General features: G+C 47.7%; 4 protein-coding genes across 6 annotated transcripts; 2 read left to right on the forward strand and 2 right to left on the reverse strand.

Annotated features, from left to right (window-relative positions):
• The first annotated feature begins 1,076 nt into the window (after window positions 1–1,076).
• LOC308484440 (synaptosomal-associated protein 25-like) lies at window positions 1,077–34,611 on the forward strand. Its single transcript, XM_081019402.1, has 8 exons — window positions 1,077–1,198; window positions 20,768–20,904; window positions 22,601–22,642; window positions 23,457–23,505; window positions 25,827–25,944; window positions 26,060–26,179; window positions 27,108–27,252; window positions 29,721–34,611. The coding sequence occupies exons 2-8, from the start codon at window positions 20,833–20,835 to the stop codon at window positions 29,787–29,789; spliced, it is 615 nt and encodes a 204-aa protein (XP_080875528.1). The 5' UTR covers window positions 1,077–1,198; window positions 20,768–20,832; the 3' UTR covers window positions 29,790–34,611.
• Window positions 34,612–40,285: 5,674 nt separating this feature from the next.
• ADAD2 (adenosine deaminase domain containing 2) lies at window positions 40,286–81,456 on the forward strand. Its single transcript, XM_081016737.1, has 21 exons — window positions 40,286–40,307; window positions 47,412–47,526; window positions 49,658–49,715; window positions 54,134–54,201; window positions 54,982–55,039; window positions 55,992–56,056; window positions 56,230–56,343; window positions 57,408–57,456; window positions 58,166–58,240; window positions 58,685–58,847; window positions 62,822–63,017; window positions 64,767–64,945; window positions 67,951–68,052; window positions 68,790–68,834; window positions 71,926–72,051; window positions 73,996–74,146; window positions 75,098–75,262; window positions 76,234–76,448; window positions 78,007–78,241; window positions 79,150–79,282; window positions 80,164–81,456. Exons 1-21 carry the CDS (start codon window positions 40,301–40,303, stop codon window positions 80,272–80,274), a joined length of 2,430 nt encoding a protein of 809 aa, XP_080872863.1. The 5' UTR covers window positions 40,286–40,300; the 3' UTR covers window positions 80,275–81,456.
• Window positions 81,457–83,964: 2,508 nt separating this feature from the next.
• LOC308484427 (ras-related protein ORAB-1-like) lies at window positions 83,965–95,955 on the reverse strand. Of its 2 annotated transcripts, none has more exons than XM_081019384.1 (7): window positions 95,661–95,955; window positions 93,636–93,755; window positions 93,239–93,311; window positions 90,765–90,860; window positions 88,851–88,946; window positions 87,319–87,450; window positions 83,965–86,637 (listed from the first exon to the last, which is right to left on the reverse strand). In XM_081019384.1, the coding sequence occupies exons 2-7, from the start codon at window positions 93,656–93,658 to the stop codon at window positions 86,416–86,418; spliced, it is 642 nt and encodes a 213-aa protein (XP_080875510.1). In that variant the 5' UTR covers window positions 93,659–93,755; window positions 95,661–95,955; the 3' UTR covers window positions 83,965–86,415. The 2 variants fall into 2 exon arrangements, with proteins under 2 accessions (XP_080875510.1, XP_080875509.1); XM_081019383.1 differs by having other exon boundaries at window positions 93,636–93,758.
• An 8,389-nt stretch (window positions 95,956–104,344) lies between these two features.
• Window positions 104,345–113,354, reverse strand: LOC308484452 (calcineurin B homologous protein 2-like). 2 transcript variants are annotated; one of them, XM_081019417.1, is made up of 7 exons: window positions 113,134–113,354; window positions 111,142–111,214; window positions 109,259–109,339; window positions 107,607–107,716; window positions 107,221–107,282; window positions 105,970–106,092; window positions 104,345–105,022 (listed from the first exon to the last, which is right to left on the reverse strand). In XM_081019417.1, the coding sequence occupies exons 1-7, from the start codon at window positions 113,225–113,227 to the stop codon at window positions 104,969–104,971; spliced, it is 597 nt and encodes a 198-aa protein (XP_080875543.1). In that variant the 5' UTR covers window positions 113,228–113,354; the 3' UTR covers window positions 104,345–104,968. The 2 variants fall into 2 exon arrangements, with proteins under 2 accessions (XP_080875543.1, XP_080875544.1); XM_081019418.1 differs by having other exon boundaries at window positions 113,161–113,346.
• Between the last annotated feature and the right edge of the window lie 7,948 nt (window positions 113,355–121,302).

Raw genomic sequence — 121,302 nt, forward strand, 5'->3', positions numbered from 1 at the left:
TTTCAGAAGCGGGAAGGGAAGGCAGGTGTACGACTAGCCTGACAGACAAAAAGGTTAACATGAATGGCCTTTTGATCTCTCTCAGTGCCCACAACTCTTAAGAGCGGGGTCAGCAACCTTTTTCAGCCGTGGGCTGGTCCACCGTCCCTCAGACCATGTGGTGGGCTGGACTATATTTTGGAGAAAAATAATGAACTAATTCCTATGCCCCACAAATAACCCAGAGATGCATTTTTAATAAAAGCACACCTTCTACTCATGTAAAAGCATCAGGCAGGCCCCACAAATAACCCAGAGATGCATGTTAAATAAAAAGACACATTCTGCTCATGTAAAAACACGCTGATTCCCGGACCGTCCGGGGGCCGGATTGAGAAGGCGATTGGGCTGCATCCGGCCCCTGAGCCTTTGGTTGCCTACCCATGAGTAAGAGGTTCCAAGTCTGTTTCTGAGATCTCCCTCGGATAAGCATTTGGGTACACAGCAAGGCCTTTGATTGCCCCCCCTTCTTCCCAAGGCATGACCCAAAGCCCTAAGATTTTCAATCTTCATTTTGCCCCCAGTTGCCCAGGTTACTAAGACATCCAAGTTGCCGGGTTACCAAGACGCTCCAGTTGCCCAGGTTACAAAGAGAGGTCCAAGTTGCCTGGGTTACCATGCCAGGTTATCAAAGATGCCCAGGATGTCACCCAGCCTTGCCTGAGGCAGCCCGGCTGCCACGATGCTCCGACTGCCCACCACGCGGCGGTGCCAGCCTTGCCCTGCGTTGACTAACACTGCACTCCGCTCAGAGTTGCCTAGATGCCCAGCCTGAACCCAAACTCCCCTGGGGATGGAAGTTCATTCTGGCAGACGCAGAGTTGTGCCAAGTTGCTCTCTCCATCCTCCCCTGGCTCACGTCAGGTTGCCCCTGGCAACAGCATCCCCTGGGGGAAAGGAGAGGCGGGCGGGTACCAGCCCAAGGCTTTCCCGGCCCCGCCCTGTCCCTTTCCCCAGCCCGGCAGCCAACCAGAGGCCTCCCCCGGCTGCCTTTCAAGGCTCCCCGCCCAATTGGGTGGCTCCAGAGGCGGGGCAGTGGGGGGGGGTCCGCAGCCCCAGGCGGAGAGGGCGGGGCTCCATCCTCTCCATCCTGAGCGCTGGGCTTGTTGCTGATGAGGGAGGACTGGGAGGCAGGAGTCTGGGACAGGAGGAGAAACAGGTAAAAAAAGATTTGGGGGCGGGAGGGGGGAGCTGTTGCGCTCTGGGGGGCGCTGGGAAGCTCAAGAAAGTGAGTCTTCATTAAAAGAAGAATTTTTGGAAAAATTACTGTTTGATTTGAGAGCGAAAATGAGCAGGTAAACTTCAAAGGCGGCGCATCCTTCCTTAGGAATTGTGGTCTTGCAACAGCGCTGGCCTTTTGGCCATTTTCGTTCCAGCCTTTAACAAACTTCAGTCTTTTATTTCGTTTCGTTTTGCGCCGGTCTGCGCGCATCCCGAAGCCGTTTCTGCGATGCGTCAGGGAGTTGCCAAAAATCTCCTCCTCCGAGCCACCAACCTGTTGTTTATTTCCTTCTGTCGGGAACTGCGAGCGAACGGGCAAAGTTCTTGATGGTTCTCCCACGTTATAAAAGAGGCGGATTGTGCGTCGTGCGCCTTGGGGAGGGGAGAGGGGCGCCTTGGATCTGAAATGGAATAGAGGGGGAGTCTAGAGGGAGATTCGGGGGCTGAATGGATGGTGGGTTGCGAGGAGGAGGGGTGTGTTTTGTGTCAGATGCGGGGATCTGGAGCAGGTCTCTAGAGGTTTCCCTGGGATTAATTCTGGATACGAGTGATCGGGGAACAGGTGCTTCTGAGGGTCCAAGCTGAGGGGGCTGGAGGCTGGAGCAGAATCATAGAGTTGAAAGGGACTACCAAGGGTCATCTAGTCCAACCCCCTGAAATGCAGGGAGTGGTGTGGATGGTTTTGAAATGACCGCAGGAAAGGGGAATCGTGAAGTTGCCTGAGTTAATCTGCTGTTTATCAATGTTCGTCTATTCATTTCTCTGAGGAAGCCCGAGGTGCGTACGTGGTTTTCTCCCCCTCCCCATTTAATCTCCACAATAACCCTGTGAGGTAGGCTAGGCCGAGAGATGCAGTGAATGGCCCAAGGGCCCCCAGTGAGCTTTGTGCCTGAGAGGAGATTTGAACCCAAGCCTCTGATACTCTAACCCAGGCATAGGCAAACTTGGCCCTCCAGATGTTTTGGACTACAATTCCCATCATCCCTGACCACTGGTCCTGTTAGCTAGGGATCATGGGAGCTCTGGTCCCAAAACATCTGGAGGGCCGAGTTTGCCTTTGCCTGCTCTAACCAATGCACCACCCTGTCTCTCTCTCTGCAACCCAAGTTAGGACTGCTGGGTTCTCTTGCAAGCTCCAGCCGTTTGAAGTGTACAGACTCACCCTTTCCCTTGCTCCAGAGTGTTGCCTGAGGGAGGGATATGTACTGCTGCATCCTAATAATATATCACAGCAGTATATAAAGGCCCAGCAACTGTGGGCTGATTCTGAGCTATAAGTTTCCATCTTTCCCCTCTCTCATCTAGTCGCAGGAGAGGCAGGTCACTCCCAGACAAACTGTGGAGCGTTCATCTCGATTTTCTTACTCCAAATTTACAGGGAGGTTAAGGGGCACCATCTGCTTGTCGCGCATTTGTTTTGATTTGTTTGCAAGTAGGCTACACAACATGGTGTCAATCCGCTAGAACGATAGAACTGTAGCGTTGGAAGGGGCGCCAGGGATTATCTAGTCCAACCCCCTGATGTGCAGGAATGACAGCTAAGGAATCCCTGACCAACTTGTGCTCTACAACCTCCAAGAGAGAGTCTGTTCCACGGCTGAACAGCTCTTACCGTCAAAAAGTCCTTCCTAATGTTTAGTCGGAATCTCCTCCCATCTGGAGCAGCGGAAAAGAAGCTTGCTCCATCTCCCATGTGTCAGATATTCAGGCGTTTGAAGATGGCTGTCTTGTCACCTCCAGGCTGGATATGCAACTCCCTCGACTGTTCCTCATCAGGCTTGATCATCTTCCTCACCCTCCTCTGCACACCTTCCAGCTTGTCGATATCCTTCCTAAATTGTGGTGCCCAGAGCAGGACACAGGACTCCAGGTGTGGTCTGACCAGGACAGAATAGAGCAAGACTATTACTTCCCTTGGTCTGGGCACCATGTCTCTGTTGAAGTATTGCCATTCCACGCTTTCCAGAGCATTTTCACCATCACTTACCTTCCTGCAAAATGTTTGAGTTTTGTTTTGTTTTGTAAATGAGCTTGTTCAAAGAGCATCAGTTCCGCCTTAATTGTGCAACTTGAATTTGCTGGTATTTGATTGAATCCCACTTGGAAAATAGTGACAGTCTGTTGTTGTTTAGTCGTTTAGTGGTGTCCACCTCTTCATGACCCCTTGGACCACAGCATGCCAGGCACTCCTGTCTTCCACTGCCTCCCGCAGTTTGGTCAAACTCATGCTGGTAGCTTCGAGAACACTGTCCAGCCATCTCATCCTCTGTCGTCCCCTTCTCCTTGTGCCCTCCATCTTTCCCAACATCAGGGTCTTTTCCAGGGAGTCTTCTCTTCTCAGGAGGTGGCCAAAGTCTTGGAGCCTCAGCTTCAGGATCTGTCCTTCCCGTGAGCACTCCGGGCTGATTTCCTTCAGAATGGAGAGGTTTGATCTTCTTGCAGTCCATGGGACTCTCAAGAGTCTCCTCCAGCACCAGAATTCAAAAGTATCCATTCTTTGGCGATCAGCCTTCTTGATGGTCCAGCTCTCACTTCCATACATCACTACTGGGAAAACCAGAGCTTGAACTATACGGACCTTTGTTGGCAAGGTGATGTCTCTACTTTTTAAGATGCTGTCTAGGTTTGTCATTGCTTTTCTCCCAAGAAGCAGGCATCTTTTAATTTTGTGGCTGATGTCACCATCCACAGAAGTCCCCATATGTTTTCCCTTCCACCTAAAGATTCCCAGAATACCCAGAGATTTTGAAATGCAGACCTGTAAACCCTTTTCTGCTGCTTGGTTCTGTTTACAAACTCTGATTTTACACGGCTTGCAGCTGACCTCTTGCAAAGTGCATCTGGAGACAGATGGAGGGAGCTCTCGGAGCACCAGGGTTTCTTGAGCACATCACCTCTTGCAAGGGCATTGTGTTTACCGTCACTGCCGCAAGAAACATTTCAGAAAACTCACGAAGGAATTGAGACTGGCACAAAGCTGTTTTGCAGCACTGAGATTGTGAAGTGGGAGGGTGGCTAGCCTGGTCTTTTTTTGGAAGGGTTCGTTGGCTGTGTGAAAAATGTAACGGTGGCAAATCTGTGTTTTTCATTTGAGAGGCAGCAATAGAGTTGGAGGCTGGTGTCAAAGCTCTGCAAAACAGGTGCGTGTGGAGGGCTGAGTGCCCCCCTTCTCCTTGGTTTTGAAAGAATCGGGGAGTTGATTCTGTTTGTGACCATGATCTGACTAGTGTGGGGTAATGTGGCGCTGTGGTCTAAACCCCTGAGCCTCTTGGGCTTGCCGATCAGAAGGTCGGTGGTTTGAATCCCCGTGATGGGGTGAGCTCCCGTCGTTCGGTCCCAGCTCCTGCCAACCTAGCAGTTTGAAAGCACGTCAAAGTGCAAGTAGATAAATAGGTACCGCTCTGGTGGGAAGGTAAACGGCGTTTCCATGCGCTGCTCTGGTTCGCCAGAAGCAGCTTAGTCCTGCTGCCCACATGACCCGGAAGCTGTACGCCGGCTCCCTCGGCCAGTAAAGCGAGATGAGCGCCGCAACCCCAGAGTCGGCCACGACTGGACCTAATGGTCAGGGGTCCCTTTACCTTTACCTTTAGGCTCCTGTGATGTACGTCATGGGCCCCGCCTGCTAGCCTGCTCCCTCAAATATCCCTGGTTTGCTCCTTTCTATATATAGGGTGCCCACATTCTGCATGAACTGGTTGTACGGCAACATGTGCAAATGGCTTGAGATACCTATGAGTCCATAGCTTGAGATACCTCTGTCCCAGCTCCTGCCAACCTAGCAGTTCGAAAGCACACCAGTGCAAGTAGATAAATAGGTACCACTGCAGCGGGAAGGTAAACAGCGTTACCATGCGCTGCTCTGGTTTCTGTCACAGTGTCCCGTTGCTCCAGAAGCGGTTTAGTCCTGCTGGACACATGACCCGGAAAACTGTTTGCGGACAAACGCCGGCTCCCTTGGCCTGAAAGCGAGATGAGCCCCGCAACCCCACAGTCGCCTTTGACTGGACTTAACTGTCCAGGGGTCCTTTACCTTTTTTACCTTTGATGGTTGGAGTGTTGGACTAGGAGACCAGAGTTCAAATCTCCACTCAGCTATGAAGCTCACTGGGCGATCTTGGGTGACTCGCTGTCTCTCAGCCTAAACTACCTCGCAGGACTGTTGTGAGGCTAGAAATGGGAAGAGCGAGAATCACAGGTGCCCCGCTGAGCTTGTAGAGGAAAAGTGAGCTATCAGCATCGTAATGAATGAGAAGCAATTGCCATTGTTAGGATTAATAATAATAATAGAAATAATTTATTATTTATACCCACCTATCTGGCTGGGTTTCCCCAGCCGCTCTGGGCGGCTTCCAACAAAACACTAAAATACAATAACCTATGAAACTTTAAAAGCTTCCCTAAATGGCTGCCTTCAGATGTCTTCTAAAAGTCTGGTAGTTGTTTTTATCTTTGACATCTGGTGGGAGGGCGTTCTATAGGGCGGGCGCCACCACCGAGAAGGCCCTCTGCCTGATTCCCTGTAACCTCGCTTCTTGCAGCGAGGGAACTGCCAGAAGGCCCTCGGAGCTGGACCTCAGGGTCCGGGCTGAACGATGGGGGTGGAGACGCTCCTTCAGGTATATTGGAAGGAATACCCTTCTGGGATGGCAGTAACCATGACTTGCCCAAGATATTTTGCTCTTTTAAGCATGTGGTAGCTTGCGGTCCACAAATTCTACCCGGGAATCCCCTTCGCTGTGACATATTGCAAGGAATTGGAGAGGGGGGAAATCTCTGGGCTCCCCACATACCGATTCACTGGCACTCCTAAATGTTTTGGAGGGACCTCATCCTTTAGAAATCGTGGTGTAAACCTTGCAGGCTCACCTTCCTTGTCTCAGTCACCTCTTAGAGTTCTGTTATTGTTATTTTTTTCCTGGGCTGTGGCTGCAATGGAAGGCAAACGCAGAAGCCGCTCAGCCGACTGGAAGCTTGCAAAGCCATGAGCAGACCCTCGCCGTGCTTAGAAAGGAAGCTGCCCTATTTATGCTGAGTCCATCTAGCGCAGGGTTGCCTACACTGACTGGCAGCAGCTCTCCAGGATTTTAGGCACGGTTCTCTTCGAGATGCTAGGAAAAACCTTGTGACCTTCTGTGTGCAACTCAGCTGCTCCTGCGCTGAGCTGTGGTCCTGGTTTAGAAATTTGGGGGAAGCAGGGCAATTCCCCTTGTAGCTTGGCAGCATGATCTATGTAGGCCAATGGGAAAAGAATGATGCAATCGTAGAGTTGGGACCCTGAGGGTCATCTAGTCCAACCCCCTGCAATGCAGCTGGACCATACAGGTTCGAACCTGCAACCTTGGCATTATCAGCACCACGTTCTAACCCTTCTTCTGAGCCCTGCTGGATCAGCCAGCAACCCATCTAGTCTAGGACCCACGTACCTACGGGACCGCCTCTCCTGGTATGCCCTGCGGAGGACCTTAAGGTCCACAAATGACAACACTTTGGAGGTCCCAAGCCGCAAGGTGGTTAGGTTGGTCTCAACTAGGGCCAGGGCCTTTTCAGCACTGGCCCCGACTTGGTGGAACGCTCTGTCCCAAGAGACCAGGGCCCTGCGGGACTTGACATCTTCTGCAGGGCCTGCAAGACAGAGCTGTTCTGCCTGGCCTTTCGTTTGGACTCAGTCTGACCCTTATGTTTCCCTCCCCTTATGATCTATGGGCTACTTTTAAAATGAGGCTGCATTTAAAATTGCATTTTAACCTGTATTTAAAATTGGTTTTTTCCCCCTATTATGATTTTACTGTAATTTTACTGGTGTTAGCCGCCCTGAGCCCGGCCCTGGCCGGGGAGGGCGGGGTATAAATTATTATTATTATTATTATTATTATTATTATTATTATTAAAAGCCTGTTCTTACCGTGACCAAATAGCCCTATGAACCTAGGAACCTAGATAGACTGCCTTTGGAGCTGGAGGTTCAGTTAGAACATGAGAAGACTCTGGCTGCTGGAACCGGTCAGTGGCCTGTCTAGTCCAACACCCTGTTCTCACAGTGGCCTGTCAGATGCCCCGAGGGGAAAGTGGCAGGCAGGATTCGAACGCAAGAGCGGCACTCTCCCCCTCCTGCCGTTTCCAGCAACAGAGGTGCCGCACAGCCATTTGGTTAGCGGCCATGCGTAGCCTTGCCCTCCGCGAACAACAAAGCTTGTAATTGCCTGGATAAATCTTCCTTGGATCTCTTCACTTGCCTTTTAATTTCAGCTAGGGGCCATTAGGGAACGGATGCATTAAGTGGCTGCTTGCAAAGTCTTCCGCCAATTAGCGCTTGATAAAAGGGAGCCCTTTGTCACTGGCAGTTACAAGACTGCTCTGCTCATTAAGGAAAGGGGCCCTCCTGGACGACTGAACCACGCAGGATGGAGGCGCTTAGGTACCTCGTAGAAAGGAGATTTGCGTTTGCACCGATGCGCTGACGCTCTAGTTGGCAGCGGGTCTCGAACCCGTGTCCTTAGGGACGTTTGACGGGCACTTTGCCTGCGTGCAGCTGCCCATCTCTGTTCCAGAGGGAGATTGGCTGGACCACAAAAGAAACCACTTAGCAGCAGGGTCAGACCAGGTCATGTAGCAGAAGCAGAGGAAACAAGTCGAGGAAGGGCTGTGGGTCAGCGAGAGAGCATGCAGAAGGTCCAAGTGCAATCCTCGACAGCGTCTCTGGGAGAGAAGCCTCGTCCCAAACCCTGCTGCTGGCCAGTGTATACAGTACTGAGCCGGGTGGACCCAATGATCTGACTAATAATAATAATAATAATAATAATAATAATTTATTATTTATACCCCACCCATCTGGCTGGGTCCCCCCAGCCACTCTGGGCAGTTTCCAACAAAACACTAAAATACAATAACCTATTAAACATTAAAAGCTTCCCTAAACAGGGCTGCCTTCAGATGTCTTCTAACTGTCAGGTAGTTGTTTATTTCCTTGACATCTGGTGGGAGAGTGATCCACAGGGCGGGTGCCACCACCGAGAAGGCCCTCTGCCTGGTTCCCTGTAACCTGGCTTCTCGCAGTGAGGGAACCGCCAGAAGGCCCTCGGAACTGGACCTCAGTGTCCGGGCAGAACGATGGGGGTGGGGACGCTCCTTCAGGTATACTGGACCGAGGCAGTTTAGGGCTTTAAAGGTCAGCACCAACACTTTGAATTGTGCTCGGAAACGTACTGGGAGCCAATGTAGGTCTTTCAGGACTGGTGTTATGGGGTCTCAGCGGCCGCTCCCAGTCCCCAGTCTAGCTGCCGCATTCTGGATTAGTTGTAGTTTCCGGGTCACCTTCAAAGGGAGCCCCATGTAGAGCGCATTGCAGTGGTCCAAGCGGGAGATAACCAGAGCATGCACCACTCTGGCGAGATAGTCTGTGGGCAGGTACGGTCTCATCCTGCGTACCAGATGGAGCTGATAAACATCTGCCCTGGACACAGAATGGACCTGTGCCTCCATGGACAGCTGTGAGTCCAAAATGACTCCCAGGCTGCACACCTGGTCCTTCAGGGGCTTGGTACTGTTGTAAACAAAAACTGCTCCTTTTCCCTTATGGGGTACCCAAGAGCCCATACAGAGTCCTTACATAGGTTCCCTATTGGTAGGAGAAAATAACAAAGGCCAACCAGAGAATATTGAAAAGCAAAGCAGCTAGTAAGCCTGATCTTTATTGATCTGTTGCAACAGGGTGCTCCCCTCACCTGCAGGGAAGGAGGAGGAACCTAGAACAATGGCGCCCAAGGCCTTATAAAGACTTTTGAAATTGCCACCCTGTAGATCAAGACCACCCCCAGATACATCATACATACATCACAGAAAGGGCGGTCTACAACAGAAATCTGAGTGCATTGTTTATCTCCTGTTTGCCAGGTTACCTGTTAATGCTCACTTGATTGGATACCCTGGTGAGCCTGGCCAGTCTTCTGTAATGATAAATACTTAGTTCCTGAGCCAGGTCACAGGCTCACACCCTATTCATATCTTAAATGTGCCCTTAAGACAGGATTTGTGAGGAAAGAGAACCATGGGGAGCTTTCCCACTTTGACCTTGCAGAGAAAACATTTGCTCAGTTTAGGAATCAAAATGGTTCCAGGTCGGTCTTCCTGTGCTGATCTATGTACGTGCTTGGTTGGGACGCTTACGAACATTACCATATATCTAAGACCTCAAAATTCCTATCACAGTACCAGTGAGTTTCCTGTACTGCTAGCCAGGGATGGGTTCCCAGTTTAAGATTTGTGCAGCCAAAAACAGAGGGCTCTGTCCGTACGTCACGCTGGGCGGCAGAGGAGCAGGGCTGGTTGCGAGACCGGCATCCTGTTCCATAATTGCAGCAGCCCAGGGGACTGTGAGATGGAGGGGCATCTATAGTAATAACATTATTCCCACTTTCCGATGCCAGAAGAAGATCTGAAAGGTTATATCGACGAGAGAGATGGGGCAGAGAAGGACGCTTGTAAACTGTCAGGCATTTGGCCTCCCTGCCTAATGGGTTGTGAAGGCTCTGGGCTCTAATGGGTTTGAGATCCTTCTTGCTCTCCACCCCCCGCAACTGACCTGCTCTCCTCCTCCCTCCCCCAGTGGAAGAGGGACCGAAGAAAAGCTGAACGGCTCCGATGAGTCATGCCGGATAGCTTTGGCCAAATCTGATGCCGTGCTTTCAGTCGGCCGTGAGGCATTAACCAGCAGGCAGATCCTTGACGAAAGGGAAACTGAGCCACGGCTTCAAAGGCCAGCATTTTGCAGGTGGGGTTTGAGTCAGTGCGTATCTAGGAAATTCAAGTGTGCACAGTTTTTTGTTTTTTTTAAAGGGGTGGACTTAGGAAAGTGATGGGGAGACACATTGAAAAGTGTGGGGCAAGCGAGCGACGAATGCGAAGGTGTACAAACATCCCTGCAAGGAGATCGGGATCCTTGTCATCTATCCTCCATGTGGGCAAATCAGGAAGAATGCTCTGTAAAGACGGGGGTGGATCTACACACAGGGGAAAAAATGCTATAAAGAAGTCATCAATTAAATGGTTACAACCAAAGAAAAAAAGCGCTATGTAAAATCACATGGAAAAGTTTTGTGCTCTACAGCGCCACCTGGTGTTGCATGTTTATAATGCATTCAAAATGCTGTTGTTTTTTTAACTGAGTCCAGGCTGTAGTCTGGCCTCCATGTGAGGTTTTTGGGCAAGCAAATCGGGACGGAGCAACTGAGATAGAAGTGATTCATGACACAGAGAAAGTAGAGAAGGAAAAATGATTCTCCCTCTCTCTTAACACTGGAACTTCTGGACATCCAGTGAAGCTGAGCGTTGGGAGATTCAGGGCAGATGAAAGCAAGTCCTTCTTCACACAGCACAGAGTTGAACTACGGAACTCCCTGCCACAGGAGGCAGCGATGGCCCTTGACTTGGACGGTTTTAAAGGAGGGTCAGCCAAATCCATGGGGGAAAGAGCTGTCAGTGGCTGCTTTCAACCCTTGATGGCTCGGCTCAGCCTCCGTGGTCGGAAGCAGCGGGGCTTCTGAATCCCAGTCCCTGGAAACTGCAGGAGAGGAGAGTTGCTCTTGCGCTCGGATCCTGTTTCCCACTGTCATTTGGTTGGCCATGGTGAGAACAGGATGCTTTCTTCTTCTTCTTCTGTGATCCCTCGTAGCCGAGTAAGATTGTCTTCCATAAACACAGTTTTAACAGAGAGTTCGTAAGTGACAGTGGAGGCCGATTCTGGATCCACACGTCCTTCCACAGGGGGGACATTGGTTTCCAGGCAGGAGTTGATCACGGTGTGGATTTGCCAAGCGTGCCTTCCTCTGAGCACGTTTCTCCCTCGCGTTCTGAGTTCGAGTGTCTTCAAAGCCCAGGACACCTTTGGTAATGACTGTTCTCCAACTGGAGCACTCACAGGCCAGTGACTCCCAGTTGTCGGTGTTTATACTAATAATAAGGGACGCGGGTGGCACTGTGGGTTAAACCACTGAGCCTAGGACTTGCCAAGCAGAAGGTCGGCGGTTCGAATCCCCACGACGGCGTGAGCTCCCATTGCTCGGTCCCTGCTCCTGCCAACCTAGCAGTTCGAAAGCACGTCAAAGTGCAAGTAGATAAATGGGTACCGCTCCGGCGGGAAGGTAAACGGCGTTTCTGTGCGCTGCTCTGGTTCGCCAGAAGCGGCTTAGTCATGCTGGCCACATGACCCGGAAGCTGGACGCCGGCTCCCTCGGCCAATAAAGCGAGATGAGCGCCACAACCCCAGAGTCGGCCACAACTGGACCTAATGGTCAGGGGTCCCTTTACCCTTTACCTTTATACTAATAATAATAATAATAATTTTTTTGTAATTTATATCCCCCCCTCCCCAGCCGAAGCCAGGCTCAGAGCGGCTAACAACAATAAAAGTAACACAGCATTCTAAAATCAATTCATTCTAAAATTAATTCAGAATCAAATTAATGGCAATCATTGGGCTAGAGTTCTATGAGGATTACAGAAGGAGAGAGGGGGTCAGACGGTGCCTTGGCCAAAGGTCAGGCAGAACAGCTCCATCTTGCAGGCCTTGCGGAAAGATGTCAAGTCCCGCAGGGCCCTAGTCTCTTGGGACAGAGCGTTCCACCAAGTCGGGGCCAGTACTGAAAAGGCCCTGGCCCTAGTTGAGACCAGTCTAACCGCAGGGCCTGCAAGACACAGCTGTTCCGCCTGGCCTTTGGGCTGGACTCAATCTGACCCTTATGTTTCCCTCCCCTTATGGTTTTGACTTTTAAAATGAGGCTGCATTTTAAATGGCATTTTAACCTGTATTTTAATTTGGGTTCCGCCCCACCATTATGTTTTTACTGTAATTTTACTGGTGTTGGCCGCCCTAAGTCGGGGTATAAATAAAATTTATTATTATTATTATTATTATTATTATTATTATTATTATTATACTCTGGGACCCTTCCAGCTCTATGATTCTTTTAGCTGCGATTGCCCTGCCAGTTGCACAGGATGAAAAAAAATAATGTTATAATCCACATCTATTCAAGGGCACTTTTCTGGGGAGTCAGAAGGAGCTCCCAGACAAGAAGTGAGCTTTTTCCAGTGTTCTTCACACGGAGTCACTTAATTCAATTAACCGATGTCCTAGGCACGCATTAAGGCTCAAATCCTTCTACTTCCTTATTTTTTAAAAGGGCGATAACTTCGTTACAGTTATTACCATGCGTAAGAGAGAGCCACCTGAAATCCTTTTAGAAACGCACTACTCACTGGCAATCTTAATTGAATAAATAAAAGAACAGGCCGCTAAACCTTGCTAAAAATGCTTTTTGAAAGCCCTTCTCCAACATCACCTGGCAAAGTGAGCACACCCCCTTCTAGATTTTTGCATAGCCTCACACTAAATGGTGATCCGTAGGGTTTAGATTAATTGCCTTTGATGGCTGATGGCTACTAGACCTGGTACTATTCTCACACCAACATACCCATTGTCTTTTGAAATTAGCTTTCGTGCAGAAAGTAAAGGCACAAGGGCAGCCCCACCCATCCCACTTAGAACATAGAAAACTGCCTTAAACCAAGTCAGACCATTTGTCCATGTCTTCTTCTCCTTCTTTGGCGATCCCTCGTGGCTGAGTAGAATTGTCTTCCATGAACACGGTTTTGACAGTGAGTCCGTAAGTGACTGTGGAGGCTAATTCTGGATCCGCACGTCCTTCCACAGGGGGGACATTGGTTTCCGGGTGGGAGTTGATCCCGGTGAGGGTTTGCCAAGCGTGCCTTCCTCTTAGCACGTTTCTCCCTTGTGTCCTGAGTTCGAGTGTCTTCAAAGCCCAGGACACCTTTGGTAATGACTGTTCTCCAACTGCAGCACTCGCAGGCCAGTGTTTCCCAATTGTTGGTGTTTATACTTCATTTTTAAAGATTTGCCTTGAGAGTGTCTTTAAACCTCTTTTGTTGACCACCAGCATTATGCTTTCCATTCTTAAGTTCGGAATAGAATAGTTGCTCTGGAAGACGATCATCAGGCATCCGCACAACATGACCAGTCCAACAAAGTTAGTGTTGAAGAATCATCGCTTCAACACTGGTGATCTTTGCTTCTTCCAGTACACTGGTATTAGTTCACCCGTCTTCCCAAGTGATATGCAAAAAATTTTGGAGACACCATTTGTGGAATCTTCCAAGGAGTTGGAGATGGAGTTTATAAGTGGTCCATGTTTCACAAGCAGACAGTAAGGTTGGTAATACAGCGCAATATTGCCAACACTGGCTGGCAGCATCTCTGCAGGATTTCAGGGAGGAGTTTCTCTCAGCCACTACCTGGAGACTGAACCTCAACGAAATCAGGACAACCACCCCCATCCGCCCCCTGAACATTTGTGGTATAAAAAGGGACCAGACTTCAGCAGGAAGTTACAGACAAACTGGAAATGAAGCAATTGTTCACAGGTATGAACAGTGTTAAAAGCTCTGGTTTTCCCAGTAGTGATGTATGGAAGTGAGAGCTGGACCATAAAGAAGGCTGATTGCCGAAGAATTGATGCTTTTGAATTATGGTGCTGGAGGAGACTCTTGAGAGTCCCATGGACTGCAAGAAGATCCAACCTCTCCATTCTGAAGGAAATCAGCCCGGAGTGCTCACTGGAAAGACAGATCCTGAAGCTGGGGCTCCAATCCTTTGGCCACCTCATGAGAAGAGGAGACTCCCTGGAAAAGACCCTGATGTTGGGAAAGATGGAGGGCCCAAGGAGAAGGGGATGACAGAGGACGAGATGGTGGGACAGTGGTCTCGAAGCTACCAGCCTGAGTTTGATCAAACTGCGGGAGGCAGTGGAAGACAGGAGTGCCTGGCGTGCTCTGGTCCAGGGGGTCACGAAGAGGTGGACACCACTAAATGACTAAACAACAACAACAAATGAACAGTGTTGAAACAGGATTGTCTATTGTTGTTGTTAATTAATCTTATTAACCACTTTTTAAAAACAAAAGTGCCGTATTTTTGTGTGTATAAGACTCCCTCATGTATAAGACGACCCCTATTTTTTTAAACCCCAAATTAACCCACCAACGCCCAAGATCGCCCAAAGTTGCAGACTTTTTTTTTGGGGGGGGTGTCTTCTAGCCGTAGGAAGGTAAGTAGTCGTTTTTCTAAAAAAACCTGTACATTAACCACTTGTGTATAAGAGCACCTCCAATTTTTGACTAAAGTTTTAAAGCAAAAGACATCGTCTTATACGATGAAAAAATACGGTAACTCAAAGCGGCTTACAGCAATAAGCAAACACATCAAAGCCATCGTAAAACAAAGCACAGGGGAATCTAAGAGACAATAGTCTTTTCTAAAGCAGGATTAAAACGGGGTACACACTAAAGGAGGCCGCAGGTAATGAAGAACCAAAGGCCTGACAGGAAAGAAATGCTTTTGCCTGAAGGTATGTGTCAGGGGTTCAGGGACAGAGGCACAGGGTAGGGAGGAGATGGAGAGCGATGGGGATGAATCCCAGGACAGCGAGGAAGAGGATGACAATGACTCAAGAGATTCCATGAGTCTTTCCAGCGAATCAGAGGATTCCCAGAAGGGGGCGCCAGTGGTCAAGGCCAGGGGAGCCCCAGGGGGGACGTGTCAGGAACAGGGGGCCAGCGGGGGATCCCAAAGTGGCAGCTGGGCGTCAGGACCAGCCTCCCCACCAGAGTGCAGCGAAGGGGGTGGAGTTTCCAGTGTATCAGGGGAAGCAGCTCCGGCAGCGGAGAAGGGAGGGAGGTCGGAGCAAGGCACCCTCCCGGAAGGGGAGGGGAGTAGTGAAGGGAGTAGCGTAGCTGTCAAAAGGAAAGTTAGAGGTTGGGCGCGCGCGCCAAGTTCAAATGTAGAGGCGCGCGGAAGTACAGGGAGCCCGGAGGAGGGGCCAGGTCCCAAAGCCCGCAGGAGGGGGCAAGAGCAATCTGGGGATTCCGCGTCAGGGGAATCCAGGAGGGGCGAAACCCCAGCGGGCAGGAAGACCCTGCGGAAAAGGAAAGAGAGAAAGAGGTGGAGCAGTGCAAGGCTCTTAAACTGGTGCAGGGGAGGGACTGACTCAGAGGGGACTTCAACGGTCTAAGCGTAACAGACGTAGGGCTGCGCGCCTCGGATATGAAGCAAACAATGAACTGCAATAAACACTTTTGAATATAAGAAGAGATTGGCGTTGGTCTTTTGTGAGCTGAGACCTGAGGCAGCCTTGACAGTATGGAATAATGGTGCCAGGCGGGCCTCCCCAGGGAGGAGCCACCACTGCAAAGGCCCTGTTCTTGTGTTGCCACCCCTGGACCTCGTATGGAGGGGGCCCATGGAGAAGGGGTTCAGATAATGATCGCAGAGCCCAGGATAATAATAATAATAATAATATAATAATAATTTATTATTTATTATTTATACCCCACCCATCTGGCTGGATCTCCCCAGCCACTCTGGGCGGCTTCCAAGAAAACACTAAAATACAAGAACCTATTAAACATTAAAAGCTTCCCTAAACAGGGCTACCTTCAGATGTCTTCTAAAAGTTTGGCAGTTATTTTTCTCTTTGACATCTGGTGGGAGAGTGTTCCACAGGGCGGGCACCACCACCAAGAAGGCCCTCTGCCTGGTTCCCTGTAACTTGGCTTCTCGCAGGGAGGGAACCGCCAGAAGGCCCTCGGCGCTGGACCTCAGTGTCCAGGCTGAACGATGGAGGTGGAGATGCTCCTTCAGGTCTACTGGACCGAGGCCGTTTAGGGCTTGAAAGGTCGGCACCAACACTTTGAATTGTGCTCTGAAATGTCCTGGGAGCCAATGTAGGTCTTTCAGGACCGGTGTTATATGGTCTCGGCGGCCGCTCCCAGTCCCCAGTCTAGCTGCCGCATTCTGGATTAGTTGTAGTTTCCGGGTCACCTTCAAAGGGAGCCCCACATAGAGCGTGTGGCAGTAGTCCAAGCGAGAGATAACTAGAGCATGCACCACTCTGGCAAGACAGTCTGCGGGCAGGGAGGGTCTCATCCTGCGTACCAGATAGAGCTGGTAGACAGCTGCCCTGGACACAGAATGGACCTGCGCCTCCATCGACAGCAGGGATGGTTCCTAGGGGGAGAGGAAGTTCTTGAGGTACTGGGGTCCTGAGCCACAAAATATTTTCTAGGGCAAAAAAACCCCACTTTGAACTGAACCCAGAAACTAACTGGTCGCTTTGATACCATCAAGAGTGCAAATCATCAAGAGAGCACAATCAAAAGGGTATCTTCCTCTCTTTCTGTGAATCATTCCTAAACCGCTTTTATTCCCATCCAACCCACCCTCTACCTCCTTTTTTCTTTTGCTGTCAGCTTGGGGAAAAAGTTTTTGCTGCCGCAGCTACACCTCTCCCCCCTCCTCTCTCGCTCGCTTTGTTCAAAAGCACAAAACACACACAAAGCGTCTATTTTTAATTTGCACGAATTTTGCAGGCAGAGTTGAGCAGCAGAAGGTGGGAGCCCGGGAAGGTCCTTTGGGGGGGGGGAGAGGGAGAGGGGGTGGGTGGGCGGCTGTTTCTCAGCTCCCAAAGAGCAAACAGCTGCACTTTCCAAGCGCGATAATTATACGGCTTCTTTGGGGGATGCGGATGAAGAATCATATCGCCCGACGGAGGAGGTGGGGGCTGGAGTTATGGCAGGTTCCGTCCACCCTCCCCAGGGATATTCGCAAGGCGTGTGACAAAATGGCAGAGCCCAAGGAGTAGACTGCGGTGCAATGGGGTTCTGGGACACCGTGCCGGCTGTCTTGTTGTATGCAATTGCAAACCTGCTCTGTCTTGGCTGGCAAAATATTGTTAACACATGATGAGTTAGTAGCTTCCACCCTAAAAGCTGCCTTGTTGGTTTGCTGTCTGCCAGCCGACAAGCTCACCAAACAACAAGCAATACAAGCAACACGAAGACCAGTAGATAGCACTGCAATTCCTATTGCATAATATGTTAACGGAGGAATCCGAGGGCTCCCTTGGACAAAAAACAAAGACACCAACCAGGACAATTTGGAGCAAAACAGCAGCCTGTAGGCTTGGCCTTTATTGGAAACTGTCGCGACAGGACTCCCACCCACAAGATGAAGCAAAATGGAAGACCAGAACAAAAGAAGACCCCTACTTTTATTAGTTACTAATCCCCCAAACTAGACCCCTAAGATTACATCACAACTACATCACAGAAAGGAGGGGTTGTGGTGGTAACCTGAGTGTCCTGTCACCTGGCTGGTTCCCCTCTACCCCTCCCCATGAGTCATTTTCTGAAGACAAAAGGTAGTCACAGTTTCCTGCCCCCTGAGGGAAGATCTGATCATTGTCCTTTGTTCCAGTCCATGCAGAATCCACTCCCATATGCAAGTTCTTTGTGACCTTGATGGTCTTCTGTCTGGGACCATCAGGGTTGGCATAGCAACTGGGCAGGGCTCCTGTGGATGTGCTGGGATGTTCAAGGGATTATGGCTGCCCTGTATCAAACCTTCCCCATGTTGTAGTCCTTCCTTCATGGAGTAAAATAAAAGTGGAACGGTGCGGATCCGATGTATGGTTGATTTTCTATGAATTTATAACAGAAGTGTAGCGGATGTCGTGTGTGAGTGTGTGTGTCTCAAGTTTGTACAAACTGAATGATTGGGGTGTGTGTGTTTCCTGCGACAATATACATGATTTAGTACAACAAAAACAAAATGTGTACACTTGTAAATTCTCTAATATATTTGAAATCAAATGAACACACATCTGTCAATCTTTGAAAGTCCGTAGAAGTATAATAAGTCTATGGTTGAAAGAAGCAATAGATGCTCTCCTGTAGGCTAAGCGGTAAAACTTTTTTTAGGCGTTCATGGTGCCGAAGTAGTAAGTAAAAGCAATGTAGGACAGTGATCCTGGATAATCTGACTGTTTCAGATTATCTCCTTGGGCAAGAGATATACAGTGGTGCCTCGCAAGACGAAAAGAATCCGTTCTGTGATTCTCTTCGTCTAGCGGTTTTTTCGTCTTGCGAAGCAAGCCCATTGGCGGATTGGCGGATTAGCGCTATTAGCGCTATTAGCGGCTTTTAGCGGCTTATCTGCTGATCGGATCAGCTGATAAGCGGCTTAGCGGCTTAGAAAAAGGGGGGGGGAGGAAAAAAAACCAGCAGGAACTCGCAAGACATTGTTGTCATGCGAAGCAAGCCCATAGGAGATTCCTTTTGCGAAGCACCTCCAAAACGGAAAACTCTTTCGTCTAGCGAGTTTTCCGTCTTGCGAGGCATTCGTCTTGCGGGGCACCACTGTAGAAGCATGATAAGCTGCGCCAACACACAGAGTGTAACAAGGACTGAGAGATTGGGGGGGGGCCTTGTTTAATCTCACTGTAAACAGCTGGTAAAGGTAAAGGTAAAGGAACCCCTGACCATTAGGTCCAGTCGTGGCCAACTCTGGGGTTGCGGCACTCATCTTGCTTTACTGGCTGAGGGAGCCGGCATACAGCTTCCGGGTCATGTGGCCAGCCTGACTAAGCCGCTTCTGGCGAACCAGAGCAGCGCACGGAAACGCCGTTTACCTTCCTGCCATTTACCTATTTATCTACTTGCACTTTGATGTGCTTTCGAACTGCTAGGTTGGCAGGAGCTGGGACTGAGCAACGGGAGCTCACCCTATCGTCGCGGGGATTCGAACCGCCGACCTTCTGATCGGCAAGCCCAAGAGGCTCAGGGGTTTAACCCACAGTGCCACCTGCATCCCTTAAGGTAAAGGGACCCCTGACCATTAGGTCCAGTCATGACCAACTCTGGGGTTACGTGCTCATCTCGCTTTACAGGCCAAGGGAGCCAGCGTTTGTCCGCTCTGCAGACAATTTTTCCGGGTCATGTGGCCAGTATGACTAAGCCGCTTCTGGCGAACCAGAGCAGCGCACGGAAACGCCGTTTACCTTCCCGCTGGAGTGGTACCTATTTATCTACTTGCACTTTGATGTGCTTTCAAACTGCTAGGTTGGCAGGAGCAGGGACTGAGCAAGGGGAGCTCACCCCATCATTGCGGGGATTCGAACCGCCAACCTTCTGATCGGCAAGTCCTAGGCTCTGTGGTTTAACCCACAGCGCCACAGTGACAATAAAGTATTTCTATTTCTAGTCTATTCTATGTTGGTTGGACTAGTCACCCCAAGGTACAGACTCCCTTGGCAGGTGCTGGCCTCTCCTTCCTGGAAGGTTTTTAAGCAGAGGTTAGACAGCCATCTGTCATGGATGCTTTAACTGAGATTCCTGCATTTCAGGGGGTTGGGCTAGATGACCTTTGGGTCCCTAAGAGTCTATGAAGGGTCTGCTTGTTCAGATTCCTGAGGGTGGCTAGGGATGGTGGTGAAAATGAATGCATTTGCAGACTGAGGTGGATATGGGGAGAACTCACTTTAACGCAGGCTTCCTCAAACTCAGCCCTCCAGATGTTTTGAGACTACAATTCCCATCATCCCTGACCACTGGTCCTGCTAGCTAGGGATCATGGGAGTTGTAGTCCCAGAAACATCTGGAGGGCCGAGGTAGAGGAAGACTGGTTTAACGTCAGGAAAAGAGAGAACTTGGAATCGACAGATCTACCAGTCCCCAGCAGAGGCTGCTTGGACTCTGCTGTTTGATCACTTGGAGTCATGCCCCAGAGGATTGTGGGTTAGCCCCAGAATGCTTTGCTATTTGGAAAGGATCGTGGGGGTTCCTTCTGGCTCGTGGGGTGACCATTATACGATACATGACTGGGCACCTGTGATCTCTCAAACCGGGTGTTTCCTTCTCTTTGAAGTGGAAAGGAAGTCAGATTAGCCTCAACCAGAGCCAGGGCCTTTTCAACACTGGCCCCGGTCTGGTGGAACGCTTTGTCACAAGAGACCAGGGCCCTGCGGGATCTGATTTCTTTCCGCAGAGCCTTTAAGACAGAGCTGTTCTGCCTGGCCTTTGGTTTGGTCTGACCCTATGTTTCCCTCCCTTTATGTGATCTATAAAGGTAAAGGGACCCCTGACCGTTAGGTCCAGTCGTGGCTGACTCTGGGGTTGCGGCGCTCATCTCGCTTTATTGGCCGAGGGAGCCGGCATACAGCTTCCGGGTCATGTGGCCAGCAGGACTAAGCTGCTTCTGGCAAACCAGAGCAGCGCACAGAAACGCTGTTTACCTTCCTGCCGGGAACTGCTAGGTGGGCAGGAGCAGGGACCGAGCGACGGGAGCTCACCCCGTTGCGGGGATTCGAACTGCCGACCTTCTAATTGGCAAGCCCTCGGCTCTGTGGTTTAACCCAGAGTGCCACCCGCGTCCCTTATGTCATCTATGGGCTACTATTAAAATGAGGCTGCATTTTAAATTGCATTTTAACATGTATTTTAAATTGGGTTTTTTTCTCTCTCTCCCCCCCCCCATTATGTTTTTACTGTAATTTTTACTGGTGTTAGCCACCCTGAGCCCGGCTCTGGCCAGGGAGGGTGGGGTGTAAATAAAATTTATTAATTATTATTATTATTATTATTATTCTGTCTTATTCTGTAGGAGACCGTGGATTTATCCATACAAGGAAAAACGTCCCCCTTGGTTCTTTCCCAAAAGATCCCAAGATGGCGGCCAACGGCGTGGTGGGTTCGGAGCCGGAAGACCTTGAACAGCGCATCCACCAGGTCAACAATGAGGTCGGGAAAATTCTTTTTTTTGCCTCTACCAGCCAGATTCCCCTTTTCCTTATAAAAGTGCTCCTGGTATTGCCCAGAGGGGTGGGGAGAAAGGGAATTGGGAAGGCAACCCCCCTCCTATGAGCTGATTTCAACCCAGAACCAGATTATTCCCAGTCTCGCCTGGGTCGACTGTACACTATTTCTCCTGCCAGGAAATGATACCCTTTGTTCATTGACGATTTGCGGCGAATCCAGCTGGCGTCGCTGCCAGCCTGTTGCCTTCAATATCTTCTGCCTTGTTCTCCCACATCCTTTCTGATCTGTGGCAATTTGCTCTCACAACAATCCCCACACATAAAATGCAGTTGCCATGCTCAGCTGCTCTGTGTGGACTGGCAAACGACTGTTAAGACTTGGCGGGGCTATTGCACCTTTAGTTAGTAGCTTCCTCTTCTGGAAAAAATGGCCTCCTCCGGCCTTAAATTGCTCCCAGTTTACTTTAGCAGCAGCCTGACTGTGTCCCAGTCTACAATCTGGAGAACCTTCTGTCTATGCTGGTCCCGAGGGTTAACCGTGTGGCGAGGTCCGAGTCCAGTCCGAGGTTGAGGGTGCGGTATGGAGGCTGTCCGTCAAAGCTGAAGCTGGGTCCAAGGCGGGGAGTCGGATGGGGACAGGAACTCTGGCAGAAGAGCAGGACACGGTGCAGGCAGGAACGGGCTACCAACGATGTTGCTCCCGCAATCTGGGACTGGGGCTGGCTGGCTTTTATCTGCCCCGAGGCATAGGGCAGCCCTGATTCTCTGGTGACTCGCCTCTCCTGGCCTGGAGGCGAGCCCTCCTCCTGCGAGAACTTAGTTCCCTCCGCCTCTCTGCCCTGAGCCTCTGCAGCTCAGGAGAGGCTGGAGGGTTACCAGACCCAGAGGCAACCTCCTCTTCCCCTGATGGGGCTGGGAGAGGAGCACCTGCAGGCAATGGGTCCTCCACCACCTCAGGATCCAGAGCAGACTCAGCTGATGCCTGCACCTGAGGATCCAGCACAGGTGAGGACCCTTCAGGCTCAGGCCCCAGCCCTGGCTCAGCTGGTTCTGGAGGCAGGGGATCCTGTGCAGGGTGGGATTCCTCAGGTTCAGCCTCTGAGTCTGAATCCCAGGCCATTACACTGCCCCCCTCACCCTACAAACCCAGATTGGCATTCCTGCCCAAATAGGCCAGAGATATAATTGCAAGGAAGCTGGCTTTGTTCTGAAGAACAATTCTCGTTCTTGCAAAACGGCTACAAGAATACTTATGCAAATGAGACAGATTCCAACTATGGAACTAATTTGCTTTAGCGTGCGTTGCACTGCCAAATGGTGTTTTGTTTTGTTTTTTCCCAAGGTGGGTGGGTGTTGGTGGCAAGAAAGGATGTGCAGTTTTATTGGGGTTACTCAATGAAAAGTCTGGCTGGCTTAAGACAGGCTTGAGAAAGTAATTTCTTCACAGAGTGCATAATTAACTTACAGAACTTGCCTCCATCATGGGTTGTGTTAGCTTCTGACTGAGGTGGCTTTTAAAAGGACAAAAGCAGGTTTTGCTAACCTGGTGCCCTTGAGAGGTGCTGCGCTACAACTCCCATCAGCACCACCTTCAGAGCTTCCCAGAGCTGTGATTCCTGCTATGAATCTATAAATCAATAATATTCAATTTCCTGCTCTTTTTTTTATCTTCACTTCAGGCTTTGGAGAGCACCAGGAGGATGTTGCAGCTGGTAGATGAGGTAAGAAACAGCCCCTCTTCACAGGGAACTCAACAGCTCTCCGCACCCTTATGCAACTACAGATCCCAGGATTCTTTGGGGGAAGCTTCCCACGAGGGAAGACACAGCGATAACAGCAATAACCTTTATCGAACTAACAGAACTGGACGACAGGGAGAAAGCAACTGCTTATATACGTTTCTGAAGGCCTGGGCCACGCCCACTCCCAACATGATTGGCTGTCTAAACTTCCAAGCTGCGAATCATGACTCAGAGTTTAAAGGCCAATGGCAGAGGCTTTCTGTAATTGGATATCATGTATCGAATCAGAACACAGGAGCTCAGAATCCTTAGTCCAGACTCCAGCTCAGGCAAACACAGACCACTGAATACATAAGTGAAGCCTGGACTGTTTAAAGTGGCCCCATAGCTCTTGAAATGTATTTTTAATCTCCTGTTGGAAGCCGCCCAGAGTGGCTGGGGAAACCCAGCCGGATGGGCGGGGTATAAGTAATAAATTATTATTATTATTATTATTATTATTATTATTATTATTATTAAATGTGTGTTGCGAAAGTGACCTGAGGATGAGGGGATGACGTTCTTTAACGACCTGCCCATTCTGCTTTGCAAGCCTTTTGCGGAGAGTTCTCAAGTTGCGGTTGTTTTTCCTTTTGGACACATGCATGAAGACTAGAAACCTGGTGTGAATGTGCCCTTCGTTACTTTCGATCCCTTGTTCTCACGCGAGCAACATCGGGCCCCATAAATCTCGCAGAATCCCAAGAGATGTTTAACGTTCTTCTCTTCTCTCCCCACCTCTCCTTCCCAACAGAGCAAAGATGCCGGAATTCGAACTTTGGTCATGCTGGACGACCAGGGAGGTAAGGCCTCTGGCTTCATGGCAGATCGCTTGCAGACCATGGAGGTGTTAGCTGTGTTCTGGTTCTGCGTTTGCAGTTGCTATAATTAAAGTCCTCTGTGGGTTGGCTGACCAGTCTTAAAACCCCCTGGGAGTGGCTTGAATGCACACAGCAGCAGAATAAGGTGCCAGAATGAACGGGTATCACTTCAGAAAGTGGGAGGGAAATACTCTTTTTGAGTGTGGCTCCACGGGACAGAAAATACCGTATGTTTCACTCCATAAGACGCACCTTTTGCTCCATAAGGCACACCTGACCATAATATGCACCTAGTTTTTAGAGGGGGAAAGCCCCGATTTTTTGAGGATCAGCTCAAAGTTGTTGAGCTTACTTTGCAAAGGGAAAAAATCCTGTTTTTATGGGGTTCAACTCACAGTTCTGCAGCTTCTTTAGGAAAGGAAAGGGAGCAGTTTCCAGACAGATAATCTAATCAGCCAGTCACTTGCAGAACATTCAACAATGGAGGCCTGGGCAAAGGGGCAGGGCCAGAAAGGGAGCCAGCAATTGACCACACATTCACTCCATAAGACCTGCAGACATTTCCCCTGACCTTTATGGAGGAGAAAAGTGTGTCTTATGGAGCGAAAAATGTGTTAATTCTTGCAAGCAGAAAATATGCACCTTGAGGAGAAATGCTAGTTTGCTTTCAGTCGCTGGGAACTGGTTGGGTAGAAGGCAGGGAGGCCAGCAGTAGGGGGCGCCAAAGTCAACAACAAGCAGAGGCAACTAATTCTAGTTTTCTCTATCCCCATCCTCCTTCTACAAGGGGCAGCACTCAGATTGAGGAGCAGGAGGAATCTGAATGACAGGGCCACCCCCTAGTGGTAGTGTTGCAGGAATTTATGTATAGTTTGGGGGGGGGGTTGCCCCTTCTGCAGATATCCTGCACATGCAGCCCACTACCAAAACCAGCACAATTTCTTTTGTGACTTTTGTGATTTGTCCCCACAAAACACTTCATCACAGTTTCTTCCTATCTATTTCAAGGGCCTTTGCTGCACGATACCAAATGTAAGAATTCACTGATAAATGTACCTATGTACTGGCTCACTGGGAAAACTTCAGAAATTCATCTAGACATGTGAGCTCAGCTCCTCAGCAGCCCCTCTGCCTGAGTGATAATCCCTGGCATCCTGATACCTGAGTGCCAGACAAGTAGCCATTCCAGAAACAACAAACCCAGATGAAGACCAAAGGGTGGGATGAACTTGGCTGGGAAACAGGGAAATGTAAATGTCTCTTTTGTGACACTTGATGGGTGTTTGGTGGAGGGCAAGGGGAACCAAGGGGCAGGGTCCAGGATGCTCAGATTACTGCCATCAGACCTCCCCTTTCATGATGTATGAGTGATGTAGTTTGGGGAGGGGGGTGTAACATGGGGATTAGCAGCTAATAAAAGTTTCTCGCCCTGATCTGGCCACAGTGATCCACGCGACGGTCCTCCAGGCTTGATTATTGTAACTCGCTCTATGCGGGGCTGCCCTTGAGACTGACCCAGAAACTCCAGCGGGTGCAGAATGCCGTGGCGAGGCTCCTTATGGGGTCCTTGCGGTGGGATCACATTCACCCGGTGCTTTACCAGCTGCACTGGCTCCCGGTGGAGTACAGGATCAGGTTCAAGGTGCTGGTTTTGACCTTTAAAGCCCTATGCGGCCTAGGACCCTCGTACCTATGGGACTGCCTCTCCTGGTCTGCCCCGCGGAGGACCTTAAGGTCCACAAATAACAACACTTTGGAGGTCCCAGGTCACAAGGTGGTTAGATTGGTCAAAACTAGGGCCAGGGCCTTTTCAGTACTGGCCCCGACTTGGTGGAATGCTCTGTCACAAGCGACTAGGGCCCTGCAGGACTTGACATCTTTCCGCAGCGCCTGCAAGACGGAGCTGTTCTGCCTGGCCTTTGGTTTGGACTCAGTCTGACCCTTATGTTTCCCTCCCCTTACGGTTTTAATCTATGGGCTACTTTTAAAATGAGGCTGCATTTTAAATTGCATTTTACTGAAATTTTATTGATGTTAGCCGCGCTGAGCCCAGCTCTGGCCGGGGAGGGCGGGGTATAAATAAAATTTATTATTATTATTATTATTATTATTATTATTATTATTAGAGGGGAGATTTGAAAACCAGCCGACATCCCTCAAGGGAGCATGAGAAACTGGCCGCTCCTCTCCACAATTTTGCAACACCTGTGAGACTCATCCTGCGTGTTCAGAGAGGGCCGTGCATAATGTTTGCAGGTTCCTGAGTGTCTCCGCTGTCTCCCCTTCCCTTTCCCCTTCCTCAGAGCAGCTGGACCGGATTGAGGACGGCTTGGACCAGATCATTCAAGACATGAAGGAGGCTGAGAAGAACCTCACGGACATGGCGAAATGTTGCGGCCTCTTCGTCTGCCCCTGCGCAAAGTAAGTCCCCGGGCCGTGCAAGCGCCAGGGACGCCTCTCTCTCCTTGTTTTGGATCAGAGCAAAGTATGTTACAGGTTGAACTCCTGCCTGAACATCTGTTCTTTTGAAACGTAGGTTAAAGAACATAAAAGACTTGGAGGCCACCAAGGCCAGCAACGGCCAGGTGGTCTCTCGACAACCCTGTGTGGTGGCCGATGGAAACCAGATGGTCATGAGTGGACCCTTCATCCAGAGGTAAGGAGTGGAGAGATCTTCTCTTCCAAGACCACCTGGCACAACCAGGAGATCTCTGCAGCCTCCAGGAGAGTTTCTCCTGCAAGCGCCAAAGGTGTCAGAAGTCACTGGGAGCAGGGCCTTTTCTGTGGATGCCCCATTCTGTGGAATAGCATTCCTGTTGAGATAGGCAGCCGCTCTCTGCCCTTTCCGGAAACGGTCAAAAGGCGTTTTTGTTCCAGCTGGATAAATGGGTGGATATAACAAGCGTCCCACCTGTTAGGGTTTTGTGCTTTTAATTCTCTTATGCATAAAGGCAGTTAATAAATCCATGGTGGTAGTAGTAATAATAATAATAATATGGTGACTGGCCAAGATTTAACCAGGTGATTTAAATATTTAATTGGACGATTTCAATGTATGCATTCCTTCATCCTTTTGTATTTAAACATTTTTAGCCTGTAGATTATAATTCTTGGTAAATGTGAAGCTGTATCTTGGTTGATGCTTTTAAAAGAAGTATTACTGATAAGCTTCCCAAATCTTTGTGTCTCTTTACTTTGAGAGGCTTTGAGTACTTTAATTAGTAGCTCATTCCTCTGAGCCCTAACGTAACTGGACTTTTAAAAATAACTTTATATAATTACTTCCTAGCTGGCTACAAAGAGAAATTAGGAGCATGGGTCTTGCAAAGTATTCTTAGCGTACGTATTTTTATTCTGTGGTTGATATGACCATGATGGTTACAACAAAACAAAACAAAACCCTAATAATAACATCGTGGCCATCGTGACCTTCCACAGCCAAATCACACCTTTTATTTTCCCGGATTGAAAACTTAGTTGTCGAACTTTTTCTTGGCCACTGCAATGAAAGGATGATGGAGTACGAGGAGCCTCTGGCCTGATCCAGCACCCAGGCTCTTACCTTCTTTGTGCGTTTTGCTCAGGATAACGAAAGATGATGTGGAAGAAGAGATGGAACAGAACCTGACGCAGGTGGACAGCATGTTGAGCAACCTTCGCAGCATGGCGGTGGACATGAGCAACGAAATCGACGTCCAGAGCAAGCAGGTGGACAGCATTAAGGAAAAGGTGAGCGATGCTCCCCCCCCCCCACCTCACAGGAAGGGCCAGGGCAGAGAACATATGCGGTAGAACATAACGTGATATTTTTTAAAATAAAAAGTTTAAAATTCCAAATTCTGCACCCAAGGTGCACAACTGGAAGACACCATGTTAGGGAGGGTTTGTATATGCACATATTTTGAGTGCGCCACTCTGTGGGAATGTTGTGGATGTAGGAGAGGATACCTACGGGACCGCCTCTCCTGGTATGCCCCACAGAGAAACTTACGGTCTTCGAATAAAAACATCTTGAAGGTCCCAGGCCACAGAGAAGTTAGGCTGGCCTCAACTAGAGCCAGGGCTTTTTCGGCTGTGGCTCCGATCTGGTGGAACACTCTGTCACAAGAGACCAGGGCCCTGCGGGACTTGACATCTTTCCGCAGGGCCTGCAAGACAGAGCTGTTCCACCAGGCCTTTGGCCAGGGCACAGCCTGACTCCTTCCCTTGGCAATCTTCGCGGAGCTCTGGCTCAATAGTTGCCAGTGGCTTGAATTAATTAATTTTATAACGAATGATTTTAGACTGTTGTTTATGCTGTACTTTTGTACTGTTTTATTGTTGTTAGCCGCCCTGAGCCCGGCTTCGGCTGGGGAGGGCGGGATATAAATAAAATTTATTATTATTTATTATTATTATTATTATATATTGATTAAGTATATCTGAAGTATATCTGAAGGAGCGTCTCCTCCCCCATCGCTCTACCCGATGCTGAGGTCCAGCGCCGAGGGCCTTCTGGTGGTTCCCTCACTGCGAGAAGCCAAGTTACAGGGAACCAGGCTGCAGAGGGCCTTCTCAGTGGTGGCGCCCTCCCTGTGGAACGCCCTCCCATCAGATGTCAAGGAGAACAACAACTATCAGACTTTTAGAAGACACCTGAAGGCAGCCCTGTTCAGGGAAGCTTTTAAAGTTTAATAGGTTATTGCATTTTAGTCTTCTGTTTGAAGCCGCCCAGAGTGGCTGGGGAAACCCAGCCAGATGGGCGGGGTATAAATAATAAATTATTATCATTATCATTATCATTATCATTATCATTATCCTTCCTCACTCACGCTTGTGAGTCAGCAACAGGGCAACATTCCCCTGTATATTGCAAGAAGCTAGTTGGTAGATTCGTTTGAATCTCTTTACTTAAGCAATCCAGTCTGGCTTGTCCGGATTGGATTATTCCTGGTAATTTCCCCTTTAATCCACTCTTTAAAATAATAAAGAAACAACAGTCTTCTATTAAGAATAACAAGAAGTTTACTTACATTCAGTTCACAGTAGGTTCCTTAAAGGCAGGCTTTCGCTTGTAGTTACGGGAAAGGGTTTGAGTTCACCCCATATGGGGACTCAGCCCATGTGCTGCTGGCTGAGAGCCAGCAGACAGCAAAATACACCAGTATCAGAAGAAAGCAGCAAAAGCGTCAGGGTTGAGAGAGAGAGATGGCTGCATGACTGGCCTGTTTACAGGGACTCACAGGGTCATGCCCACCCACCTGGTCACATGCCCGTCCATCTGGATGCTCCAGACCAGGTGTGACAGGAAGCCCTCCTGGCTGCAGTAACATCCCCCTGTGTGTGTCCACTCTGGGCAAACAGGAAGTGTTGTACTTAACTGCTTATGTTACAGCCCACTCTGACTATTTCTGGATCCACCAGCGGGAGGATCTGTGACTTTACTTCCTTTGGAAAGATCATTCTAGTTAACACTTTCGTATGGAATCCTGTGTACCGTTTTGGTTGCCCCAGAGTTTTTTTAAAAATGAACAAAGGGGTAATACACAGCATGGAAAGGTTCAGTAAAGGATGAAATGGTCAGGGGGTTGGAATACGTTGTGGTAGTGTTAATACAGGTGAGGGAAAACTCTTCACACAACATGTGATTCCCTTAAGGCAGCCTTTAATAATAATAATAATAATAATATATATAGTAATTTATTATATGTACCCAACCCATCTGGCTGGGTTTCCCCAGCCACTCTGGGCGGCTTCCACAAAGACCAAAAATACACTAATATGTCATACATTAAAAACTTCCCTGAACAGGGCTGCCTTAAGATGTCTTCTGAATGTCAGGTAGCTGTTTATTTCTTTGACATCTGATGGGAGGGCGTTCCACAGGGTGGGGGCCACCACTGAGAAGGCCCTCTGCCTGGTTCCCTGTAGCTTTGCTTCTCGCAATGAGGGAACCGCCAGAAGGCCCTCGGAGCTGGACCTCAGTGTCTGGGCAGAACGATGGGGGTGGAGACGCTCCTTCAGGTATGCTGGGCTGAGGCCGTTTAGGGCTTTCGAGGTCAGCATCAGCACTTTGAATTGTGCCTGGAGCTCTCCACATGCTTTGGACTACAACTTCCATCAGGCTCAGCAGCCAGCGTGATGGGAGGCGTAGTCTCAAGCTTGCTGCTTGAAACAGCCTCTGCCTCTGTTTTCTCACTTTCTTCTTTTCTCCTCAGGCCATCGCCAACGTGATTAGCATCAACGCAGCCAACAACCAGACTACCAAGATGCTGAAAAATGCCTGAACCGCCCCACTGACCGCCTTTTACCCTCCCCACCCCACCCCCACGAGAAACGGCTTCATCCACCTGAATTTGGATTGGTTTCAAATCAAGGCAGTTCCAAATCACGTTTCCCATTTTGAGACGCGACCACTTCCTGAGCAAGCTTGCATGCAACTAACTAGAAAAGGATGCTGGAAAGACGAGAGCAGAGTGGATTGTAGGGAAATAGCGCCTTTGTACACACGAGGGACACGATCCTCCTGGATCCATGTGCAGAATTGTTATACCTGTTTGCACAAGAGACTGTTTTCTGTACATACCCAGGGACACTGAGCAAGACCACTTATTGGAAGGCTATGGCTGCCATCCTATTTGAAAGTAAGTCCTTTTGATCAATGTGGGAGTTGCTTCCTGCTAAACTTCCTCTCTCTCTCTCTCTCTCTCTCTCTCTCTCTCTCTCTCTCTCTCACACACACACACACACACACACACACACAGGATTGGGCTGCTCCTGTGCATCATTTTTCAATAAGCAAGGATCGGCACCCACTGGGCAAAAGCAGTGGTTCTCCATAGATGGGATGCAAAAGTCCAGCCTGTTTAGTTAGGAGTGTCGTAACTTGAGAACTTAACAACACGTCGCAAGGTTTAGGTGACATGTTGGATGCTGACAACGTAAAACAGAAGCGCAAGATGCCCTGAGCAGGCTCAGCGGGTGATCCTGGTGAGATTCTGGAGATAACATCTCCTTGGTCTTGGCACCTGGGACTGGTCCAGGACAAAGCCCACAATAATAAGTACAATTCATGATTTATTATGGCAAATTCGGTCTGGGGAAGGGTTGTAGCTGGGTGGTAGAGCATTTGCAAGCAGAAGACCCCGGGTTCAATGATATGACTTGGCGTAAGGCAGCTCCCTGTGGCACCCCTTGATTCACAACCATGACGACTGGGATCTTTGTTTATTTTTAGGGGAAGGGCCACAGATCGGCGTAGGCCACCTGCTTTGCGTGCAGGAGCTCCCAAGTTCTGTTCCCACTGGCAGAATCTCCAGGGAGGGTCGGGAGAAAGTCATGTCTGTAGCTACACTGCTGCCAGTCAGTGTAGACTATACTGAGCTAGATGGACCAACCAAGTGACTGGGTTTAAGGCTGCTTTCTTTGTTCCTGCTAACTTCAGAAGCCAGATATTTCTCTCCGCGTTTGTGCATGCAAACCAAACCCAAAACCAAGCTTTAACTGTGGGATGAATGGCCGTGACAATCCTATCGTACGAGACTGTAAACAGAGCATCTTTATTAAATTCTGATTTCGGTTTAAGCCAGGCTTCTTCTTCTTCTTCTTTTAAAGAGACACGATATAATTGGAATTAATTCAAAAGATTTCAGTTTTGAGAAGCCCCACCTTTCCTAATGAAAATAAAAACCCGCATAGTTTTCATTACACACCCTCCAACCACACCAGATCTCCACTGACTCCTCTGCCCCCCTACTTTGAGGTCTCCTGGAAAATGCAGCCGCGTCTAATGCTGGCTGTGCCCCAAGCCAGGAGGTGTGTTGTTGCGTGTCGAGACCCCGCAGCCACCCCCTCGTTGGGAAATAGCTCACACCAGGACACAGATATTAGGTTTATGTTATTGGGCAGATTTTGGCCACAACTTTATTGAATTACAGAATGTGAACGGTATTGGCTTAGGCATTGATTGTACCCGACTATATCTGACTCCTGCCCATTGTGCAGGAAGTCTGGTAAGGGTAAGCCACGGGTAGGGGGAGTCCTGTCGATGCGAACCAACTCAAGCTCCCCCTGGTGTTCCCGTCGGGGTCGTGTCATGGCCCTAGCCCCCGACCGGGCTTCGGACAAGATCAACACCCCCGGATTCCTTTAACGGAATACCCTTAAGCATGGAGAGGCAGGTGATGGCCACACCTCCCCTCCCCCACACAAGGTCATACAATGCCTAACCGCCACAAGAGCCCAAAGGCTCGCCGCCAAATACCCTCACATCTGTAACCGATGCCTCAAGCCCTCTGCAATATCGGCCAGCCATATATCACTTCCCTAATCGGAAAGGTGTACACCATCATCGCGAAATAAGGCCATTTTACTGAAAAGAACGGAAGGGTGCGCGATCACCCGGCCATCCAGTGCAACCACTTTCTGTGAAATGGAACAATTCAAACGTTTCCGGGCACGGTCTGTAGCGGCTGGGGAATTGCTGCCACACCAAACGCGTCTCTCCCAACAGCAGCGACCAAAGGAGAGTCATTCTCAGGGAAGTGGAGCGGGTTTGTGAGGCTTTCAGATCCCACTGGGGGACTGGACAGGTAAGTGACTTACCTTGGAGCTAGCAACCTGGGGCAAGCAAGGCCCACCCCTTGCATTCTGGGATGGATGACAGGCTGTGTGTAGCACAGGGATAGCGGGACAGACCTCTGTACCTGGCGGTTAGCGGTGTCAGGTGACCGACAGGTGAGTGCAGTTCTCTAAGAACGGTCTCAGAGGCCCAATTTATATTAGGTCCCAAGGGATGGGGAAGACTGCGATGGCCGCCATGAGACAGGATGTTGGGTTTTAATAACAACAAACGGTGGGAAAGGAGATTCCGACTAAACATTTGGAAGAACTTCCTGACAGTATGAGCTGTTCAGCAGTGGGGCGGACTCTGGTGGAAGGTGAGAGACCAGTACTGGATTTAGGTATAAGCTAAACAAGCTCTAGCTTAGGGGCCCCACTCTCTTGGGGGCCCCCCAAAAAAGTAAAGGGGAAAAAACTGGGTTTACATTTCCAAAATATAAGATAAAAAGCAAATAAAATAAAGGCTACCTACAGCAACCGTGTTTTGTGTTGTGTAGGCTCCTGTGATTAGGGATGTGGTTGGCGCTGTGGGTTAAACCACAGAGCCTAGGACTTGCCGATCAGAAGGTTGGCGGTTCGAATCCCCACCACGGGGGAGCTCCCGTTGCTCGGTCCCTGCTCCTGCCAGCCTAGCAGTTCGAAAGCACGTCAAGTGCAACTAGATAAATAGGTACCGCTCCGGCGGGAAGGTAAACGGCATTTCCGTGCGCTGCTCTGGTTCGCCAGAAGCGGCTTAGTCATGCTGGCCACATGACCCGGAAGCTGTACGCCGGCTCCCTCGGCCAATAAAGTGAGATGAGCGCTGCAACCCCAGAGTCGTCTGCGACTGGACCTAATGGTCAGGGGTCCCTTTACCTTTACCTTTTAGGCTCCTGTGATGTAAGTCATGGGCCCCGCCTGCTAGCCTGCTCCCTAAAATATCACAGGTTTGCTCCTTTCTATATATAGGGAGCCTACATTCTGCATGGACTGGTTGCACGGCAAAATGTGCAAATGGCTTGAGATACCTATGAGGTCCATCAATTACCATATAGCATCTATTCAACACAAAAAACAGCGACCATTTCTTGTTGACAAAGGACAGCTGGACATAGAAAGGGCCCCATTGCCTTCAGGAGCTGAGGGCCTCATCAAACCTAAATCCGGCCCTAAAAGTGGGAGATTCTCCTACACTAGAATTCTTTAAGCAGAAGCCTGATAGACATCTGTCAGGAATTATTTAGTGGTGATTCTTGCATTTCAGGGGCGTTGGGCTAGATGACTGTTTGGTTACAGGAAATAAGTCACAGGGGGGAAAAGAAAGGAAATGAAAATTACTGTTGTTGTCGTCTCAAAGGCAAGTTGTCACAGTTTTACGGAATTGTGATTTACGGAATCAATGATAAAACATACGAGGGAAAGGATGCCTGGTCTATCATTGCAAAGGGTTCCACGATCAAAATTTAAACAATTAGAAATGTGGAGGTGTTGAAACAGAGCTTGGCTGTCCACCTGTCACAGGTGCTTTAGCTGCAGTCCCTGCATTGAAGGGGGTTGGAGTAGATGACCTTTGGAGTCCCTTCCAACTCTACGATACTATAATTTTTATTTCGAAAATAATCTTGGCCTGTACAAAACCCCAGGAACTCTTATCGACCGGTGGTACCTAGTGCTCCTTGTATGTGAAATAAAATTAGACCAAAATGGAGAAGAGGTGATATCTTTCCCCCCCTGTAACTCGTTTGCATGTTATTAAAATCCAATAAAAAATATTGGGGGGGGGGGGGGAGAAAGAAAGAAAGAAAGAAAGAAAGAAAGAAAGAAAGAAAGAAAGAAAGAAAGAGGATGCTGGGGTCTTCTGATGTTCTTCCCTTGAGACCTTGCAGAGCGGCTGCCGGTCAGAGTCAAGCAACACCAGTACATCAAAAAGTGGATATACATTTCCAAAATATAAGCATCAGTCAAATTGGTGTCATCTAGCTGTTTTGGACTACATATTGGCCGGGGGCGGATGGGAGATGTAGTAAAAAACCGCTGGACGGCACCCTCTTGCCGATAAAATAGTCTCAAGGCAGCTTCTTAGGCTTATACAGGCATGCGTGTGAATTTTGATATTCCAGTTTTGTTAACAGCCTTTAAAATTTGTGGCTTAGGTGTGCTGTCTGTCTGTTTTTAAAAATGCAGGGTTTTTTGTTTTTTTAAAAAAGGGGCAAATCTTTCTTTCAATTCATTTTATTCATTCGCTTGTTTATGTCTCCAAACAACCTCATTTGTTTGTTGCCATCCTGAAGAAAAGTTCCTAAGAATCGACAGGTTTGGTAATTCTTCCGCCCCAGAAAACAAGGCGCTTGTCTTTCTCTCTCTCTCGCTCTGGGGGAACCGAGGGATGGAACAGGTATTGGTGGTTGGGGGGGGCTTCCAAGTCTCCCCCCCCTTACAGCTTTATTCTCATTTGTTCTTCTTCGGAGAAGCAGCTTGGAACAGGACGAAGAGCGTGAGGCCGACACCTGGGGGGGGAAATAGCTCCACGTCACTTATCGAAAAATTTGGCAAGGCTCGAAGCATTGCTGGTTTCACGCCAGCCCTTTTTCCTGAAATTGCCATCCTTCGTTCCCCTTTATTTACGACATTTGCATACTCCCCGATAACATAAGATCTCTGATATTCCGGTAAATATTAAAGCAACCATGATAAATCCAGGAAAATGTCCCTGGTCAGTCATTTTGCGTCGTATGAAAAAAAATGGGAAACAGAAGTTGGTTAAGGGACAGTCAATGGCTGCTCTTTAGCTATGCTGAACAGGAAGTAATAAAACACAATGAAACTGAGAGAAGGAAGCTTTTAATTAATGTTGTAGGAGGGTAAGCTGCTGAAGGGATTGACGTGAGAAGAAACATTATATATTACTGCACAGAGGCGGTGGGGAAGGAGCTACTGGGTGATGCAATGTCCAGTTTAATACCAGTTCCTGCTAACAGCCAAACAGCCAAAAGGCTTTAGCATGGAAGCAACCCTCCAGAATCTGCTTGCTTTGCAAGGAACCTTATTCCATGGGTAGGCAAACTAAGGCCCGGGGGCCGGATCCGGCCCAATTGCCTTCTAAATCTGGCCTGCGGACGGTCCGTGAATCAGCGTGTTTTGACATGAGTAGAATGTGTCCTATTATTTAAAATGCATCTCTGGGTTATTTGTGGGGCATAGGAATTCGTTCATTCTCCCCCCCCCCTGAAATATAGTCCACCCCCCCAAGGTCTGAGGGACAGTGGACTGGCCCCCTGCTGAAAAAGTTTGCTGACCCCTGCAGTTGGGTTTTGCTCGGATAATAAGGCTTTCTCCGATCAAGTTAGAACTGGGAATTGCTTGGCCTGGTTTTTGTTTTTAAAGGTTTGCTTAGTTGTTTTCTGAACTCTGCAAGAGCCAGCTAAAGGGTGTTTAAAGGAGGTTTAAGGTGACACAATCTGTAACATGGAGCAGATTTTTTGGGGGTGTATGAAAACGATGGCTGTGGAAAGGGATGTTCCACTGCGTAACTGAAGGTCATTGCTGCTTGTTGCAGCCCTGGGTATCAAACACCGTATTTTTCGCTCTATAAGACGCACCAGACCACAAGAAGCACCTAGTTTTTGTAGGAGGAAAACAAGAAAAAAAATATTCAGAATCTCAGAAGCCAGAATAGCAAGAGGGATCGCTGCTGTTCTGGCTTCTGGGATAGCTGCGCAGCCTGCATTCACTCCATAAGACGCACACACATTTCCCCTTACTTTTTGGGAGGGAAAAAGTGAGTCTTATAGAGGAAAAAATACGGTATAATGCCTAAGTCTATGGAGATGTCATTTTGAAAGCTGACTTCTGGATTCTAACCTGGGTGGGGTGGGATGGTGGCGGCAGCATGGAAATCAGAAATTTGTGCATTGCATTCCTTCCCAATGTATCCCTCTGAATAAAGTCAACCAAGAGTTATCCAAACCAGTGTCTCTGTTTGTCTGTGAGCCTGTAGGTCTGTTCGTCCAAGAGGAAGGGGCAATGAGTTGCTGGCCCCCAAACCCACCAAGGAACGGGATAGAATGGCTGCAAAACGTTTCGGAAGATTTCTCTCACCGTTATCATTCTCAGGCCAAAGAAAGGCACAATCTGCTCCCTGAGCTTGGTTGCAGTTTGAAAAGGAAATATTTATGGACAGAAAAAACAACAACACAAGCCCATCTGCTCTCACTTTGTTTTGTTTCGTTTCTCCGTTTTGTCTCGCCGCAACGAGAAGCAAGAAGGCTTCTATTTTTGACAGCAAGAGTGAAAGAGAGAATTTGGTTCGTTGTGGTGTTTCATCTGTGTTCTACATTTGCTGTACATCCTGGACTTCAGGTCGTTTCATAGGCCACAGACCCCAAATTCCAAGCACAAACGATCTGTTTCCACGCAAGTGAAGGGAAAGATTTCTTTTTTTAAAAAAACCCAACACAGATTTCTTTTTTTTTAAAAAAAACCAACACAACCCACTATAAAAATAACTATATTTTTAGTTAAATTAAAAAAAATTAAAAATTAAAGGAGGATAGCACCTCTGAACAATTATGCAAAATCTGGGAATGAATGAAGAGCGGAGGTATCGCTTACCAAAGACACTGAGGATCATAGTTCCACGGTACATCATGGCGTCGATGGTGCCTCCTTTGAGATGCACAGGCAGCCCGTTGTCCTCCTGCGGAGAGGCAAGGAGTTAGCCCCATTTCATTGAAGGGGACCCCAAAGGTCATCTAGTCACCTGCCCTCCCCCCAGTCCACTTCAATATGTGTGCATCATGCTCAGTGGGCGCACTGGGGGCTGCACTCTCTGGATGAGCAACTTCAAGGCAACCCTCTTTGAGCTTTGCGTTCCTGGGGGTTGGGCTGGATGACCCCTGGGATCCCCTGCAACACCACAACCGGTGCTGGACTCACGCATAGGCTAAACAAGCTCTAGCCTAGGGCCCCACTCTCTTGGGAGCCCCCCAAAAAATTAAAGGGGAAAAAACAACTGGATGTACACTTTCAAAATATAAGGTAAAAAACAAATAAAATAGAATCTACATACAGCAACCGTGTTTTGTGTTGTGTCGGCTCCTGTGATGTACGCAATGGGCCCCGCCTGCTCGCCTGCTCCCTAAAATATCCCTGGTTTGCTCCTTTTTCTATAGAGGGTGCCCACATTCTGCATGGACTGGTTGCACGGCAAATGGTTTTAGATACCTTTTAGGTCCATAAATTACCATATAGCAGGGGTGGCCAACTCCCAAGAGACTGCAATCTACTCACAGAATTAAAAACCGGCAGTGATCAAACCCACTTTTGGGGGGTTCAGGTCAAAGTTGTTGAACTATGCAGAACTGGCAAAATTGACACATAAGCTACGGGACAAGGATAACTGTGACTTTAAAAATGAATGGGATCCTTTTACAAAGTATTTAAAGATGCAACAAAGTGAACTGGACTCCTTGGCAGGTTTTGAATAAACACTCACAAACTTTTTATTGATAATAACCAGTTAGACAAATTAAGGATTTATACAACTTTGTAACCTGCAGAAAACAGCATTCTTAGAGAAATCAAAGACTGGAACTGAGGGAAGTCGGGGGGTGGGGGTTTTGTGTGGGAGGGAGGAAAAATTGGGGGGGGGGGAGAAGGATGATATGTTTCTGGATAATATGTTTTGTTTTAATTTTGAATAAAAAAATTAAAATAATAATAAAATGATCATCATCATTGTCATCATCAAAGTAATCATGGAAGGGACCCCTGGGGTCATCTAGTCCAGCCCCCTGCGATGCAGGAATCTCAGCTCAAGCATCCATGACAGAAGGCCACCCAACCTCTGCTTAGAAACCTCCAAGGAAGGAGGGTCCATCACCGCTCTATTCAGAGAAAGAACCATCCTTTGAAAAGGAGGACACCTGTGACCAGCCTAGCCCCTTCTTCTTTTCCCCTCCTTCTTCTCTCTCTCTTTCCCTCCCTCCCTCCTGCCGTGTCTGGTTCAGCAAAGCCATTGCTACCATAAACCCGCTGCTTTCTGGACGCAGCCAAATCTCTCACCTGGAAGAGCTTCTGGTATTCTGGGACCTTGTTCTTCAATGTCCGAGGGGCGGAGGTGGAGAGGAACCGGAGAGAACTGATACGGGAAGCCTAGCAAAGAGAGGAAACGAGGAACAAAAAAAGCAGAATCGCATTAGGAAGTCCCATCTCTTCCCAAGGAGCCATGGATAACCCTTTCCTTCACGAATTTGTCATCTCCAGGCTTGACTACTGTAATTCGCTCTACGTGGGGCTGCCCTTGAAACTGTCCCAGAAACTCCAGCGGGTGCAGAATGCCGTGGCGAGACTTCTCACAGGGTCCTTGCCGCAGGATCACATTCATCCCGGTGGAATACAGGGTCAGGTTCAAGGTGCTGGTTTTGACCTTTAAAGCCCTAGGACCCTCGTATCTACGGGACTGCCTCCCCTGGTATGTCCCACGGAATAAACAGCAACACCCTAGAGGTCCCGGGCCCTAAGGAAGTCAAATTAGCCTCAACCAGAGCCAGGGCCTTTTCAGTACCGGCCCCGGCCTGGTGGAACGCTCTGTCTCATGGGACCAGGGCCCTGCAGGATCTGATTTCTTTCCGCAGGGCCTGCAAGACAGAGTTGTTCCGCCTGGCCTTTGGCTTGGAATCAACTTGATCCCCTCCCCCTCTTTCCTTTTTCCTTTCTCCTTCTGTGATGGAACTCCTATTTGGAGATTTCCCTGGTTTTTCCTACCAGTCTGGATAGTTGACGTTTTCATCCCCAAAAAGTTTTTGATTTGAGTTTCTACTGAAATGAGGCTGCATCTTAATGTTGCATTTTAATCTTGTTTTTAAGTTGTATTTTAATCAATTGTATTGCTATCTGGTGTTAGCCACCCTTAGCCCGGTCTTGGCTGGGGAGGGTGGGGTTTTATTTATTTATTCATACATACATACTACTACTACTACTACTACTACTACTACCTGCTTTAAATTGGTGGCCAGGCCTGCCTCCTGGAGAAGCCCTAAGCCTGGAAAGCTGATGCTATACAATTTACCCAGAGTTGTTGCTCAGTAGTGTGCTCAGGGGACGGATGGATAATTGCAGCCCACCTCTTGGGTTGTTGTGAAGGCGAACCAGCTTAATGTTTGCAAAGGTTTGCCATTAAATCTCTTAAGTTCGCTGCATGTAAATTCTAAATCCTTTTCCTGTAAGACCTATTACAGTCATTAAGAGTCGTCAACAGGCTCATCTCAGCTACCTGCCAATCTCCCATTCCCACCACCCTTCTGAGTAATACCCCTCCCCACCTTCTCACTATATAGAAGGATCTGGCAACTTCTGTTTCAGTGTATCTGAAGAAGTGTGCATGCACACGAAAGCTCATACCAAGAACTAACTTAGTTGGTCTTTAAGGTGCTACTGGAAGGAATTTTTTTATGTAAATTCTAGTTCACTGTAAACTCAGGTACAACAGATTGTATTTAGCCAGCTGCGGTTACAGCCGCCGTTGGAACTTCTGCTTTCTCCGGAAGCTGAGATGTAAAAGCACTCGGGGTTTTGTCCCTGGGGGCCCTAAAAGCACAAGTGAAAGCTGGGTCCAGTGACATGCAGAACAGTCGCCACCTGTCCTCCCCCCTTCCCCACCCCACTCCAGACCAGCCGGGTGCCCTCCAGATGTTTTCGACTACAAAACCCACCAGCCATGAACATAAGAGAATAAGGAGAGCCTGCTGGATGCGGCCAGCGGCTCATCTAGTCCAGCATCTTCCCACAGATACCTGTGGGGGATCAGGATCCGAGCACAAGAGCTGTCGGATGTGAAACACAAGAGCAGTCAAGTACAACATTCCTAGAGGGAACATGTTTGCACATGGGGAGGAATGTTTGTCCAGTTGGCAGGTAAACTTCCTGTTTCCTTCTGGGCTGGGACAGACTTCCTCTACATGTGACTAGAGGTGGGTGTGGCCTCACCTGTGCAGGTAACAACAAAAGCACAGGGCAGGGCAGCCATCTCTCTCTCTTTGACTACATGCGTCAAAGAAGCAACATCTGCTTAGCCAAAGATGCTCTCTTGGCCTCCAGCCAAGAGAGGACAAAGGGACTGTCTCCATATGAGATAGTTTCCAGGTATATGTTACTTTTCTAAGCTAAGTCTGCCTTCTGGGATCCAATTGTGAACAGAATGATGTGTGAGTAAACCTTTTTATACTTTTATAGAAGACTGTGTCGTGTCTTATCTTTTATGAGGGAATAAGGGGAAAATACCAGAACAGTCATTATAGAGGCTTTAGCGAGCCTGAGCAAACGCATCCGCTGTGAGTTTAAAAAGGGGAATGTTACTCTGCTAAATTGTGAACTTGTTAACACAAGTTGGTAAAGGATATAATCAAACAATCTATCCTCTCCTGCATCCCTGAACATTCCCACAAGAGCGACTCTCCCTTTATTGTGGTTTCCAGCAACTCTCTTCCTCCATGAATTTGTCCCATCCTCTTTTAAAGCCATCCAAGTTGGTTTGCATCGTTGCGGCCCTGTAGCAGGGAGTTCCACAGTTTAACCATGCGCTGTGTGAAGAAGGACTTGTGATGGCCTGGGACATGGGCTCGGACTCAGAACCAGAGGGGACTCAGTCTGCACCGGATCCTTTGCCTCAGGCATCATCTGAACCAAGTCTGGGACCTGATCCTGAAGAGTCCCAGTCTGCACAGGTTCCCCTGCAACAAACCCCAGCTGGGCCGAGTCAGGGGCCTGATCCTGCCCTGGCTCCAGATGCGGGGATGACCTCGTTGCCTCCAGCTGGGCCATCACTTACAGCAGCTCCACTACCAGTTGGGTCAGGGGAGGCTGAGGTGGCCTCTGGTACGCAGGATGAGACCCTATCTGCCTGCAGACTGTCTGGCCAGAGTGGTGCATGCTCTAGTTATCTCTCACTTGGACTACTGCAATGTGCTCTACGTGGGGCTCCCTTTGAACGTGACCCGGAAACTACATCTAATCCAGAATGCTGTAGCTGGACTGGTGACTGGAAGCGGCCGCCAGGACCACATAACACCGGTCCTGAAAGACCTACATTTGCTCCCAGGACGTTTCCGAGCACAATTCAAAGCGTTGGTGCTGACCTTTAAAGCCCTAAATGGCCTCGGTCCTGTATACCTGAAGGAGCGTCTCCACCCCCATCGTTCAGCTGGACACCGGGGTCCAGCTCTGAGGGCCTTCTGGTGGTTCCCTCCCTTGCGAGAAGTGAGGTTACAGGGAAGCAGGCAGAGGGCCTTCTCGGTGGTGGCACCCGCCCTGTGGAACACCCTCCCACCAGATGTCAAAGAGAAAAACAACTACCTGACATTCAGAAGACATCTGAAGGCAGCCCTGTTTAGGGAAGCTTTTAATGTTTGATGGACTACTGTATTTTAATATTCTGTTGAAAGCCGCCCAGAGTGGCTGGGGAAGCACAGCCAGATGGGCGGGGTATAATAAATAAATAAATAAATAAATAAATAATATCATTTTGGGCTCGCTTCTTCCCTCTTTCCCCAAAACAAGGCAGTGTGGGGCCTGTGGGCTGTGTGTTGATGTGCTCTTGCAGCCCACTTGGTAGGAAAAGTTGGACCGCCCTGATTTAGACGGTACCCGGTTGGCGAAGGCGGGCCTAGGCTTAAACCTAGGTTTACTCCAGCTCCTCCCAAAACATCAGTTTTTCAAAAGGTAAAGTATTTCTCCCATGGAAGCAGCAGGTTGGTGGTGGTGGGGCAGATGGAATAAGTAGCTAAGGCTGATCTCTGTTCTGTGTCTGTTTCACAGGCAAAGAGAAATCTTATGAAATAAATGAAACGAATAACCCTGTGAGGAAGGACTAGGAAGGACTCAAAATAACCCACTTGGCTGTGAAGTTCAACTGGGTGACCTTGAGCCAGAAACTGCCTCTCAACCTGACCTAAATCTCAGGGTTCTTGTGGGGATTCATTGAGGAGGAAGAGGTTGAATATAAATGCAATCGATAAATAAAGCGATGTAACTAAACTGGTGAGCCGCTCTCCTCTGAAAGCTGCTGTGAACTTCCCAGCGATGGACAGGAAGAGCAGAACGCCATGATATAGGAGAAGGGAATTAAAAGTGTTTTACAGAGGAATTGATGCCTTTCTCAGACTATCCAAAGAAATATTACAGTACGATGAGCTCACGAGAAGGACTGGAGTTCTGAGCGACAGAAGCAACGAGATTATAATATTGCGGTTTGATAGATTTAATAGACAGAAGTTAGGGTGCAGCCAAAGGGGAGGAACAACAACAACTGTGGAGAACGGGGCGGAAAGTCAACAAAAATAAGAGAAAAGACGAAATTGCATTTTGGCTGTAGAGGTTTAAAAACGTCAAAACTTACAAAAAAAGTAGAAACTTAATAAAATATAATGGGGGGGGGGAAGAAAAAAAGATATAGGAGCAGGGAAAGGGTGGAATATAATCATGCCTGCTTTTTACCCCATGCATCTGACCAAGTAGGCTGTATCACACACACAACTTTCTGCTTCAATATATATATCTTTTTAAAGGGACTCTGGAACAAACTGGCAAGGCTATCCCCCTTGTTATGGAAAAATCTAGGTGTGAGGCTGCTCAGTCCCCCAGAAGGTCAGGCAGAGCCCGTGGGTCCCTGCGGAATAAAGGAAGGAGTCCAGCCACCAACCGGAGCAAATAGCTGTAGACCAAAGTTTATTGCGCAACAGGCTCAAAGAGGAATTTTGAACCCCGAGGATGGGGTGACTTTTAAAACTTTCCCACCATATCCCAGAATACAGTTCGTACAGCATCATTGCTGCATCACTGACATGTCACAAAAGGGGAGGGGTAGACAGGGGTTGGGACACGGGTGGCGCTGTGGGTTAAACCACAGAGCCTAGGACTTGCCAATCAGAAGGTCAGCGGTTCAAATCCCCGCGACGGGGTGAGCTCCCGTTGCTCGGTCCCTGCTCCTGCCCACCTAGCAGTTCGAAGGCACGTCAAAGTGCAAGTAGATAAATAGGTACCACTCTGACGGGAAGGTAAACGGCGTTTCCGTGCACTGCTCTGGTTCGCCAGAAGCGGCTTAGTCATGCTGGCCACATGAGCCGGAAGCTGTATGCCGGCATCCTCGGCCAATAAAGCGAGATGAGCGCCGCAACCCCAGAGTTGGCCACGATGGTCAGGGGTCGCTTTACCTTTACAGACAGGGGTTACACTAGTTTAACCTTGGCAAACATGTCCAGACAAGTCCTTGGTACAAGATTAGCATAAACAGACATGTCAGGGCAAGACCCAGGTATAAGATTAGCAGAGGCAAACACCTCTGAAGTCCCACCACCCAAAGTACAATAGAACTTCCTTTGCATGTCTGGACCCCTTGGCAAATCTGGTGATGGGATTAGGCTTTCCTTGGCCAACAATCAGCTCAGCAATCGTCACCTCTGGGAACTTCCTGGAGTCCTTTTCAAGGAGAAAATAGCTTTGGAATGGAGGAAACTGGCAAAGGAGTTGATTTTATACTACAGTGGTACCTCGGGTTACATACGCTTCAGGTTACATACGCTTCAGGTTACAGACTCCGCTAACCCAGAAATAGTACCTTGGGTTAAGAACTTTGCTTCAGGATGAGAACAGAAATTGCGTAGCGGCAGCAGCAGGAGGCCCCATTAGCTAAAGTGGTGCTTCAGGTTAAGAACAGTTTCAGGTTAAGTACAGACCTCCGGAACGAATTAAGTTCTTAACCCGAAGTACCACTGTATTTTTTAAAGCTAGGTAACTTCCCTGACCTGTCAAGTCGAAAGGATACATTCAGGCATAATATTTGTAACATTTAACAACTTTAAAGATGTGCCCCCCCCATAATTTCTGTAACACCCTGAAACTGTGTTACGCCTGTTTGGGCCTCGCCAGCGTTTTTCAACACCAGCAAAAGTCCAGGAGCTTATGGGTTAGGAGCAAGGAAGCTATAGGGCTCACAAACACCCCAGAGTTAGTGACCTGCTTTTAGCAAGCAGCCGTGCAGAGACAGAGGAGGGGTCTTTACCAGAAGGGATTTCATGGTCTTTACGGTGGTCCTTGCTGCCTCCTTCCTGATCTCTCTCCTTCCCTTGCTTCTCTCTGCCTGTGTCTCTGCTGACCTCCAGCTGGGCCTTACAAGGGCATTGCCTCCCTGCCAGGGCGGAGGGGAGGGGGCCCCGCCGTTGTTTTCCTTGACCGCCTGCCAGAAGTAAGGGCAGCTGGCGAGTTCAAACTTCGGACTGGAATGCGGAGGCTGGAGGGACATTTCAGAGGGCCTGCGGTGGAGAAGGGGCAGCAGCTGTCTTTACCGTATTCTGGGATCAGGTTATGATGCACAGCATTACACGGAGAAAGCAGATAGGAAAAAGTTTCCCTCCTTCTCTCGTAGCCCTAGAGGTTTGGGCATCCAACGAAGCTGTGCGTTGTGAGTTTTGGGACTAGCACCAGATTTATGCACAGTATAAGCTAAACAAGTTCTAGCTTAGGGCCACACTCTCTTGGTAAAGGGACCCCTGACCATTAGGTCCAGTCGTGACCGACTCTGGGGTTGCGGCGCTCATCTCGCTTTAGTGGCCGAGGGAGCCGGCGTACAGCTTCCGGGTCATGTGGCCAGCAGGACTAAGCCGCTTCTGGAGAACCAGAGCAGCGCACGGAAACGCTGTTTACCTTCCCGCCGGAGTGGTACCTATTTATCTACTTGCACTTTGACGTGCTTTCGAACTGCTAGGTTGGCAGAAGCAGGGACTGAGCAAGGGGAGCTCACCCCGTCGCAGGGATTCGAACCGCCGACCTTCTGATCGGCAAGTCCTAGGCTCTGTGGTTTAACCCACAGCACCACCCACGTCCCACACTCTCTTGGAGGTCCCCCCAAAAAATAAAGGGGGGAAGTGTATGTACAGTGGTACCTAGGGTTACAGACGCTTCAGGTTACAGACTCCGCTAACCCAGAAATAGTACCTTGGGTTAAGAACTTTGCTTCAGGATGGGTGACACCTGGCTTGAGAGCAGTACATGTGAAAAGGATCTAGGAGTCTTGGTTGACCACAAACTTGACATGAGCCAACATGACATTTAGCGGCAGCTAAAAAAGCCAATGCAATTCTGGGCTGCATCAATAGGAGTATAGCATCTAGATCAAGGGAAGTAATAGTGCCACTGTATTCTGCTCTGGTCAGACCTCACCTGGAGTACTGTGTCCAGTTCTGGGCACCACAATTCAAGAAGGACACTGACAAACTGGAACGTGTCCAGAGGAAGGCAACCAAAATGGTCAAAGGCCTGGAAACGATGCCTTATGAGGAACGGCTAAGGGAGCTGGGCATGTTTAGCCTGGAGAAGAGGAGGTTACGGGGTGATATGATAGCCATGTTCCAATATATAAAAGGATGTCACATAGAGGAGGGAGAAAGGTTGTTTTCTGCTGCTCCAGAGAAGCGGACACGGAGCAATGGATCCAAACTACAAGAAAGAAGATTCCACCTAAACATTAGGAAGAACTTCCTGACAGTAAGAGCTGTTCGACAGTGGAATTTGCTGCCAAGGAGTGTGGTGGAGTCTCCTTCTTTGGAGGTCTTTAAGCAGAGGCTTGACAACCATATGTCAGGAGTGCTCTGATGGTGTTTCCTGCTTGGCAGGGGGTTGGACTCGATGGCCCTTGTGGTCTCTTCCAACTCTAGGATTCTAGGATTCTATGATTCTATTCTAGGATGAGAATAGAAATTGTGTGGCGGTGGTGCGGCGGCAGCAGGAGGCCCCATTAGCTAAAGAGGTACCTCAGGTTAAGAACAGTTTCAGGTTAAGAACAGACCTCCGGAATGAATTAAGTTCTTAACCCGAGGTACTACTGTACATTTCCAAAATATAAGATAAAAAACAAATAAAACAAAACCTACATCCAGCAAGTGTTTTGTGTTGTGTAGGCTCCTGTGGTGTAAGTCATGGGCCCCACCTGCTAGCCTGCCCCCTAAAAGATCACTGGTTTGCTCCTTTCTATATATAGGGTGCCAACATTCTGCATGGGCTGTTTGCACGGCAACATGTGCAAATGGCTTGAGATACCTATGAGGTCCATAAATTACCATCTAGCTAGATAGGACAGCTGGACGTATAAAGGGCCCCATTACCTTCAGTAGTTTAGGGCCTCATCAAACCTAAATCTGGCCCTGAGTGGGACCGTATTCTGGGATCAGGTTTGCATGGCATAGAACAATCAAAGCAGACAGAGTTGGCCACTGTGAGAACAGGATGCTGGGATTGATGGCCCATTGGCCTGATCAAGATTTGCCTTGAGACAGTCTTTAAACCTCTTGTTGACCACCACCATTCTTAAGTTTGGAACAGAGCAGGGGTCTGCAACCCGCGGCTCCGGAGCCGCATGTGGCTCTTTTACACCTTTGCCGTGGCTCCGGGGCGGATACTAGCGAGGGGAGGAGGCGCATTGTGCGCCCCGACACTCCCCACTGTGGCGGGCGCTGTACTGGCTGTGACGTCGTATGGGGGCGGTGCGTGCTTTAGTCACGCACCGTCCCGACGTCACCTTCCCGGTTTTGTGGCTCCCAGGTTTTTTTTCTTCGGAAACGGGTCCAAGTGGCTCTTTTTGTCTTAAAGGTTGCAGACCCCTGGAATAGAGCATTCTTATGCTTTGGAAGACGATCATCAGGCATCCGCACAACATGACCAGTCCAACGAAGTTGATGTTGAAGAATCATTGCTTCAACACCGGTGATCTCCTTGATAAAGAGTTTTGTGAAACCCTAAAGTCTGCATTTGCCTACAGCGGCCCAAGTTGGTCTGATCAAAGCAATCGTTCTGCAATCTGCGACTCCAGGAGGAGCTGAGGCTTTGCTTCTCAGTCATCGCACAGGGAAGCGAAACCAGCCCCGTCCTTCTCCTTTTAAACACCAGATTGGTGTCTTGCTCGCCTACTGAAAGGACAACATCGTATCAGGGCATGTGCATTGCTGCTGTGCAACCCCAGGCTGGGACAGCTTAGGTAGCTGGTTTATACAAAGTCAGGTAGTTGGTTCAACTGAGCTCAGGCAGAGGACCTGATGGGTTTTTTCCTAGCCTAATTTAGGAATACTGGAACTGAAGTTTGCACTCTGTGGCTGAGCTATGACTCCCTGATGACTGAGAACAATCTAGCCAATGTTTTTGTCGTCAGACATTGGGATTACTGAACCCTACTTGAGGGTTTCTATACCCTCAAGACAGAGCAACTGGTTTCCTCTCCTTGCTGTTTCCCCCTCCTTTCTTCATCAGCTCTGCTTTGCTTGCAGGTATGATGACAGCCAATTCCGTCGCTCTGGGTTTCTTCTGCATGAGTTTCTTCTGGTTGCTGGTTCACCCTGAGGATCTCTGGAGGCAGCAGCAGGCCAAGGTGGAGAACTCTAGGTAGGTAGAACCTCGTGCAAAGGTGAGAGAGGATGGGCAGAAAGTGGGACGGGATGAATCTGTGGACTCTCAGTCTCTGCATGTTGTCTTTGTCCATGGAGTTTTCTTGGCCCGGATACTGGAGTGGCTTTCCGGTTCCTGCTCCAATTAAAAGACGCCTGCTTCTTGGGAGAAAAGCAACGACAAACCTAGACAGCATCTTAAAAAGCAGAGACATCCCCTTGCCGACAAAGGCACTTTTAGTTAAAGCTCTGGTTTTCCCAGTAGTGATGTATGGAAGTGAGAGCTGGACCATAAAGAAGGCTGATTGCTGAAGAATGGATGCTTTTGAATTCTGGTGCTGGAGGAGACTCTTGAGAGTCCCATGGACTGCAAGAAGATCCAACCTCTCCATTCTGAAGGAAAGCAGCCCTGAGTGCTCACTGGAAGGACAGATCCTGAAGCTGAGGCTCCAAGACTTTGGCCACCTCCTGAGAAGAGAAGACTCCCTGGAAAAGACCCTGATGTTGGGAAAGATGGAGGGCACAAGGAGAAGGACGAGATGGTGGGACAGTGTTCTCGAAGCTACCAGCATGAGTCTGACCAAACTGCAGGAGGCAGTGGAAGACATGGGTGCCTGGCGTGCTCTGGTCCACGGGGTCACAAAGAGTCGGACACAACTAAACAACAGTCTCTGCATTACAGGTGGGGATGGACGGAGAATTTCAGTTTGTGTTTTAATTAAAAACCTGATTCACGCTTCCCAGAACAACATGCAAACTGGAATACAGCTGTCATGAGAATTTTGTGCATCTCTGAATTTTGCAATACAGTTCTCCAAGCAAAACTGTGTATCAAAGCGCACATAAAACTGTACTCTTTTCAGCACCTGCTAAAAGCATTTTTGTTTAGACAAGCCTAGGCAGAGATGTAGAATGATGACATGTGTTTTCATCTGTTTTTAGTTGATTGTTGGTTTCATTTTATTTTTTTTGATGTTTTAAATAGTGGTTTTTATTTTACTGATAGTTTTACTGTTTCGCTCTTTTTGTAAACCACTTTGAGGTTTTCTTTTGTTTTCTACACAATCAAGTACTATATACCGTATTTTTCCATATATAAGACTACTTTTTTTTTTTTTTTTTACAAAAAAATATGTTAAAAAGGGGAGGTAGTCTTATACACAGGGGGCAATCTCCCCCCCATTTTCTAATTTTGAGTCCCCCAAAATAGGGGGTGTCATACACGGGGGCATGTTATACACGGAAAAATACAGTAAATGTTAGGAAATAAAAATAAGGTAGATGAATATGTTAGGTGAAATGGCTTGCAAAAATGTTACAGATAGGTAGCCGTGTTGGTCTGCCATAGTCAAAATAAAAAAGTTCCTTCCAGTAGCACCTTAAAGACCAACTAAGTTAGTTCTTGGTATGAGCTTTCGTGTGCATGCCGTGTTGGTCTGCCATAGTCAAAATATCTGAAGAAGTGTGCATGCACACGAAAGCTCATACCAAGAACTAACTTAGTTGGTCTTTAAGGTGCTACTGGAAGGAACTTTTTTATTTTGCAAAAATGTGTAATTAATGAGAAATTGACCTTAAAATTTTTCACGAGGACTTTTACACACACACACACACACACACACACACACATATACAGTGAAAGTGTTTACTAAAAGGAAAGGTTGGTTGGAAGTCACCCTGGGCAAGATAGAGACTAAAAAATTCAATAAATAAATAAAACCGCAAACTGGTACAGAAATGTTGGGAACTGATCTTGTTTAAAAAAATATATTTTATTGAAAAAATTCAATGGACAAATAAAGTGAAAGAAAGGTGCTTGAAACTGCAATACGATATGCAGGTGCATAAGTAAGGTGATTATTCCAATGAGTATACAATTATTAACAAGTTGTAATATTTTTTAATAAATGCATTCTAAGTATTATTGCATTTATCCATACACAATCTGCGTCTAAAAGCAATCTGTTCATTTTCTATCCCTTGATCAAAGGGGGGGGGGGTTTCATAGTATTATCTTTCCAGTGAATCGGTATCAGTCTTTTGGTGGAAGTGAGGGGGCGTAGAATGAACTGATCTGAAGACTTTTGAAAGGAGGAGAAACTGGGAGACTTCTCTTTCTCTGACTGCAGGTCCTGTCCTTGGCGATGCATGAGCTTTGTCCAGATGTGGCCTGGAACCTTCTGCATAGTGAGTAAAAGTTTCTAATTCGGGGACACTCCCTTTTTGAACAGTTAACATCTCTGCGTATTACCTGGCTTAATAAGACAGTGGCAGAGCAGTTGCAACAGGTAAAGGTAAAGGACCCCTGGACGGTTAAGTCTAGTCCAGGGGTCGGCAACCTAAGGCCCATGGGTCACAAGCGGCCCTCGGGGTTGTTTAACTGGTCCACAAGCTGCCCCCAAACCAAGACGCCGGCTCGGCAAGTCCCCACGTGCAGCGCTAAACCGGTGCAGCACAGCACGGGTACTTGCTTTCGCGGCACTGGAAATCAAGTCTCCACATGCGCAGATGCCGAAAATCGCATCTGCACACAGGCAGACATCGGAAATCACGTCTGCGCAGACACAGACACCGGAAATCGCTGGTGCGCGTGCTCTTGCGCTCATGTGCGATCCAGCCCATGGAGGGATTTCTGCTGGAGTGAACCAGCCCAGGCAAGGTAAACCTTGGCGACCCCTGGTCTAGTCAAAGGCGACTCTGGGGTTGCAGCGCTCATCTCGCTTTCAGGCCGAGGGAGCCGGTGTTTGTCCACAGACAGCTTTCCACGTTATGTGGCTAGCAGGACTAAACCACTATTGGTGCACGGAGGACCGTGGCAACTGCCAGAGCGCATGGAAACGCAGTTTACCTTCCCGCCACAGCGGTACCAATTTATCTACTTGTACTGGTGTGCTTTCGAACTGCTAGGTTGGCAGGAGCTGGGACTGAGCAACGGGAGCTCACCCCATCGCGGGGATTCGAACCGCCAACCTTCCGATCGGCAAGCCCAAGAGGCTCAGTGGTTTAGACCACAGCGCCATCTGTTGAATTGATTTATTGGTTTGGCGTGACCCCTGCTAATTGATTTACGATCCACAATTAGCTCTTTATGCCCGGCGCGCTTCCTCCGAGCTGCGCCACTCAGCTCCGTCTCCAGTAGCTCTCCAGTCACGCCTCAGCAGAGTTAAACACAGCGGTGAAACTGTCACGTAGCTTCCACTTAGCTTCCGACAAACACACAGAGACCAGGTTTGTCCATTTCAGTATCTTTATTCCGACATTCCCCAGGAATCTCCTGGGCTCACAGCAGCCATGACAAACTGCCACCTTCTCTCTCAGAGAACCAGAGAGGAACAGAGCGTGACTCCTCCCAGACTCCTCCCAGCTTCTAAAGCTGACGTCAGAATGCTGAGGCATCATGGGAACAACTTAACCTGTTAAGTTCCAAACCCAACACCCCCTCTTGCCGAACCATTCTGACAAGACCTTTTTTGAGTTCAACACCTTTCCCTTTGCCTTATGCCCCTTCCCGGCATCTTTCCCAGGCACCTGTTGAACCCCTTCAACACTCCCAGAATCACACTGTGCGACACTTTTCCACGCACTTGTGACCTGATACCCTACTGACCCATTTGGGCCAGCAGTTGTGTCTTCTCCGTCAGATCCTTCCCCCTCTGACTTGACACCCTGTTTGTGAGCTTTCTCCATTACGCTAACCGGAGATGAAGCCTCACACCTGGACACTCCTTTCACAACCTTTGGAGATGCCCAGACCTGCCCTGAACCCTGATCTTGGACCTGGTCCCCATCACCGGGTTCTGAACCCTGATCTTGGACCTGGTCCCCATCACCGGGATCAGCCTCTGCCTCCCTTTCCTCCTCAGAATCAGACAGACATTCTGAGAGAAAATCAGAACTATCCCTGAGTCTTGAACACCCACCCTGTTCACAGAACTCAGCCTGCTTACTGACCAGCAGCTTGGTTTGATCACCCTCTGGGTATGCAAACTTCCACCCATTGGTTGCAGGATCATATCCACAGAAGATCATTTCCTGAACCTTTGGACCACCTGCCTCAAAGAGCTCAAAGGGCTCTTTGGCTACCCTCCCAAACCCGGGAAAACCATGTACCTGTGCACCCTTGCATGCCCTGCACCCTAGGGACCTCCCACATTTCCGGAGTTTATACCCTTTTGTGCACCTGTGCAGCTTTTGCACATGACTGGGAACCTTAGCACACTGCGCCTGTGCTTTTCCAGCATTCCCACCACCCTCCAGAGGTGACTCCAGAACAAAGAGATTGTTCTGCCCCCTTTTCACGTTGGCCACTTGTTTCCCCCCAACGTAGACCTCTATCTCCTCCTGTAAAGGAGAAAAAGACATGTTAGCCACAGCAGAAACCGACTTTCTCATTCCGTCTGCTAACATCACAGTTGTTCCTGTTGAAAACAGCCCTGCAGTTCCGCATTTTGCCAGCAGGCTCGCTTAGCAGGTGCTGACCAACAGCAGTATTCAAAACCCAGCGCGTCACCGTGTCCTGGCTGGAGTTGTTCTTCACAGTTGCCATAGAAGCAGTGATAAGAAAACAACCCTCCCCAGCGTCTGAACCACGTCTTTCCCTTGCGTTCCCACGCTGGCCTCCTCTCCGATGCTGATTCCCATGAGAACTCAGCTGGTTGACCTTGGGACCTTCCTGCCCAGCTGTCTCCGCTCTCCATGGGCAGCAACGACGAACTCCAGTGGAAAAACACTGCCCGGGGCTCCTCCCAGCCGGCCTCCTTCTCCTTCTTCCGGAAACGCACTCCTTGCCAGCTCCGCCCCCTCTGGCCTGGCTCCCACTGCGGCTTTCTGGGAACCTGCTTTGTTGACATTCCACTCCAGCACGCACAGTGGACAAGCCTTTACACTTGCCTTTGGAATCCTTCGCCCCCCCGATCTGCTCACTAGCACTCCTTGAGGCTAAAACATCAGGAACAGGGGCACCAGCCATCTCTAGGCTTTTGCAATACTTCTTCAGGGCTCTGGCCTCCTGCTGAAGTTTCACAGCACATCCCAGGCAGCCCTTGCTGACTTTACGCCCTTGCCCGACTTCTTAGAGTGAGCTGTTCAAACGCAATGTCCTCCAAGACCTGGCTGTCTGCCATCGTCTTCCCGTTCTCCCAAGGGGCCCCAAGCTGTACTCACAGATTGCAAGCTCCTCCGGCACCCATCCGTGGAGAAACGATTTTCCAGCTGCTCTTCAGCTCCCAGCACTCAGCTCTCAGCACAGGCAAACCTCTGTGTCTTTCAGCTGCTCTGAGCTCCGCAGCTCTCCTTTGCCTCTTAACACCAGGCAAAAATCTCACCGCCTCCTGCCTCAGCTCCAAACGCATTCCGGCACTTCAAAGCGTTCCTGTGACAGTTTTTACGATCGGTGATTAAGGGCCCATAACCTGTTGAATTGATTTATTGGTTTGGCGTGACCCCTGCTAATTGATTTACGATCCACAATTAGCTCTTTATGCCCGGCGCGCTTCCTCCGAGCTGCGCCACTCAGCTCCGTCTCCAGTAGCTCTCCAGTCACGCCTCAGCAGAGTTAAACACAGCGGTGAAACTGTCACGTAGCTTCCACTTAGCTTCCGACAAACACACAGAGACCAGGTTTGTCCATTTATCAGTCCTTTATTCCGACATTCCCCAGGAATCTCCTGGGCTCACAGCAGCCATGACAAACTGCCACCTTCTCTCTCAGAGAACCAGAGAGGAACAGAGCGTGACTCCTCCCAGACTCCTCCCAGCTTCTAAAGCTGACGTCAGAATGCTGAGGCATCATGGGAACAACTTAACCTGTTAAGTTCCAAACCCAACACCATCCATGAGAAGGGGTTAAAAGAAGCAGCTGTGGGGGGACTCTAGCTCCCATCAGCCCCAGGCAACATGCCCAGTGGCAAGGGATGATGGGAGTTGTAGTTCAATGGAGTTTGGACTTGCTCCAATAGCAGGAGGAGAAATATGAGTTGAAGGGAACAGAAATGAAATCAAACCTCTGCTTAATTGTTAAAGGTAAAGGTAAAGGGACTCCTGACCATTAGGTCCAGTTGTGACCAACTCTGGGGTTGCGGCGCTCATCTCGCTTTACTGGCCGAGGGAGCCGGCGTACAGCTTCCGGGTCATGTGGCCAGCATGACTAAGCCGCTTCTGGCGAACCAGAGCAGCGCACGGAAACACCGTTTACCTTCCCGCCAGAGCGGTACCTATTTATCTACTTGCACTTTGACGTGCTTTCTAACTGCTAGGTTGGCAGGAGCAGGAACCGAGCAACGGGAGCTCACCCCATTGCGGGGATTCGAACAGCTGACCTTCCGATCGGCAAGCCCTAGGCTCTGTGGTTTAACCTACAGCGCCACCCGCGTCCCTTAATTGTTAAGCTGTAGAGCATGAGATTCTTAATCTCAGGGTTGTGGGTCCAAGCCCCACGTTGGGTGAAAGATTCCTGGGTTGGACTGGATGACCCCTGGAGCCCGTTCAAACTCTACAATTCTACGAATCACACACACACAAACACAAAAAGGGGGAAATGAGGTTTGTGGCTATGCTGTACCTTCGGGAATCTAACCCATCTTCTGCTTTCTGACATGCATTTGTAGGCTCTGGGAAGGAGGTTTGAGTGCTCCCTGCCAAAAGATGCGAACACCTGGACTATCCATGGATTATGGTGAGGCGATCTCATTTGGGCTGTTATGGGAGGCATGTATTATTTGCTTGGACTTAAGTGAAGTATTTATTTTCTTACTTAAATATATATATTAAGCAGTGCCGGATTTACATATAAGCTGAACAAGCTCTAGCTTAGGGCCCCCAGAAAATTTAGAGGGGGGAAAAGTGGATGTACATTTCCAAAATATAAGATAAAAAACAAATAAAATAAAACCTACCTACAGCAACCATGTTTTGTGTTGTGTAGGCTCCTGTGATGTAAGTCATGGGCCCCGCCTGCTTGCCTGCTCCCTCAAATATCCCTGGTTTGCTCCTTTCTATATATAGGGTGCCTACAGTCTGCATGGACTGGTTGCAGGGCAACATGTTCAAATGGCTTGAGATACCTGTGAGGTCCATCAATGACCATCTAGCATCTAGTCAACACAAAAAACAGTGACAATTTGTTGCGGACAAAGGACATCTGGACATATAAAGGGCCCTGTTACCTTCAGGAGCTTAGGGCCTCATCAAACCTAAATCTGGCCCTGATATTAAGTGTGTGTGTGTGTGTGTGTGTGTGTGTACATGCGCGCGCACACACACACACACACAAAACACACGCACACATGCTACTTAAAAATATCAGAGCTGCTTACAACAATTATACTTAAAACCATACAATTAAAACCATAGAACAAAGTTAAATTAAGACAATATGATGCATTCTTAATTGCCTGCTGGAATAGAGAAGGTTCCAGCCTCCTTCACCTCCTCTCCTTGCCCTTTAAATCCACAGGCCCAGCAACATCATGGGCTGCTGCCCATATCGATACCTCTTCCCCTCCGACCTGGTGGTGAGTAGAACCTTTTTGCTGCAAAGTTTGGCTTCGGTGGCCCTGCTTCCAATGACCTGGGACAGCTCAGCGGGTAGAGCGCGAGACATTTAATTTTAGGTTTCTGGGTTCGAATCCCACGCTAGGTGAAATATTTCTGCATTGCAGGACAAGGCGACCCTTGTGGTTTGTTGGTTTGATTTATATACCGCCCTATACCCAGAGGTCTCAGGGTGGTTCACAGAAAAGATCACAATATATAAAATCAAAGAACAATAACCGCCGTCCCGTCCCAAGAGGCTTCCTCTGCTGCTGCTGGTGGTCCCTCCCTAAAAAAAATTGTTGGTAACTCTGGGAAATGGGGAGGGGGGGACGGGACGGGACGCCAAAGGTATTTTTGCACCACGGCGCCGGATATGCTTAAGAGGGCCCTGATCTGCCCCTTGAGCTGACTTGCCTAATGGTAGGGCCGGCCCCAGACATAGTCCTCAGGATGATACGATTGTCTCAAGTAGCCTGCTCCCTGTCAGGAGTTCAGCCTACACTCGAGTAGGAGCCTGGCAGAGACACATGCCCGACTGGCATGTTCTCTCCCTCCTGGTCGATTGTTCGGGAGTTTCAAAAGCTTTCTTCATCCCGAACATCACAGCGACCGATGCCACAAGACACCGGCACACTTAGGGATCCACAGTTTGTGCAACTCAGCATTTTGGCTAATCTACTTCATTTACATATAAACACACATGGAGCACTGCAACACGGCTCCCTCGCTCTCTAGCATCAGACAGCAAAGAGAAAAAGAACAAAGGACAATAGTCCCACTTGATGGAACACAGGAACACAAACATCCTGTCTCCGTCACTTGCCACTCGGTGGAATCAAAACATACACCGTCATGTGAAAGACAACAATCCCATGACTGCAATCACGGAGCAGGAATACTAACACTCCCCACCACCTTCCTTTCCTGCAGGACTTGACGTCTGAACTGAACGAGCATTGGCCATCCTTTATCAACCTGAGCAACTTCCAGTTCTGGTAACCAAGGCAGGGGGCTTAACAGAGAAGGGGGCTGGGGTTGGAGAAGGGACATGCGCTAGCTGGGGCTGATGGAAGTCGTAGTCCCAAACATCTGGCGGGGGCAGAGTTGGGGAAGGCTCAGGTGGAGAGATGCTGGGTGTGCCTGCCAACGGCTGTTTCCTCCCGCACAGGGACAAAGAGTGGCAGAAACACGGGAGCTGCGCCGGCTGCGTGGAAGCGCTGAGCTCTCCCGACAAATACTTCCGAGCCGCCCTCTTCCTGCGCACAAAATATAACATCGACAGGTGAGCTGATACGGCCGTGCGGTGTATCACAATTTGGATTCGGTGGGAAAGATGTACATAAAACACAATTAAAACCCAAACGGCATCTAGTACAGTGCGCCTTACAATAATAATAATAATAATAATAATAATTTATTATTTATACCCCGCCCATCTGGCTGGGCCTCCCCAGCCACTCTGGGCGGCTTCCATAAAAACCAAAGATACAGTAAAATATCACACGTTAAAAACTTCCCTGAACAGGGCTGCCTTAAGATGTCTTCTGAATGTCAGGTAGTTGTTTATCGCTTTGACATCTGCTGGAAGGGCGTTCCACAGGGCGGGCGCCACTACCGAGAAGGCCCTCTGCCTGGTTCCCTGTAGCTTTGCTTCTCGCAATGAGGGAACCGCCAGAAGGCCCTCGGCGCTGGACCTCAGCGTCCGGGCAGAGTGATGGGGGTGGAGACGCTCCTTCAGGTATACTGGACCGAGGCCGTTTAGGGCTTTAAAGGTCAGCACCAACACTTTGAATTGTGCTCGGAAACGTACTGGGAGCCAATGCAGGTCTTTCAAGACCAGTGTTATATGGTCTCGGCGGCCGCTCCTAGTCACCAGTCTAGCTGCCGCATTCTGGATTAGTTGTAGTTTCTGAGTCACCTTCAAAGGTAGCCCCACGTAGAGTGCATTGCAGTAGTCCAAGCGGGAGATAACCAGAGCATGCACCACTCTGGCGAGACAGTCCGCAGGCAGATAGGGTCTCAGCCTACGTACCAGATGGAGCTGGTAAACAGCTGCCCTGGACACAGATTTGACCTGTGCCTCCATGGACAGCTGTGAGTCCAAAATGACTCCCAGGCTGCGCACCTGGTCCTTCAGGGGCACAGTTGCCCCATTCAGGACCAGGGAATCCTCCACACCTGCCCGCCTCCTGTCCCCCAAAAACAGTACTTCAATGGCTGCCACAGGCAGAAAAATAATTAAGTGCCACACCAAAATCACCATCATTTTTCAAGTGGTCTCTAGGGCAGAAAGGAGTTGCTGCTGTAGCTAAATGACCCTGTTTTACATTCTCTTTCTGAACACAGCGCCTTTCAAAGAGCTGCTATCATCCCATCTTGTATCCAGAGCTACCAGGTACCTATCCTGTCCTATTTTTTGTTTCCGTGGAGATCTGAGAAATTGGGGAGGAGAGGGAGGTGGGTTACGGAAGGCCGCCATAAAATAGCTGGGTCCTCATTACACTTTTAATTCATCTCCTCATCCTCCTGGCCTGCAATAAGTCTATTAAGGTGGTTATTATTATTTATTATTATTATTATTATTATTATTATTATTATTATTATTACTATTTATTGGATTTCTACACCACCCTATACCAGGAGGTCTCAGGGCGGTTCACAGAAAAGATTCACAGAAAAGGTTGTGTACGCACTCTCTCTTCAAAGGACAATCTTCCCCTCAAAGAATTCTGGGCACTGTAGTTTAATAAGGGTTCCTTTGAATGGTAATTAAGGGAGGGTTAAACCACAATGCCCAGAATTCTTTGAGGGAAACAATTATCATATTTTTCGCTCTATAGGACGCACCAGACCACAAGACGCACCTAGTTTTTAGAGGGGGAAATCAAGAAAAAAATATTATTCCCCCCCCCCCCAGCCCCAAAGAGCAGCGGACAGCATATGATTCTAGGCCTGGGAGAGACTTAGCTTGAAAACCCCAGAGAGCTGCTGCTGGCAGCCTGTGTAGACAACACTGATGTGGGTGGACGAATGGCTTAGCAGCTTCCTGTATATCTCCTAACTGTAGTTCTCTGCCCCATCCTGCCTGCAATTCTCATTCTCAGCTCAGCACCTTCATGACTGTGTTGCGGCCCGTCCTGGGAGACCAATATGAACTCCAGTGTGTGACTGACGTCCGGGTGGGTTACCTTTTCTTTAGCTATGAAGTGTTCAAGGGTTAATTTGTTTAATCGTTTTTCGATACAAACATCAACCGCAAAAGACACATACAACAAAAACAATAACAACACAATTTGACAGTTCAGATTTGAATACACGGATATACCTATGACCACACCTTTTTAAACAATATTTTTCGATCGCTCTCCTCTCCCCCTACTTCCCACCACTATCCGCCTTATCGCTTAAATATTCGTTCCAGATTTCTTCATATTTATCCGTTCTTATTTTTTTCGTCGACATGCAATTCGTTCGTATGTAGCCAATCTGTCCATATTATCAATCCATGTGCTCAGTGGAATCTTTTTGCGGCTCTTCCAATTCATCAAACAAGTTTTTTTTTTTTGCTTCTAATATAGCACGGTACCCCTCCTCTTCTCAAATCTTTTTTTCCCTCTTTGCAGGGGCGTCAAATATTGGTGCAAATAAAGGTTTCGCTCCACAGCAATTTCTCCTCCAGCTGCATCGAGGACTCCGACTACAACATCTCCCCTTATAAGCCCTGCGGGAGCGAGAGGATGGTTTTCTATTTTCCCACCAGCCAGATGTTCCCACGCAACCCCTGCCCCTGACTCCAGGCAGGCGGAGATGTGAATTCTGCAAGGTGGACAAAAAGGCTAGAAGCAGCCAAAATCAAAATAAACCTTTAGGAATGGATACTTACTCTGGTGTGTGTTCTTTTAATAGAATTCCCTGGGCTCTACTACAGTGGTCCCTTGGTTCTCAAACTTAATCCAGAAGTCCGTTCCAAAACCAAAGCGTTCCAAAACCAAGGTGCGCTTTCCCATAGGAAGTAATGCAAAACGGCTTAATCTGTTCCAGACTTTTAAAAGCAACCCCTAAAACAGCAATTGAACATGAATTTTGCTATCTAACGAGACCATGGCTCCATAAAATGAAAGCAATAATCAATGTACTGTACTATAAAATAAATAAGATAGTTTTGTAGATGATAAAAATTAAAATTATTTTTTTTTCTTACCTGCACGGATGATAGTCATTGTTTGGATGGGGGGCTTTTATCCATTTCCTCAGTCACACAATCAGTCAATCAATCAGTAGCTGAACTGGGTCCCACACTGTCACAAAAAAAATTAAACTAAAAGGCCTCAAAAACAAAAACACAAAATAAAGAGCAAAAATAAAAACGCCAAACTTAATCCGTTCTGGAAGTCCGTTTGACTTCTGAAATGTTCAGAAACCAAGGCGTGGCTTCTGATTGGTGCAGACGCCCCGGAAATAATAGCCAGCAGCCGCATCGGACGTTCAGCTTCCGAAAAACGTTTGAAAACCGGAACACCTACGTCTGAGTTTTTGGCGTTTGGGAACCAAAGTGTTTGAGAACCAAGGTAAGGTAAAGGTAGAGGGACCCCTGACCATTAGGTCCAGTCGCGGATGACTGGGGTTGTGGCGCTCATCTCGCTTTATTGGCTGAGGGAGCCGGCGTACAGCTTCTGGGTTATGTAGCCAGAGCAGCACATGGAAACACCATTTAGCTTCCCGCCGGAGTGGTACCTATTTATCTACTTTGTGCTTTCGAACTGCTAGGTTGGCAGGAGCAGGGACCGAGCAACGGGAGCTCCCCCCCGTCGCGGGGATTTGAACCGCCGACCTTCTGATCGGCAAGTCCTAGGCTTTGTGGTTTAACCCACAGCGCCACCCGCGTCCCTGCAGAGAACCAAGGTACCACTGTATTAGACAAGGCGATCTTTCCACCTCAAGCAATGGAACCATTTGGAGGAACCATTGCAGGCCACCAAGTTATCAGTTGTTTTCATTAATTTTATTTTTATTAAAGCCTCAGCAGCTGCTCCCGCGAGAGCCAGCAGTGGACACCAACCTAGACGGCTTTAAGAGAAAATTAGACAAATTCATGGGCGAGAAAGTCAGCCAGACTCTCACTCAGCCTAACCTCCTTTGCAGGGTTGTGAGCATAAAGTGAGGGTAATATGCAGAGGGTGGGGGGAAGAACCATGTTAAGCCTACTCGAAGGAAAAGTATGATATAAATGAAATAAATCTTCCACTATACCAGTTTCTGCAAACACAGAGGAAGCTGTGAGATCACCTTTCGCACCTCCTGGTGGGATTTCCACTTTTCTCAGTGAAATAAACTTTCCCCCCTCCCCCAATGAAAGCAAAAACTGACCACACTGGGAACTGCCACGTTGGAACTTGAAAGTCATATATATATTAATGTATTTTAATGTATTTTTAATCTTTGTTGGAAGCCGCCCAGAGTGGCTGGGGAGACCTAGCCATATGGGAGGGTACAAATTATTATTATTATTATTATTATTATTATTATCAGAAGTATTAATTTATTTAAGCAAGCAGACACTTTCTTTCCATTCTTTTAAAATCTCTGTTTAATGCAAGCGCTCTCAAGGCAGCAATTGCCAAGGTTTGCAAACCTGAATGTTACATGACGGTGTTGCAATTAATAGGGCACCTGCCGCCACCCCTTTAAACTCCGGTTTGCAGTGATCACATGCTTAGGATACGCCACCTAGAGGCGCAACTTGCGAGCTCCAAAGTGGAGCCATTTCCTCCTTGCAGCTGTTTAAAGTCCTGTGTTTACGTTTCAAAACCGTTTCACTGCATTTTGCAGAGACCGCTGTGAGCCCACGCAAGGCATCGACATCTTTTAGCAGGTAAAACAACCTCACGCGCAACGAGGATTAGACGGCGAGCAACTGCTTCTGAATCCATATGCACGGGATCCGTATGCAAAGCGCCCTCTGGAGTAACTGGGGCGTGCAAAATTTTGCACGTGCAAAATAAAACAAATAAATAAACCAAAGGCACCTGGCTTAACCTGAGAAACCAAGTAGATTCCCCCCCCCCGGGGTGAGGATGGTGAATTTCCCTTCCAAATCTGCAGCACAAATCTTAATCCTGCTTTTTACTCCCTCCCAAGTTATTAAAAGACACCCATTCCTCGGGCTGCGATCCTTAAAGGAGTTGCAATGGATCCCCAAGCGGGGTGGGAGGAGCCTGTGAGATCTCCCTCCTTTTCTTTTACCACTGTATTAATTAACATCATTTTTAAATACATTAGTGGCCATGTGATCATTTTAGCTTATACATTTTATTGTTTAATGTCTTAATTTGTATATTAAGGTACTTTTATAGCTCTGTTTAGAGTAGGTAAAGTCTTGATAACATACATGTTTTTGTATTAATCCAGTATATTTTCTTTTAATTTTTGAATGATTCTGTGTGCATTGCGGCAGCCTTTGGCTGCGTGCAATAAAACTGACTGGCTTTTCTTTTACCGGATTGGTCGCCGTTGCAGATTTCTTCCTCGCCCCCCCCCCCCCTAGCTTCAAAGTGGATCCTCACTCAAACACGTGGAGAAGCAGCTGGGTTTTAATTTATTTGCAACCTGGTAGGGGAAATTGGAGGCGGGGTTCCTAGATGGTGGGAGAGCAATAAAAAATAAATAAACCACTCAAATAAATATATAAAATAAATAAGCCACTCAAAGCGTGGTCTTCCCTTGCAACGTGGGGTGCGAGGAACCCCCCCATGGTATTGCAAACCCTCTTGCCCCCCCACCTCTTTTCCCTGTTGCATGCATTTTGCACCCTCGCCCATTTAACTTTCTGTGTTTGCAAGTAGGTTCCCCCCTCACAAAAAAATTGCACCCCTACTTTTAACCCCAAGGGGTGCATTGAACCTGCGCCACCTCCCCCTCTTAATTTGCAGCAGGCGCCCCTTTGCGCCTCTTCTCCCTGTTGCATCCATTTTGCACCCTCGCCCATTTAGCTTTCTAGCTAGCTGTGTTTGCAAGCAGGTCCCCCCCAAATAACACCCCCCCCAAAATGCAACCCTCCTTTGCACCCTAAGGGGTGCATTGAACCTGCTTCATCCCCCCCTTAATTTGCAGCAGGCGCCCCTTTGCACCCTCCCACCTGTTAGCACCAAGGCAATTTTTTTGTGATTGCCTTCAGTGCCCCCCTTTTTCTTCCATGCACCCCATTTTTCTGCAACCCCCCCAAACTGCCAGAGTTAATGCTTTCCTTCCTTGCACATTTCCTGCTTTTCATAGGATACCCCCCTCCACTTCATTCCCCCCCCAGCTGGCTTTGGGACCCTCCAAAGCCCCATCTCCTCCTCTGCGCCTCCCCAATTAATTCGAATTAACGGGGGAGGCAAGAAAGGGGCTTATGTGGAAACACCTTTTTGGGGGGGCTGCGGAGGCTGCATTTTAAATGGCATTTTAACCTGTATTTTAAATTGGCCCCCCCTTATGTTTTTACTGTGATTTTATTGGTGTTAGCCCCCTGGCCGGGGAGGGCGGGGTATAAATAAAATTTATTATTATTATTATTATGGTATAGGCGGGGTGGGTCTCCTTCACGTTTCAGGGAGGGAGATTTGGGTGGGACATTCAATCTTTTGGGAGAGCGATTTTTGATTTATTGGGGGGGTTATTGAGCTTTGGGGCAAAGGGGCTAAATTATTGGGTTAAATTATTGGGGGGCCCTTATGTGGAGGTTTTTCAGGGGGTATCTCCTGTGAGGGGGCAGTGAGAAGGAATGTGGGGCTTTTTTGGGGGGGGGAGAAATACTAAAAGTGAGCCCCCCTTCTCCATGAAATCCTCCTCACTGAGGCCAATTTGGGGCCATTTTTCTAGAGGGGATTCCCTCCAGGTTTCTTTTTTGGGGGGGAGGCCATGTTTTTTTTTTGGGGTCCTCCTCAGAGCTTTGGGGAAACTGAGGGGCGACTTGGCGTGAGCTGAGGCCATTTTGCGAGCGGAAAAAGCTCTGGGAGGGGGGAATAGCGGCCATTGCGGCGTTTGGTTTATTCTGTTTTAACAAAATTTAAGCCGCTTGAATCTTAAGCGGCTTCCCGTCTATTAAGACGCCGCCATGTATAAGTATTTTTGGGGACTCCAATTTAAGAAAATGGGGGGGGGGGGGAGATGGCTCCGAGTATAAGATGCGCCACGATTTTGAACATTATTTAGAGTGAAAAAACCTAGTCTTATACACGGAAAAAAAACGGTGATTTGTGGATGAACCGTTTGATCGGTTGGCCGGGCAACAGATTTTGAATTTGAATACAGGGGCCACAGTTTTTGGTTTAGCGCCTCGGGCGCCATCTTGGAAGAGGCCTTTTCTCCCTGTTTGGGACCAAAGTGGGGAAGAAGAAGGCGGCCTCTCCTGAGGGACAAGGCGGGTGTGCTATCGTCCCCTGAAAATGAAGCTTTTTTAGAAAAAAAAAGCACACAAAAGATTGATCTATAGTGCTTTTCACATGTACCAGTTTAGACAGATTTAATCATTTTGTTCATGACGACTTAATTGCAAAACAGAAACAAAACAGGACCCCGTCAAAATGGTTCACGGCCGGTTAAATAACGGTCTAAAACTCATGTTTCCTTAATCTGGTAGTCTCTAAAAAAACAATCCATTTCCATTTAAATAAATAATAAATTTTTATTTTTACCCCGCCCTTCCCGGTTCAGAAAACCGGGCTCAGGGTGGCTAACAACAAATTTAAAACAATTGATGCAACAAAAAAAACAGCATAAAATACAGCATAAAACATGAATAGCGATAAATTCAGAATTCAAAAATCAATTTAGGGAGGGGGAAATCCAGACCCTTAAAAATCTCCCCATCAAGTTCCACATAACCATTGAGGGATGGCAGACTGTCATCCGCCACAAAAAACACGGCCTTTTCTGTGGTGGCCCCTGGCCTTGAGGAATCCCTTCCCAAGGGAAGCCTGCCAGAGCCATACCTTTCTCCCTTGGCCAAGGGCTAGTTGTTCAAGCCTTCCTATTTTACCAAGACTTGTTGGAAAGGCTTTTCTTCTGGTTTGGCTTTTCATAAATCTCTGCTGATGCAATTAACACCAGTAATTATCTTGTTTGTTTTTTTTAATCATTTTTATTGATTTTCCAATAAAAACATCCAATTAAATATCCAATCATAATACTCCAATTAGAAAAATAAAAAACTAAAATAAAAAAGATCAAATTATAGTCCAAATTGTATTTATTAATTTCTTGGGGCTCCCCACGGTCTGGATCTCTGGAGCAGATCTCCATATCTTAGTCCTGCTTCCCCTCGCAATTATCTTGTTTTCATACCCAAGCTTCGTCTTACACCTTCTACCCTCACAAGATCACAGGTTTGCGAAGGGCATCCAGACAGACCCCCCCCCAACTTAAAAGCGCGCGCGCGCTCTCTCTCTCTCTCTATATATATAGTAGTTTCCTCAAAGCAGTTCACAGAAAATACACAAATATAATGATAGCACAATATTATCTCGAGGCAGATGGTTTTCAACAATGCAGGAACCTTGGTACATAACAAAACTTACATTGCCCCTGCAACTGATACAAAACTTAGACATTCAAGCAAAAAGGTTGTAATTGTAAATACCCCTTCTTTTAATTTTTTTTAAAAAATGTTAAATTTTAAGTTTAAATTTTAAGTTTTAAATTTTTATCTGTTTCCCTTCTTCCCAGAAAAATGTCGGACAAAGAAGAGGCGGCAGGAGAGGGTTGCCAGAAAATAAAGGCTGCAGCGTCTCTGCAGAAAGATCGGATCCAGTCTCCTTGGAGGGAAGGACAACTGCAAACCATTGAGGAGCCTCTTCTTTCTCCAGAGCTCTCTGGATCCACTAGCGGTGCCACACAAGGAAAGGGTAGATGCGGAAGAGGGTGGACTGGGCTTGAAAGGAGAATTAATAACGCCGTGGTTGCAGCATTGTTGTGGTAAAGGTAAAGGACCCCTGGACCGTATGGGGTTGCGGCGCTCATCACGCTTTCAGGCCAAGGGAGCCGGCATTTGTCCACAGACAGCTTTCCAGGTCATGTGGCCAGCAGGACTAATAATAATAATAATAATAATAATAATAATAATAATTTATTATTTATACCCCGCCCATCTGGCTGGGTTTCCCCAGCCACTCTGGGTAGCTTCCAACAGAAGACTAAAATAGAATAACCTATTAAACATTAAAAGCTTCCCTAAAGAGGGCTGCCTTCAGATGTCTTCTAAAAGTCTGGTAGTTATTTTTCTCTTTGACATCTGCTGGGAGGGCGTTCCACAGGGTGGGTGCCACCACTGAGAAGGCCCTCTGCCTGGTTCCATGTAACATGGCTTTTCACAGTGAGGGAACCGCCAGAAGGCCCTCAGCACTGGACCTCAGTGTCTGGGCTGAATGATGGGGGTGGAGACGCTCCTTCAGATATACTGGACCGAGGCCATTTAGGACTTTAAAGGTCAGCACCAACACTTCGAATTGTGCTCTGAAATGTCCTGGGAGCCAATGTAGGTCTTTCAGGACCTGTGTTATATGGTCTCGGCGGCCGCTCCCAGTCACCAGTCTAGCTGCTGCATTCTGGATTAGTTGTAGTTTCCGAGTCACCTTCAAAGGTAGCTCCACATAGAGCACATTGCAGTAGTCCAAGTGAGAGATAACTAGAGCATGCACCACTCTGGCCAGACAGTCCACGGGCAGGGAGGGTCTCATCCTGCGTACCAGATGGAGCTGATAAACAGCTGCCCTGGACACAGAATGGACCTGTGCCTTCATGGACAGCTGTGAGTCCAGAATGACTCCCAGGCTGCGCACCTGGTCCTTCAGGGGCACAGTTGCCCCATTCTGGACCAGGGAGTCCTCCACACCCGCCCACCTGCTGTCTCCCAAAGACAGTACTTCTGTCTTGTCAGGATTCAACCTCAATCTGTTAGCCGCCATCCATCCTCCAACCGCCTCCAGGCACTCACACAGGACCTTCACCACCTTCACTGGTTCTGATTTGAAAGAGACTAAACCGCTACTGGCGCACGGAGGACTGTGACGTGTGCCAGAGTGCCCGGAAAAGCCGTTTACCTTCCAACCAGAGTGGTACCTATTTATCTACTTGCACTGGCGTGCTTTCGAACTGCTAGGTTGGCGGGAGCAGGGACCGAGCAATGGGAGCTCACTCTGTTGCGGGGATTCGAACCGCCGACCTTCTGATCAGCAAGCTCAAGAGGCTCAGTGGTTTAGACCACAGCGCCACCCACGTCCGCTCTGGCACTCGTCACGGCCCTCCGTGCGCCAGTAGTGGTTTAGTTATGCTGGCCACATGACCCGGAAAACTGTGGACAAATGCCGGCTCCCTTGGCCTGAAAGCGAGATGAGTGCTGCAAACCCAGAGTCGCCTTTGACTGGACTTACCTTTTTACCATTTCACTAAGAGGGCAAGGGAATCTGCCAGGTTAAACCTGCCAAATGTTGTAGCATTCATGTCCTGCTTGTGGACTTCGTTAGGGACATCTGGTTGGCCGCCATGGAAACAGGATGCTGGACTATATGGGTCTTTGGTCTCATCCAGCTTCAGGGCTCTGATGCTCTTAACACTAGCAATTTGACCTCTTTGGCGGTGCCTTTTCCTGCAAAATCCAGTCTTCGTAGGGATCCAAAGGCTTAATTTATTCCAACATCCACTTCATTGCCCTATTATTTTATTTATTTATATTAAATTTAGATCCCACCCATCCCCCCAAGCTTAAGCTGTAATGCGTATGCTAAAAGTTGCCACAGGATTCTTTTTGTGCTTGAGCCGTGTCAGCTCAAAGGGCAGATTCTTACAATATATGATGAATAGTGCAGAAAGTGATTCCTAGAAAAGTCTATGTATCTCAAGAGTTTGAAAATAAGTAGCAGACCTGCAGCAGCTATACATTTTCGTTTGTACAGTGGTACCTCAGGTTACATTTGCTTCAGGTAACAGACTCCACTAACCCAGAAATAATACCTTGGGTTAAGAACTTTGCTTCAGGATGAGAACAGAAATCGCATGGCGGCGGTGCAGCGGAAGCGAGAGGCCCCATTAGCTAAAGTGGTGCTTCAGGTTAAGAACAGTTTCAGGTTAAGAACGGACCTCCGGAACGAATTAAGTTCTTAACCAGAGGTACCACTGTAATCACAATTCTAACCATACAATCCATTTATTTTGTCAAGCTTTCTGTATGTGAAATGCTTCTTAATAAATATTTTACAAAGCACTGGAGGTGAATGTCTGATAAAAGGTAACTGGATGTGCACACTTCTCAACTCTGCAATGGAAAAAAATGAGAATTTGTTAAACTTAGTTACAGGTAGGTAGCCATGTTGGTCTGCCGTAGTCGAAACAAAATAAAAAAAATCCTTCCAGTAGCACCTTAGAGACCAACTACCGTAAGTTTGTTATTGGTATGAGTTTTGTGCATGCACATGAAAGCTCATACCAATAACAAACTTAGTTGGTCTCTAAGGTGCTACTGGAAGGAATTATTTTATTTTGTTTTGTTAAACTTAGTAAAGGTTAAAAGCACATTCTTCCATACAGGAGGTATGGGTGACCTCACAAAGCAGTCTGGGTCTTGTAACCATCACCCACCCCAACTGTTTCTACCTTAAGTAGGTCTTTTTGCCCTGCCTTGTGGTAAGATTTATATCAGTTGTGGATTAATGTAAATAAAACTGCATGATTGCTGCTGGTCTACCCCTTTGTTTTCCTCCTCTTCATGCGTAGACATTGGGAGCTGGAAGGTCAGTATATTTTGTGGGTGTTGAGGGTAACAGGGAGGTTCCTGCTTTCCTTTCTGCCCCTCTCTTGTGTTTTGTTTCTCTGCTTTGCACCCCTCCTCACTTCCCCACTGATATTCTTTCTGCAGCACACCTTCTGCCCTCGGCTTCTTTTAAGGAGCCGCTCCTGGATGGATGGGATCAACCAATCGATGATGTTTCGGATGCACAACTGGAGAAGCAAAATGAAAGTATGTCTTGTGTGTCACACCCACACCATATATTGAAAGCAGGCATAGGCAAACTCAGCCCTCCAGATTTTTTGGGACTACAACTCCCATCATCGCTAGCTGGCAGGACTAGTGGTCAGGGATGATGGGAACTGTAGTCTCAAAACATCTGGAGGGCCGAGTTTGCCTATGCCTGATTTAAAGCATGTGGATTTAAAAATCCTCCGAACAGACGGCAGTGTGTTCCTCACAGAGCCACAGTTCCCAGCATACTTCTCGGCAAGCAGTGTACTTTGAATGTACAGTTTCTACCTAGTAAACGCTCACTCCCTTCCCATGGATACTCTGAATAGTGAAGTGGTCTAAACAGCTGGAGAGTCACCCTCCCCACCCATTCTCATAAGGACTAGGAATGAGCTATGGTTTTCTGATGGTGTGTAGCATGGTGCGTTCTCTGGCTCTGCGACTACCAGAGGAAGGTGCTCTGCACATGTTCAGAGCTGCTCTTGTTGCCTTGTATGTCCCAATGCACTGAGAGGCGTTTCTGAAGTTGAGTGCTGTCTCTCCAAACTGGTGGAGGCTGAACATTTCCTTTCCAATCCTAAATTGTGAGGGTGGGTTCACACACAAACGTAGAAAGGAGGTTATGATGGGAATGGCACAATGTACTGTACCGCAAATTGTAACAGGCAGATTTAATACAAGGTGGCTGTCTCTCAGTACATCTCTTCACCTCAGTTGTCTTTTGTGTCTTGTAGGCTTGCCTGTTCTCCCAGTTTCTTCTGTAAAACCTCGGCCTGCTGGTAAGAATAACATTCTTCAAAAACATGGCTTTCCTTTAACATTAATTCCTTGTCCTATATCCATAACTTTCATGTGTTGTTCATAGCAAATGTTGAATGCATTTATTCCTTTTAATAGTCTTCCTGCTTTTTTTTTTTTTTTAAATAAATTTTTATTAATTTTCCAAACACAAAATAAAAAAAACAAACAATACACAATACACCAACATACAAACATATAAACATGTATAATTTCATAGCCATTTTTTCATAAACCTTACTTTCCGGACTTCCCCATACCTCCCCTTTTCTGCATCCTTGTTTTATATTTCTTCAGCAACTCCTCAACTAAATATTCAATTCAATTTCTTTTAAGTTCTTCTAATATTGTTAATTACAGCTGCAATTCTCTGTTTCCCAACCCCTTGACATTTTAACATTCCTGAATTTTACAACAAGTTCTAAGATAAACTTTGAATTTCTTCCAATCTTCTTCCACTGTCTCTCTCCCCTGGTCACGGATTCTGCCAGTCAACTCCGCCAGTCCCATGTAGTCGATCACCTTCGTCTGCCATTCTTCCAGTGTGGGTAGTTGTTGTGTCTTCCAATACTTTGCTAGAAGAATCCTTGCTGCTGTGGTCGCATACATAAAAAACGTCCTGTCCTTCCTTCTCACCAATTGGCCGACGATGCCCAGGAGAAAAGCCTCAGGTTTTTTAGGGAAGGTCCATTTAAGAACCTTCTTAATTTCATTATAGATCATTTCCCAAAAAGCTTTTATCCTCGGACAGGTCCACCAAAGGTGATAAAAAGTACCTTCAGACTCATTACATTTCCAACATTTGTTATTGGGCAAATGATAAATTTTTGCAAGCTTGACTGGGGTCATGTACCACCTATACATCATTTTCATAATGTTTTCTCTTAAGGCATTACATGCCGTAAATTTAATACCGGTGGTCCACAACTGTTCCCAGTCAGCAAACATAATGTTATGACCAATATCTTGTGCCCATTTTATCATAGCTGATTTCACTGTTTCGTCCTGTGTGTTCCATTTCAACAGCAGATTATACATTCTCGACAGATTCTTAGTATTGGGTTCTAACAGTTCTGTTTCTAATTTTGACCTCTCCATCTGGAAACCTATTTTCCTGTCCTGTTTAAATGTCTCGTTTATCTGAAGATAGTGCAACCAATCTCGCACTTTGGACTTTAATTTCTCATAACTCTGTAATTTAACTTTTTCCCCATCTTGTTCTAAAATTTCACAATATTTTGGCCATTTAGACTCCATATTAAGTTTTTTCACCTCTTTAGCTTCCATTGGTGACAACCACCTGGGAGTTTTACTTTCCAATAAATCTTTATACCGCATCCAAACATTATATAATGCTTTCCTAACAATATGGTTTTTGAAACCTTTATGCAGTTTTACCTTATCATACCATATGTATGCATGCCAACCAAATCTGTTGTCAAACCCTTCTAGATCCAAAATGTCTGTATTCTCAAGAAGTAGCCAATGTTTCAACCAGCAGAAAGCCGCCGATTCATAGTAGAGTCTTAAGTCCAGCAGGGCAAACCCCCCTCTATCTTTTGCATCAGTTAGAATCTTAAATTTTATTCTGGGCTTTTTGCCCTGCCAGACAAATTTAGATATATCTTTCTGCCACTTCTTGAAACAGTCCATCTTGTCCAAAATCTGCAATGTCTGAAATAAAAACAACATTCTAGGCAATACATTCATCTTGATAACAGCAATTCGACCTAACAAAGAAAGTTTCAATCTTGACCATATTTCTAGATCTTTCTTTACCTCTGTCCAACATTTGTCATAATTGTCCTTAAATAAATTCACATTCTTAGATGTTAAGTTTACCCCCAGGTACTTTACTTTTTTCGTTATCACTAAACCTGTTTCATTCTGAAACTTCTCTTTTTCAGCCAATGTTAAATTTTTGTCCAACACTTTCGTTTTCTGTTTGTTCAGTTTAAATCCTGCTACTTGACCAAATATCTCAATTAGTTCTAATACTCTTTTAGTACTAGTATCTGGCTGTTGCAAAGTCAGTACTAGGTCATCTGCAAATGCCCTTAACTTGTAATGTCTAGCTCCGACTTGTACTCCTTTAACCAACTGGTCTCCTCTAATCATGTTTAACAAAACCTCCAGGACTAATATAAAAAGTAAAGGGGATATTGGGCACCCCTGTCGTGTACCTTTTTCTATAGATATTTCTTCCGTAACCACATTGTTTACAATTAACTTTGCTTTTTGTTTAGAATATATTGCACCTATACCGTTTTCAAACCCTTGACCTACCCCCATCCCTTGGAGATTCTTCTTCATAAAGCTCCAACCAATATTGTCAAAGGCTTTCTCCGCGTCCACAAAAATTAAAACAGCCTTCCTATTGATGTCCACTTCTAACAGTTCCAAAATGTCTATAATGTTCCTCACATTGTCCGGCATATGTCTCCCTGGAAGAAAGCCAGTTTGGTCCTTATGAATCTCCCCTACCAACACTCTCTTCAGTCTTTTTGCCATAATGTCTGCAAAAATTTTGTAATCCACATTGAGTAATGATATAGGGCGGTAGTTTTTAACCTGGTTCTTTTCAGTCTCAGTTTTCGGTATAAGTGAAATAAAGGCTTCTTTCCACGACTCCGGTGCCTTTTTCCCCTCCAAAATTTCATTAATAGTCTTCCTGCTTTTTAAGATGCAAGTGACAAACTGCCTGTGGCCTTTTGCCTTACCTGCACTTGGTACGGGGTTCTGCACAAGGGCGACTAGGGCTGGGAAAGACGCCTTCCAGAGATCTTTGAAAGCCCCTGGCAATCAGTGCCAAGGGAAGGGGAACCTTTTTCAGCCTGAGGCTTGCATAATTTGCCTGCCCATGCTGAAAACTGCCGTCTGTCTCCAGCCCTGTGAGGAGGGAACAGTCAGCAAGTGTCCACTCTCTTTTCATGAGGTCTCTGGCATTTGAAAAATGGTACTGGGGCTGAGCCCCCCCCCCATGACATTAGATCTCGTCACGTTTGCAGAATAAGCAGAGTTGTCCAAAGAGTTACCCCAAGGAAAAGAACCTGCCCCCTTTCTCTCCACCAGAAATCGAAGTTTCCCACACACAACGCTGTGCCGCTATTACCAGTGATATTTGTGAAATGCTGATTGGAGAAGACGTGCAGTACCAAGGCTGCATGAGCAGTGTGGCAGCATTCATACTGGAGAGAGGTGAGCCACTTGCGGCCTGTCTTCTTTGTGTTGTTGCTGTTTTTTGGGTGGGGGTGGGATCCTACCTGGATTTTAGGCATGATGGCTATAATGACTCTCGAGGAGGAAGGGCAGAATACCGCTGAGTGTCAGCTGCTGAGGAGCAACAAAAACTTCATGGCTTGCTGGATTGCTTTCTGGGGGCAGCTGGTTGGCCACGATGGGAAATGAGATGCTGGTCTGGAGCAGGAATTGCCAAACTTTTTTGGTCCACTGTTCCTCTGGTTCCATAATGTATCTCCAGTGCCCCTTCTCGCTGCGACAGCAAGGTAAACAGCGTTTCTGTGTGCTCTGGTTTCCACCATGGTGTTCTGTTGTGCCAGAAGGAGTTTAATAAAAATAATAAAAATAAAATTTTATTTATATCCCACCCTCCCCAGCTGAAGCCGGGCTCGATTGGGAGCCGCCCAGAGTGGCTGGGGAAACTCAGCCAGATGGGCGGGGTATAAATAATAAATTATTATTATTATTATTATTATTATTATCAGAGCTTAGTCCTGCTGGCCACATGACACAGAAAGCTGTATGCGGACAAACACCGGCCCCCTCGGCCTGAAGGCGAGATGAGTGCCGCAACCCCATAGTCGCCTTTGACTGGACTTAACCATCCAGGGGTCCTTTACCTTAGGGACACGGGTAGCGCTGTGGTCTAAACCACTGAGCCTCTTGGGCTTGCTGATCAGAAGGTTGACGGTTCAAATCCCCGCAATGGGGTGAGCTCCCGTTGCTCTGTCCCTGCTCCTGCCAACCTAGCAGTTCGAAAGCACGCCAGTACAAGTAGATAAATAGGTACTGCTGCAGCAGGGAGGTAAACGGTGTTTCTGTGCGCTCTGGCACTTGTCACGGTGTTCCGTTGCGCCAGAAGCAGTTTAGTCCTGCTGGCCACATGATCTGGAAAGCTGTCTGTGGACAAACGCCAGCTCCCTTGGCCTGAAAGCGAGATGAGCACCGCACCCCATAGTCGCCTTTGACTGGACTTAACCGTCCAGGGGTCCTTTACCTTTACCTTTACCATATTAAAAACATTATTCGGAATAGCAATTTCCAAGACCCACTGGGGAATATAATAACACAATAAAATTCAAAACAGTAACAATTGATTGCATATTTATTCAAAATCGAGTTATAACTGTTTAATTAGTTAATAAAATGGATGAGCTTGATCCATTGATACCAGCTTTTCAAAGACTGACAATCTTCGATGTGCAATTAGGATAATTTTATAAAATAAAATTGATAGTAAGTGAAATAACATGGAGAAAGTAAAGTCTAAGCACGTATTTAAGGAATTTAATTCGGGAACGCAAGGGGAAGATAAGCCTTGTAAAATTGAATCACAAATGTATACTATACACAAAGCAAATATGAATAATTGTTTATTTTTTATTTCTCGTTTTGCTTATAAGATCTATTGTACATTTTTGTTACAAAGTTTTCAACCAGTAAAGCATATTAAAAAACAACAACAAAGACTGATAATCATTTGTGCTTTCAGTGCCCCCTTTTACCCTTTGCCTCTTAGTGCCCTCCTGGGTAATCCCACCGGTACAGCGCACTTTGGGAGCCACTGGTCTGGATGGATCCTTTCTCTGATCCATCAGAGTTCTTCTTACATTCTTCAGAGGAAGGAAATGCAAAGTAGTTCCAAAGGTGGGAGGGATGGAAACTCCATCTAGTTGGGGTCCTTTACCAGCTCCAAGCAATAGGTTGCAGCAGTTTTGGCTAGTTTTGGCCTGTTCCCCACTCAGCAGAGCAGTCAGCATAAGGTTTAATTTGGCCCAAATGTTTGCTAGGCAAGGGGCTGTTCCTGAATGGTTGTTGCCTCCCTGGAAATTCCCTCCCTGTTTTGAGCCAGCCTTTGAAGTCGCAATTAACATTTTGACACTTCCTTTCCTGTCCCTTCAGAGGTTGCCAACAGCCCGAGCTCCTACAAGGAGACCTACGAGCTGGTTGCCCTGGGAACGGGAGATGTATGCTATGAGGGCTGGATGGAGTTCAAAGGCAGGAGAATCCATGATATGCATGGGCTAGTGGTTGCCCGCAGAGCGCTTCTGAGGTAAGGCACCCCTTCTTCCCAGCGCTGATGTGCAGTGCTGGTTTTATTGGCCAGGTTAAAGAAGAGCAATTTAGGAGGGAAGCAACAGGTTGAAGGCAGGATGAGATTTTACAAGTGAATCAATTTTGCCTTCTGACCAAACTGCGGGAGGCAGTGGAAGACAGAAGTGCCTGGCATGCTCTGGTCCATGGGGTCACGAAGAGTCGGACACGACTAAACGACTAAACAACAACAACAATTTTGCCTGGAAATCACAAGAGGTTCTTATTTCTAATCCCAGATGTTGGGGACTGGTTGGGATAACCTAATGATCAGGGAAACTCACTTGGTATCTGCTCAGAGGTATTCTTCTCTAACGCTGCCTTGCATGTTCTAGAGACGAACCCTCTTATCACTAGAAAGCCCATGACTGGAGTTGGTAGCTAGCTATAGCCCCCACACTGAGAAAGGGAGTTCTTCAAACAGAGGAGCAGAGGAGTTTGGCAACAAGACTGAGGAGCAATGGGGTTTCTTCAGGCATTGCCCAGTTACTTTGGTTGGTGTCGTGTTTCAAAGATACATGTCTCAGTTACATGGATTGGGGAGAAAATCAATTTTTGTTTACACTTTAATGAGAAGCTGCTGAATTCACAGTTCACTATCCAGTGTGCAAACTGAAACATAGCTCTCTTTCAAAATCTGGAATTTTATGGTTTTAGTTTTTTTATTAATCAAAACAAACTCTTTTAACAATCAACTGATATGTGAAACAATGATTACAGAGGGTAAAGTAGGCAAACTACAATCTCTTATATTGATATACATGGAAGCGGGTGGGAAGAAGAAGAAGAAAAAGACGAAACAGAAGAGAAGGGAGTACCTGGAGATGGGTGGCAGGAGATTGCCCTGCGGTCTGATTGAAGGCCCGAAGACACAACAGCCTTTACAAGCTACAACATTTGGTATTCCCAGGTACTTATACAAGCAGCTACTGATGTTCTGCTGCCAAGACCCCACCGCCCTTGAGAAGTGCATCTTCCACCTGGCAGAGGACGGGGTGCACCTGACTCTGAAACCAAATTACTTTCTGCATCTCTACCTGAGTCGGAGGCCCAAAGGAGCTTCAGAGAACACCCGGTGAGTGTTTGCCTGTGGCTCAGAGCAGGATACAGAGCAGGCGAGAGGAGAGAGAGATCATGCAGGTCAGATGGGCTGTTTGGTCTTTGTGGTGGGGATCTCGGTGGCAAGTGGCGGCTGGTCCCTTAGGGCAAATGAGGCACTATCCTGCCAACCTCCACCTGCCCTCAGCCAGCCCCCGCCACACCTGCCTTCTTACTTGTAACCGTTCTGGGGACTGGCACTTCCTTTTAGCTTCCTCCTCTTGTCTTAGCATTGCCCTTGCAGAAGGTGGAAGGGAGGGGGATGGAACTAGAAGGAGCTGGTTCTGCCTGTTGTTCATTATGGCTCCACTTAGCAGTTGGCCTCCTTGCCCTCTGGCCTCCTGGCCCCAAAGGGCCATTTGGGAGAAAGCTAAGAAACCCAGGAGAAGGGTTTTGATCCCCACTCAGGCTGCAGGAAGACGATAGATTGTAGGAGAACTGCAAGTGCTTTGAGAGAGGCATTTGCAATTTGTAAGTTGCTCACTATTTACTTCTGGCCCACTCTTGTATTTGGTCAGACAGGTTTTTGAAGCAAGCCCCCAAAACCTGTAAAAGCTATTTATCCTCCCTTTCTATGATTTTTTGACAATTGACAAAATAGCTGCTCAGCAGCCAAGCTTGCATCAGGCGAAGTTTTGTCTATCTTTGCATTTCCTCTAATCCAAGAGGCTGCTTTTGGCATTAACAACAAAAGAATAATACTTTTAATTTATTATATTCTGCCTTATTTCCATCGTAGCTTTCCAGGTCACATGCAGGGTTCCCTGGTGGTCTCTGTATCCAGTTGCTGGCAGGGTGCAGACCTGCTTAGCGTCAGCGCAGTGTCAGCACCCTGTATCTTCAGACCACCCCCTGGGATCTTCCAGTCCCAGTTCCTGTACCTGAATCCTCCCCATACTTCCCTCTCTGAGTTGATAGAATTTCCCCTTCCCCTCCTGTGGCCTGCAGGATTGTGTCTCCGCAGCCGAATCCATCCGTTGGGCTCCACATCAGCATTAAAGGGGTCCTCAGGCCCATCTCGTACTGCCGCCCCAGCGCGCTGTCTGCCTATGTCTACTGTGTCTCCAGCAGCGACAAGCTGACCCGCTGGAGTGCCTTGGGAGTGCAGGGAGCCCTTCTCAGCCACATCATCCACCCTGTGTACATCACCAGCATTGTCCTAGGTGACGTATGTTTTTGTTACTACAGAACCCGCATAAAGAGCCCATGAACTGTATTGGCAGCATCCAAACTGCAGAAATGTTTCCATTCCATGCTTGTACATCCCAGGACACTGGGCTTTCCTTGCCTTGAGGCACTAAATGAACAAAAATCCTTTTAGGTTTTTTTTTTTTTTAAAAGGTAAAGGACCCCTGACAGTTAAGTCCAGTTGCGAACGACTCTGGGGTTGTAGCGCTCATCTTGCTTTATAGGCAGAGGGAGCCGGCTTTTGTCAGCTCTGCAGATAGTTTTTCCAGGTCATGTGGCCAGCATGACTAAGCTGCTTCTGGTGAAAGCAGAGCAGCGCACGGAAACGCCGTTTACCTTTGACAGGCTTTCAAACTGCTAGGTGGGCAGGAGCTGGGACCGAGCAACGGGAGCTCACCCTGTCGTGGGGATTCAAACCGCCGACCTTCTGATCGGCAAGCCCAAGAGGCTCAGTGGTTTAGACCACAGCGCCACCTGCGTCCCTATTTTGAACTTTATCAGCATGCTAATACACAGGGTCCTAAGGAGCCTCTGAGGGGACCCTCTTGCAGGGGATGCACCCAAAGCCAACTCTCTGGGGATTGAAAAAAAATTAAAAGAATTGGGGGGGGGGACACTCCCTTCAGGGGTACCACCTCTCTCCATATGAACCAACCTGGACCCGGAGATCATCCTCTGAGGCCCTTCTTCATGTGCCTCCTCCACAAGGGGTCAAGAGGGTGGCAACACAAGAACAGGGCCTTTTCTGCAGTGGCTCCCATTTGTGGAATCCTCTCCCCAAGGAGATTAATCTGGTGCCTTCATTACACCCTTTTAGATGTCAGTTGAAAATGTTCCTCTTCAACCAGGCCTTCGGCTGATTGACATCAGATGCTCTTTTAAATGTCAAAATAAAAAAAATTCTTCCAGTAGCACCTTTAAGACCAACTAAGTTAGTTCTTGGTATGAGCTTTCGTGTGCAAGCACACTTCTTCAGATACACACGAAATGCTTGCACACGAAAGCTCATACCAAGAACTAACTTAGTTGGTCTTAAAGGTGCTACTGGAAGAATTTTTTTTATTTTGACTATGGCAGACCAACACGGCTACCTATCTGTAACTGAATCTTTTAAATGTGTTGTAGGAGGGGCGGATTATTGGTTTGTTTTCGTTATTTTAATTCTGTATTTTTTGCTTTTATATTGTAACTCTGTGTTGTGAACTGCTCTGAGATCTATAGATGAAGGGTGGTATACAGATTTAATAAATAAAATAGTCATAGTAATACCCCATGGCACAGTAAGTGCAGGGGCAGGTCGGGGCTCCTTAAATGGCAGCTGAGCCATTTACTGCCTTGCCCCTCTCTCTGACTGCAGCTTAAATCACATCAGTGCCTCAGTTGTCCTGGGCAGGGTTGGCAGCCCCTAGAGTCCTCTAGTGGGGTGCAGATGTGGGGCTGGCTGTGCACTAAGCTCCCAGATTACAACAACCTTGGAATTCGTTACCTTCTCCTCACAAGTAACTTGCTCTCTCTCCTAATTTCACGTTTCAGCTGATCCTTACCAAGACCATGACACCCTCCATAAGGTCATCAATGAGCGATTGAACCTAGCAGCCTCGGATAGCTTGCCAAAGCCATTTAGCCACAGACAGATATACCTTTTTAAGGGTCCCTGTGCCGCGTCCCTTGACACGCCAGCAGAGTTTCGCTCCTTGAGCTTCAACTGGTGTGGGGGAGACGAGATGCTGGAACTAGTGAACGCAGCTGTTGGGAAGGCAGTACAGGAGTGAGTTTGGGGCACTGGGGGCTTGGGTGTGGGAATGGGGTAGGCCTATGAGAGTGTGTGTGTGTGTGTGTGTGTGTGTGTGTGTGTGGAATCAGTTGTGGTTTTACTACTAATAAAAGGATCCAAACTCGACAAGCAGAATTCGGTGGCTTCTCTGTTTCTGTAAATTATGCTCTTTATGCAGGCACCCCTTGTGCTAATAAGTCACTTGGGTTGTTCAGGAGCAGGGGCAGCCAGTCAAAAGTAAAGCCCGACAATGTCTCTATGTGTTTGGGTATCTGAAAATTCACTGCATTACAGGTGGTTGAAATGGGAAACAGCTGAGGGTTAGCTACTGTTTGATGCCAAGTTTTGCTTCAGGCCTGTGTTTTGGGAGGCAGGGGGCTGAGAAAGAAAAGGTCCTCCAGCTGTTGTGAATCCAGTGCAGTTTTCCCTACCTCTAAGCTCTAAACGTTGGCAACAAAACCATAAAGAAATTCAAATCCAGTACTAAAGGCTACTTTGTCACTACTGATAGGCTAAAAATGGCTGCATGTCAGTGGAACACTATAGTTTGTTTTTTCTTAAAACGAGGACTTACTCCTCCTGCAAATAACCACATCGCATGTAGGAAGAATGTGGGTGTGGGTGTGTACACACTCAAAAAAAATGCAAGCTTGCATGGGTCATGTAGAAAAGGAAGGCATAGTGGTAATTGCTGAATTCAGATTCTGTTAATTCCACACATTTTATCAAATTTGGATTCTTGAGTCAGAACCTGATCATTCTCACTCATGTCCTTTCTTGGTACTGTGGTTGAATTGTGTGCTGGGACACACTGGCTTTTGTTGAGGTCCTGCTTCATTGTGAGGTGTTGCTGTTGATTCATGTAAAGCCCCTTGTTGATGGATCGCTCTTGCCTCTGCCAGCATGGCAAATCCATTTGACCAGTACCGCCCAAGTCGGCTCTGCAAGGCTGCCATGCTGAAATCCTTCAGGAAGGTGGCTCAGGAGATGAAGAGAGAAGACCTGATGCTGCTGCCCACATATTATGAAGCCAAGGTGAGTCTTTTCAGTTGTGTGTGATGGGTTTGGGTTCCCTAGTTTTCCTTTCATTGAGGTGGTCTGTTCTTGATGGGGTTACACATCCTCTGAAGAAGCAGGTACGTAGCTTGAGGGTACTTCTGGGTCCATTGAAGTTGCTTGAGTCTCAGGTGCAAAGTCCTTTTCATCAGCTTCGGCTGGTGGCCCAGCCGTGCACCTGTCTAGACAGGGATAGTCTAACTTTTGTTGTCTGTGCTCAGATAACTAGGTTAGATTGCTGCAACATGTTATACATAGGGCTGCCTCTGAAACTTCAGCTGCTGCAAAGTTTGGTGAACATGTTGCTCACAGAGGCAAGACAGTTTGAGCATACAATGCCAACCCTGGCCCGACTGCAGTGTCTGTCAATTAGTTTCTGGGCCCAATTCAAAGTGATGGTTTTGACTTATGAAGCCCTAAACAGCTCAAGACTGCAATACAGTACCTCAAGGACTGCCTCTCATATGAACTGACCCAGATTCTGTAATAAAACTAATAATAATAATATAATATTTATATGCCACCCATCTGACTGGGTAAGCCCAGCTACCTGAGGCCCTTTTCCATGTGTCTCAGTGAGAAGTCCAGAGGGTGGCAACATAAGAGGGGGCCTTTTATGCAGTGGCTCCCTGTTCATGGAATGCTCTCCCCAGGAGGGTTGTATTTTGTATTCTCATTTTCTATTTTATGTTGTGAATCAATCACCCAGGGATCTTTGGCTGAAGGGCAGTATATAAATTTAATAACGAGAAAAAAGATGATTAAGTAAATAAGGAGAATTTCAAGGTGGGTGTTGGTGGGCTCACAAATCTTTCTCTCGAACATCCCTTCTAGACTCCTCCTTTCTTTCCCTCAACTAGGTCAAAGCTGAGGTCTATCAGACAGCCAAGCGCCAGGTGTATGCCCAGCTGAGCTCGCAAGACTTTGGCAAGTGGCCCCAAAAGCAGTTGGTGGACATCTTCCCCAGTTAGACTGCCCTGCCGGCTAAGCTACTGCTTGCATACTGAAGACATTTCAGGCTTAAGGTGGATGGCTGGCTGGGTGGGTGTGCGCAAGGCTGGTAAATCTTCACCTAGCAAATGGAGAGCTCTAAACGTTGCTGTACTTTGGGGATGGATGGGGCTATAAATGTTTAAATACATCGTTTTGCCATGATGCCGTTTTCACAGCGGTCCTTTCCTATGATGGAATAGGAAAGTTGGGTGTGTAACTGAGGCTTAAAGTTCTGACTTGACATTTACTTAAAGTTCTACTTTTTCTTTGTACCTGCTTTGGGGCTCTGTCCAAACACAGCCACAAAGTATGGTGATTGTTATAGGGATGAGGCACAGAAAGCCCTGAGCTCTCCCACTCCCCTGACTCTCTTCTGGGATGGGTAATGAAACAGGCTTGTTTCAGCACAGACGATAGTTAAGATTAACCTCGGTTTAGGATTTGCACGTATGGTTAATCAAAAAAGGAAGTGAAAGCTTCTGATCTCTCAACCCTGCTGGAGGAAGAGAGCGGGCAGTGTGCAGCCTCCCTCTGCAGTTTATTCCTGGAATAATATACAATGGGCTATTAAACCATAGTTTATTGTTACATTTTAATTCAGTTTCTGTTTAATTCAGTGTGTTGCAGGAAGGTCAGGGTAACATGTGAAATACGCACGATTTGCGCAACCATGTGAGAAGGAGGCTGTGTGACAAACTTCTCTGTACCTTTATAAAGACTGCACATTTCCCTGATCTTTAAATATGCACACACTAATCTCAGAGAACACGTAAGCAAACATCTTCAGATTTCATTACTGTGGATTTGAAGGCTTAGCTTTGGGGATTTTTATTTATTTATTTTGCTATTTGCAATTGAAACTTTAACAGTTAAAGGCAGGATCCAGTTGAGCATCCCAGGCCAATTTTTCACTTAAACCGCAGTTTGGTTTCTGTCAGCTCCTCTCCACAATTTGTCACACTTTGGTTCTGTTTCATGGTGGAAATAAATGAGAAATTGTCACACATTCAGGTTGTACTTAATTGGGTGTCTTTTATGACAAGGGGTTTGAGAGCTGGCCGTTTTGTGTTTGTTTGGAAATGCACTTGTTTTGGCTGCTAATTTTGTAGAACAGTCTTTGCAGATATTACTACTGAAGTAAAGAATTGCAAACCTTAGAATTTTTGTGTGGCTGCTTGTACAAATTGAGGCAAAGCTGTGAACTTTACTCTAAGATAGTACCTAGCGTGTCGTGTTAACTGCATTGCCAGGCTTTCCGTACAAACTCTGAAAGCCTTGATCTAAATGAGATGTCCTGGTGCCCTTATTTCAGACACTGATGCGCTGGTTTGGGCACCATTGTGGAAAAATGGTATACAAATAATAAGATGATGATTTGGAGCTTCAGGGGCTCAGCAGTTTGTGATCTCACAAGCAAGAAATAAGCAGCAGTAGTAACAACAACAAGCACATTTATATGGTGCTTTAGAGCAGATGGTGGCTAATGTTTTTTGGCCTGATGATGAGGTCCACATTCATCCTTTGCCAGTCCCCTGGGAGCTGCCATGCCAGCAGTGGACGTGGCCAGTCCACACTCTTGGACACAGGCTCTTGCATGCTTGCATACATCCCCCCCCACGCCCCTGCTAACCCTCCCCCCTGCCATGTGGAGATCAGCTAAGGAGGGGGGCTAGTGCTCCATCTCTTCTTATCAAGGCAACTTGGGCTCTCTCCATCGCAGCACACTCTACTTTATTATCATTTTTCTTTTTGTCCCCAGTGTCAAAACTGGTGGAGTCGGGGTGGAGGGACAGGACATTTGCTGGTGGCCTAAGTTAGGCCACCCCTTGCTTTAGAGTCTTCAAAATGCTTCCAACACATGTCGCAGCAATCCTTTCAACAACCTTGCCAAGTAGTTTACTATTATCCCCATGTCTTGAGGACCACCTCCTCCCAGATGAATCTGCCTGTGCAATTGGATCAAGACGGGTGGCTCAGCTCTGCCGTCTTTTGCTGGTGAATTTCCCAGGGGGGCACCTGGCTTCTTTGCTGCCCGATTTCTAGTGGGTGGTGAAGGCAACGCTCTTTACCCAAGACTTTGAGCTTGGGTAGTTGGAATGCTGAATATAGTGTGTGTGTGTGTGCGCGCGCTTGATGTTCTGTTCTGTTTGGGAGTTGGTGTGCGTTTTCTTTTCCCCTTCTTTGTACAGTCATACCTCGGGTTAAAGTCGCTTCAGGTTGAGCGTTTTCAGGTTGTGCTCCGCGGTGACCCGGAAGTAACAGAACGCATTACTTCTGGGTTTTGCCACTCGCGCATGCGCAGACGCTCAAAATGATGGCATGCACAGAAGCGGCGAATCGCGACCCGCGCATGTGCAGATGTGCAGACGCGGGTTGTGTTCTGCTCTAGATGCGAATGGGGCTCCGGAACGGATCTCGTTTGCATCCAGAGGTACCATTGTATTGTTAGATAACTTGCCTGGTCTGCTTGACCAAAAGGCAGCATAGAAGTATTCCAGTAAATGAAAGTATTTGAGGATGGATATCATGGGCTGGGGAGGTAACTGACTTGCCTAAGATTATGTAGTGAGCTTTTGGCAGAGCCAGTGTCCTGCTTATGGGCTTTCCATTGGAGCACCTGGCTGGCCAATGGGAGAGCAGAATGCTGGATTAGATGGGCCTTTGTTCTGACCCAACTTCAGAGCAGCTCTTGTCTTCCTGGCTCTTCCTGGTTCTCTTCTCATTGTGCTGTGGGGTGAGCATGTGGCCTTGAAAACAAAGGAAGTCTGTGTCTTGTGCAAAATAGTCAAAAGGAACAAAAGGAACTGGCTGCTTCTTATATTCTCAAGCATGGGGAATTCCAGTGGATTTATTTAATGTCAAATATCTTTTTAAAAATAAAAAAATGTCTGGAGCTGTGAACAATAGCAAGGTTTAAAATGCAAATTATAAAACAGCGTAGCAGATAAAAGGCAACATCAAAAGAAATCCAGGCATGAGTTAAAATCCCATCATACACTAAAGAGTATTTAAAAGACTGGGAATTGTTTTTAAGAAAAGGTATATACCTGAAACATCTCTGTCTATTGCCTGGTGAGCTTTTAGATGCCCCGACCTCTCTCTTCCCTTGCTCACATTTATTTATCAATGGCCATGAGTCACATTGGCAGCCATAACAGCATCCCCATTGAGGTTTGACAGGCACCCACACCTGCTCTTTGTACTTACTGGAAACAATGGAAGCCTTTTTTCTTTCTGTTTTGTTTTTTAAAAAGCTCTTTCAACTTGTTCATTTATTTATATACTGCTTAATGTTAAAATGGTATGTTTACAAATCACCTTGAGGCTCGTGAGTTTATAATTCATAAATTAAGAAGAAGAAGCACTGAAAAAGGGGCTGTGTGGCTGTAGAGAATTCCCCTCCCCCTGCATTGCTATCACTGAGTGGGTTTGGCAAAGGACCTTGCCAGCATTGATCTGTTTCTAGGCTGCCTTTCAGCGCAAGACTCCCAGGGCAGTGTACAGTTCAAAACATCAAATACAGCAACTCCGAAACCCTGCACTTTTGTCCTTCATCTGTTATGCTGGCAGACCTGTGACCTTCACTGGGGCTAAGCGCAGAGGCTGCGGCCAGAAATCAGGCCCTCTGTTTCCCAGCGTCCCAAGAGAGTACAGATGGATCACTCCACTTAATCAGTGAGCTGTTTTCTGTTTTAATCTGCACCCTGTCAAGCTTTTAATCAGACAAATTACATCCAGCAACGTTTTCAGTTTTCATAAGATGTTGTGACGCAGTCCAGAAACACACAAAACCCTTGCCCTCGTTTTATACGCCTGCCCCCCAACCAAGTTCTGGAGGAGTTCATGCTGAATTCTGCCGTTCGAATAAACTGCCAGAGTTATAAACGTTGCGAGCCTTTGCTTGGTTCTGCATTTAGTCCGGCTGACAAATCCAATCTGTTAAAAGAGAAATTTCGTTTTGGGTGAGAGACCCAGGGCAAGGAGAGAAGCGAAGTTTACTTTAAAATATTTTCAACCATATTTGTTCTCTAAGCAGTTCACGGTTAAAAAAAAAGGCAAAAAAAAAAAAAAGCAAAACACACACACAAACATTTATAGGGAAATGCTTTTGCCCTTAAAAAGAAGGCGCCTATGGTATCATGTGACTCCTGGCTGTGCTCCCCCCAAATATGGCGACAGCAGCAAAGTGAGCTCATGGGGACAGATGTTCTTCAGGGTCCTCTTCTCAGTCCCACCAGATGTTTCATATGCTGGGCAGTTTGATTTCAATAGTTCCCACTGACAGTGGGAAAGTCCTTGCCTCCTGTTGATGTTCATCTGTGGCGGTGAGGAATATGGCCTCAAAATTAGTGCAGGGGTATTGAAATCAGGATTGCATGGTAAATAGGTATGTGGAGAAGGGAAACAGAGAATCAGATAGGACCACAGCTCCCTTCCCCTAAGCCCTGGGGCCCCTGCCTTTTGGAGCTTTCCACAGAGAAGCCCTGTATATTTCACATCCATGAGGGCTAGAGGCTTGCTCTCTCTTAACACCTTTCAGTTTTTCAGTATTTTCCAGAGTGACAGATAAATCAGTAGGGTACCAACATACATACTACACGTGTATGTTGGATGAATAGAAAACTTGCCAACCTACTTATTTAAAGAAAGGGCAAATTAGCATTGCAACCCTTGAGGGCAAAATGTGAAAAAATAAAATGAAAAAACAGATGAGAAAAAGGAGTTAGACATTGTGCTCTGCCAACAAGAGTTGATTGCTACCATTTCTTGATGCTGTTGGTGTTAGGAGCACCATAAGGCCTGCAAACCATCCAAAAGGCAAGTGGAAATGTTAAATCCTGTTACCCTGGACTTCTGACCTGTTGCAGGCATGGGGTTACAGTTGCATCGCCACGAGGTTGCAAATCACACACCATATGCTGGCAGGTGGGTTGCCTGTCCCCGTTTCCTAGTAGCTGCCCAAGGTGAAACATCATCCCTGCTTGGGCTTTGGGGAGTGCCCTTTCCCCTTCTCTAAACTAGTTAGCACATGTGCGCAGACTAGGATTTCCTCAAGTTTCAGCCCTTCCCACCAATATCTAAGTTACATGGACATAAATGAATGAGCCTTAAGGTGCACTGGGGGAGGAAAACCTTCAACAATGTCTGTGTATTGCTGGGTTTGGGGAGAGCCAAGACAGTGATCTGTAGTGGCGGAACAGGCATGTTACGCATGCGCAACGGTGTCCGTATTTTCATCCATGAAACGTTGGGCGTGGATGTACTGTGTTTATGGCTGCATCACACGCTTACGTTAGGTTAAAGAGTTATTCCAGTTTCTCCCCTTAATTCTGGGATCTGTAGTTCTTTGGTGGGGAACTCTATGGAAGAGAAACTTCTCTTGACCCTTGCCAAACTACAACCCCCAGGATCCATGGACTAATGTAAGTTTGTAATGCAGTTATGCTCCCAGAGCTAGCAGGCAGGAGTTTTGGGGAGACGGTAGCGGGAAGGGGTGGCCGAGAGAAGAGTGGAAATCTACCCTTTCTGTCAGTTGAACAGCCTTCAGCAATACAGTACTGATTTTTTAAAAAATAGGAAAGGCTTTAGGGGGAGGTGGTGGCTGTTAGACAGTGCCAAGGGATCTTGATTGCATGCTCCGAAACCCATTTTGGTGTGTGTGGAAGCGGAACCAGGTAATGATGGTAATTCTAGGCGAATGAATCTGGTGTAAGGGTCTCTCCGCCTCCTTGCTACCCTCGACTCCCTCTTTCTATGCAGCAAGACAATTGGTAGGTCCCATGTTCCATTGGGCTGGGAGGAGATTTGCTAAGAGAAAGAAACTGGGCTCTGTGTGTGTGTGTGTGTTGGTACAGCAGGTCAGGAGGTGGTTGCTAAACAGGAAAAGATAGGACAGCTCCAAAGTCAGGGAAACGGGATGAAGCAAACACAGATTGGCCAAGGCTGTTTTGCCAGGAGACGTTTGGTTGTGCATTCCAAGTCCGTTGGGATGCTGTGAAGAAAAAGGGGGTCCCGTCGTCATCGTTGGCCATTCTGCAGGCCCAAGGCTCACCGCTGCTCCCTCCCCCTTGTGCGTTCCTCGAACCTCCCACTCCTTCGCTCGTTGGGCGGCTGCTCTCTTAGCAACAGCCTCCTCCGCCATCTTCTCCCTGGCCAGGCCCTTCTTGCCTCAGGGGGCCGCTCTGGATGTGGAGGTTGGACTTATGGCTGTCGTTCTGGGTGGGGCCGCTGCTCACCCGGTTCTTGATCTCTGCCGCCATGGTGAGGAAGGCCTGTTCGACATTGGTGGCGTTTTTCGCACTGGTCTCTAGGAAGGGCACCCCAAGGGAGTCTGCGTATTCCTGCGTGCAGGGAGGGCGAGACAAAACAACAATGAAGACTCAGCGATGATCTGCAGACAGGTAGCCGTGCTAAGCCTTTTGCAGCAAAAGCAACCAAGAATCCCTTAACATGCCACAAGAGACTCTTTGTTGTTTTCTATAGCAATTAAATGTTATTCTGTATAATGCATTTCTGTAATTTTAGATTTCTCTCTGTAGCGCCCTGGAATCTGTTTTTACAGAAAGCTTTGTTTGTACATTTTTTAAATATCTAAATAAACTTGTTAAACTTGGCCCTGACAGCTATTAGCAGCCCAATCAAATGGGGCAGGGTACAAATAATAAAATTATTAGTAGAAATAGAATAGTATGGGGTGATCTGAAAGAGAACAAGAGGAGACTCTTGACTATCAGGAGGCGACTCTGCTGCCCAGCTTTTCATAAGGTAGAAGCTGGCTTTTTGATCTAGCGCCACTGCAGTTTATGAAATAACATAAGCAATATGCTTATTGCTTAGATTCTTGTATCAAGAAATTTACAATCTAAAAGCTCCTTCAGGAGTCGGGGAGACGACAAAGAGAATGAATGAAAATGAAAGAGTGCGAATGCAGCTAGTTTCACTGAAGGTGAAATTGCTTTCTCAGCAATTTAAGGGTAGAAGCTGGTTTGATGCGTGACCTTCCCTTTCCCCTATTCATGCACCTTGGCTGTAGTGTAATCCACTGCTTTCTTGCTCGTGAGGTCGCTCTTGTTTCCCACAATCAATTTGTTGACGTTCTCACTGGCATAGCGGTTGATTTCCTCCAGCCAGAGATGCATGTTGTTGAAGGAATCCTAGAAAGGGGCAGGAACAAAGTTCAGAGAAGCGGTTCGTTTAAGTATGTGGGTAGCAGCAGCAGTGAGCTACTCTGGCCTCATGTTTGCTGAAACTCCTCTTCTTCCCTAACCATATTGTTCATTTGTCTGTCCCTGGCTTCTTCTCACCAACCAAGCTTCTAAATAACTGCTTGCCTAGTCACCTATGGTGAGCAAGAATCCCTTCCAGGTGATTAGATAGGGATGCTTTTCAAAAGTTAATTCCTTGCCTCTCTTATGCTGCCCATCAGTAACACTGAGATAGATGGAGCAGGAAGGTTAGTTTAAAATGTGTGCTATTAAATTATATGGATGCATTTGCAATGCTACCCTCATTCATTACATGGGGCTTGGCAAGAGAACTTTCTGGTGGCAATAAGAAGAGCCCTGCTGGTTCATCAGTCCAGCATCCTGTTCCCTTACAGTGGCCAACCAGATGCCCTTTGGAAGCCCACAAACTGGGCAATAACTGTCCTCCTCTGATGATTTCAAGCAAATGATGCTTAGTGTCATTTCGCCTCTGAACAGAGGAGCCATAACATGGAGGTTTATGGAATGTTTCCTAAAGCTCTCCTTCTGTCTTTTAAAGGGGAATCTATCATATCCGCTTTTAAACCTATCTAATTTAGTGGAGTGGACATTGCTGCATCTTGTGGTAGTGAATTTTTGTGGGAGTCTGCCATTTGGCCTCCGTTACTGGTGGCCCAAGGTATCTGGATGGGGCAGCTGCTTTTCTTGCTGCCATGTATCTTATCCCTTGCAGGGGTATCCCTGTTGATATTTTCATCCCCTCCCATTGCTAGAATCTCCTGATCTGATGTTTTGAGAAAGGAGGGGGCGGAAACTGCTCTTCTACTCTTCCGCTCCTGACTGACTGCCTGTCTCTGTGTGTTATCTATGTAGTGACTAGATGGCAGAGTGGGATCTGTAACACTCATGCAAGCCAGTACTTCGTTAGTTTGTAGTAGCTATTAGAAATAAAAGGAGTTATGCTTCACAGCTAGCTTCCGCGTTATTTATACTCTTCGTGAGTCTGGTGCTCACAATGCACAGTTGTGAGTCCAATGCACAGGGACCTGTTTTCCAGGATTTTAAGGTCTCTGAAAGTGCTCCTGTCGTCTAGCCCAGTCGGGGCAGAACCTGCTATTGAGCCCAGTCGCTGACATCGGTTGAAAGGCATACTGACAATCCCTGCAAGGGATAAGATACCCTGCATTGCAAGGGGTTGAGCTAGCTGACTTTTGGGTCCCTTCCAACTCTGCAATTCTATGATTCTGTGCTGTGATGGTCACAGTTGCCCTCAAAGGAACATCCTACCTAAGGTCTAGTGTCTCCCCTCTGCTTTTCTTGAATGAAAAGCTGCTCTCTGTCCAACTTACCTGGTCTGTCACATCGTATACAATGATGATGCCATGCGCACCTCGATAATAGCTGGACGTGATTGTTCGGAAGCGCTCCTGCCCTGCAGTATCCCACTGTGGGGCAAAGAAATGTGTTTGTTCTGGTCAGTGCTGCCTTCTAGTGGGCAGTGTTAGAAATGTGACTCGGTTTTCAACAAGAGAATGTAATAAGAGTACAGTGGTGCCCCGCAAGACGAATGCCTCGCAAGACGGAAAACTCACTAGACGAAAGGGTTTTCTGTTTTCTGAGCTGCTTCGCAAGACGAATTTCCCTATGGGCTTGCTTCGCAAGACGAAAAACGAAAACGTCTTGCAAGTTTGTTTCCTTTTTCTTAACACCGTTAATACAGTTACGACTTGACTTCGAGGAGCAACTCATAGAACGCGGTGTGGTAGCCTTTTTTGAGGTTTTTGAAGACTTTGGTGATTTTTGAAGCTTTTCCAAAACTTCTTTTAAACTTTTAAAACTTTTTTGGGGGTTTTTGGATTTTGGGTTGGGGTGTTTGGAATTCAAGGACTTGGTGTTGGGGAGGGGTTTGCAAGAATCTGGAAGCTTGTGTGGTTTTTTTCTGCATTTTTATGATTTTCTGTGACCATTGGGCCACTCTGCTGTTTTTTAAAAAAAATTCTGGATTTGAATTTCTGTGTGGTGGGTGGCTGGGGGAACAGTTGAGGAGGGGGTTCTTCAGCAAGAAGCAAAGAGTGGAAGAGGAACCTTCTTCGAGTTGTCCCCCAGAGTCTTAGAAAATGTACTGTACACTTTGTTGATTTTTAAATGTTTTTCTGTCATGTTTAGAAACTTAATTTATTGTTCCTTCAATTTTTGAAATGCTCTTTACAGTGTGTGTGACTTTAAAGAGCACTTAATAAACTCTTGTTGTACCAAATTTGGCTTTGTTTGGACTTTTTTTGACCGTAGGAACGCATTAATTGGATTTCAATGCATTCCTATGGGATTTCGTGCTTCGCAAGACGAAAAATTCGCTAGACGAAAAAACTCGTGGAACGAATTAATTTCGTCTTGCGAGGCACCACTGTATGAGAAAATGAGTGAAACCAAAATGGAACTTAACAGAAATTTTGATTCTGTTCATATAGGTCTGAATCAAGACAGTGGCTTCATTTCCCACTGCATTGTATACGAGGTGAATTGCATGCAAATAAATATATGTCTCTGTGTGTGTGTGTGTGTGTGTGTGTGTGTGTGTATGTGTATGTGTATGTATATGTATATGTATGTAATTATATACTAGGGGAAACAAAATAAAAAAGTAAGAAATTCCTTCCAGTAGTACCTTAGAGACCAACTAAGTTTGTTATTAGTATGAGCTTTCATGTGCATGCACACTTCTTCAGATAAACAAACTTACTTGGTCTCTAAAGTGCTACTGGAATGAATTTTTTAATTTTTTATTTTGTTTCGACTATGGCAGACCAACACGGCTACCTACCTGTAACTATGTAGATACTAGGGGAAGTTATCATAGGTCTGTTTTAATGCATGTATATTCAGTTGCCACAACATTTACATAAATACACATACTGTATATTTCAGCACTCTGTTCTAGTTGGATTCATCCCTTGGACCTGTCAGCAAATCTAGAATTTGAAGCAGCTCCTAAGGCTGCTGTTAAAGAATGTCAAAACTTCCAATGGAAGGTTATCATTTCACCGAACATTCAAGGTGTTTTTATGGGGTCCTTAATTACAAGTGGCTGAGTGGAACAATTTGTCAAGGTGGAGAAGAAAAAGCTGCACCTGCTGTGATTCTAGATTCTGTGCAGCTGTTTAAGGTACAGGAGCTCTTAGCCATTGCAACCTGCACCAGAGGGAGAGAATCCAGGAGGCTCAATTTCCAGCCTCCTGTTTCCACAGCCCTGTGGATATACTTACAATCTGCAGCTTAATGGTCCTTCCCTCCAACTCTATTGTCCGGATTTTGAAGTCCACGCCGATGGTACTGATGTAACTGTCTGTGTAGGTGTCATCCTAGAGAAGAAGAAAAGAAAGTGTGCATGTGAGTAGTGGCATTCTGCTGAGATAATGTGCTGTGTCTGAGTGGGAGCAATAGAGATTATTGTGGACTTTAGGAAATGTAAATTGAACATTCAGCCACTTATTATTGAGGGGAAGTGTGTGGAACAGGTCTCAGTGTTTCGATTTCTGGGAATGGAGTTGAGAGATTACCTAACCTGAGGAGAAAACAGCAAAGACCTGGTGAAGAGAGCACAGCAGAGGTTATATTTTCTGAGAATCCTCCGGATAAACAATCTCTCAAAGGACCTGTTGATGGCATTTTACCATTGTACTGTTGAGAGTGTATTAACTTACGGTCTGTGTGTGTGGTTTGGGAGCTGCACGGTCAGGGGAAAAACCAATGCTGTCCAGGGTTGTAAAGACTGCAGAAAGAATAATTGGGTGCACTCTTCCAACCTTGGATCAAATCTACGCTTCCAGGTGTCATAAGAAAGCTGCAGAGATAGCACAGGACAGTGCGCACCCTGGAAATGATCTCTTTCAGCTTCTGCCTTCTGGAAGAAGGTCCTGGGTTAATAAGACCAGGACTAGCTGCCTGAGAAACAGTTTCTATCCAAATGCGATTTTGGTTCTAAACGCAGTGTAAGGAGTCTCTATAGGAGTATATTGTATTTTAAAATGGGGTTTCTGAGTTTTTCTGGGGTTTTGAATGTCTTATGTAGATTTTTCAATTTCATTGTTCTGTATGGGACAATGACAATAAAGACGTCGTATCGTATGGTATCGTTTGTAAGTTAAGAAATCGTAAGATACTGAAGAGGTAGAGTATCTTCTTCTTTCCAGGTAGAGTTGAGAAGGAACTCTGCCTCAGATCTTGGGGAGCCCTGCCTGTCGGTGAAGGTCGATGGGCCAGTGGTCTGTCTCTTTGCAAGGCAGCTTCTTGCCTTGACACCCACCCCACTGTTATTGACTGCGTATGTATCCCACCTTTTCCTCCATGGAACTTAAGGTGGCAAACGTTTCCGCCCTCGTTGAATTCCTGCAACAGCCCTGTGAGGTAGGTTAGGCTCAGAGGCAGTGACTGGCCCAAGGTCACCCAGTGAGTTTTAGGGCAGAGTGGGGATTTGAACCCTAACTTTCCAGGTCTTAGTCCAGCACTTGAACCACCATATCTCTTGACTGCTGGTTCAGTTTCCTTGGCTACCTTCATGGTGATCCTAATGCTAAAATGAAAAATCTGGGGAATTCAAAGTCTGGAATTTTATTTTTTTTTAACTTGGAAAAAGTAAGTCTTTATTGTTTTTCTGTCTCAGTGCATGCAGATGGCTGATGTCTCAAAGAGACTGCAGATAAATCTGTATTGGATTATGAAATGCTTTATCGCCAAATGATTGCTCTACCAGTGTTCAACGTGCACAGTATTTTGTGTCCTCCCCCTTTTTCAACAATTTCAATTAATCCCTTCACCTCCCTCCCCCACAGCCCAGTACTTCCCTCCATCCATGTCTGGAATTTCAGGGTGGGAAGGGATTTCTTTAAAAAAACAAATCACAGCACACCTCCATTCTTGTTAAGCTCCACTCACTAATGTGGACAAAAATAGCACTGGCTATCTAAAATGGGGGTGCATGGGAGCTAATGTATAAGGAAAAACGAGATCTTTATGACCTGTGAACACAGTATAAGGCTTCTTTCTGGAAGTGACCCAGGAAACCTTTTTCTGACGTGGGGATAGCACCCTTAGAAACGGCTCACCTGGAGCCTATCTCTGTTAAGCCAAGCACACTGTTGAAGAACAGGTGGCAGCCTGGCTTGCAGATTCCCCCCACCCCCCATCAAAATTAGCTTGGTGTTTCATTTTTGTGACCCTTTCCCTGGGTCTGGAACTGTTTGTAAGTTTGTTCTGTGGCACAGCTTGTGACTTCTGTGGTTTGCATTGACCAGGTGGACGTCTGATGGTTGGGCGCTGGACTCAGGCTAGAGGAAGGCCTATCACCTGGGAGCAAGTGATAGGAAAGACCCTTGGCTGAGGCCCCGAGTAGACAGTACAGGACCCAATAGTCTGACTGGCCAAATATAGGAGCTTTATTTCTAAGATGCTTTGCGTGTGCTTGGAGGCATCTTCCTCTTTATATATTGGGGGAAGACCTGACGTTGAAAATGTGGCTGAGAGTCCTGCTTGCCTTTTCCGTTTTATAAAATAATAATAATTATTATTTTATGTTAATGTGTTATGCATTTGATGTTAGCTGCTCTGAGCCTGGTTTTGGCCGGGGAGGGCGGGGTAGTAGTAATAATAATAATAATAATAATAATAATAATAATAATAATTCTGAGACTTCAGCAAAAGCTAGCCAAGGTGCCGGAACACCCCTTCCAAAGAGCCTTACCGCAAAACGGAGCAGAAGGCATGACTTCCCAACTCCAGAATCGCCAATCAGTAGCAGCTTAAACAAGTAGTCACTGTTGACAAGGTAGAAAAGAGAAAGGCGTTTTGGTGAGCAACTGTAAATTGGTTTGGGTTGAAGGGAGCCACATACATGGTTCCCCCCCCCCCTTCTTAAGAGAAGAGGGGCAAGCTTTAATTATGAATAAAAAGTAATTAATCCACAGTGTCTGTGATGCCTCTGATTGGTGGTTTCGTTCCCTCCCTGGGTGAGCATCCAAAACCCAGTGCTCAATTTGGAATGATTTCAGAATGCCCTTTCACCCGGCACCACCTTCCTTGTTCGCTGTGAAGACAGCCTCTTACCAACAAGGCTTCTCCCTTAGTCACGAGATACTCACTATTCAGGACTGATAGTTGACATGTCGGCGGGCAGGCAGGCATGCAGAAAACCAGGTGTGTCCCGCTGTTTTGAGCACTCAGAAAGCAGGTGTGGAAGGTTGCAGTTCCCCAACTTGTGTCTACTGTGTGATAAACAAAAAAACGAGTTGTGCAAAGAATTTTTGAACCTGCACGTCTCCATTTTTGTTTGTTTTTAATGCATTCAAAGAGTTTGGAGAAGGAAGTTGGGATTTGTGCGTGCAAGGTGCCTCAGACGAAATTGTCAAGTGTTTTTTCTTTGTAGTGTTTTTCTAATTCAGTTCTCGGTTCTGATTATGTTTGTCACAGGTACCAGGTAGCCTTTGCCATTAAAAGTACATTGTTTTGCTGTGTTTTGGCTGGGTGTCAAACCATCAATATATTTGATGTTCTGGCATTTGGCGCACGTCATGGCTGTGCCACATTCTGCCTGCTTCTACGCTTGGTTAATGTCATGGGTAGGCAACCTAAGGCCCGGGGGCCAGATCTGGCCCAATCGCCTTCTAAATCCAGCCCGCGGATGGTCTGGGAATCAGTGTGTTTTTATATGAGTAGAATGTGTGCTTTTATTTAAAATGCATCTCTGGGTTATTTGTGGGGCATAGGAATTCGTTCATTCCCCCCCCCCCATAGTCCGGCCCCCCACCAAGGTCTGAAGGACAGTGGACCGGCCCTTGAAAAAGTTTGCTGACCCCTGGTTAATGTGCCCTGTCCTGTGTGGCTTCACCTGCCTCTGCTTTCACCTGCCTTTGGCTTTCTCAGTTCCACTCCTCAACTAGCGTCATGAGCCCATCCTCTTAATTCCTTCCAGATGTGCAGGCGAGGGAGAGGCAGTCTGCACAGAAGCTTCTTCGCTTCTTCCAGGTTCAGCCCTGGCTCAAATTAGGTCTTGTTTCCATTCCCATTGTGCGTGGGATGGGTGAAGCCGGCTCATGCCTACGAAACGTCCTCCCCACAATACATGGCTACTCTCCAAGGGCCTCTCTGCACAACAACAAACCATAATAGTTTTATAACAGTGTTAACTGTCATGGCTTCCCTCAAAGGATTATGGGAATGGTAGTCTGCTGCAATAACAGGCAGAGTTCCCTAGCCATCCCACCCCCTGTCCCAGAACTACAGTTCCCAGGGAACCCTCCCTAGGAAGAGCAAAAAACTATCAGACCAGTTTGATTCAGATATGCACAAAGTTGTTACTGGGCTGTGTCGTTTTCACTGTTAAGACACCGACTGCTCTTCCGTGTTTAACCTGAGTTACTCCTTGTTTTACATCCATGCAAACAGCCAGTGTTTACTGAAATACGATGTAGGATTGGTGGTGATGCCTTAATTCTTCTGCCTTAGCTAAGAAAAGAAATCATGGCAAGTTGACAGTTCGCTGAGACTCCACAATCTTTTAAGGGCAAAACCTTTTTTGGGGGGGGGAGGGAGAGGGGAGGTGGGATAGAAACATGTGAAGCAGGCCGGGATTTTTCAGTTTGGGGGGACATAAATCTGACAGAGATGTTCAGATTTGTCAAAAACTGGGAACACTCACCCACCCACCCCCACCCCTGGTTAACTTGGGGGAGTGTTTCAGCGGATGTTTGCGATTCATACTGGGCACCGCTGGATATGGATCTGCAAAAAGATTTATTTCTGACACTGCCTCCTGCCCCCCACAATAAAAGTGAGTCCCAAATCTAATTAAAAAATGACGTCTCTTGAAAGAAGGCCAGCAACATTGCTGGCATATCCATTCGCATTCACAGAAACACACTCCATTCCCTTAATCTGCCTGCTGGAAACCTTTGGCTGGCTTATACCTCGCAAGCTGGTAGCTATGCAGTAAAATGTCTCCCAGTTTCTTCTGCATGCTCCTTCATGGAAACCCACCCTGCTTGAGAAAGAGGGGTTTCCGTTCCCTCCTTCTTCTCTCCCCTCCCCACCCCCACCCTCATTTATCTCCCTGCCCTGGAATAAAGGTAATATGATGCTGATACGAAGGTTGATGAGAGGAAATGTACCTTCCCTGTGGCCTTGGCTTCTGTGTTTTCCTAGCTGAAGCAGGTGCCGTCCAGTTGCTCTGCAGAGGCAAAGTGTCTCCTTTTAAAGAATCGGAGGGAGACCAGTCCTTTTCTGAAGTATCCGCTGCTAGAGAGCGATGAATGAGCTCCTGCCGCAGGTGGATATGTTAGGACCTGCAATGTCAAAGCCAGCCGCCCGAGGAGGTGAGTCCAGGTTGGATTTACAGAGCAGCGGGATTGAGCAGCCTCAAAGGGAAGAGAAACAAAGGAGCTCCCCACCCGACCCTCCCTGCCCCCCCAGTTTCCCCCAGCAGCTGCTTTTGCTCCCTCCCCAGCCCTCCTGTCTTGCAGCAGAGATGCTCCCAGCTGGGGGCTCCCCTATTGGCCAGCTGTTGGAGATGACATCATCTGATGATGCAGGGAGGACTGGCCTGCTGGTATCTTTAATCTTGCAGGGGGAGGGCTGGATCTGCAAAGAGGGAGGAGGGGTCCCTGCAGGAGAAATGGTGGGGGTAGCAGGGCAGGGGTGGGTGGGCTGGGCACCTGTGGGCTTGAAGGGGAAATACGGGGCAAATACTGGCGTGCCATGAATATGGCTTTATAGGGCTTAACATTCTGTCATGGTCACTCGCAGGGTGGAGCTTCAGGGCATGTTTATGAGTGGTTATGATCTGCATTTAATGACTCCATACAGAAAAACAGGGAGTGATAGACCACCCACATTCATTAGCATGGAGTACAGAGGTACGATCTTGTATTGAGGTATTTCTCAAATGTTACAGTGACGTAAAGGGTATGTGTGTGTGTGTGTGTGCTGCACACACGCACACATTAGTGTGCTTTGGGGCGAGAGGTGCGATTCTTGCCTGCAGGACAGTTGGGCCATTGCTTGGACGATGCAGGCTTTCTCAAGTTTTGTCTCCCGAGTTGGATTTGGCTGCAGATTTGCTAACGGAGAACAAAAGATGGACCTCTGCTAATGGTGTCATCAAAAATTTATAATTCTGTGCCCAGCTTTCCAGAAAGGCTGCAACAGTTCAGGGAGGGGAGATGTTTTGGTCTCTTAATGAGACAAAGATCTGAGTTCTTGCCTGACACGAGGAACTCTCTCGGGGAAATGTATGCCCCAGCAAATTTTTGCATGATTTGTACCAGAGCATACCATGAATACTTTGTATAGTTGCTGTTCATCCCACGTCTCCTGACCAGCAGCTGACACGTGGAGCTCTTTGCATATAAAAGTATTTGCTCCGGCAACAGTTAGTACCAGATAAAAGAGGTTGGTGTTATCTTTAACATGCTGCCCCCTAGTATCATTTGGTTGATGGGACCCCTTTTTCTGTCTGTCAGGATACCTTCCTTCTCCCTGCACAAGATTCTCAACTGCAAGCCCCCCCCCAAAACCCCCACACCACCTATTTTTCTGTAGCTCAGCAAAGCATATGAAGAAGGGGCTCTAATTGCGTCTGTGCATACTTCTCAATTGTCTTGTTCCTTTTTTTACAATGCCTGAGCTGGGCCTGATCCTAAGATCGGTATGCTGATCCGGAAAGGAGAAAGTGTATAAATGCAGTGAGCAGACTGAGACGCCTGCTTCTTGGGAGAAAGGCAGTGACAAACCTAGACAGCATCTTAAAAAGCAGAGACATCACCTTGCTGACAAAGGTCCGTATAGTTCAAGCCATGGTTTTCCCAGTCGTGATGTATGGAAGTGAGAGCTGGACCATAAAGAAGGCTGATCGCTGAAGAATCGATTCTTTGGAATTCTGGTGCTGGAGGGGACTCTTGAGAGTCCCATGGACTGCAGGAAGATCAAACCTCTCCATTCTGAAGGAAATCAGCCCTGAGTGCTCACTGGAAGGACAGATTCTGAAGCTGAGACTCCAAGACTTTGGCCACCTCATGAGAAGAGAAGACTCCCTGGAAAAGACCCTGATGTTGGGAAAGATGGAGGGCACAAGGAGAAGGGGATGACAGAGGACGAGATGGTGGGACAGTGTTCTCGAAGCTACCAGCATGAGTTTGACCAAACTGCGGGAGGCAGTGGAAGACAGGAGGGCCTGGCGTGTTCTGGTCCAGGAGGTCACGAAGAGTCGGACACAACTAAATGACTAAACAACAAACAACAACAGACCAAGAGCATCAAAGATGTAGGAAACATAAAGGAGAGAGGGAGACGTCTAGCTGAGTGCCAGAGCCACCCTTATTCTCCATGCAGAAGGTCCCAAGCTGGCAGGACATCCCTTTTCTTACGGATGAGAAGAGCCTGCTGGATCCGGCCAGTGGCCCATTTAGTCCAGCACCCAGTTCTAATAATAGCCAACCCATTGGCTGTGGGAAACCTGCAAGCAGGATGCGGTCACAAGAACACCCTTCCCTTTCCAGAAACTGGTATTCAGAGGCATAACTGTGGAGGCAGAGAATAGCCATCACAGCTAGCAGCCATTGATAGTCTTATTCTCCGTGAAATTATCAAATCCTTTCTTAAAGCCATGTAGATTGTTGGCTACCCGTTCCTCCTGCTGCAGTTTAACTGTCTGCTGTGTAAAGAAATCCTTTCTTTTTTCTGTCCCGTATCTTCCAACATTCAGCTGCAATGGATGCCCACGAGCTTTTAGGATTACAGTCGTACCTCGGGTTAAGAACTTAATTCGTTCTGGAGGTCTGTTCTTTACCTGAAACTGTTCTTAACCTGAAGCACCACTTTAGTTAATGGGGCCTCCTGCTGCTGCTGCGCCACCGCTTCACGATTTCTGTTCTCGTCCTGAAGCAAAGTTCTTAACCAGTGGGACTATTTCTGGATTAGCGGAGTCTGTAACCTGAAGCGTCTGTAACCCGAGGTACCACTGTACAAGAGAGGGAGGAAAAACTTCTTTCTGTCCTCGTTCGCCGTGCTGTTCATAATGTTATACACCTCTGTAACATCACCTCTTCCTTTGGCTCTAAAAGTCCCAGAGCTGAAACCTTTCCTCCTAGGGGAGTTGCTTCAACCCAAAGCATCGGGTACTAAGTGACGGGAAAGAACCTTTTCTGCGTGAGACACGTCCCCCCCCGTCCCCCGAGAGCTGCTGCTAGCCAGAGAAGAGAAGAACCTTGACCTGGTACAAGGCAGCTTCCTACATTCTTACTACGTAGCTGCAGAATGCGAGTGTCAGGGAACTGCCATCGGAAGGAAGGGAGGTGGAAGGGCTCACACAGGTTGGGAGAGACTCAGCAGCTGAAGAGGGAACCAGTAGGGGGAGAAGAGCTGAGCTGAGGGAAAGTGAGCAGGAGGGATGGCTCCGAGACACTTCCAGCGAAAACAGTGGGGAGGTTTCAGGACCTCCTGTAGGGACACCCACTCCTCGCCGGAAACTGTCACGCAGAGAGTCCAGAAGACGTGTTTCTGTTAAGGAGCTTTTATGTTGGAAGCGATTCCGAAAGCAACCACTGTCGGAATCTGCAAGCGACTGACAGAGCCATGTTTAAGGGGCTCCGTTACAGACAGAGGTTTGCAAACTTGACCAAACTCTGAGGGACTTGGATTTTACGCACAAGCAGCTCATCGTCCCATCACAGCATTCCGACAGTCTCTGTGAGCAGTTTGTGCAGGAGAAGGCATCATGAGCAACCCAGCCGGAACCGGAGAAGCAGGAGCTGGAGCGGGTCCAAGCCTGGAGGAAAGGTACCGGGCGTTGGAGGTCCAGCTAGCGCTGCAGACGGCGAGGCTCGAGGAGAGGAGGGCTCAAGATGCAGAGAAGGGGAAAACCACCCCGCTCGCCAGAAAGTTGCCAGGATTGGTGCAGAAGTTTGGGGGGGAGGCCAAGACTATCATGCCTTTAGGACAGAGATGCAATATGCCCTTAATCTGCAGTTTGATGACTTTCCCGACGAGGAATCGCGGGTGGCTTTTGTGATTGGGCATCTCGAAAAGGGGGCGAAAGACTGGGTGAGGCCCCTGATGGCAACAAACAATGACATCCTGAAGGATACGAGGAAGTTTTTTCGTGCAATGGATTTGATGTTTTCCAGCGATATTGAGCAGGGAGTGGTACGCAGACAGTTAATGGCGTGCAAACAGGGGAGCCGATCTGTGCGTGAGTACTGGACTGAGTTTACCATGTTGATCCATAAATTGGGGTGGGATCTATCGGCGGAACCCATTCAAATGCTCTTTGAAGAAGGGCTTGCTTCGGCGGTAAAGGATGAACTTTCCCGGGCGCCCAGGGCGGAGTCTATGGACCAGCTGACCAAATCAGCGCTGACCATAGGAGCGCGCCAAGAGGCGAGAGCCTTGGAGAGGCGGGAAGGGAAGGGGGAACGTTGGAGGGAGCTTCGCATTCCAGAGATTCCAGAGCCACCGTTCCCGCCGGGAGAGCCGATGGAAATTGGAACAGCGCGCGCGCGCGCAGTTTCAAAGCCCAGTGAAGAGCGGAAGAAGGAGGGAAAGGGCGCCAAGAAATGTTATCTCTGCCAACAGCCAGGTCATTTTGCCAGAGTCTGCCCCCAAAGAAAGGAATGGCAAGGAATGGCGGGAGCTGTTGGGGAGAGGGAGGAAAAGGTACCGGAGCAAGTAAAAGCCAACGCCTGGCTGCCACCGTCGGGGCACAGCAGCCAGGCCAAAGAGCAGTGAAAGTGCCCACGCCGGAACCTCCTAAACCCGCCCTAGTGATAGAGGTGTTACTAGAGCTGCCTAACGGACACCCACTAAAGATAAAGGCGCTATTGGACTCAGGCAGCTCCTGCAATTTCATGAGTAAGGAGTTTGCTGCTGAGCACCAGATACTGACTATCCCTTTAAGTAACCCTTTGCAGGTGACCACGATCGATGGAAGGGAGCTGCTGGGAGGAGAAGTCAGCCAGCAGACCGTCCCAATGATAATGAGGGTAGCAAGACACACTGAGCTAATAGCGTTTAATGTGGCTACCTTGGGAGGAGCTCCCATTATTTTGGGGATGAGCTGGCTAGCGTTACATGATCCGCTAGTGGGCTGGCATCAGAGAGTGGTCTCCTTTGGGTCAGCACATTGTCTAGAACACTGCAAAGAGCGGGAGGCTCAAGGAGGGGCCAGAGCCACTCTAGCAGGGACGGAAGTAACGGAGAAGGGGAAGGTTCCCCAACAATACGCCGACCTGAGCAACGTCTTCAGCGAGAGGGAGGCAGACAAACTACCCCCACATAGGCCCTTTGACTGTCAAATCAATTTACTCCCTGGGGCACAGCTCCCTGTAGGCAAGCTGTACGCCATGTCAGACAGAGAGATGCAGGAGCTAAGGGAGTTCATTGACAAGAACCTGAAGAGAGGGTTCATCAGAGAGTCCAGGGCGGTGGGGGGCAGCCCAGTGTTTTTTGTGGACAAAAAAAACACGGACAAACCCAGGCTTGTAGTGGACTTCAGGGCCTTAAATGCAGTGTCAGAACCAGTGACTTTCCCGATGCCCAGAATTGATGACATTTTGACAAGGGTCAGGAAGGGAAAGATTTTTACTAAACTGGACCTGAGGGGGGCGTACAACCTGATACGAATAAGGAAGGGGGATGAATGGAAAACCACCATGTTCACCCCTTTGGGGGCATTTGAATATTTAGTTATGCCCTTCGGCCTACAAGCAGGCTCCGCGTGCTTTCAATCGTTTATGAACCACGTCCTGGGGCCTTTGCTTTACAAGAATTGTGTGGCCTTCTTAGATGACGTGTTAGTATATTCAGAGACTGAGGAGCAGCATGTAAAAGACGTCAGGGAAGTGTTGGGCAGACTGCAAGCCAATCAGCTGTGGGTGAAGCTAGAGAAGTGTCAGTTTCATGCCAAGGAGGTGGAATTCCTGGGGTACCGCTTGTCGGACAAGTGATTGGTCATGGATCCTGGCAAGGTCCAAGCGGTACTGGAATGGAAAACACCGAAAACAAGGAAGGATGTGCAAAGATTTCTTGGATTTGGAAACTTCTATCGGAAGTTCATCAGAAATTTTGCCCACTTGACGGCTCCCATTACGGACTGTCTCAGCAGTAAGAGGAAATTCGTTTGGACGGCGGAGGCGGAGCGAGCTTTTGAGGAACTGAAAAGGGCGTTCGCTTCGGAAGAACAGCTCCTGCATGTGGATTTACAAAAACCGATGCGAGTGGAGACGGACGCATCAGACCGGGCTGTGGGGGCGGTGCTTCTGCAGTCTGGGAAGGAGGAGTCAGAGTGGAGACCGTGTGCCTTTTTTTCGTGAAAGCTGAACAAATCTGAGAGGAACTACACGGTGTATGACCGAGAACTACTTGCCATTCATGAAGCGTTCAGGAGATGGAGGCATTTATTAATTGGGGCACAACATAAGGTGCAAGTGTGCACGGACCACAAGAACTTAGAGTATTGGAGAACGGCACGAGTGCTCAACCAACGGCAAGTGCGATGGGCCCAGGAGTTCTCCAAATTTCACTTTGAAATTTGTTATGTGCCAGGTCCAGAAAATGTTAGGGCGGACGCTCTCTCACGCAAACCTGAATATTTGGAAGGGGAGGGGGGACCCGAAGAGAGACATGTCATCCCAGAGGACCGCTGGGTGTGTGGGGCGGCATTGGTGGGGCAAAGAGAACTGGTAGAGGAAACAGAGAATGATGAATATGCCCAGAATAAGCTCAGAGGTCTTAGGGGTGAGGGAGAGGAACCAGGGGGTTTTGAGGAAAGAAATGGAGCGTTGTATTACAAAGGGGCACTGTATATCCCCGAAGGAGACTTAAGGGGGAGGGTACTCAAGCAGTTGCACGACAGCCCCACGGCGGGGCATTTTGGACAACACAAAACCATGTGGTTGGTCACCAGGGAATTTTGGTGGCCTAAGGTGAGGGAAGATGTACGGGAGTATGTAAGAGGGTGTGAGCAATGCCAGCGAGCCAAAGGGGAGAGGCGGGCGCCGGCGGGGCTATTAGAACCCTTACCAACCCCAGAACGACCTTGGGAGGCAGTGTCGATAGATTTTATGCCTGATCTGCCGAAGTCCAAGGGGAAAACAGCCATCATGGTGGTGGTAGACCTACTAACAAAGATGTGCCACTTTGTAGCCTGTTTGCATGCAGTCACGGCGGAAGAGACAGCGAAGTTATTTGTAGAACACATTTTTAGGTTGCACGGGGTGCCATTGAGGGTGGTCTCAGACAGGGGAAAACAATTTACTTCCAGGTTCTGGAGGAAGCTCATGAGCTTACTGCAGGTGGAGGTCAACTTTTCGACTGCCCGGCACCCTGAAACCAACGGGCAGGCGGAAAGAGCAAACGGTGTCCTCCAGCAATACCTGAGGTGTTATGTCAATGACAGAGAGAATGACTGGGTAGAGAAGTTGGCGCTGGCGGAATTTGCCTACAACAATGCAGAGAATGTGTCCACAGGGATGAGCCCCTTCTTGGCTAATTATGGGTGTCATCCCAGGGCATTCCCAGGGGGAGGAGGGGAGAGATGGAGCGTCCCGGCAGCCGAGCATTTTGTAGAAGAAATGGAAGCAATCCATCGTCAGCTCCAACTCAACTTAGAAAGGGCGAAGGAAGAATACAAGAGGCAGGCAGACAAGAACCGAAGGGAAGGTGAAACCATAAGGGTGGGAGATCGGGTGTGGCTGTCAACCCAAGGGTTGCCGTTCAAAGGAGGTTGTAAGAAATTAAGACCCAGGAGGTTGGGTCCCTTTGAGGTCATTCAACAAGTCAACCCAGTGGCTTTCAGGCTCCGGTTACCCAACCACATGAAACTGCACCCAGTATTTCACAGGTCGTTACTGTCACCGTATGAGGGGGGACGAGAAGGGATGTCCACTCGGGGACCGATCATAGAAGAAAGGGAATGCAGCAGCCATGTGGCAGAAATCCTCGACGCCAGGTGGAAGGGGGATCAGGTGGAGTATTTGGTAGCGTGGGAAGGAGAACCGGAGTCAGAAAACACTTGGGTAATGGCAGAAGATATCAATGACGAGGTATTGATAGAAACGTTCCATCAAAGGTTCCCAAGGAAACCTCAGCCTGTGGAGAGGTTCCGGAGGGAATACTTTGGGACCACCGATGAGGAGGAGGAGTTGGAAGGATATACGGATTCGGAAGGGGAAGGGGAGATGGACTCTGAGGAGGAGGAGTACTTCGAGACCAGGAACCGCAACAGGTGGAGAGAAGTGTTCGAGACATCGGAAGGTGAAGGAAGTTCCTTCCGGGGTTTTGCCTCCTCACCGCCCATAGAGGAGGGGGCGGGAGGGGGTGAAGGGGGCCCTGGAGGGGAGGTGGATGTCAGGGAACTGCCATCGGAAGGAAGGGAGGTGGAAGGGCTCACACAGGTTGGGAGAGACTCAGCAGCTGAAGAGGGAACCAGTAGGGGGAGAAGAGCTGAGCTGAGGGAAAGTGAGCAGGAGGGATGGCTCCGAGACACTTCCAGCGAAAACAGTGGGGAGGTTTCAGGACCTCCTGTAGGGACACCCACTCCTCGCCGGAAACTGTCACGCAGAGAGTCCAGAAGACGTGTTTCTGTTAAGGAGCTTTTATGTTGGAAGCGATTCCGAAAGCAACCACTGTCGGAATCTGCAAGCGACTGACAGAGCCATGTTTAAGGGGCTCCGTTACAGACAGAGGTTTGCAAACTTGACCAAACTCTGAGGGACTTGGATTTTACGCACAAGCAGCTCATCGTCCCATCACAGCGAGAATGGAAATAAAATAGGGCAGATAATTTAAAACCACTTCCAGCTTTGTGTGGATGCAATTTGCGTATCTTTTAATGAATGAAAATGCGATCGAGGAACGATAACTCCCAAGGAGGTTTTCAGGCACCAGTGCCACAGTTCCAGTTTGTATTACCTTTTTGATGAAACCTTGAAATCAAATCTCCCGGAAATGAATTCTGACTCGTTCGTTTGCTGTCTGGCAGCATTAAATTCTACTGCCTTTGCGAAGCTTTTCGTAAAAGGAGGGGAGGTCACAAAAGTATGAACTCCTCTTTCCCATACCCCCACCCTGCCCACCCCAGGCTATTGAGGACTTTTCCAAAAGAAGTAATCATTTTAGGCCCCAACTGCATTCTGAAATCTTTGCATGATGCTCCATGGTTTCTTTACAAGGTTACGACTTTGGGCTCGCTTGCCATGGAGGTCTGCTTAGACATGGCTGACGGAATGGCAGGCCTCTGTTGGTCAGCAGCTCCTGATCCCATCTTGGTGTCAGTGAGGGATCTTTGTTAGATGGAGATCTCTAATTTAGTTTCTTTTCAGCCCATCGGAAGCAGAGGTGAGTTTTTGCAACTGCAGCCTTTGCTGCCAGGAGCCAGACTTGTTCATTTCCCAAGTTGTCAGGGGTTTCTCTGGTCCCTGATGGATCACTTCAGGATCCGGAGGCTCATCTTTTGTTCAATGTTCAGCTTTTCCACAGACTGCAAAACAAAGTGGAGAAGATTGGCGTTACCAAAAAAAGGAGCAAGCTTTACTGGGGCTTCTTAGCCTTTCTCAGACCTAGAACTGCTTTTCATGGCCAGAACCTCAGTCCTGGAAAATGTGACTGAAGGATAATTCAGTGTGTGCCTCTGAGAAGGTGCCTCATCGCTGTTCACCACCCTGGTGTCTTGGAGGAAGAGCAGTTTATAAATCTCTTAATAAAAAGCAAACTGAGTGGGGAAACCAGGACCAAGCACCACTCGGGTTAAGGAGCCAAGTGTCCACAAGGGGTTAGTGTAGGGGTGGGGGACCTCAATAATAATAATAATAATAATAATAATAATAATAAATAAATAAATAAATTTTATTTATACCCTCCCTTCCCCGCCTTCAGCCCAAGGGTCATGGCCCCCTTCTGGGCAATCTTCTGGGATCACATGATGTGTTGGGTGCGGCAATAAATGTAAATATTACCTTTGTGGGACAGCTTCTACATGGCACACATTCCCACAACCATCTCTGCCATCCAGGCAAGCAGAGTTCAGAGGACACGTGTGTGTGTGTGTGTGTGTGTGTGTGTGTGTGTAGCCTGGGGAGAGAGGATGGAGCGTTCTGGGTAGAGTCCTGAGGGACAGATAGAAGGGTGTGGAGGGATACATTCAACCCCCAGGCCTGAGGTTCTCCACACCTGGGCTGTGGCTGCCTTGAAGACACAGATCCACTTGTCTGATATCTTTGGCTTTTTAAAAAAAATTACTGGAAATTAATCTTATGTTCCTCAGGGTCCATATCTCTGCAGTGTATAGACCAGCCTTCCTCAACCTTGTCCCACTCCAGATGTTTTGTTCTCCTCCCATCTGGGGGTTGATGGGAGTTGGAGGCCCAAACATCTGGAGGGCACTAAGCTGGGAATGGCCAGTGTGGAAGAACCTCCCCTATCCCAGACCTTTGCGAACTCCTCAAAGGAGATGGCGTTGTCTCCATCCTTATCAGCCTCTTGGATGGTTCGGTCTGTGATGCTCTCGAGTTGCTCATCCGTCACCTCGATTCCAATCATCATTCTCAGCACCTGGGAGTTGGGGAAGAGGGGTAGCCAGAGAGATGAGGGGTTCTTAAGGGCGCTGCTTCTCCCTATTCCTCCGCCTTCATCAAGATGAGGGACTAAAGCTTTGCTCTGCTGATGGCTGGAGCACAAACTTGGGCGTGCTTCTGCAACAATGTCCTTGGATAAATTTCCTGGGGTTCCTGGCACGATAAGCACTTGTGACCTTCGCAATGTAAGAAGACCCTATTGGATCAGGCCAATGGCTTGGATAGTCCAGCATCCTGTTCTCAGAGTGGCCAACCAGATGCCCAGTGCGAAACCTGAAAGCAGGATTCAAGCACAACAGCAGCTCTCCCCATCTGTGATTCCTAGCAACTGGTAAAGGTAAAGGGACCCCTGACCGTTAAGTCCAGTCGTGGCCGACTCTGGGGTTGCGGCGCTCATCTCGCTTTACTGGCCAAGGGAGCCTGCGTACAGCTTCCGGGTCATGTGGCCGGCATGACTAAGCCGCTTCTGGCGAACCAGAGCAGCGCATGGAAACACTGTTTACCTTCCCGCCGGAGTGGTACCTATTTATCTACTTGCACAAGTGTGCTTTTGAACTGCTAGGTTGGCAGGAGCAGGGACCGAGCAACGGGAGCTCACCCCGTCATGGGGATTCGAACCGCTGACCCTCTGATCGGCAAGCCCTAGGCTCCGTGGTTTAACCCACAGTGCCACCCGCGTCCCTCTAGCAACTGGTATTCAGAAGCATTACGGCCTCTGACCATGGAGGCAGTACATAGCCATCATCGGTAGTAGCCAATGGCAGCCTTGCACTCTGTGAATTTGTCCTGTCCTCCGCAGTTTAACTGTGCGCTGTGTGGATAAGTTCTTTTTTTTATCCATCCTGACTCTTCCAACAGTCAGCTTTGAGCTCAAGACGTTTCTAGCCTGGTACATGTGAATTTTAAAAAGTGCTTCTACGCATGTAGAGAGCACATTCCTTTTGTCAGGGTGACGCCAGCTCTCCTCCTCCATTGAGGTTTACGGGGCAGGATATATTTTCCTTTGGGTAACATCTTTAAGCACTGCCCCTCCCTGATTTTAATTCTTCTTATGCACATCCCTTTCCCACCCCTGCAGCTTTCCCCAGTTGTTGGCAAGAGTTACCTGTAATATTTCTGCTCGGGAGATCTTCCCATCCTTGTCTAGGTCGTAGAGCTGAAAAGCAACTGAACAGGAACCAGAACAACGGGGGGGGGGGGAAGGTTAGCAATGGGGAAGGTTTAGGGCGAGACACCACGTTGTGCTGCCGGCCCATAGATCTGTCCAACTTAAGGGGGGACAGTAAGCGGCCAGGTTGCATGTGCATGCTGTGCTTTTGTTACCGCACAACTGGGGAACTTGGCAGTGACTGCGGAACTCTGTATCCTGAGTGTTTCAGTTTTCATTTAAATGAAATCAACCAAGCGTCTAGCCCTTACAGCTACAAGGGGTACTTCTTGTCACCCTCCTGTAGTTGTTTTCCCTGGAACACCCATTGTATGTCCACTCACACTTCAGCTTGCTAAGCCGGCTGTTAGCGTTCTGCGAGCCTCCGGGTCCTTCCACTGGCCGGAAGTGGGCCAGCACACGAGTGAATGTCCGGAAGTCCGTAGTCTCTCTCCTAGGGAGAAACAAGACCCTTTGTGGAATCTTACCTACTAGGAAGGAACATGGGAATCTGCTGGCCCATCTAGCTCTGCATTGCCTTCACTGGAGATGCTTGGAGTTTGAATCTGAGACCTTCTGCATGCAAAGCAGGTTCTCTGCTCCTGAGCTACCATATTTTTCGCTCCAAAGACGCACTTTTGTCTTCCTACAAAGTAAGGGGAGATGTCTGTGCGTCTTATGGAGCAAATGTCTGGTCCCTGGAGCCGAATTTCTCAGGGGCAAAAAGCAGATCATGCTCTTTTTTTTGAAAGAGGGAAGTGGGTGTTGAAACAAAGCCGCTGATCAGCAAGTGATCAGGAGGGAGATAAGGGACGCTATCAATAAAGGAGGCTGCCTGGGGGGCGGGGGAGGTAAAGACAGCAAACTTGCAAAGGGGGGAAACAGGAAGACTAAAGCAATGAGGAGAGAAATTAGGAGAAAAGGAGGAGCAAAAAACTGCTCCAGTTAAGGAAAAGGCACTAAGGCAAACAAGAGGGAAGGGAGTGTTGAAAGGAAACAGCTGATTGGTGGGATCGGAAGAGAGATAAGGGACGCTAGCTGCCTGGGAGGGGGGAGGTAAAAGCCCATGGATCCTCAGGATTTTTACATTGGGTCACCCCAATTTCACCCTCAGATCGCATAGCATGTCCATGGCTACAGCCTGCACCCAAAAAATTTCGCACCCTCTGTTGCGTGGGGCTGCAGTGGTGCAAAAATGTGGTTACAAAGCACGGATCCGTATGGATCCTCAGGATTTTTGCATTGGCTCACCCCAAATTCTCCATCAGATCGTATGTCTGTGACCACAGCATGAACCACAAAAATCATACATCCACTGTTTTGTTCAGAATTTTTTTCTTTCTTGTTTTCCTCCTCTAAAACTAGGTGCATCTTATGGAGTGAAAAATACAGTACTTCCTTTCCTGTCTTTAGCATGCCATTGCTTGAGGAAGCCTGATCAGCCTGAGGGGTTTTTCTTAATTATGCATTTGTATCAGGGCTGCGAAAGAGGCAGGCCTTGATTACATTAGACAAGGCCAGTGTCTGCCTCACACCTCTCAGTCCTGGGATTTCTCTTTGCGTGGACTTTGGGGAACTGCCTGCAAGAGGCCACTCCTGCCTGGCTGGGTCTCAGCGACAACGCAGGAACTCTGTGTGGCTCTCAGGCAGACACAGGATGAGCCCTTTCATGAGACTTGGGAATTGGGGCTGGGAGATGTTCCTTGTGGATGTTCGCCAAGAGCAAATGCGTCTGTGGAAGAACATAATAGACTAGAATCAAGAAGAGGGCAGGCAGCAGAAGAGCCCTCCAGGCACACTTGGCTGTTGCAGTACCCTGAATCATAGAATGGACTCTAGAATCATTCTTGTGCACTAAGGTCTGATTCCCTGTATTGTCAGAAGAGGACAGGATGCTGAAGTGAGGGCAAGGGGCAAGTGAGGGCGGTTTCTGTTTTTTATGGCACTGGGCAGGGCCAGAGACTTCCCTACACACAACACACACACACACACACACCCATCTGGGAAGAAGGCATCAATGATCCGATCGCCGATGGGGTTCACTGCTAGTTCTCCGATCCCTTCGAAGTCATCTTTGCTGCAGAGGGAGAAAACGTAGCTATAACAAAACGTATAAGTTTTAGCAACAGAATTGGAAGGGATCCCCAAGGGGTATCTAGCCCAACCCCCACAACTCAAAGGGGGCTTATGTTAGGTTTTTATTTATTTTATTCCATCCAACTTTTCTGTTCACAGTGAATATCTGAAGTGGCTGATGACCAAAACGAGCAGGGGGGAAACACATAAAAGGAATTCTGGTCATAGTCAGAAAAACCCCCCAAGGTTTCTTTGTCTTCCTGGTGCGAAGTCTGTGTAATTGTTTGGTAGGTTGAACAAGCAAAATTGTATGAGACGTGGCGACTCGTTCCTTTCGGCTCAGGCGCTGTCTGTGTAATTGTTAACCCCACACCCGCCTCCTTTGACTGGCCTGCAGTGATGATGATGATGATGATAATAATAATAATAATAATAATAATAATAATAATAATAATAAATTTATTATTTATACCCTGCCTATCTGGCTGGGTTTCCCCAGCCACTCTGGACGGCTTCCAACAGAATATTAAAATACAATAGTCTATTAAACATTAAAAGCTTCCCTAAACAGGGCTGCCTTCAGATGTCTTCTAAAAGTCTGGAAGTTGTTTTTCTCTTTGACATCTGGTGGGAGGGCGTTCCACAGGGCGGGTGCCACTACCGAGAAGGCCCTCTGCCTGGTTCCCTGTGACTTGGCTTCTCGCAGCAAGGGAACTGCCAGAAGGCCCTTGGAGCTGGACCTCAGTGTCCGGGCAGCGAATATTTTGAATCCACATTGCCTCTCTTCCTGCTACAATCTGCCTAAGTACTTGAGTAGTGGACAACCATAAAAGTTTCTGTGCTGCTGTTAGTAGCAGAGACCAGCCTACTAAACGTACCGGGAGCTCAGGGGCCGTGCTACAGCCTCAACTCCTGCATCCCTAAATCTGTCGCCCAGATGTTGTGCAGAAAGCTGAGGTGATAATGTAGTTGTTTCTGCCAGGGTGCCCTAACTTCCTACGTCAGCTGGATGAAACACTGTAAAACTGAAATACATCAGGTGTTGACAAATGAGCAGGAATTTGGTGGTCAAAAGCAGTGGCTAAGGGGCTTCTGTAGGCATTTACTGTGGGATATCCTTGCTGCATTTACTAACTTTTTATGGGCCATCAGCGGGACATTGTTATGAAAATCCCTGTCTCCACTGCGTTTTCCCCTCTTGCGGGTCTTCTGCCTGCAGAAAAACTAACTTAAAAAGACCCCCAGAACGGAGCAGAACTGCTGCTCTCTGCAGGTGTGAATTGTTCTTAATTCTGCTCTGATGACTCTTGGAATCACAGAATTCTAGAGCAGTATATTTCTGACGTGTGCTCTGTCACATTGGACAGGTGAACCTATTGCCACTCCTCTCACCTTTAATGTGTCATCATTTTTTACCAGTTTGCTCTGATGTATTTAGTACTGTATTTGTAGACGGCTCTTGAATCAAGCTTTAAAATGTTTTACCAGTCTCAGAAAAATAAAATGGAGAACTAGCTCTTGAAGAAGAGCATTAGTTCATATTTATTTATTTTTAATTTAAAAACGAGAAACTTCTCACGTGAATTGAGTCTTCCCTGTTCCCATGGCTATATCATGTCCACAAGTGTGAATAGAACATGGCAGGATAGGAAAAGCACAAACCTCAACTCAGCTGCCTGGATCTCTATTGTGTAAAGGTCAGTGGGGTGTTGGTTGTGGGGCAATGTCTACAGACGGAGGCCTCTGAGTTCCTTCCTTGTTCTCAGATTGCCATCCTCTTCCTTTCCCTCCCCTCTTCCTTACCTGAGGAAGCCTTTTTCATCCTTGTCCAAGGCCTGGAACCGCTGGTAAAGGCGCACAACATTAGCTTCTGAGACTGGGTGCAAGAGGAAAGGAGAGGTTTAATGATTAGCCAAGAAAGTGCCATGAGCAGCAGGTATAATGACCTTGAAACGAATGTATTTTTAAAAAAGGAAGAAGCCAGATGCAATTAACATTCCCCTGAATCTAAAGGCGAACTGTTTGAAATTTGGAGAGCAGACTTGAGCACGCCTGCACTGCAAGGAAATGGGAACAGACTGTCCAGATTCAGGGCAGTCTCCTGGTCCACATGGGAACTATGCAACGTGGTTGCTGGGGGAAAGAAGGTCGCAGGCCTGAGGGAGGGCAAAACCAGAGCAGTGCACAGAAACGCCGTTTACCTTCCCGCCGGAGCGGTACCTATTTATCTGCTTGCACTTTGACGTGCTTCTGAACTGCTAGGTTGGCAGGAGCAGGGACCGAGCAACGGGAGCTCACCCCGTCGCGGGGATTCGAACCGCCGACCTTCTGATCGGCAAGTCCTAGGCTTAGTGGTTTAGACCGCAGCACCACCCGCATCCCTATAAATGACTTTTAGCAGCAACTAAAATTCCAAGTACCAGATAAAATGGGAAAAGGTATAGAGCAAAGGTTGTCAGTCTGGTGTCTTTTTCCCCTACCGTCAACCTCCCATTATCCATGCTAACTGGGGCTGATGGGAAATGGAGGGTGCCACTGTGACTATTATTCCTGCCACAGCACTTGTTGCTTTGAAATGTGCTGCATCTTCTCTCCAGGGAAAAGTGACAAGCCCAGCATAATAAAAGACAACATTGGATTTAAAGCACAAACATTCAAACCTTCTGCCCCCTACTGAGGGGATTTAATACCCCCCCCCCCACTTGTTGAACGGAAATCTCAAAGTCAGCCCCCTCCCCTCTCTTTCCTCCTCTGGAGATTTCGCAAACAATAGGAAGCCAGCTGCCAGATAAGATGCAAGGCTTTGGGTGGGGCACCGTGCCAAGCTCAAAAGCAACAGTTCATTTTTCATCCAAAACTTGGTAAAATAACTCTTTAAAGGGGCAGGGGGGGGGGAGGATCACATTCCACCCCAGGAGCATGATGATCTCTCCCAAATTAACCGCACCCCAGACGAAAGATTCCCGTGTCCCAAGTCTCTGCTTTTGGCTGACTCATCAGAACAAGAAAAAAACAATTTATTCCACAGCTGCAAATTGTCCAGAAGTTGTGCACTCGCACAATACTAGCTGATGCGCTGTCGTTTCCTCCCATTTCCTTGGCTGGGAACAGGCTTTGTGGGCCTCTGATCTCCGTTAGTCACCTCACCTCTGCTCTGTGCCCTGAGCTGGGGACAGGAGGCAGGTGGCCCTGTTGGGGTGAGGCTGGAACGGGACAGGCCCAGAACGCTGGAACCCGAAAATCTGGATTAGCCTCTTCTTCCAGTGCCTGCTCCCTCTCTGGCTCAAGGTGAGAGGGGTGCATTGGCATCACGGCAGCTGCAGAGAGCCACAGCCGCTGCACCCATTTCACCTCCCCTTAAATTGCTCCCTGCCCTGTGCTTTGATCTGGATCTCTGGAGTCCCGACACCCCTTTCCTCCCAGCTCCCAAACTGAGCAGTGCTTCAGCTATGAAGTCCCAATTCTGATCCTCTCTGGTCACCAGGCTCTTCTCCACGAGTCCTGCATCTTTCCCTCCTATGAGATTGCCCAAACCCACTGGCCACGATTCCCACCCCTTGCGTAAAGTCTGGAGCAGCCAGGACCTCTCTCTTCCCAGCAAAGCCAAGTCTCATCCTGGGACAGCTCCAGAGATCTAAGGCTGGTCTGTGGGGTTGGCAAGACGAGAGCAAATGCACCGCAAGGCAGGTGGGCTTCTCATTTTGGGGAATGGGGTTTAAAACAATTCCGAGCTCTGTTGCTAACTCCCTCCTCCCCCATTTCCCCCCTCTATTCATGGAAAGAAGGAAAGCAAACCGTTCTCTCTTATAAAGTTTTCCGTACAGCCAGTTTCTTTCATGATCTCCTGCTGCTCAGGGACGGTGAAGAGCTGAGAAGTTTGGCCTCCCATCTTGAAGCAGTTCTGACTCTCCTCCAGGGCAGCCAAAGCTGTTTACAGGGCGTGCCTCTCTCTCTGTGTGTGCATCTATATTAATATCGGGACACCTACCAACTTCAGCAGAGAGTCACACACACACACACACACTCCCAGCAGCTGTTATCAAAGCCAGACAGCTAATCCACTGCAAGGGGAGGAGGGACTTGGGAAGGGCCGGGAAGAGTTGTTTTAAGGTGGAAAGGCAGGGAGAAGAGAGAGGCAGGCAATGCTAAGTGGCTGCTGTAAGTTACATGCCGAAATCCAGCATCGCCTGAGCTCTGGGAGTGCGGCTTTCTCCTGGTTGAAGTGCAGAGTGTTTGAGGACCGGGACATTCGCAGGGAAACCAAAATGCTTGTTTACAAAGCTACTGTACCACCAACCTTACTGTATGCCTGTGAAATATGGACCACTTATAAATGCCATCTCCAACTCCTCAAAAGATTCCATCAACGGGGTCTCTGAAAAATCTTACACATCACTTGGGAAGACAGGCGTACTAATATCAGTGTACTGGAAGAAGCAAAGACCACCAGTGTTGTAGGCAAATGCAGACTTTAGGGTTTCACAAAACTCTTTATCAAGGAGATCACCAGTGTTGAAACGGTGATTCTTCAACGCTAACTTCATTGGACTGGTCATGTTGTGCGGATGCCTGATGATCGTCTTCCAAAGCAACTACTCTATTCCGAACTTAAAAATGGAAAGCGTAATACTGGTGATCAACAAAAGAGGTTTAAAGACACTCTCAAGGCAAATCTAAAAAGTGTAGTATAAACACCTACAATTGGGAAACACTGGCCTGTGAGCGCTCCAGTTGGAGAACAGCCTTGACCAAAGGTGTCCTGGTCTTTGAAGACACTCAAACTCAGGACGCAAGGGATAAACGTGCTAAGAGGAAGGCATGCTTGGCAAACCCTCACCGGGATCAACTCCTGCCCGGAAACCCATGTCCCCACTGTGGAAGGACGTGTGGATCCAGAATTGACCTCCACAGTCACTTACGGACTCACTGTTAAAATTGTGTTTATGGAAGACAATCTTACTCGGCTATCAGGGATTGCAGATGAAGAACTTGCATGCAAGTCTTTGAGTTACAAAGGTCTTTTCTTCAGCAGAATATTGGGGAGGCGGGGAGAGACCTCAACCCTTGGTCATTATAGTGCTCTTTCTCAAGATTTTGGGAAACCGTGATGTTAGAAAATGCGACTTGGCGCTGTTGCCAGAAAGGCTTATGATCCGAATCCTGAAACTTTGTTGGCTTCCAATTGGTTTAAGGGCCCCAGTTTTGGCCTTTATAAAGTCCTTAGTGTACTTGAAGGGCTGACTCCCCTCTCCGTTTCAGCTATGGAGGGGCCTGTCCATGTGGGCCCCCACCCCAACTGCCCTCTCCCACCATATCTCCCAGGCTACGGCGCTCCTTTCAGGGGTGGGGTGTGTGTGTGTGTGTGTGTGTGTGTCCCCTTTGCCAAAGGCTTTCTGGTTGCAGACTATATCAGAGGGCATTTGTAGTTTCTTGCTGCCGGCTGTGTCTTAATTTTCAAAATGATGCTTGTTTACTGATGTTGCAGATTTAATGGTTTTCGTTTGTTTTTTAAATGTGATCCCCTGCCGTAAGTTGCCTTCAAGTGCTTTGGCACAAAAGGTGGGATAGAAATATTTTAATGATATGCAAATCTGTACAAATTATTCCTAAGAAACAAATTACGATTAGGGCTCTGTACCTCCTCATTTATTTGCTGGCTAGTTTGGTGTCAAGAGAAAGCTAACAGATTAGGAATGGGGGGCCTCCCAGTGTTGTTGGACCTTGGCTTCCTTCACCCTAGTCAATGGACAGGGATGATGGGATTTGTAGTCCAGCAACGTCTGGAAGTCCACAGGGTTTGACATTGGCAGGGCAGCTTCTTCAGGACATTTGAATGCCCCTTCAGTTTTGACCACCTTCTCTGTTCTGGGCTTCTTTGTACAGACCTGCCTATACTATCATGCAACAATAAAATCTAGAAACTTGCTGTTTTTAGAAGCAGGTTGATGGTAGTCTTGCTTTGTTGAAATGTAGCTAGATAGGCTTTCTAAGCCTGGACATCATCATCATCATCATCATTTTTATTATTTATACCCCACCCATCTGGCTGGGTTTCCCCAGCCACTCTGGGCGGCTCCCAACAGAGGACTGAAAACAGAATAAAACTTCAAACTTTAAAAACTTCCCTAAACAGGGCTGACATCAAGGGATATCAGGGAGAGCAGTGAATCGAAAGCAGCAATTTATATCTGTCAGGGAACAGAATTGTCCTCAGTTTGGAACTTCGTGATAGAATGACTTGATTCATTGTTGAGACAGTGGGGGGCACTGCTGGGATGATCTGCAGGGTCTCTCTGGGTGAATGCAAAGTGTGTGTCTATTAAGACGGGCCATGGGAATGCAGATTTATTGAATAAATCAGCTTTATTAAGATGGGCCCTTGGTAACATTGTCAGAAATCAGACTTACTTAACTTGAGGTATGGTTCAGTTCCGGAAAATCGAAAGTGGTAGAAATGTTCCCCTGAGATCTGACTCACACATGCAGGCAGGTTGCTTGCTGAGTTGAAGCTGTACTTGCGAAGTGACTCCACCGAAATGTCCTGTGCTTGACTGATTCGAAAGTTTGGCTTGCAGCATCAAGCGATAAATGTGCAACTCATCCTTTCAGTGTGTGCCAAGCACTTTTTCCGCAATACTGAGTATTTGCAGCTAACCCCAGCATATTTGAGATTAGGGTGGCAGCTCCTAGTTCTGCGGATCAAGTATCCAGGCTTGTTTGAACCCAGCTCATCTTATTTTAGAAATCAAGCAGCAAGGTGTTGCTGAGCCATTTGTGCGGAAGAGCTGTGGTGGGTCACTGATAGAGAACACCTCCTTTGCGTGCCAAATGCCTGGATCAAGCCCCACAACCTGTATGTAGGGCAAGGAGATGCCCCTTTTTGGGTTGGCCACTGAGAACAGGATGCTGGACTAGACAGGCCATTGGCTTCATCCAGCAGGCTGTTCTTAGGTCCTTACAGAATAGCTGAACCAGTGGTAATGTTTCAGTGTATATTTTCCATTAAATTTTTGAACAATGCAGTTCTGTTTATGCCATCTTCAAAGGTGTGCACGTGTAAGACGCTTTGTGTTTGAGGAAGCAACAGCTGTTGTGTTGATGGATGAAGCAATGTTGAAGCAATGATTCTTCAACATCAACTTCGTTGGACTGGTCATGTTGTGTGGATGCCTGATGATTGTCTTCCAAAGCAACTACTCTATTCCGAACTTAAAAATGGAAAGCGTAATGCTGGTGGTCAGCAAAAGAGGTTTAAAGACGCTCTGAAGGCAAATCTAAAAAAATGTAGTATAAACACCAACAACTGGGAAACACTGGCCTGCGAGCGCTCCAGTTGGAGAACAGCCTTTACCAAAAGCATCATGGGCTTTGAAGACACTCGAACTCAGGACGCAAGGGAGAAATGTGCTAAGAGGAAGGCACGCTTGGCAAACCCTCACCGTGATCAACTCCCGCCCGGAAACCTATGTCCCCACTGTGGAAGGATGTCTGGATCCAGAATTGGCCTCCACAGTCACTTACGGACTCGCTTTTAAAACTGTACTCTTACTCGGCCACGAGGGATCGCCAAAGAAGAGTTATAACCGCAAATTGGATTAACATCTAGATGACACTAGATGCCCAGTAATGAGTGTTGCTAACTGAAGCTGTTCAGGCTGCTCCTCTTCATTTACACAAAACATTGTTTTGAAATGTTAGGCACTTAGCATGCACCATTGAGCATGATCTGAAGTCACCTGAGGCTAAAGTCACTTTGAAGCTAAGCAGCCCTGGGTCTGGGAGGTGCCTGGAGTGGAAACTACCTGAGAACCACTGCTTCAGTTTCCATTATGGAAGAAAGGCAAGATACAATTTTAAAAAATATTATTATTATTATTAACAATCTTTGTTATTTTGAGTGCCCTTAGCACATTTGCAGTGTACCATTCCTTGTTAGGCAGATGTGGCTAAATGCGCAAGGCCTCACAGTGGCCCAGTGGCACATCCAATTTGTACAGGAGCCTGGGTTCAGAAGGCACGGCAGGCCAGACTCTGGCTTGTTTCCTGGTACAGTGGTACCTCGGGTTAAGAACTTAATTTGTTCTGGAGGTCCGTTCTTAACCTGAAACTGTTCTTAACCTGAGGCACCACTAATGGGGTCTCCTGCTGCTGCGCCGCTGCTGCACGATTTCTGTTCTCATCCTGAAGCAAAGTTCTTAACCCGAGGTACTATTTCTGGGTTAGTGCGGTCTGTAACCTGAAGTGTATGTAACCTGAAGCGTATGTAACCCGAGGTACCACTGTATTTGGATCTTTGGCTGTATCTAGGCATGGTTTTTACAGGTTAGATGTGTCCTTCCTTGATTCTAAATGGAATGCAACCAGGTGTCATTTTTGATTGCTCTAATTCTATCTGATGGAGAGAGGGTGGTGACTGCCCCCCCCCCCTTTTTACCAGCATGTGATGCTATGTTTAAACCCAATCACTGGGGGAGAAATGCTTTTACTAAACCAGTGACTATATATTTAAATTTTTTTTAAACATTCCTTTCGTGGGAGCGCCAGCTTCCTGACTCCAGGCATGCCCATCTCAAAGCCTTGACAGCCATGAGTGGACACACTTATTTCTCAGCCATGTGTTGACAGCTGCTTATAAACAGCTTCCCCAGGGCTGGTAGGTCATCGCCTTTCTCACTTGCCTGCCTTATGGTTTCCCCATTAACACTTTCCTCTGTTAGTTCAGGGAGCTCTGCTCCTGGGGGCGGGCATAGGGGGACAAAGCTTTGGCGAAGCAGGGAGCCAATTCATCTCCAAGGGGCCTCTATTCAGGGGTACCTGGCTGTGTACAGTCAAATGTTCTCCCATCCCTACTGTGAAGAGCCCCCCCCCCCATAGTGGACAAACTGACTGTCAGCAGGAAGAAAAATTATTTGCCCTTTCCACTGAAGAACGAAAAGCCATGTGTGGTTATCAAGTGTCAGGAAGTCGATGGAAGTTAGGAACGTCTTCCAGATCCTTTAACTCCCAGGAGGTGTCAGGAACTGGGTCCCGTGGAATGTCCCTTCTGCGCGGAACATTGTACAAGTTTTTGCAAATAGTTGGGGGTTTAATAATAATAATAATAATAATAAATAATAATAATAATAATTTATTATTTATACCCTGCCCATCTGGCTGGGTTTCCCCAGCCACTCTGGGCGGCTTCCAACAAAACACTAAAATACAATAACCTATTAAACATTAAAAGCTTCCCTAAGCAGGGATGCTTTATTAAACTGTTTTTGCAACTTTGGGTGGGCTGGTTCAGGGAAAGGGATTCCTGTTTGATGATGCCACTGCCTGTCTCCCCTAAATATTGTGCTTGGTTTCTTTGAATGTGAGACCTCTGAGTCTCCTGCTACTCACAAGGACTCCCCCTACGTTAGGGGGTGGGGAACCTGTGGCCCTCCAGATATTGTTGTCGTTTAGTCGTGTCCGACTCTTCGTGACCCCCTGGACCAGAGCACGCCAGGCCCTCCTGTCTTCCACTGCCTCCCGCAGTTTGGTCAAACTCATGCTGGTAGCTTCAAGAGCACTGTCCAACCATCTTGTCCTTTGTCGTCCCCTTCTCCTTGTGCCCTCCATCTTTCCCAACATCAGGGTCTTTTCCAGGGAGTCTTCTCTTCTCCTGAGGTGGCCAAAGTCTTGGAGCCTCAGCTCCAGATATTACTGGACTCCAACTCCCATGAAGCCCACCCATCGTGGCCCCAGGCTTGGGATGGTGGCAGTCATGGAAGTCCAACCACCTTGGTGGCTTTCCACCTGTGGCCTCTTTTTCAGTGTGGTGGGACCTGACTGGACATGGAAGTATCCCTTGAGGGCAGGCCTAACTCAAACAATGTATTCAGCCACTTGGGGTGGCAGCATTTTTAGAGAGGTCCCTTAAACAGCCTTATGCAAACTGGGAGGCCACATCTGGAATCCTTGGCAATGTCAATGAATGCTAAGACCACAAACTCTGTGGTGATGATGTGAGGAGCCTGGGTTGCACCTCTCAGATTGCCGTTGTGCTTTGGGCGGCAAAATTTCTTGAGCTAGTCCACTGCCCAGTTCAATAAATTGGGACGCCATTGGGCACAGGCTCGGCTGCTTGTCCCCATCACAGCCACCCTAAAAGTTCCACCTGGACGTGGTGGTTGTGTAGAAGTGTGGTGTAGAAATGAAGCAAAACAGTGGAAGAAAACAGCTTCAGGCAGATTCGGTTTCACTGAGCAAAATAGATATTTTATATAACTTTCTTTTGAGAGAAAGGAGCATACATAAGAAAAGTCACAGAGGGTGGGGAAGGATATATAAACATGGCACTTATAAATATACAGTATATACAACTTAAATATGTTTATAAAGCATCTCCAGCAGACTCTTTTTGTACACAGTATTTATTGTGTTTTTAAATTAAAAAAGAAAACATGGGGCGGGGGGAGGGGAACAGTTTAAAAAGGAACAAGAACTGCTATGCATCCCAAAATATTTCTGTTAAAATCTGTGATATTAGGATCAGAGGCTGAAAATGTAACTGCAATCCTACACGACTACTCAGAAGTAAAAGCCATTGATTTCAATGGGTTTTACTCCCAGGTAAGCAAGTCTAGGATTGCAGTCTTAATCTTTTTTTTTAATGGAATGAAAAGTTTGCCGCAGCTGTAGTAAACTGAGTTGCTACCAAAGCATGATTCCACTCACTTCATCCTTTTTGTATAAAAAAATACTCACCATTATTGGGGGGGGGGGATGTCGACTTTTCTTTATACGAAGCTTCAAATTGCCATTTGTGGGGTAAACAGAACAAGAAGTTCATCTCTCAAAATGTGTTAAAAAAAATTTCAAAAAGCAAAATAAGCAATTCACGACGTTCATCCAATTGGTCACGTAAAGCACAATGGATTCCGTTTTGACTTGATAGCCAAAAATGATGACTTATCTCTTGCCAGAGTGCGCTTTTATATTCCATGTTGCTTTTGTCCAGGCCCGTCTCTGTGGTGGGCCGAGGGGGCTTGTTCTTGTGGAGGGAGTGGTGGTGGTGGTGGGGAGCCTTCTAAAGCAACGCACCCCAAGGACACAAAGTCCTCTTAAACAGAATCTCCTCTTGCTGTATTGCTTCGCAATAGGACAACCGTGTCCCCTATGAGTCTGGTTGAGTTTTTCCTCCCGAATCATTCAGAAGAGTGACAGGGAATCTTTGCAGGCAATATTCCAGCAGTAGGTGGGGCTAGAGACCTAAGTGAGCTTTTGGGGATCTAGGGATGGGCAGCACGTTGGCCACAATTCAGCTCAGGGACCACACTGAAGGGTTAAATGGCCACCTTGCACCTTGGTCCTGATCCAGATCAGGCCCCTGGGACCTGCTGTTTGCTGCTTTCCCCCCTCCCTCCTACGGCCACCATGGAACGGGAGGGAGAGAGGGTGGGGCCAGGTAAGAGTGGCCCTGGGAAGCCTCCAGGGGCCACACCCAGCCTGGGGACCAGAGGTTCCCAGTCTCTGATTAAAACCAACCCACCAGGGAACGTCCACTACAAAGGGAGAAATCTGTTAGTCTCCCACATGCTACTTGCCTTGTATAAATGCTGTCCCTGTATGGTGATAAGAGTGGCGCGACCATACCATTTCCTCCAGTTGAAAAATGCTTCTTCAGGAACTACTACTGGCAAAATAAGGAGGACACCTGGAACCTGTCCTGCCAGGTTCTTTTACAGGTGAGTATCTCACCTGGGTTCCCCTTAGCAGATCCTCTCCTCCTTGGTTTTTTTTACAACCACATCAAGCCAACAGATGTGCACTGTGCTTCGTTAATTTTTATTTCCTTTTTCAATGAAAGGTGCCTTGTGGATTCTTTTGTAGTTGAAAGGTGAGGCATCACTCAAATCCAATCAATCATAGCTTCCTCTTTGGGGGGGGGGGTCGTTTTTTTTCTGCACCTCTCCGGTGGTGGAACGAAAGGGCAGCTTC

This window comes from Podarcis pityusensis (genome assembly GCF_964106645.2).
Source record: "Podarcis pityusensis genome assembly, chromosome: 8".
NCBI classification, from domain to species: Eukaryota; Metazoa; Chordata; class Lepidosauria; order Squamata; family Lacertidae; genus Podarcis; species Podarcis pityusensis.

Bases quoted from the DNA above. Each gene is read 5' to 3' on its own strand.
- LOC308484427 (XM_081019384.1), bottom strand. From the start codon at position 93,658: ATGTCAACTATCAGTCCTGAATA. The intron at 93,312-93,635 runs GTGAGTATCTCG...CCTTGTCAACAG, and splicing joins TCAACTATCAGTCCTGAATA to TGACTACTTGTTTAAGCTGC. The intron at 90,861-93,238 runs GTAAGGCTCTTT...CTTCTTCTCTAG, and splicing joins GCCTTCTGCTCCGTTTTGCG to GATGACACCTACACAGACAG.
- LOC308484452 (XM_081019417.1), bottom strand. From the start codon at position 113,227: ATGGGAGGCCAAACTTCTCAGCTCTTCACCGTCCCTGAGCAGCAGGAG. The intron at 109,340-111,141 runs GTAAGGAAGAGG...CTCCCTCTGCAG, and splicing joins GATGAAAAAGGCTTCCTCAG to CAAAGATGACTTCGAAGGGA. The intron at 105,023-105,969 runs GTCTGGGATAGG...TTTGTTTTGCAG, and splicing joins CCTTTGAGGAGTTCGCAAAG to TCTGTGGAAAAGCTGAACAT.
- LOC308484440 (XM_081019402.1), top strand. From the start codon at position 20,833: ATGGCGGCCAACGGCGTGGTGGGTTCGGAGCCGGAAGACCTTGAACAG. The intron at 20,905-22,600 runs GTCGGGAAAATT...TCTTCACTTCAG, and splicing joins TCCACCAGGTCAACAATGAG to GCTTTGGAGAGCACCAGGAG. The intron at 27,253-29,720 runs GTGAGCGATGCT...TTTTCTCCTCAG, and splicing joins TGGACAGCATTAAGGAAAAG to GCCATCGCCAACGTGATTAG.
- ADAD2 (XM_081016737.1), top strand. The intron at 68,053-68,789 runs GTATGTCTTGTG...TGTGTCTTGTAG, and splicing joins ACTGGAGAAGCAAAATGAAA to GCTTGCCTGTTCTCCCAGTT. The intron at 74,147-75,097 runs GTAAGGCACCCC...TGGTATTCCCAG, and splicing joins GCCCGCAGAGCGCTTCTGAG to GTACTTATACAAGCAGCTAC.